The sequence below is a fragment of the Pinus tabuliformis genome, chromosome J (genome assembly GCF_031772625.1).
Source record: "Pinus tabuliformis cultivar Carrire ecotype Pingquan chromosome J, CPIR1, whole genome shotgun sequence".
NCBI lineage: Eukaryota > Viridiplantae > Streptophyta > Pinopsida > Pinales > Pinaceae > Pinus > Pinus tabuliformis.
Genome location: NC_142295.1, coordinates 315,004,081 through 315,148,259, shown reverse-complemented (window position 1 = coordinate 315,148,259; position 144,179 = coordinate 315,004,081). Strand labels below are relative to the sequence as shown.

Genomic DNA, 144,179 nt, shown 5'->3' with positions numbered 1-144,179 from the left:
ATGCATCTGCTGCAATGTTTCTGACTCTAGGAATGAAGACAATATTGAAAGCTTTAAAACGATTTATCAAATGCCATACCTCCTATTGGTAGTTAAGCTACGGTGAAATGCAATGTATAGTGTCTCGTACCTAGCAAGTAACTACCTCTAATTCATTGATTACCTTTAGAAACTCTACCTTCAGTTCTATAACTTTATTCAATCCAAGTACGAGTGCCTCATATTATGCAGTATTGTTAGTGCACTCAAACTCCAGACGACATGAAAGGATATGTTTCTTATTACATGAGTTTGTAAGTACACAACTGATTCTGGAACCATCATGCATCCTAGAACCATCAAAGTAAAGACTCCAAATATTATTAGCTATTAATTTATTCCATGTGCAATTTTTATTATTATTACTAGTAATACTTATGTGCATCTATATTACACAAGTCATTTGCACCAACTGGAGAGCAAGGAAGAAGCTTCAGCTGTGTATCTAGTGGAACGAGTAATGGTTGCGCCTAGTAACACCCGAGATCATCTTCGAGAAAACAATTCCCAAATACTAGATCAGCAAAAGCAACAGGTTCGTTGTGGCCCTCAAATGGTGTTACAATGTGTTTCATATATGGTTCACTTTCCACTCGAATCTGATTGTTCTTTCCCTGGTGCGAAAGCCACAGATGCGACCAGTCAGTTTCAAAATACTCCTGTAATTTTCTTGATCGGTCTCTACTAAGGAGTAAAACATATGCTTTTGGTATGTCCATAATTACAATGTTTATACATTGGTGAACTCGATCGTCTTTAGATAATTTGATAAGCACATTCTTAAGTTCACCAATAGCTTGGACCAAAGATTTTTCCAGTTGAATAATCTATGCATTTGTTTTGTCCCATTTTCCATTTATTTCTTTGTAGCATATAATGGCACTACGTTTACTGATGCACCAGAATCTACTAAACAATTATGGACATTATAAGTGAAAATTTCAAACATTAACAAAAAAGAGGGAAAAGTGTATTAGCTTCCATGTTAAATAATTTACTACAGATTCAAGGGAAGTGAAAGAGTTACCTGACACATTTTGAGATGAGGAATCTTTACCGCCTGTCGAAGGTTGTGACAAGGTCTGGAGGATGAGTTCACGTTGGCTTGCGATCTTTGTGAGCTCATAAGTCAAAATATTGGCTTGTGTCTTCTTCATATCTTCCACAATGTTATAATCAATTGTTTCAACTATAGCAAGCAAGGTTGAAGTAACTGGAGGAGTGGGTTTGTTTGATGCTTCCAGGATGTTGGAATTACTCTTGATACTAGATGAATCATTCTTGGACTTAGCTACATCTCCAGATTTACTCTGCGCATTTTGAGCAGGATTGACGGGTGGCGAGATTCTTCTTAACAATTGCTCTTTCAATTTTTGTCTCACCGCCTCCTCATCAGAGATGGCCCCTTTACTCCTTAAACTATATCGACCAGTTTGATGTTGAGGAGGGGCCTCAACTTGCGGTGGTTCTTCAACATTCTTCTTATCAGCATTGAGAATACATTGATATGCATTCGCTGCATGTCTGACAATTTTACTTTCCTCAACCTCTGCAGGCTCTTTTGTTTCCTTTTTTTGTTCCGCCCACTCATCTGCTAATAGAGTATCCATGATGTGAGCAGTGAAAGCATTCATGTTATGGTTCCATTGGGGGCATATATTTTTTGAATGATATTATTGGTTAAATGAACAATAATTATCCATGTCGATGCTTTTGATGTTCATCACAACATTCGAGCTTTGTATATACTTGGTGGGTTGAGTGTTGTTGATATTATTCCTTCGAAAAGGGAAGGACTTGGGAGGCTTACTGCTAGTGGAAGTCTCGCTTGACCTTTTCTTTAGTTTTGAGCTCTCATTAGTGAGCTTTTTTACCACCCTGGTCAAGCTTTCGAAGTCTGATAATTCCCTTTCTTTAGCCTTACTAGAAGAAGGTTGTGAGTTATTGCTAGTCTCTTTGGAGTATTTTGACTCGTAATGACCCCAATCAGGCTCAAGTCATTCTCAACAGTGATCACTTCCACAATTTTTAATGCAAGTGTGGCTCTTACAGTTCTTTTTATGAATTGGGAAAATTTGATGGGAAAGGCAGTAGTGTAATAATCGATAGTGATTGAATCATGTGGTTGCATGCTTGGGAGAAATTTACTCAATATACGATTAAATCTCTTATGGAAATCATTTACCTTCTCCTTTTCCCCCATCTTCATGCTTCCAATCTCTTTGAGCAATATAGCGGGAGTCTTATCATTAGAAAACTTCTCCTAAAATATATTTTTAAACTCCCTCCAGGAATAGATCGAATTGAAGGGAAAACTGCGATACCATGTTGTCGCTTTGCCTTCTAATGTAGACGGAAAAAGTTTACAGGAAACATAATTGTACCTCACCTCCAACATGCATAAGTGTAGGTAAAATCATCAAGGTGATCCTTTGCCTTTGTCTTCTTATCTGGATCATAATTTGAGAACAACTTTTCGAGATGTCTCGACATCTTATGCAAATTGTTCATAAGAGCAAGAAGCCCTTGGGCCATCCAATCCAAATCCTGGTCTACAATGTCTTCTTCTCTGTGTTCTTCTTCCTGGTCAAAATCAGAGGAGTCCTCACCTTTCAACCTTTCAAAGAGGTCGTCAGAAAGAACAATTGTCTCCTCATCTCCTTTGTTAGGAGCTGGAAGATATTCTAGATGTTTTGTATAGTCTTCTACCAAATTTTCGAGAGTATAAAAGACTAAATCTTCCATGGTCAAGACTAATATGTCAATACTAGTTGTTTCTTTCTTCTTTGGAAAATGAGGGAGTTCTTGAGCTCCCGGGATTAAACCAATGGCCTTTGCAAACAGACGAGTTATCAACCGAAGTTTCGGATCTGTTGGTATATAACTTCGTAAGTTGATTCTACACTTGGTTGAGAAGATCCTCATGCCTGATTAGGAGTCATAGAAGTGCTCAGAATATTGTTTCCATGTCCAGAAGAGGAACGATAAGGGTGTGTGGAGTTATCAGGCATAAAAAATTGGCTTCCCTCCTTCTAGCGCCAAAATGTTGATGGCCCTGGAAACCACCAACCTATAGGAAATATCCCCGATATAAGGTCCCAGCTAGACCTCACAACGTTTGGTGTAGGAGTCCCATCCGGAATACGGCCCGACTGTCATTTAATTCTGCCTTGGCTTTAGCTGTCAGCAAGAAAAAGAAGTGCAAAATTCCTTTCAACCGAGCAAGCATGTGTGCCTTGTGAATGTATGATTGTTGATGTATCTTGATGCTTTTATTGCGGAGGAGTAATAAGTGAGCCTAAAGAGAGAAGTAATAATACTACCCTACTGGATACACACACAAAAGGGGAAAGGATCGCCTAACATCAAACAAATTAGTTCACATAGACGTAGGTGATCATTGTTATTACAACATGTTCCAACAATAAGCAATGAAGTAACCAAAATACTTCAACTAATTCAGTACTAATGAAAGCAATCAGGAACCATAAACATTCAAATAATAGTCTTAGAAAAATTCACAATCCATGGGTGGAAACATGTTGGTGTGGAAGGCTTCAATATTAAGAAAAAGTCAAAAGATACATAAATATTGTTTTTGTTCTATATTTTAGAGGTTGATGGAGTAAACACATAGGACAACATCAAAACCACTTTGGAAGCTGGGATCTATCCTTACCAGCTTTAGAGAGGGATCTCTCTATAAAATTTAGCTTTGGTTTATGTAAATTTTAGGCTAGTTAAGAGTGTATTGATTGTTTTGTGTGAATGGTTTGGTTGATGTAAGTGTTATAATTCCATTTGGCTATGGAGTCTATAGATTAAACTGGATTTGGGCATCAAATTTTAGAGGAGTTTTCACAGGGAAAGATAGGTTGCACTATTTGGATCTTTCAAAATTTAAATGGATTGTGAAATAGTAGAAGTGTAAGGCCCAGTAGAAACTAAGGAGAAATTAAGAATTCCTTAATTTGACTTTAGTTGAAAACATGAAAATTACTATCAGCCATAATAGGGTGCTCTAAATAACAAATCATATTCATCACAGTTTCTGTTAAGTAATTAAGATTTTTTGAATAACATAGAAAGATAAACAATGTTTAAACAAATAAACTGAAGAAACACATCACCATTTGGTACAGCACATGAATCCTATGAAAGGTCCCTGTATTATTGATGCTCCAACACTTTGAAAATTACAATATGCAAAATAAATTACATTCATAAATCAACATCTCTTACTTCAAATGATGAAGTATTTATACAAATTCTAAACTAAAATATCTTGAAAGAATATAAAGATTTGTTTACAAATATCTCAAACTGTCTTACACAAATAGAACTAAAATATAAGACATTCAAAACTAATGAATCTACTTGGCACTATATTTGTGGATTTCTGGTGACAAAGACGAGCAATTTGAATTTGATAGCAACTCTTATTTGATGAGGTGGCCTCCAAGTCACTAACTGGCTTTGAGCTTTTTCCTCCAGAAATTCTGAAAAATAGGGTCCAGTCATACCTTTGAAGATATCAATCCGAGATATCTATTCAAAAACTGAGAGAAGTTTTGTATCTTAGCATGTGAGGAACAAAAACCTCCTCCAGTTGAACAAAATTCATTTCTGATTATCCACATTGTGCTCTGCAAAAGGTGACTGAAACAGGAAATTTCTGGAAAATATGCCTTCAAAGAATCATTAGCATCTCCCAAACCATAACAGTTGTTAGAAAACTGAGAGAGTTTTTTGTACAAGAGGATGTTAGCAACAAAAACCTCTTTCAATATTTGAAAATATGTTCTTCATTGTTTGTAAGCCATGTTTGAAATTATTGTGTTGTATAGGGAAAAAACATAGTTTTACTTGGCCATGAAACGAACATATGACGTGGAGGCGTGAGGTGACATGGAGGTGGGGATGATGTGGAGACATGACATGGAGGTGAGTGGGGACAGCAGTCCAAGTGGTAGGCAGTGAGTGGTGTGGGAGTGACAATGAGGTCAAATGTTAATTTCGTAACGGACATGGCCAGGTGTTGGGATAGGAGTGGAGGGGAGCGCGCGGGAAGAGCTAGTGGGAAAGGGGGAGAAGGTTGGCGGATTTCGGAGGGGGTATAAGGCAGTAAGTGGTATCGGTCGGGTGGGGGGGTGAGAAATGTGGGGAAGGTGCCACGTATGGATGGGGCCCGGCGGGAGAAACTACCTTTTCAGACCCCCCCCCCGGCAGTAAAGGTAGGATGGAGAAGGGGGGCTGAAAAAAGATATGAGTCATTGATCGAGATCAATGCGGAATCTCAATGCTCTGACAGTAGCGTCTTTTAACCATATAAGACAGAATAACTTTTTGTCCATATGCGCCTTATTACAATTTATTTAATCACATTTAAATTATGTGATTAATTTAATCTAAACACACTTAATTATTCTCTAATGCTGCATTTCGACTTGCAAGCATATTTTTTTATTTTCTCAAGGTTTTTACCTTTTTTGGAAATAATTTACAACATCCAAAATATAATAATCATCAGCTATAATTATGAAATCCTATAAAAATTATAGAACCCTAACAAATACAACGGACAACACTAGCTCCAATAGTGGAGAGTTAAAGCCACTACTTGCTTCCCAAAAGTACTAAATTTGTCTCTTTAATGCCTTATGGGAGAAGCCAACGTTAAAAGTCCTTTACACGAGGAATGAGGATCTATTTATAACTTGAGGAATGACCTTTCACCTCCTCATGACTATTGACTTTCCAACTTCTAGTGACCTTTTGACTTCTACAACCTTTGGACTTCCAAATGACATTTGGAATTACATATGACTCTTGATATTACATGTCTTCTGGAATTCCATGACTCTTTTGTCCTTACATGACCTTTTGACTTATACTTTTTTGTCTCTATAATGATTACATAATGCATCATGGCTTCACACATAATCATATGATGAGATTTGACATGTCACTATCTTTGATGACTAGGACTAATAGTGATTGATGACATGGCTTTTTCTTCAATGGTAACATGGCTACTACTTTGTCTTCGTTCTTGATACATCTTCTGATTAAGGTGCTTTCACCCTCCAAAGGATCTTCAATCTTGGAGTATTTAGGGTGCTTCGATTATCGAATTTCAATCACGTTCTTGATTCTCTTCATGCTTCCTTTGTTCTTCCACTTTTCCCGATATTCCTCGTATATACTTGCCTTGAGGTCCGGGGAATACTTGTTTCTGTAATCACTCATGATGAGAAAATATCAGCCTGAAAATATCCTATTCTACCATGTTTTGTGTAGATTTTCCTGTTCAGACCTTTTCAATGCGCTCAAAAGGGTCAAAGGAGCTTCCGGGAACATGGGTGCACTTTGAAACATTGAAGGTGTTGAAGAATGTAACTAGGTTCGGTCTTCATAAATTGTACTTGAGTCAAAATGTAATATATTTATCAAAAGAAAGAAAAAATATTTTTTATTATTAATTTAATTGACTTGTTAAATCATGGGTTTCATGCTTGGTTCAATTGTTATAGGTCAAACCTCCATTGTAGGATTTAAGATATTTATGTGGGTCAAAGTCAATGTGTTTAATGGTCAAAGACTCCTCCATCAAGACAGATTCAAATAGATCATCATCATGTCAGCCTAACCTAAAATGGAGTCACAATTGTTCAAGGTATCATGTCAACTTATTACAAGAAGGAACAACTATAAATACCAGCCTATACCTCGCTCCACAGTTCAGTTAAGAAGCTCGCATAAAATCACAGAAGGACAAGTTTGGATATCTCTTAAATGAACTTCGAACATCTCTGAAATGTAGCTCGGTTTATCTCTAAAATGAAGTGCGGATATATCTAAAATGAAGCTCGGATTACCACAGGTTCGGTGCTACTACAATAACTCTGTTTTGGTACCACAACAGTTAGAAGGGTATAAATACAGTGATCATGGTTCGATATGAGTTTAAGGGTATGACTACTGTGATAAGGGCTCGGTGTTACATCAATGAAGATCTCGGTTCAATCTCTGTCCCAATGTAACTACAATGATGAACAGTAAGAAGGTTTTGTTGTCATCATAGTAAGAAGGTTTTGGTGTCATCACAGTAAGAAGGTATTGGTGTTATAACTATGATAAGGTTTCAATACCATTACAATGGTAAGATCTTGGTCTCAGTAGCATTGCAGTAATGATGCCTTGGTGAAAACTCAGTGGAAAGTACTCAATGAAAACACAGTGAAATGAGGATGACTTGATGGAGGTAGTATCAAGTCTAAATCATAAGGGTCTTGGTCATCTGAACTTGAATCTACTGAAGGAAGAATTTTAACTGGGTTTTCCCCTAGAGTGGGGTTTGCCCTAGCATCGTGCCTACTTCTTGCCTTCTATTCTATTTGTTGCTTGCAATTAGTCTTGATGATAAGAAAATATAATTTGAAAGATCATATAATAATAATAAAAACATCACAAGATAATGTCATAATAAGAGAAATCCTTAACTGCCACTCCTTTGAAGTTCTCAACATGGTTTCAGAGTTATGGTCATGGTATGACTTTCGATATAATTTAGCAAGATAAGTTTGGATCAGTGTTGACTTATATGGGCTTGACCCGGGTTCGAAAGAGTTATTTAGCCAAACAAATCTTGCAGCTACAGGCCCTTTCGGCAACTGCCCGCGGAGCGCAGATTGAAGTCTCACCCGAGGTAGCAGGGGAGGGTGTTGGAACCAGGTTTCCACACCCTTGGGATGTCTAGATGTGGTTTGGAGGTTTTGCACGCCGTTCTGTAGCCTCGCACTGCTCTGCTTCCGCGCAGATCCGGACCCGAACTACTTCTTAATACTAATTACTTAATGATGTATTATGAATCAGATCTACTTAGAAGGGTCTTTAAGCAAACATTTATCAACGTTAACCAGTTCGTGCACTCAGAATAAACACAGATTCACATATATTCATAACATAAGCATATGTGCATGGATTAAACAGTTATATTAACCATACAAAAGCCAGATCCATGATAATTCATATTTCACACATAATTTCAGAAGCAACTTATCTTTATTCAGTTTCTTCACCAATACATCCAGATCCACCCTGCGCACTCAGCTGCAGGGGTCCGCGCACATAGTTGCAGAGCCTCTATCCTCTACCCAATACCCTCGACTCGGACTTACAAACGCTTTTGGGCATTGCTTCTCAAAAACCCATTACATATCATATCCACAATTACATACCAAAAACTAGCTACCTCTACCCATAGAGCCTCGCTCTATTTATACCTTTCCATGGACCGCGATCCATGGGCGGGCTGACTCAACTTATATTTCTTTACATTATTTTTGGGTGGACTACCCTTTGACTCAACTTATTACAAATCGTGCTCCATGCATCTCGCGGAGTCTTTACCCTATCTTTACCCAAAATTTCGGGCTTTTTTCCCCATGACCGTTGCGTGGGGCTTCTGCTACCCAACAGTCCCCCAACACAATCATCATGACTTGTCCCGAGTCACTCGGCTAGTGCGGGAATCTTCGCGCAGAGGTCGGTCAGCAACTTCTGCATATTGCCTGTCCCTGCAACAAATTTGGTTGCGAGCCTCTGTACCTTCTCCAAGTGAGCCACTAATGCATCCCTATCACTTGCAGTTGCTTGCTCGGTATCACACACTGCCTGCATATGCGCTAACTTGCCTTCAATAGTTGTAGAGACGCTAAACGCTTCATCGAGCCAAGGCTGGATACGTTCTTTAAGTACTGCCTCCTATTGCCGCACTATGTCAACTTGGGCCTTGAGAGCCTGGGCCTCCTTCATTTTGGCCAACCGCTGCGTGATAGCGACCGTCTGTGCAGCCCCACAAACAATGTCATAGGCCTGCTGTAATTCGCACGCCTCAGTTTCCACTTGTTGTATGGTTGGGTCCTCCTGGAGGGATGTGAGTATACTGAGAGATTGACCTAGTAGTCCCGAGCATTCGCAAACAATGCTCCTCATTGTTTCCAATCTGGCTAGAATTTCACCGCGGCGCCATTCCCATTCGATCGGCGGTGTGGGTGGCCATGCCTTGAGGCGAAGCTCTGCAATTTGTAACGTTAGTTCCTCCTGGGCTCTTGCGGCCTCCTCTTGGGCCGTGCGAAATCCGGCTGCCATGTGCTGAATCTTGGTAGCCGTTGGGAGGTCTCCGGGGATGGCTAGCTCCAGTACCGTGCTACACGCCTCCTTCACAGCTTGTTCTACTTCCCAGTATCGTGCGGCCAAGTCATCATGCTGAAGAGTGACTTGTTCTAACTTTTCCTGCTGCTCTGTCAAGGTGTGGAAGGTGCGACCTTCCCTGTCACGAAGCTCATTAGTTACCCACTCTTGCAATTGGTATAGTATTTCTCTGGACAGGGCGGCCAGATTTAATCCCCAACTACATTCTTCGCCTGTGGCTTCGGCGAGGATAGCATCTGCCGGCAACGGTAGGGTGTTCGGTGTCCACTCGGCGGTGGCTGTATCTTCTGCTGGCTGTAGGGTGACCCTACCTGGGGTGCGCACCTGTAGTGCCTGCAACTGTGCTCGGATCTCCCCCAACACAGTTGTCTACTCGGTGATGAGTTTGGTCAGCGTACTAGTGGGAACATTGCTCACTGGCAGGCTACTGTCAATGAATTCTTTTTCCAGAGCCTTCACGGTTTTGGACTTTTTTCGTGCGGCTAGTGATTCCTTACCGCGCGATCGCTTGAGGTGGGCCTGCGTCTCTGTTTCCTATTGTGGGTCCTGTTCCAAGTCTACTTCTTGATCTACTTGGTTCTCTTCTGCTGTCGGGCTCTTGGTAGCCTCCTGCTACGAAGCAGTCTACTATTCCTAATGTTTCTTTTCTGCCAGTTGAGTGAGTCGTTGTTGTCGTTCCTTCTTCTGTTGTTGTGCTGCCAACCTGTCGAGAACGGCCTTGTCTGGGGCACGCCATTCTAGAGGCCATGCTCGTAATACCGTGTAAATGGCATCATCTGTGGAAATGAACGGAAGTGTGAACCATAATCGCTTTGGATCCTTTCGCGTCTGGATATCCAAGTGATGCATGTCCGCTTTCAACTCGGCTGTGCTTTGGAAATTATTGTAGATCGTGGGAGACATGCGCGGTCTTTGAGAAATTCGTGTCTGGATATTCCCTTCCATGGAGGTCCAGAAGGCCTGAATTTCAGAAACCCTTGTTGCGTCCTTTGTAGCCCCGAGCGAAAGATATCGCACTGCTTCGGGTAGGCTATCTTCAACGTTGGGAAACTAGCTCTCCTGCAGCAGTTCACCTGTAACCAGAGGGATTGATAAGAGAAACCATGTATAATGAAATATCTTACCTTTATCCTATGCTTCTTGACAGTTGGTCAGAAATTCGTCGCATAAAAACGGTGCCCAATTGAACTGAACCCCTTCGGTGCACTGCCCCGCCAACGCATGACAGGAGTTGGCACCTCATCTGCGCAACACTTCCTCATGATTTTATCGGCTAGTAGCTGAGTGGTGACTCATACCATGCAGTCGCTGATGCTTGCTATGACATACCCCCGCTTTCCTTTTTCCAAATGGTATTTCACCTTCACTGTTTCAGCGAGGCCTCCCTCACTACTTGTTCCTGCTATGTCTGTGGGGTTATTCCCTTTAAGTGGCAGGTGCGTAATTCGGTAGATTAAGTCAGCGGTGATCAGGATCAGCTCCTCCAACCAAATATATCCATCATGTATTAGACATAGCAGTTGGCGGATCACAAATATGGTGACAGTCGTGTGGTGATAGTGAGGTATCCACCTGAGATTCAGTAGTCCTGCCTTCTCCACACCTAGTAACCACTTCTGCAGCAATAGCTTGTCTTCGGCCAATTCGGGGAACTTGTCGTTGTCTACAAGGTCCCAATCTTCGAACTTGATGCTTGGAACACGCCCCATCGGCAACCCTTCGAACCTTATGTCATCTGGAAGAAGCGGGCTCTGGAGCGTAGTCTTTGCAGTGTCCACATCCTTTAGTATCTTGGTCATCCCGGTCCACAGAGAAATATATGAAGGTAGTGACGGAAGTTGGAACGCAGTGTCTTCTTCCTCAGCCTGTGCATTGATCTAATCAATCAGGGCTTTCATATCATCGTCATTCTCAGCGGGTTCGGTGGTGGTTTCTTTGCCTTTGTCAACTGCCGACCATTTGTTGAATCTTGGTGAGGCCCAAACTATTCCTACCGCCTGCTTGTTCTTCCTAGGTCGCGGTGTGTGTGGAGACTTTGGAACTTCGGGAACCTGAGTCACGTCCTCGGGCTCTTCCTGATTTAGTTGCATTTCCTTTGCGAACCGTGCTTGGGTTCTGGCCATGGTACTCATGGGGTGCCTGGTAGCTGAGTACTTGCTACTCTTCACTGGTTCAAAGCGCCAATATTCCAGTGCCAGCCACAGATTATGAGATTTGAAAAAATCCCTTCCCTCCTTGTCTAGTCGGCAAATCTTGGCGTATCTAGTCCGGAACTCTTGTCTTAATGTCCTGCCGCCTACTCCTCTCTGACGTAACCTAACTTTCTTGTTAGGACTAATGTTGCTAACGGATATTTTGACTTTTCCTCGTTGGAGCGCAATCCTTGGGGCATAGCTATAATCTTGTGGAGTGCCTTGCTTGGTAAAGAATCCTTTTGCCATGTTGGCTTTCCACATACTTGTTTATAGTCCCATGCCTTCTTTCAACTGCTTGGGACCTTGAGACTGTAGTTTACACTGCTAGTCAGGTGCTCGCACCTTTGGTGTGAGTTCTCAACTTTCCTGCTAGCCCGAGCTGCAAGCACCTCTCAGGCATTTGGGCATCCGGTCTATCGGCAGGTGTGTTCTTCCGTAAGTGCGGGCGCAGCCATGATAGCAAGGTCACAGCTCGTTCTTGTGCTACACTGTTGGATCCGTCCCTTCTTAGCGCACTTTTCTTCCTTGGTCGTACCCCTAGTTTATTGATGTTGCGGGGCCTATGGCTACCCTATCTTTTCTAAGCTCCCTTCTGTCATCTATTACAGGCCCAGTGAACCCATGGTATCCACAACTTCCCTGATTCCCTGCTAACCTTGGCGTCGACTGCTGGTGAACCGGTTTGTTGGGGTGGCTTTGGGCTACTAATTCTAAGCTGGTTGGGTGTCTGCACCTCATACACCTGCAGCCTATGCTGGCGAGGAATGCTTACCTCATTTCGCTTTCCCATTCGTGCACATGCTTTCAACATCTGTGCCCTTTCCTTCGCAACTTCAAAGCTACACCCTTTCCTAAAGCAACGGTTGTGCATGATGCTTTCGCGAATACCTCTGGCTGCTCCTTTACCCCTATTTTCACCATCCGATTACAATTTAGTGTAGTTACTTCATGCAGTCGGTCTTGCCATCGTTCAATTCCTTCATCTGAGTTCGACGTGCAAGAACTATCATGGTCCCATGAGAATCTACCGTCCAGTGTTGGATTTACCTTGTACTGATCTTGCGCTGTAATCTGGTAGATACAATCCAACTCACCATCACTATCTTCGTTGCACAAAGGCTCGGTATAGCGTGCCCATTCAGCTGGATCCAACACAACCACTACGTGGAGAGATTTCTTTTCGAATATCATTTTTCGTTTCTTGAGGTTGATGACTCCATTCATATCTGTTGCCCAATCTATCCCTAACAATGCAGGATATGGGTTACTATCATCCACAATTTCTATGACCTCAAAATCGGTTTGTGTGCTAGCGCCATCGATGTCTACTGTAACCCTGTGCAGTCTTCCCATGGGCAGAATCTTTTGTTGGTTAGCCATCCGTAATTGAATCAGGGACCATTGCAGTGTGGGCCTGCCCATGCGCTCCCAAGTCTGTTTTGGTAGGACATTTGCGTCGGACCCCAGATCTAAAACGACCTGGTCCATCTCATAGTCTACGATCTGGACATTCAGTCGCATTTCCTGCCCATTACGCAAAGCATGTTTTCCTAACTTCTGTACCATTTGTGGTTCGCTCGCTCCCGCGCATCGAGTTATCAATTCTTGCAGGCCCTTTACCACTTTAGCATCCTTGAGTAGGTTCATGTAGGTTTCTAAGAAGGTGGTTAGCATAAATGTATCTTTCTCTGGTTCGAATTGATCCTTACTATCCGAAGTAGAAGCTTCTGCGAAGTTTTTCCTAGCTTCCATAAAGGTTTCCTTCGCACACTCCAAGTAAAATTCTGGTTGTTTCGGGGGGGGGCCTTATGGACCCATGTATCCGCCTCTGGCTACTTCCCCTTATCTTCCCCTGTAGTGGCACCACTTCTGAGCATCATATTTATGTTAGGGTCTTGTTGATGCCTCGAAAATCGCTGCAACAACATCGGGGATAACCACCCGGTCCGGACCTTAGTACAGCTCCTTTTCCGTTTGGAATAGTGGCTCCGACTGGGGATAATGGGACCAGTTTCCCAAAAGTAGATAAACGGGATGAATGGATGATTTATAAAACTAAGCTAGCGATGGGTGAATAACTAAAACTATTGACAAGAATAAAAGAACTATGACCTATCCCGGGAATCTATTGAGCTTCAAAGTGCAGCGTTTGATGGTCTGTGTCTAAAGACAGGCATATAGATGACTCCATCGATCAGACATAGATATTAATTCATTTAAGATTATTGTGCCTAAATAGTTAAGCCCAGCGATTAATGCGATATTACCACACTCATCATTTATATTATCGACATATACATGATTAAAAGGAAAGCATATCATAAAACATCCAATAGTGGTATGAATGTAGATCTGTTGTTATAGCGCATGCATATAATCAACAATAGCAAGGATAATCAAATAACAATTCACATAACAGGAATGAACTCAGACATAGTTATAAATACCATATGAGCCGCTTTGACACTCCCGATATCAATCGCTACTTTTAATTCTTTCTTCAACGCAGAAACATTCACAACAACGACAATAGTGCACAATTGCATAAAAAGCCTCCTTGTTGAATTTAGAAAAACTGGTCCAGTTTCATAAAAGAATATTGACTGAAGCACAATAGTGCAAACTTCAGTCTTTAAGTCTGGTACAAAACTTTACGACCCTTTCCAAAACAATGAAAAGGTCTATAAATACTAAATTAATCTAAATATCTATTAAACTAAAATGCAACTAAATCGGTATCAATAAATTTTGATCCTATTTTTCTCAGCGATCTGGCAATCGGCGGCATGATTCATCAGGTAGGCTGCTTGCCTTTAAATCTGAGCTGACTTATCGCAAGCATTGGCTCTACTTCAGGAGGTTTGTTGAGGCGCGAACTGAGCTGGGCGGCATAGGTGGCATCCTGAATATCGGGAATTATATACCTGATCGCATCCGTTAGGCACTTAAGGGTGGCTCTCTGTGTATGCAGCTTTACCAGGAAGAGCCAGTATGCTTCCATAGTTAAACTATTAATCCCAGCGATTAATCTCCCCTTTTCCTCTAAATCAGGATAGCATGATTGTTCCAATGTGTTTGTTATTGTCATCTTTCCTGGTGTACATTGGGAAATCATATTTGCTAAGTAGAGAGTGTTGTTAACTAGATCAACTAGATTGCTGGAAGTTGATTTACATCTTGAAGCTGCTCTTTTTTCTTTCATCACCTGAGTGTGCCATTCTGTGAAAAGTATGTCTTTATATGTTTATGAAATCTTGGGCAAATTTGCTTCTCTCTCTTGATCAGAATCTTGCCAGTCAAGATATGCGGTTATGATCTCTTCGGCTTGGTCTAACTCATTCCTGGCTTTCTCTACCTGCTGATTTATGGATGTCGTTAGCTCACACAATGGCTCTGCCTGAGGGATTTGTTGACATAGGAGCCTAATTTTGGATATTAATGCAGTGTTTATTTGCACTGCTTCTGCTCTGAATTCACCCACTTGTTGAGCGCCCTTTATCTTTTCGAGCTGCGATGACAATTGAGCGATTTGCTCATCTTTTGTTTTCATCATTTGCTCGTTTGCTGCCCTCAATTGTGCCAATGCCTCCGATAATTCCTTCTGTTTCTGGATCGCGCTTTGGTCGACCCTTTTCTTTTCTGCCTGCAATTGCTGAGTTAATTGACTGTTCACTTGTTGTTGTGTCGACAACTGCTGCTCTGCCTGCTCTGCCTTCTGCTTTGATTCAGCCAACTCTGCTTGTAATGCGAAAATTTGTTGGTCCTTAGTCTTTAGTAGAATACTTACCTCCGATGCCTTGTCGATTGTTGCTGCCAAATAGGCTCCCGCATACTGTGACAGTTTTGTTAGGTCATCGGAGGGGTCGAATTCCTCCTTCCAAACCACGCTGCCCGTTACAGTTTGTTCTGGAAAAAGGGGAGGTTGATCAATCTTCCTCCTTTTCCTTTGTCTTTTTACCACTGCCTTATGCCTCGGGCTGTAGAAAACATCCAGGGGAGGAATATCTTCTACCTGGAGAATGATTTGGTCGGAGGGGTCTTTTGGTATTATCTCAACATCCTTGGAAATGGGTGGGCCTCTGGTTCCACTTAGAACCTGAGGTGAAGTGATGTCCTGTATATCGTTTGTCTTGGAAGTGTCTGTATCCTTGGAACATTCCAACCCACTGATGATAGAGTGAAATTGCTTCCATTCTTGAAGCAAATTAGGGTCAATAGTAGTATCTATATTGACATCAGTGGTGGTTTGTTTTTCCTTTTCAGCTTGGGACTCCTTCCGCACTTTTTCCTGCTCTCTTTTCTGTTGTTCCTCTTGTTCTTTCTTTTGCCTTTCCTCTTGCTCTTTCTTTTGTTGTTCCTCTTGTGCTCTCTTCTGCCTTTCTTCTTTTTCTTTTCTCTGCCTTTCCTCCTGTTCCTTTTTATGATCCTTTGTTACAACCGGAGGTTCCTTTGACTGTTGCCGAACAGGCTCGCTTGATGATGTCGCCGGGGTTGTTGCTAGTAAATCTAGAGGCAGAGTTTGCAACCTCTGTTCTCTAAGTTTATTAAACTCAGTCAGCCCTTCATCATTATATTTCATTCGAGCGAATTCTTTAGCCTGACCTATTGTTTCGGCTGAAACGAATAGGTCGTCAAACATATATTCTTTGTGCTCAAATTTTGTCAATTTGGCCTGTTCTAGTGCATTGTAGGCAACTTTCTTTGGATCATATGGCCTGTTTGGGATAGTCGCCAGAGTTAAGGATTGAATCTTTGTGGCTTCCTTTTCTGCATGTTTGAGATCATGCAGAGTATAGACACCACACCTCAAGGGAAAAGAGGGCCAGCCCCTCTTCTTTTCTTTCTTGAGAGTCTGTGTAACACTCTCAGTCGTAATCTGATAAGCGATTTCCCTTGCTAGTAGTTTATCTGGTATATACAAAGGGAGAACATGTGGGTTGGCTTGGCTGTCGAAAAATCTTATGTAGGTAAATCTCTCCTCTCCAAACCAACTCGCTACCGCTGTTATATCAAACGAAGCTTGATAGGAAATCTTGGGAATGGGTTTATCAAAAATAGAATAATGAATAGGCACCATAAAGCCATTGCAGATTTGGTACAGATGGTGCTTGTAAGAGGACTTCCATAATTTCTGATGGTATATGTGGATAGCCGTGGGATCTTGTGGCGTCCACCTCCATCCGAGCACGGGAAATTCAGAATTGAAACATAATGTATCTAAGATATATGCACTGTAATAGAATGGGGGAATTTTCCTTTCAGAGACGACAGTCTGATTTCTAAAATCACGCACAGCTTGTGCTAATTTGTCAGAAAGGATGGTGGCCCAATCCATAATTATACTATTTACTGCTGCCTCCATTAGAGGAACCATTTCTATGGTAAAATTAGCAGAGTCATGCAATCCCCATAATCTACACATCATTATTCCCGCATAGCAATAAGGAGAAGCCAGAGAATCAACCGAGTACTTACCGGAAGATTCGTGTTTGTGTTTGGCTAGATTTTGTCTCCAATCCCGGATGGGTTTGGATTCAACTTCATTTTCTCTTGCAAACTTCTCCAGGAACGCTTTATTATATATCTTCTCCGGCTCGGGCAAATGATACATTTGCCTTAGATCATCTGCCCTGAACGATCCGAAGATTCTTCCATCTCTAGTGCTGAAAGTTCTATTCAAGATTGGGATTTCTTGAATCGCCCACCGCACTACGTCTGTGTATGGGAGAATTTGCTCCCTGGCCGCTATTCTCTGAAGGAAAGAGTCGGCTAAATCCTTGAGAGTACATTCAGACTTCCGAGTAGGATCCGCAGTAGCTTCTGTTACTGTCTTTACTGGTTCTTCGGCTTCAATTAGGTTGTAAGTGCCTTGCCAAGTAACTCTGGTGAGACCCGTGCATGTAGTATCAGATATTAAGCCCTTCTTCTTGTCCACAAGAGCTTGTCCTGCGGTCTTCTTAGATTTCTTCCCCATCTTGTTTGAGCTTCCTTCTATGGATGAATTCTGCACAGCGGTGAAAATAAACGTAACACAGAGATATGCTAATGAAAATCCAATACGGGAAAGATATATCAATCAAAGCGTGCTGAGAGATTAACTCTTAAAAATGGCTGCGGATCCAATCCATGGGAAGATCTTACAGATACATTAAATGGCCGTTTAAGGCCTGCCACCCCTTAAATGCTCATTACCCCTTAAATGCTCATTACACCATTATTCGATTGAATGACTCGCTTAAGGGTGCTATGGATATTTTGGCAATTGAGTGCAGGTGATGGATTATTTAAGAGATCAAACTTTAAATACGAATGGATCATAATATCCCTCCTTTTAACGGCTTTTTTGAAATCCGCGCTATATCGCAATCGGGCATCGGGAACACTTTAAATCTTTATGTTGACAATTTTGAAACGCCGATAGTGATATCGCATCGCATCGGGAGAATAGGTGTTATATAAACATATAGATAGCATACCCCCGACCGCCGATGGCGAAATCGCATCGCATCGGAATGAAGGGGCATGACAATGTGCATAGATAGTGTCTCACCAATTGCCGATTGTCAATTGCCGATATCACATCGCATCGGGGGTAGAATCTGGGCGCCTTATTATTATCCATGGGATATTGCTGATTGTCAATTGCGAAATCGCATCGGACCGGGGTGAATGACTTAAGGTGCTTAGCCTGCATATAAAGTATCGCCGAGTGCGCATCGCGTCGGGACTAATGGCATGGGGTTCTTTAATATGTGCATGGAGTATTGCCGATAGCCGATAGCGATATCGCATCGGCGGGATCCCATATGTCACTTATTTGCGTCTTCTATGTCATTGTGATATGCGATCTTGCGATCGCTTTATCGCAATGATAAAAGATTGTTATATTTGATTCAATATGGGTTTTTCAAATGGTTTTATATAATGACTTCATTTGGTTTGCGGACTTTTTTACAAATAATGCAATATTGATACCAATTGACTTCTAAAGGGACCCATTTCATATAATAATTTTGTAAATAAAATGTTATGAAATGGGGGGTTGTTGTGGAGCACAACAGGTCTTCTGCGCGGGGTTCAGCCTTCATCATTTAGACGTTCTGAGTAGGGTTAGCCGGAAGCACCCCCTTTTCCCACATCTGAGCAATCAGAGTGGGGCAATTGACTGCTTCGTGGTCAAATTGGTAATAGTAAGGGCAACGGGATTTGGTCAGGTTTGTGCAATCACGCGCTGATCCGAATTTAAACAGGAACGCAATAAAATATAGAGATAACCATAAAGACAGATATGCAGCGGAAATAATACTTCATTTCATTACTGTAAAATACTGAAATATGCTTACAAATAGAAATGGAAATAACCTAGCTAGGGCGATGGTAGCTTATCTCTGAGAAGAGATGTGTCGGCTACATGCCTCTAAACTGTTCTACAATGAGGCTCGAAGGCCTATTTATTGTTGAGAAACATAGAAAACCCTTCACATTCCAAAACCTAACCCTAGAAGATGAAACACCAAATTGTGGGCCCCGTTTTTGGGTAAGTTGGTACATCAACTTCCCGGGGTCGCGAATTGGTCATGTTATCTCCATTTGACGTGCATGATAGCCCGTTGGAAAGATCTCTCCAAGGACTACGACGGAAAAGACGATTTTTTCACAAAAAAATCATTAGCGGTAGATTTCCCAAAAAACGTCATTTAGGGCCTCAAAACGGCTCCGGAATTTTAGGACCCGAAAAACTGCTAAAAATAATAAACTGTGCTATAATTAAGGGAACTGAAAACGCTGAGAGAAACAATGGTGTGGGTCCAGGTGGACTTGGCAGGTGGCCACCAATATCCACCTGGATCACGCGCATAATGCCCCAGTCCTCCACAATTATAGCAAATCAATTGTCCTCATCCCCATCCAGGTCCCATTCCCTCGCGGCCCCATTCGCATCCTTGGTATCCTCTCAGATGAGTGGTGCGGCGGGATCTTGTCCACATGCCTCTGTTTGCATCCTATAAGTAGGTGTTCGATCCATCAACATCTCATAACTACGAAAATTTATTTCATCGTGGCCCACCATCCTACAGAAGTTACAAAATAATTGTTGAGGGGGGGGGGGGGGGGTTGTCTTAGGTTCGGAAATAGGTGACAATTGTCTGTGGCATGCTTTCCTCCCACCTGACAGATTGCGCACCAGAGTGTGGGCGCCATGCTTGGCCCAGCTTGTACCTCTAGTCGCAACGGTATTGGTCCCCCTCCTGCCACATAGTTTGCGAAGATCGAACAGTGGTCCTTATCGTGGCCCTGGCCCTTACATTTGATACACCACACCTCTTCCCATACTTCTATCTGAGGTGCCTGCCCTTGTTTCAAACTTCGAATTTCTAGACATAGGTTTTGTATTTGCGCTTGGATTTGCTGTACTCCCAACCCTGGATCCTATATTGGGGTTTTGTGCAACCGTATTGCTGCCTCCAGCGCTTCAACCTGGGTTGAGATCTTTTGTTGTGACAGAGCTGACCTAAGATATGGCGTTGATGATGCGACAAACCAAGCACGGTGCTGCGCATCTGACAGTGTCATGTTGGCCTCACAGATGGTGCTTTTCAATCTCTTATCCAAATCCCACGGGGTTTCACCAGGCAACATTTCGATTTCCTTGAACCCAATAACCAACTATGCTTCTGAATTTGGTCGCCCAAACTCCTTGTTTAGCACCTCCTAGATTACTGCTATTCCTTCATTTGGATGATTGCTTGAGTATTTCATGTACCAGGTCAACGTGAGGTCCTGCAGGGCGCTAACTGAGGTAGCCTTCTTGATGTTATCATCTGTTATGCCTTGAGCGTCCCATACAGACTTTATCATAAACCAGAACCGGTCGAGTTCCTCATTTCCTACACCCTTAAATATTGGCCGTCGGACTACGCTCGCCATCCCGACTTCTGGTGGTGGAGGAGGTGGGGTTGGTGTCGGTGTGGATGGGTTTGATGCAGGTGAAGTGGGTGGTGGCGTGGACGGAGGTGGTATCAGTGGGAAGCGCTCCGTAATCAACCAAACTACACTTCTCAGTGAGAACTTTGCAAGCTCCTCCTCGCTTTCCTGTGAAATAGAAACCAGAGGACTGTTCTCTACCCCTTCCGTTCCTCGGTAACCTCTTCCGCTCCACGTTACTCCAAACATCAATAGACATGCATAATCTGTTTTTCACACAACAACATCTTAATCCAATTATTCAATGATTTGATATACTTACCCCGCGGTCCTTGGAGAAATCGCCTTTCTACTTCACTATAACTCACAGTTGTATCTATCGCGAACTCAGTGATAAATCCTCCTATTACCCGATCCAGCCAATGATCTAATGCGCATGCAATTTTATCTTGTGTAGCTTCTAGCCTGCGCACCAGTTATGGGGTCCACATAATAGGTTGATCTAATCTGCACCTTCCCACGCTGTCAGCTAACCTCGTGGTCCACTTGTACAACTCCATCGGAAATGTCGCGAAGAAGACCTCGTGAATATCTGTGTATATATAGCGGTCCAACCAATCTTCCTCCGATATCCGCGGGTTTCTGTTTTCCTGAATTGCGAACTCGTGGAGCTTCAGATCCCACCACTCTTCAATCTCTTTCTTTGTAGGGTTCCAGTGTTCCAACATCAGACACCCCTTAGGCAGATCCCGGTCCCAGCAACGAAACCATTTGTTGGCTTATATGGGCTTAACCCAGGTTCGGAAGAGTTATTTAGCCAAACAAATCCCGCAGCTATCAGCCCTTTCGACAATAGCCCGTAGAGCACAGACTGAGGTCTCACCCAAGGTAGCAGGGGAGGGTGCTGGAACCAGGTTTCTAGACCCTTGGGATGTCTAGATGTGGTCTGGAGGTTTCGCACGCCGTTCTATAGCCTCGCGCTGCTCTGCTTCCGCGCAGATCCGAACCCGAACTACTTCTTAATACTAATTACTTAATGATGTATTATGAATCAGATCTACTTAGAAGGGTCTTTAAGCAAACATTTATCAGCGTTAACCAGTTCGTGCACTCAGAATAAACACAGATTCACATATATTCATAACATAAGAATATGCGCATAGATCAAACAGTTATATTAACCATACAAAAGCCAGATCCGTGATAATTCATATTTCACATAGAATTTCATAAGCAACTTATCTTTATTCAATTTCTTCACCAATACATCCAGATCCGCCCTGCGCACTCAGCTGCAGGGGTCCGCACACATAGTTGCGGAGCCTCTATCCTCTACCCAATACCCTCGACTCAGACTTACAGACGCTTTTGGACTTTCCTTCTCAAAAACCCATTACATATCAGATCCACAATTACATATCAAAAACTAGCTACCTCTACCCATAGAGCCTCGCTCTATTTATACCTTTCCATAGACCGCGATCCATGGGCGGGCCAACTCAACTTATATTTCTTTACATTATTTTTGGGGGGACTACCCTTTGACTCAACTTATTACAAATCGCGCTCTGCGCATCTCGCGAAGTCTTTACCCTACCTTTAACCAAAATTTCTGGCTTTGTGCCCCATGACCATTGCGCGGGGCTTCTGCTACCTAACAATGAATTTCAAAAAGAAGAATTTGTGAAAATACATTGGCATAATCTCATAAGCGTGGTAAGGACACTAAAGGTGTTAGTTTGGTGAGACAATTCAAAGAATGAGTGACCAAGTTCGAAGCAATATAAGTTAGATGCATCCTCAAAAATCCAATTTAGTAGAAGGGTCAATATGATACAAAGAAGAGTTTCGGTAAAATCAAGTAACATACTACAAAGGAGTCAAATTCGGATCTACTTTAGTATTGAATTTGTGTGGTATCAGAGAATAGAACTCGTGAGACAAGTGCTGATATCACAGAGTTAGAAATCTCATAAAAAGATTTGATGCTACTGTTTCGAATTTCGTTGAAACTTAATGAGGAATTCGGTGCAGTTTCAGTGAAGCATAATTAGTGGAGGATGGAATGTTTTAGGGTTGCCTCCACAGAACCAAAACATGGACTAATACTTGGGTTGTCACTACAAAACCAAGACACACCTATGCTGCCATCATAGGACTAAATGAAGTTACTACATAAATGTAATAAAAGTCAAGTTTTGATTAAACTCTGACACAAGTAAGGATGCCGCAGAAATCAACTATGAGTGAAACAAGAAACCAACTTAAGGAAATCAAGTAAGTACTCCTTACTCAAAAAAAATACACTTACAACAATTATATTGAAATCAGAGGTATGTAATTCACAAGGTATGCATGTTCTTATGTGTTTAAATTTATATTATCTCTAATGGTTAATATGACCCTTGTTTATAGCTAGACTAGGATAAAGATAGTACTCCCTAGATATCATACATATTAGAACCTAAATACTTATTTTCTAATGTTTACAAATAATCTAGGATGTCAAATAAAAGGTCCTAATGTTGATTGAAAGAATGAACAACTTACATTAGGATTCCATCCTCCGTGATCATGTAAAAAATCTAACTTAAGTAGTTAAATCATATTCTTCGTATCACATGTTGTGCTTGTAAGGATGTGCTATAGTGTTGTGGCCACAACCACCACCCTATTAAAACTTTCCCTGGTAAAAATTTTGAATGGATCCCCTAAAAGTTTTATCTTTCACCTCTCCGAATGATCTATTTTATCCCAGGGATTTTAACTCTGTGCCGATTCAAATCTTCAATTCTTAATGGTCAAGACCCCCCTTGAATAAATCTCTGTTGCATGGTTCATTCATGACCCAGCCTAGCCCTTCATTCATTTCCTTCATCAAACTTTTCAATCCCCATAAACCTTCATGGTGCTCTGTGCTCACGCATATAACCAACCCCCACTCTCTATTATGGTTGTATTTGGATTCAACCCACTAAATCTTCTATTGCATCTTTACTCCCATTATAACTCTTTATAATGGAAATGCTTCACAAAACATGCATAACATACCCTTTTTCATTTATCGCAATCAACATTGACACACAACGCGTACCATAAGGCACCGAACCCGACGGCATATATATATATATATATATATATATATATATAGATATATATATATATATATATATATATATATATAGATATATATATATATATATATATATATATATATATATATTTCGGGTTTGAAGCCCCATCGCATATCGCAATCGGCGGGATCCTAGGGCTTGTATATAACATGCACCACGATCTACCGAACCCTACGGCATTATTAACCACAATATATATATTTCGGGTCCGGAGCACCATCGCATATCGTCGGCGGGATTCCAAGGCTATATATATAACGCGCACCGCGAATCACCGAACCCGACGGTATTATTAACCACAATATATATATTTCGGGTCCGGAGCCCCATTGCATATCTCAATCGGCAGGATTCCAAGGCTATATATATAAGGCGCACCGCTATCTTCTGGACCCGATGGCATTATTAACCATAATATATATATTTCGGGTCCGGATCCCCTTCGCATATCGCAATCGGTGGGATCCAGGGCTTATATATAAGGCACTCCGCTATCTACCGGACCTGACGATAACTTTAGACCCAGGTGCATAATATTTCAAGTCCGGCCTTATGGTCGGCCGCGGGTTTTCCCGTGTATTCCCATGTATTGCGATAATATGTTGTGGTTGGGGTTTTCAAAGGTAAATCTTATGTAGCAGACCCGAGGGAAGTATGAACCGCGACACATATATATTTCGGGTCAAACCAATCACAAGTCGCAATCGGCAGAGCCCAAAGCTTAAATACACGGCGCGATGTGATGCGTTAGTATTTTGCGGACCCAATAGGGTATGGGTTCCTGTCTATAATATTTCAAGTCTGAATTTCGGATCTAGTTATGTGTTATGCGACGATTTTCAATGTAAATCGGATTTACGCTTCCCGGACTTAATCAATGCAGGAATTAAAAACCAAGGGCTGATTCTTTCATTTAAATGTTTAATGAAGGAAAGATTTGTTTTTTAAATCATTTTATCATATTTGCAAAAGTATAGCTGATGTTGGTTATCTCTACAGGCGAGGACTAAGAGAAGGAAAGCGAGGTCAAAGAACGGATGCATAAGCATCAATTATGGCTTTAGATAAAAGATGCATGAGCGGATCCGACGAGTTTATATATGCGGATATGTTTTATTTAAAGATTTCGCTTTATGCGTTGGCGGTCATGTTTCCATGTGTTACCTGTGTGTTCTGAAGGTTATGCAGTCTCGGGTCATATCATGAAGAAATGACACGCATACCTCCTCCTTTCAATCGACATCTATTCATTTCCCCAGGAAATGAAACACTCCAGTAGATGTGGCCTTTATGTGTCAGCAGTTACATCGACTGTTCTACGATTGTGTATTCTAATTTGTGAATGGAAAAGGGAAGGGAGGTGAAAAGTCAGGGGAAGAATGAGGGTCAATTGCTTCTGCATAAGTATTACCTCCGGAGATGAGGGGAGGAATTTTTTTTGGGCAGAACAGCTTTTGATTTATTATGAATAAAGAAGATTGTTTGTGTTAATAAGGAGCCTTTAATTTCAAATTTATTTTCCTCTACTTTCATGTGTTTAGAATCAGAGTGTTGTTGCTGGCATAAAGATAAATGTATTTTTCTTTCTACATATTGATAACATATAGTTCATGGTTATTCCTAGTTATTCGAATATAATTTAGTAGCATGCTTAACTCATGAAAGGTTGCTAATTCGAAACTTTGTAAAACATCAGTTGCAAGTGTTATTTGTATGGAAAGGAATGTGTATTCTTGTATAAGTAATTGGATTGCAATCAGGATTTAATACAGCCTTGTTCTTATGTGAACCAGTGATTGATTTATTTGGACTTGGAATCTATATATGATGTTTAACCTCTTTTTGTTATGCTCTTGCAGGATAGAATAGGATAGTTAGGACTAGCTTAAGTAGTGAGAAGTAGTGTAGATAGAATTTGATACATATAGGTTAGTTGTTTCCTTTTTTTTGATTTAATGAAGTCTCCCTCCTGGAAGCAATCTTTCAACACCTATAACAGTTTACAGGATCCTTTAAAACCCGTTGGAACTAGCCACCCCAAACGAAAGCAGATCTAATTGGGGTCTGTGATCGGGTTAGTTCCCCTTGTTGGTATAGCGAAAATTCACCATGTCAACAAATTGGCGCTAGAAGGAGGCCCTCAATTGTCATCCACAACTTTTTATGATTTCATCTATAAATTTCGCACATGGATTCGAAAAGATTAATACATGGATCGTAAAGGTCGAAAAGATCTCTCCTCCCATTTGGAAAAGCCTCATTACCAAGAAGCAAAGGAAGGGAATATAAGTTTTGTGTTTGGGTCACCCAAGGAAGAGAGATTGTGGGAGTACCCTGTCACTCAAGAACAACCAGTCAGAGTACTTTCTCGTGTTTACGCTCGTTCCTTATCATAGCTCCCTATCTTTCAGTATTTACCTCCAATAGCTAAAATAAATCCAAGGATCTATCAGATAAATGAAGAGACATCTGCAGCCCCTTATCTTGAAGATATTGTGCTAGAGTCTTTGCAAAGTATCGACTCTCCTTGGGAAGAAATTCCTGAGGATCCCCCTTCTGCAGGAAATCCCTGGCCTGATTTGGAAAATCCTAACGAAGAGCACCCAGGGGAAACCTTCAACCAAAACCTCCATATCCATAATATAGCTAATGTTCCCCCTTGCAGGTGGGAATCCACCTCTACCGCCTCCTCCAGGTTGGAATCAACTCCCACCTCCTCCAGTAGCACTCCCTCCCTAGATTGCACAGGATGTCATAGCGGTACCTGAGCAGCAGCATCCCTTATCCAAGAACGCAAAAAGAGTATTGCCTAAATTCGACCCAGAGCGGGGAGACACTGTTGATAACCATATTCACTCTTTCTTCCTAGTTGTGCGCATGTTAGGGGTAGTCGATGAAGATGTGGTATGTCGCTTATTCGCTTTTACTCTAATTGGTGTGGCCTCCACATGGTACTTTAGCTTGAGAATAGGATCGATCACCTCATGGGGTGCCTTTCAGTAGGCCTTCTTAGACAAGTTTGGTGATGACAAAACACCTATTGCCTTAGTTTTATAACTATCTCGTTTAAAAATGGAAGCCAAATAAAATGTCAAGGATTTTAGCATATAGTTCAACACTTTGTTCAAAAGAATCCTAGCTAATGATAGATCTACTAATGAAGTGCTCATGGAATTTTACATCACTACTCTCTCTGTCCCTACTGCAATGTGGGTCAATAGAAGTAATGCACAAACCTTACAAGTTGCGATCGAGGAAGCAATAAAAGTCGAGAATGAAATGATCGGTTTCAAAACATGTCATCATAAGATCAAAGGAAAGAAAGCCTCTCAGTCATCCAAGAAGAATAGTGGGAGTGATAACAAAGTGGCTGAGGGAAAAGAAAGGGACACCACAGATGTGGAAGGTTTACATCGGATCATTAAAAAATTGACAAACACAGTCATCGATATGAAAAGGAATTCTAGAGAGAGTGGAGGAGAGTATAACAATAGAAAACCCTTCAAACCTTTCTATCGTAGGAAGACAGAAGGTGGTCATGGTCAACTTGCGTTTCCTGCTCCGCCCAATGAAGGGAATCTAAATATGGAAGAGCTGGCTCTTATCATATATCTCCTTAACAAAGAAGAACCTATATGGAGCTGGAGAAAGAACAAGAAAATGAGGAATAATACAAGTAGAAGAGCCCTTGGACGAAGAATCTAAAATCAATGTACTCTGGTATTTCTATACAAATGAGAATGACGACGATGAAGAAGATAGCACAGTAGAGATCCACACTAATGAAATCCACACATGAAGTAAAGGGCCACTTGCGAGCATGATGAAGCTTGTAGACCAGACAAAGAAAGATGTTCGCCTTGTGAAGGCATCCGCTCCCAAAGCTCCTGTTGAGAAGGGTAGACCTAGTGGTGAGTCCAAGAACACTCCAGTTGCAAACTATCCAAAGAAAGAGAATACATCTCCGACTTCAATGAAGGCGACTCAAAATGGAAAACTCCCACCTAAGAACAAAAAAACTGGTATGTTTACTCTACCCTAACCTGTTTATAACATTGATTACAACATTGTTGATGATCTTAAGAAATCTAGGGTTAATATAGCATACTTAAATTTGCTAAAATTAACACAGCAAAGAGATCTGCTTTTGAAAGCTATGAATGAGTGGAATTGCAAAACTCCCACCATCCTGAGTAGCCAAACCAAGAAGTGGATGTCCAGACCTGTTAGTACCCCCAGTGCAACCCAAATACCATCAGCTATGGAAACCACTCTGTCTAAAATGAAGCGAAACCCCCAAGATGTCAATGCAGCCATGATAGGAAGGAAATCAAAATCCATGACTCCACCTTTCCTTATCACATTTGAAATCCTCAACATGAATGTACACAATTTGTTGGTAGATTCCAGTGCTTCGTCCACTGTGATGCCTTATGTTGTTGCTAAAACACTACATGCAATACCCGAGAAAACTGGGACTCGAATTATGCAATTGGAGAGGACAAATGTGAAAGTAAAATTGGGGAATTGAAAGATGTGTTGATTCAGATGGTTGCTAAACCACAATACACACAAGTCATTGATATAGTGGTAGTCAATATACCCAAGGCTTATGGAATGCTGCTTAGTAGGGACTGGTCAGAAAACTGAATGGATATTTCTCAACTGATTGGTCCCATCACTTGCTACCTCAGAAGGGGAAGGGTGATACGCTGAGAGTTGATCGTGAAATATACATGAAGTATGTGGTGACGGAATTAAACAACCCCAATGAACCTGTAATGTTTACCAACTCTATCCTTGGGAATTATAGTTTCAATGTTTGTGCCACGGAAACCTATTTTGGAGAATTCCATGCAGAAACAATTGAAGAAACTCCAATAAACACACAGTTGGAAGCTCCCCCCTGTAGTCCAATTGATGAACCACCCTGTAATATAGTAGATGATAGAACTAATTTTGTAGGAAGCAATTCAATTGATGTAACATTAGACTCTATACTTTGGACACTCTATTTTGATGGCTCTAACTTCCTTGAAGGTGCAGGTGTTGGGATCATTCTCATTGATCCACAAGGGAACCAACATCTAATGGCCAGCCGGTTGGAGTTCATGTGCACCAACAACACGACAGAATACGAAGGCTTGTTGCAGGGCCTGAAAAAAGCCATTGATATGAAGGTAAAAAATCTTAAAGTTTTTGGTGACTCATAGATAATTGTGGACCAGGTAAGGAAGAGGATACACTGAAATTCGCCACACCTGGTAAAATACCAACATGAGGTATGGAACTTAATTGATAGTTTTGATTCTTTTCATATCACATACATACCTCGAGGACAAAACCAAGATGCCGATTTGATGGCTGGTATGGCTGCAAAACTTTTTCCTGATTTTAGATTAAAGAAGAATAAATGTTATGTTGAATTGATTTTCAGACCATCCATGCCTGATAACATCTCAAATTGGCAGGTGTTCAAAGATGAAAAGCAAATCCTGGAGTTCTTGCACTACAACAAGACATCCAAGAATGCAGTCATTGATGAAAAAGAGCATGATAGGCTTATGAATGAGAGGGAAGATGAGGAAAAAGATCAGTCCAATACAATTCCCAAGTCAGATGTCAAGATGGAGCACTTGTATGACCTGCATGATAAATTCAAGAAACCGACTAACTGCAAAACACATAGCTCATCCATGAAGTATGAATTGGTCAACCTTGGAACCAAAGAAGACCCAAAAAATGTCAATTTTGGCTTGGGGTTCTCTCCACAAGAGAAGGCTACATTTGTTAAGCTGTTTAAAGAGTACAAGGACGTCTTTGCATGGACATATGGAGACTTAAAAACCTTTGATACCAGTGTTATGCAACATGTAATTCCTTTGGAAAAGGAGACTAAGCCCTACCAACAAAAGCTTCACAAGATGCATCCAAGCCTGGAACTGTTGGTGAAGAAAGAATTAAACAAAATGCTGGATGCTAAAATCATTTTTCCGGTCAGACACACCCACTAGGTAGCTAATCTTGTGCCAATAAGAAATAAAAATGGAGATATCAGGCTATGTATCGATTTTAGAAACCTGAACAAAGCGTCACAGAAAGATAACTATCCTGTCCCTTCTATGGAACACATTCTTCAGTGTGTTTCTGGGTCTGAAATGTTGTCCCTCTTAGATGGGTTTTCAAGATATAACCAAGTGTTGGTGTCTAACGAGGATCAGCTTAAGGCAACCTTCAACACTAAATGGGGCACTTACGCATATCATAAAATGCCTTTTGTACTTATAAACGCGGGTACCACATTCCAGAGAGCTATGGGCATAGCTTTCCGAGGGTTGATTAACAGATCAATAGTGGTTTACATAGATGACATCATTGTGTATTCATATCACAAAATGGATCATATTTATCACCTAAAATAGATTTTCGAAAGATGTCGAAGATATGGAATATTGTTGAATCCTAAGAAGAGCATCTTCGCAGTTACAGAAGGGAAACTACTTGGTCATATCCTCTCTAAAGAAGGGATTGTTATTGATCCCGAAAGAATAGATACCATCATGAGAATACAACCCCCTACAAATAAAAAGGCAATGCAATATTTCTTTGGAAAAATTAATTTCGTTAGGAAATTTGTTTCAGTTTTTGCAGAAATAGTGCATCCTATGCAGCTAATGATGAAAAAAGACGTTGTGTGTAAGTGGAGCGATGAAGCTAAGAAATCGTTTCAGCGAATCAAGAAGGCCATCACAGAAGCTCCTGTGTTGGTCAGACCCAATTTTGGCAAGGAATTTTTCTTGTACACTTTTGCTTCTGATGTTTCATATGCCGCAATCCTCACTCAAAAAAATGATGATGGCAACAAATTCCCTATTTATTATATGAACTCTAATCTTCAGGGAGCAGAACTGAACTACCCAGACGTGGAGAAACAAGGCTTTGTGGTTTTTAAAGCCATAAAACACTTCCTACCTTATTTATTAAAGGCCAGGACTAAAGTAATCATTCCCCATCCTGCTGTAAGAGCCCTCTTCGTGTAGAAAAAAATGGGTGAATGGAGAGGGAATTGGATAACCGTACTTCAAGAATTTGACCTCGAGATTAAGCCGGCAAAGATATTTCGAGGGCAGGGGTTGTGCAGGCTAGCAGCGAAAGCCTTGGCGGATAAAGAAGGGGCATCCAAAGAACAAGAAGCGCAGAGCATGAAAAATGAACAAGTAGAACTCAGGGAGTAGCCCCTATGGATCAATGAAATGCTGATGTGTGAGCCCGAAACTTCAGAAGCCCTTTTGGATCCTGAGTCGTGGTATTACGACATACGCTTTTATCTCACACGGGGGTTATGTCCTGAACACATGGATACATCACAAAGGAGAGCACTCAGATTGAAATCTGATCAGTATCACTTAGCCAATGACACATTATACAGAAAAAATTATGATGGAATCTGGCTGAGGTGTTTGGAAAAGGGTGATGTTGATCATGTCTTGAAAGAAATGCACGATGGCCCAGCAGGTGGTCACTACGGCGGAGAGACCACTGCTCACAAAATATTAAGAGCTAGATATTATTGGCCCATAATGTTCAAAGACTCGCATGCCTATGCTCACAAATGAAAGGTATGTCAAACTGTCGTAGGACGAGAAAGAAAGCCAGTTGTTCCCCTTAGGCCCGTTATGATTTATCTCTCGTTCCAGCAATGGGGCCTAGATGCCATAGGCGAGATCACTCCAAACTCTTCGCAGTAGCATAAGTATATACTCACGGTGACCGACTCCTTCACCAGATGGATCAAAGCCATCCTGCTTCGGAAGGTAAACGAAGATGAGGTAATATCATTTGTTGAGAAATTTATTATCAACAGGTTTGGCATCCTTGACACTCTCATATTTGAAAATGCTTCTTACTTTTCATCACTGAAATTGACTGAATTTTCTATTGATAAATCAATTCACATAAGGTATGCATCAAACTATTACCCCCATGGAAATGGAGTTTCAGAGTCCTTAAATAAAAGCCTCATCCGCATAATACGTAAATCTGTCACCAACAACCAGAGGAATTGCACAACACTCTAACAAATACCCTTTAGGCTGATAGGGTCACCCCAAAAGTGGCCTTAGGAAATTCCCCATACTTCCTCGTCTATGGACAGGAAGGCATCTTGCCTCCCAACGTTACCCTTCCCTCTTTACAGCTCTCCCAAGCCTCAAGAGGGACCCCTTCAACCTTACTTCAAGAAAGGATCAACCAATTAGTGAGGTTGGAGGAATTGAGAGAAAAAGCCATAAATAAGTTCATAAATCACCAAATGATTTTGAAGAGATTGTTTGATCGTCATCGGGCAGGGGATAAAGATTACCAAGTAGGAGAACTAGTCCTGAAATGGGACAAGTTGAATGAGACAAAAGGTAAACACATGAAATTCCAACATTTATGGTTGAGCCCGTTCCAAGTTGAAGAAAAAATTGGTCAGGGAACTTACAAATTGAAAACTTTACAAGGAGAAACTGAAAAACTCCCTGTTAATGGCCAACATCTCAAGAGATACTTCAGTAGCCACCACATGGTGGTTACTTCCTTAGTAGGTTAGAATTTATTTTATTTTGATGTTAGCTTAGTTATATTTCCGTCCCTTCCGTTTTGTTGTTTTCGCACAGTTTATTTTCCTTCTGTTTTCAATTTTAGTCCTCTTCAGCTAACTGATTTCGGTCCTCTGGTCTCGTTTTCACCTTTTCAAATCTCTTCAGAGTACCCTTATTCACTGCCTCCATATTTTGCACCCCTCATTAACCTGTTGATGAGTCTGTTGATCATAAATCCATCGTCACCTTGCAAATGCAAATCAAACAAACTTTCAATGATCCCATGAGAACTCGAAAATAAGCTACGGAATTCAAATCGAAGCCACTCATTAGCATCTGTTGAGGAACTAGGTAAGATCTGTTGATAACCTGGATACCTGGAGCATGTAGGGGCATCTTTATAAAATAAAAAATGTGTAACCACAGCTGGACTGGCATGGCGGAATGCTGCATTTTTAAAATCCCACTCAGACCTAGCCTATACTTGCTTGTAAGGTTTGCAGTCATTCTCCATTGGACCCATCCACCACACTAAGTTTTCCAATACATGTCATCTACAAGTAAACCTCTTTTCATGGGCTAAACTCATTGTCATATACCCTGTGGCAAATCCAATTGTGCTCTAGTCCTTTTGCCTGAAACTAGAAGGACTTATTTAAAAGAAAATGAACTGTCGAGTCCTTGTGCCAATCTGGAAGGATAGGTTGTTTGGGAAGCCGGTTGGAGTAGGGACTATTGCTAGGCTTAGAGTACCAGTTGACACAGCAAGCCCAACCTTGCTTAAGCGGTTTAAAAATATGGCATGATCCATGACTGCGCCCCATTCAATCATATGAAAAACATAGCACTGAAATTCTTATATAAAGCGTAGATAAACATATCTACATCAAGTTTGATGAGCTATAAAGAGCTGAGGTACACACCTGAACAGGTATTGACAGACCAGTGGTGACCCTAAAAGGATTTTTGAAAGTAGAAAACAGGTAAAGGAGGGTCAATAAATCCCATAATACTACCATAGGAGAATTTCTGTCAAAACCATATCAGTAAGTAGAAGCTATTTGTCTTTCCCCACCTGAAGCAATTAAAGTTGAAGTGGAACCCATGCCTGTCCATCTATACAGTTTGAATTTCGAGTTTATCTTAACACCCTGATGTTCTATTGATCCAAAGTTTATTTGGAAACAGAGATAACTGGTTCGCCCAACGGTTCACCATTTGTTGTGGCCACAACCACCACCCTATTAAAACCTGCCCTGGTAGAAATTTTGAATCAGTCCCCTAAAAGTTTGATCTTTCAACTCTCTGAATGATCTATTTTATCCCAGGGATTTTAACTATGTGCTGAGTCAAATCTTCAATTCTTAATGGTCAAGACCCCCCTTGAATAAATCTATGATGCATGGTTCATTCATGACCCAGCCTAGCCCTTCATTCATTTCCTTCATCATAATTTTCAATCCCCATAAAGCTTCATGGTGCTCTATGCTCATGCATATAACCAACCCCCACTCTCTATTATGGTTGTATTTGGATTCAACCCACTAAATCCTTCTATCACATCTTTACTCCCATTATAACTATTTATAATGGAAATGCTTCGCAAAACATGCATAACATACCCTTTTTCGTTTATCGCAATCAACATTGATATACAACGCGTACCATAAGGCACTGGACACGACAACATTATTAACCATAACATATATATATATATATATATATATATTTCGGGTCCGGAGCCCCATCGTATATCGCAATCGGTGGGATCCCAAGGCTTGCATATAACGCGCACCGCGATCTACCGGACCCGACAGCATTATTAACCACAATATATATATTTCGGGTCCAGAGCCCCATTGCATATCACAATCGACAGGATTCCAAGGCTATATATATAACGCGCATCGAAATCTACCAAAACCGATGGCATTATTAACCACAATATATATTTCGGGTCTGGAGCCCCATCGCATATCACAATCGGCGGGATTCCATGGCTATATATATAAGGCGCACCGTTGTCTTCTAGACCCGATGGCATTATTAACCACAATATATATATTTCGGGTCCGGAGCCCCATCACATATCGCAATCGACGAGATCCGGGGCTTATATATAAGGCACTCCACTATCTACCGGACCCGATGATAACTTTAGACTCGGATGCATAATATTTCAAGTCCGGTCTTATGGTCGGCCGCAAGTTTTCCTGTGTATTCCCATGTATTGGGATAATACGTTGTGGTTGGGGTTTTCAAAGGGAAATCTTATGTGGCGGACCCGAGGGAAGTATGAACTATGGCACATATATTTTTCGGGTCCGGCCAATCGCAAGTCACAATCAGCAGAGCCCAAAGCTTAAATACACGGCGTGATGCGATGCGATAGTATTTCGCGGACCCGATAGGGTATGGGTTCCCGTCTATAATATTTCAAGTCCGGATTTTGGATCCGGTTATGTGTTATGCAGCGATTTTCAATGTAAATCGGAGTTACGCTTGTCAGACTTAATCAATGCAGGGATTAAAATACAGGGGTTGATTCTTTCACACTTATTCCTTTTGATGTTATAAACATTTAATGAAAGGCAAGATTTGTTTTTTTTTAAGAAGTTTTATCATATTTGCATAAGTATAGTTGATGTTGGTTATCTTTGTAGACGAGGACCGAGAGAAGGAAAGCGAGGTCGAAGAATGGATGCATAAGCATCAAGTATGGCTCCAGATAAAAGATGCATGAGCGGATCCGACGAGTTTATATATGTGGATATGTTTTATTTAAAGATTTGGCTTTAGGCGTTGGCGGACATGTTTCCATGTGTTACCTATGTGTTCTGAAAGTTATGCAGTCTTGGGCCGTATCATGAAGAACTGACACGCATACCTCTTCCTTTCAATCAGCATCTATTCATTTCCCCAGGAAATGAAACGCTCCAGCAAATGTGGCCTTTACGTGTCAATGGTTACACTGACTGTTCTACGATTGTATATTATAATTTGTGAATGGAAAAGGGAAGGGAGGTGAAAAGTCAGGGGAAGACCGAGGATCAGTTGCTTCTGCATAAGTATTGCCTCTGGAGATGAGGGGAGGAATTTTTTAAAGGCAGAACAGTGTTTGATTTATTGTGAATAAAGAATACTATTTGGGTCAAGAAGGAGCCTTTAATTTCATATTTATTTTCCTCTGCTTTCATGTGTTTAGAATCAAAGTGTTGTTGATGGCATAAAGATAAATGTGTTTTTCTTTCTGCATATTGATAACATACAGTTCATGGTTATTCTTGGTTATTCGAATATAATTCAGTAGCAGGCTTAACTCATGAAAGGTTGCTGATTCGAAACTTTGTAAAACATCGGTTGCAAGTGTTATTTGTATGGAAAGGAATGTGTATTCATGTATAACTAAGTGGATTGCAATTAGGATTTAATACAGCCTTGTTCTTATGTGAACCAGTGATTGATTCATTTGGACTTGGAATCTATATATGATGTTTAACCTCATTTTGTTATGCTCCTGCAGGATAGATTAGGATAGTTAGGACTAGCTTAAGTAGTGAGAAGTAGTGTAGATAGAATTTGATACATATAGGTTAGTTGTTTCCTTTTGTTGATTTAATTGAAGTCTCCCACCTGGAAGCAATCTTTTAACACCTATAACAGTTTACGGTATCCTTTAAAACCCGTTGGAACTAGCCACCCCAAACAAAAGCGGATCTAATTGGGGTCTGTGATTGGGTTAGTTCCCCTTGTTGGTATTGCGAAAATTCGCCATGTCAACATATAGGTATAAAAGATCATGGCTCAATGCAAAGAATACAACTTCAAGGAATCCTTCCAAGGTTTGTCGATCTCTTGGTATGTCTTAGACTATAAACCTTACAAAACTCTCTTAATATAAAAAGTATGTTCATCTTATTTTTGTAATTTGTGTTGCAATACTAACATTGTTATGTCTAGATATATTGAATCTTAATTATTCTTGTTTTGGGTGATTCGTAACTTGATAAATCTACCCCCTCCTCATATTCTTAATTGATTTTATAGAACCCTAGAGAGGTTCTCTAGAAAACCCTAACCTAAGGGTATGATAATGTTAATATATGAAACCATAAAACTACTTAGGGTTATTGAGTAACACTATTTCAAGTTCTTGTTAATGATTTCACATTTGGGGTTTTGATATGATCATGGAAACCCTAACTTATTAGGGTTGAAATTATTTTGTTTGAAATCCTGCCCCTTTGAAGTTTTGGTATGGTAGGGTTTGCTTTGCTAAGTTATGAAATCCTAGATCTTTAGAATTTGGTTAGACCTATAAGCAAAACCTTTGTTTTGATCCTAGGAATGAAGCCCTAGGTATGTATATGTCCATGTGGTTGAATCACTAGCTTGGTCTAGCTTGGTATATGTCTAATATGTTTCCTGGCATATGATATGATTGATGATGAATTCCTAGATATATGTGTTGACCTAATTATTAATGGTCATAAGTCTTAGGGTTTACTGTAAGTCCTTGTCTGAGTTTGATATTCTAGGATGATGCTAAAATGAGAAAATATAGGGTTTTTAGCTACCTCTAGTTGATGCTAGTCATGTTGTTGATTAAAGTTGTAATTGGTTCTTATTATTAAAAACTTATGTATAAAATCTAGGGTTTATATGAAATCCTAGTAGGAAGTCTAACATATGAATTATGAAAATTGTTAGATATTTTTGTTTGAATTGTTTCTATGGTTTGAAATATATTGTAGTAAGGTATGTCATACCATTGATAGAAACATTGAAACCTTAGATGTAATGAAAGGTGTTATGAAATAAATCTTGATGAAGTAGTATAAGGTTTATGACAAAGTCCCTAGCAAAATGTTGAAAAGTATGTATCTCTTATTTAGGTATCTGATATATAAAGTTGAAATGCTTATGTGATTCTGATATGACTAACTTCATGCTTCTATAAATTTGGTTGTACTTGCTATCTAAGTTGTGCATGTACATAATCTTCAAGATGGTGAAGACGATCACAAGTAAAGTTGATGTGAATGATGATAATAATGATAACTCTGATGAGATGGATGGAAGCCACTAAAGATTCTCCGATGTCGAAAAGAAGAAGAGATCTCCCTGAGATTAAGAGGGAGTCTAGATAGAGAAAATCTCCCTGGTTGAGAGGGAGAGCATAGTTTTGATTGGAGAATGAATTTTGAAGGATATGTTGTTGTATGAAAAGAAAAGTATCAAATATTTGGTTGATAGGTCTATAGCATTTGAGAAGCAACATCCGGAAAACCCCGAAGGTTTGTGTTTATTTATGAATATGTAAAAGTATATTATTGATTAGGGTTGTGTTTGTACAGGTAAATCTCTCAAAGGTTTTGATAGCATGTTGGTTACCAATCAGTTCGATTCGGAGAGATTGGTTGTCCTTGATCTGTTGTATCAAGGAGTGTTGAGGCTTTGTGAGTGAAGCATTGCCTCAGAGGAAATATGGTCGGCACTTTGTGTTGATTTCTAGGTCCCAGTGTAGAGAGGGTGGTGTGGGTCATAGAGCTCTAACCATGGATACACACCTAAGTCCCCAAGTTAATGGTTAGCACGTAAGCCTGATGGTACATAGAGGGGTTGAAAGCTTGAGTCCATCTTAGTCCCTCCCGGATAGATTGTCCTAGTTAGGAATATAGTCAGTGGCATTGCGGTGCCTAAAGTGTTGAGAGACCAATGGATAGATTTCCCTGGTTAGGAATCTATTCTATGGCATTGCGATGCCTACACATCTTCGTAGATGATGTGTTTTGAGATCTTCCATGTACCTCCCTTATTATATGTGAATATGAATACCTCCCTAGTTAAGAGGGACTGTTGAAGAATGTAACTAGGGTCGGTCTTCATAAATTGTACTTGAGTTAAAATGTAATATATTTGTCAAAAGAAAGCAGAAATAATTTTTATTATTAATTTAATTGACTTGTTAAAACATGGGTTTCATGCTTGGGTCAATTGTTATAGGTCAAGCCTCCATTGTAGGCTTTAGGATTATTTATGTGGGTCAAAGTCAATTTGTTTAATGGTCAAAGACTCCTCCGTCAAGTCTCCTTCAAGATGGCTTCAAATAGATCATCATCATGTCGGCCTTGCCTAAAATGGAGTCGCAACTATTCAAGCTATCATGTCAGCTTATTTCAAGAATGAAAAACTATAAATATCAACCTATACCTCGCTCCACAATTCAGTGAAGAAGCTCACATAAAATCACAAAAGGACAAGTTCGAATATCTCTGAAATGAAGTTCAAACATCTGTGAAATGTAGCTCAGTTTATCTCTGAAACGAAGCTCGGATAACCACAGATTTGGTGCTACTACAATAACTCTGTTTTGATACCACAATAGTGAGAAGGGTATAACCACAGTGATCATGGTTATGTTTGATTTTAAGGGTATGACTATAGTTATAAGGGATTGGTGTTACAACAATGAAGATCCCGGTGCAATCTATGTCCCAATGTAACTACAGTGATGAAAAATAAGAAGGTTTCAGTGTCATCACAGTAAGAAGGTCTCTGTGTTATAAATATGATAAGATCTCAGTGCTATTACAGCAGTAATATCTCGGTCTCAGTAGCATTGCAGTAATGATGTCTTGGTGCAAACTCAGTGGCAAGTACTCGATGCAAACACAGTGAAAGGAGGATGACTTGATGGAGGTAGTCTCGAGTCTAAATTGTAAGGGTATTGGTTGTCTGAACTTGAATCTACTGAAGGAAGAATTTTGACTGGGTTTTCCCCTAGAGTGGGGTTTTTCCCGGGCAATGTGCCTACATATTGTGTTCTCTTCTATTTTTTGCTTGTCATTAGTCTTGATGATAAGAAAATATAATTCGAAAGATCAGATAATAATAATAAAAACATCACAAGATAATTTCATAATAAGAGAAATCCTTAACTACCACTCCTTTGGATTTCTCAATAGAAGGGATGAAGATGGAAGGCTTCAGTGCTTCGTCATGCACTCAAGGGAGGAAATCAAACAAGGCAAGGTGCATGTCATAAGTACAAAGGACAAAGGGGAAGGCTTTGGGCTTCCCAAGTGCGTTATGCGCTCAAGGGAGAGAGGGAGGGCACAAGGTGCACTCCCAAAGGCTAAAGGTTGAGGCTTCATGCCTTCGGGGTACGCTCATGTGCTCAAGAGGCCTCAAGGAGGGTGCACTCTTGAAGGCCAAAGGTTGAAGATTCATGCCTTCAAAGTGCACTCATGCGCTCAAATAGTTGAGGAGGGCGCATTAGGGAAGCCTAAAGGGTTGAGCTTTGGGTCTTCAAGATGTGTCAATGCACTCAAGGAGGGCAAACTTTTGATTCAAAGGAGTGCGCTCAAAGAAGACTTAGTCATTCTTGGAGGGCACAATTTGAGACAAGGAAGGGGATTTGTGCTTTGGGAGTGCACCCAACTCTTAAGGAGGGCATAGGGTGCACTTCCAAACAATGAAGGGTCTCCCATCAAGGCTTCGGAGTGCGCTCATGCGCTCTTGGCCTTAATGGGCTCACTTTGCAACAAAAATTTGTCTAAATCTGGGTGATAAGGCAAGGGGCGAGCAAGATGAGTTCTCAAACATAAAACCATGTGCGACACATACCAACTCATTGAGAAAACTTAGACAAACTTGATCAACAATGAATAAACATCAAAATGCCACTATATACACATTCCCCAAGTATCACTGGTGAAGTGTGTGCGACTATGACCCAAAAGTGTCATTTTACAACATAAGGATTTTGAGACCATGAAATGAAAATAGAGATGTTCTGATTGATGCGACGACATTTGAGAACATTCAAGAACACTCACAACACATACAGAAACATGAAACAACACTTGATGACAGAGGTGACACTTGATACAATAAAGAGGTAGGCTCCAAAATTCGAATGTAGTGAAAATTTTGAAGGGTGTTGTAGCAGCGACAACAACACCCAAGCTAAATCATTGGCCTCATCCATCTCTACATCAGGCTAAGGAGGCTCCTTAGCAACATATTGGCCAATATCTACAAATTATTAGACATTAATGATGAGACCAAATATATATATATATATATATATATTATAAATTAAATATGCATTAAATAAGGAAAAATTATGCAAATAGTTAATAAAAATATAAGGATAATATTATATCTCTTATATGATAGCTCATCCTAAGCAAATGGGATGTTCGCACATCCTCACTAGTCCATCCCTACATATGGATATTATATCTAATTGAGGATGTGATCCTCCTCACTAACTCATAAATACAAAACCTTTGAACTTAGCCTACATTTGTACTCTATTTAACCCCTCTTTGGAAACATCTATTCCCATAAGTGAATATGCAGAATAGCCTATCAACCTAAGAGAGTGGTGGTTGAATGTTGGTTGAGTCACTAGAAACCTCTCAATAAATAAAATAACTTAACTCTAAGATTCATCTCCCATGAAACATGCAACAATAGAGATTTAGAAAAATACAAAAATTTCATAAAATAATAGCAAACCACGTGATCAATTCAACCTTGCAAACTAAGTTATTTACATTGTACATTAGATGCGACTAATGTACTGCCCATTAAAGGTTTAGTATGTTAGTGTAAGCGTCATTAGAGACAATCACCCAACCTTTTCTATTGTGAGAGAATGTAAACACAATTTCTCCCCAGAACCTTAGAACTCATTACGGTTAGTGGTATCCCACTAACATAGCTCTGCACATATGACATTTGAGTATTTCCGACAACATTAGACAGAGATCGAGACGATGGTAAAAATTCCCCCTAGCCTTCCTCTTAGATAGCTTAGTGATAAAATAAAAGTCCTCCTCTATGGGTTGGCAGCACAAATCGAGACTAACCCTAAAGGCTTGCCACCTTGTATAGAATTATGTATGGACAATGATATTTTATGGCAAGGCAGTTGCTTCCAATAATAGTACATACCTCTTGATATGAAGATATTATTAAAGGAATACATAAGCAAATGGCGCCTACCCATGTCCAATGTATTTCTATTACAATGATGAACTTCCTTTCAAAACCATCGTCTTATTGTTAGTTTTTGTATCTTAGGAGGTACTTCTACATTGGCAGTCCCTGGCATGTTGATTAGTCACAAAAATACCATTATTTGACACCTTTTCCTTCCTTTTAACCCTTATTTCATTTACTCATAACCATGTATATCTATTGTAATGCTCGTATTCGGGAGATGATTTTCATGTGCATTTCTTAATATTTTATTGAATATCTGGTTAATATTAGGAAGAATTAGTATATTATGTATTTACTTTTGAAGTATCAGTGTATGCATGAACAAGTTATTAAAAGGGTTTGTTAAATATGCATGTTATGGAGCCTTCGGTAATGGTCGTTGCACATCCCTCACCATGGATTCAAAGTCATTTTGATCGTTGCTACAGTTGTGGGGTTCTCATGTTCAAAATAATCTGCTATGAAATTAGACCTGCAATAATCTGCGACGAAAACGTGTAGCAATCTATTTGCTATGAAAACATCTAGCAATTTGTTTGCTACGAAAAGATATGGTAGCCAATTTGTTGCGAAATCGCACTTATAGCAACTTATTGTTGTGAAATTGGGTCTGTAAGATTATATTGCATAATTTGATTTCTACAACAGCTTTCCACGTGGAATATAGTTGCAAAATCGGTCATGGCTACAATGCCAGTAGATAATTGTTATTCTAACACTCAGTTTTAATAAAGGAATATTTAATATTATTGGAGCATTTAAATCTACTAAGCAAGATAAATACTAAGTGTTTATAGATACGCTCCAACTTGATGCCAACGAAGCACCCGAAAAACTAGCAACATCTTTGTAATTAAGTCAGAAAGTCGGTGCTCAACGGATTTATGCCTAAGCATAACCATCTGTAACTATTTCAACATCTCGAGCCTACATGAGAAAAACATGCCTCAGATGATTGAAACAGGGCATATTTGTTCAACAAGCAAAATACCATTCCAACCAAAGTAACCTGTGTAATTATTACAAGATCCCATCATATCACTGCTTTCCAACTATTTTGGGAGTTGGTTGAAGGATCCATATAATGGATATTGATTCTTTTTCGCTTAATTGGCATCTAATTTTATGTAAAATGTATGGGCACAAATTTCAATTAGCTTTTGAACCGATTGCAGCCAATCTTGCATAAAGAAAACATGGTGTTCACAAGCCTCAACAAATGCAATTATAAAAGTTGTATAAGAATAGTCTAAAGAGGTTGCACAATGCTCCAAATTTTGTTATAATAAAAACAAATCCTAGAAGTCGAGGAATTTTCCATCTCTCTCCTTAAATGAATAGATTCTTTATTTTCTTATATAAGGAAGAGACATCCTTATCCTGGGGACAAAAATTTTTGGTTATCAAGGGCAGCTAGCTTTGTATTTTGCTACTAAAATGTTTATTTTTTCGAGCAATATAAGTGGTGTTGTGTTTTCCCTGTGTAATTGTGTTGTGGTGTGTGAGACTTTATTTTATAGTTGGCCACACATGCCAAACCCTTGGGGGAGGGGGGGGGCAGGACACTCCAAGGTAAGGTCCTCTGTTGTGCCTTTATTTTATTGTTGTGCCATAAATTGGAATTTATGTAATCTGCGTTTTATGCTTTCTATTAAATTTGCAATTTGAGTTATATTTCATTTTTTGTTAAATGATTTGGTTATATGGGATTTGCATGTTGGAGATTGTCCAAGTTTAATTCTACTGGTGAAACAAAGCTAAACATTCTAACTTTGGATGTGTGGGGTGCCACATAGTCGTGCTCTAGGGCTAACTTATAAAAACATCTTCCACCCAAACATTGAGTCACATTAGGATTTCTTTTTTGCAATATAAGTCATTTAGGAAATGATAAGAATCCTCCTTCTTATGCATACTACACAAAGTGCCTCACAAGCTTACTGGCCATGGTCTGACAAATAAAGTGCACAATGTATCTCAAAACCCTGGTTAAAATAAATAACATTTAGATATACCATCACATGCAGAAGTGACAGAATAATTCACTCTCTAGGCACTTTACTTTTATGAAGTTAGAAAGTGACTTTAATATTTAATGACTAAAATGTAACTTTTTATAAAGAGTGTAACTTTATAAAGTTGGGTCACATAAGTGATTTAAGTGGCTATGATGTGAAATTATGTCATGATCGTTGATTTTAAGATGGTGAGATTTAATCTCAACCATTGAGATCTAGGGTTAGGGATTTTAGTCATTGATGAGAAATAAAAGTAGAAAGGGAGAGTGAATAGGCACACTACTCTTCATGAAATTTGAAGAGGAGAAAAAGAGCCAAAGGGAGAAGTTCAGCTAGAGGAGCTAAGTGGAAGAGAAAGAGAGAGCAATCCATACAACAATTGAGAGAGGGAATGAATCCATAAGAGCAACACAAAAATCAAGGTAGGCACAACACAAATTTCGAGGTGTTGTTTAGTATGAAATGCACACCAAGTAGCATGAAAATTGAGAGTTTGTACAACATAATTAATGTGCAAGTCATAAAATAGTTAGCACGATTTTGAAGGGCTGATTGGGCACAAATTTCGAGGGTTTTAGAACATAAATTTCTAAGCAATTGGGCATAGTTTCCAAGGTAGCTTCAACACATAAATCATGGAACAGAGATAGCACAAAATTCTGGGAAAATTTGGCATGATTTCAAAGGAAGATAAATTGTATTTATTGTTAATTTGACCACTGTAAAAATTTCTCTGAGAAATAAAATTCATCCACTCTCTCTCACTAGTTTTCCCCCGGGTGCTTTTCTAGGGTCATTTGACCAAAAACACATGTTAAATTTGTGGGTTGCTTGTTCATTTTCAACAAAAGTGAACAAAGTAGGTTAATTTATTTTAAGTTTGAAAATATTCATGTTTATGACAATAGCATGAAATATGTTGGGTAGGACATTAAACTTGATGTGAATACATGAACTTGAAACCAGGTTAGGCCTAAATTCAGTGTTTCTACATGATATCAAAGCCAAGTGGGCAAATTTGCTAAGAATAGTGATTAAACAACAAGTATAACAACAAACTAAACATGGTTTTTTTGGTTGAGAGGGAGTTGGTGTTTACCCTCGGACAGAATGGAAACCTTGTATCGGTAAGCACGTCAATGGAAGTAGGGTGGAGGATAGGCTAAATGGGGCTGATGATTTTAACACATGGATTGTGAGGTTTGTATTGGTGCTTCAAGAGTTTGAGTTGTGAGACATTGTTGAGAAAACAATGACAATACCCATTGATCAAGTATAGTTGGTTGATTTTAACAAGAGGGATGTTAAAGAAAATGATGTTGCGGGAAAAACTAAGGCAAACCAACATTGTTTCATCATACCTCACCAAGGTCACTCAAGTAAGAGATGAGTTGGCAATTGTGGGAGAAACGACTCCTAGATGATATCCAATACCACCTTATTCCTCATGTTTTGAGAAAGACTTGTGCCTTTGAGATGTGGACAACCTTAAGTTTCTCCATAGCACTAATGAGAACAAGAAAATGATGTTGCGAGAAAAACTAAGGCAAACCAAGATGACCAAAACCAACATTGTTTTTTCATACCTCACCAAGGTCACTCAAGTAAGAGATGAGTTGGCAATCGTGGGAGAAACCATCTCTGATGAGCAAATGGTTAGATCAGCCATGAGTGATTTTTCCAAGGAGTGGGATACCTTCATTGATGGGATAGTGGCCCGTTAGCATCTTTCAGATTGGGGAGGAATGTGGGATGATTTTGATCAAGAGAAGATAAGACGAAATGCCAAGAACAATGTGCAGCATGGTGGGAAAGTAGAGGAGAATGTTGCTCTTGTGACAACGGGCAAAATTAAAGGCGAGGGCTCTGAATTTGGTAAGGACATGAGCAAAGTGAAATGCTTTGCATGTCACAACACTGGTCATTATGCAAGCCAGTGTCCATACAAGAAAAAGAAGAGGATTAAGTAGCAATAGTAGTAGCATCAACTAAGATTGATGACTTCGCTGAGAAATTTGAAAATGAGCTTTGTTTTATCACCTATATTTTAGGCAACATTATTGTTGTGTTTGAGCGCAGTGGATTATGGCTAGTGGATAGTAGAGCATCCAATCACATAACAAAGTTGAGGGCATTGTTCTGCATTTTAGAAACAAACTCAAATTGCACTGTGATTTGTGGGAATAGTACCATGCATGCAGTAAAAGGGGTTGGATGTGTTAGATTACAGCTAGAGTCGGGATGATTTATGGAAGTGATGGGGATGTTATTTGTTCCAAGTTTGATGGCACACGTGCTCTCAATATGAGCCTTGGAAGATGATGGATATATAATTATATTCCAAGATGGACAAGTGCTTCTAGATTCAAAGGGAGTGACCTTGGATGCAACAATAGTGCTTCGCATCAAACAGGGGCAATCATACAGGTTGTTGGGACAGCGTGTGGGTATATCTGAGGGGATCTTGGATACAAGATCAATGTCAATTACTAAAAGGGGACACGCTGCTAAGAAGAGTGATTCTTCAGGTACTCAAAGGGACTCAATTGGTATGACATGGCATTGATATATGCTCAGAAGTGTGATCGAACTCCTTGGAGCATTGTTGGTTCTAGCAAGTTCTTAGCTCAAGCTTCAAGACAGGTAGCAACATAGGCTTCAAGTTTAGAGGGAGTTGCTACATGTGGTGAGATGAGCTTGGATACAAGTGATAGAAGTGCCAAAAGTTATTAGTTTTTGTAGCTCGAGAGGTCCTTCTGCACTGGCAATCCCTAGCATGCAGAAGTGACTGAGAATATTTCCCTCTCTAGGCACTGCACTTTACAAAGTGATTTTATAAAGTTAGAAAGTGGCTTTTATGTTTGATGACTAAAAGGTAATTTTTTTAAAGTGTGACTTTATAAAGTTGGGTCACTTAGTGATTTAAGTGGGCCCAATGTGAAATTAAGTCAAGATCGTTGAGATAGATAGGGATTTTTGTCATTGATGAGAAATAAAAGGAGAAAGAGAATGAAGAAGCACATTATTTTTCATGAGATTTGGAGAAGAGAAGAAAGAGAGCCAAGGGGAGAAGTTTAGCAAGAGGAATTGACCGGAAGAGAGAGAGAGACACAACAATTGAAAGATGGCATGAATCCCTAGGATCAACACAAAAATCAAGGCATGTACAACACAATTTTCAAAGTGTTGTTCAGTTTCAAAATGCACAAGCAACACAAAAATCGAGCATTGATACAACACACTTAATGCTAATGCATAGGTCATACAACAGTGGGCATGATTTTCAAGGGTTGATTGGGCATAAATGGCAAGAGTTGTATAGTAGAAATTTCCAAGTAGCTAGGCACAATTTCCAAGGCAGCTTGGACATAGAAATTGAGGAGTTGAAGCAACATGAAATTCTAGGAAATTTGGGGACAATTTGCAAGGAAGATAAGCCTTTGATTAATTTTCCCTCCTCTATTATTGGATTTCCCTTGCGCATTTTTCCAAGGTCATTTAACCAAAAACGCCCGTGTTAAATTTGTGGTTGCTTGTGTTATTTTCAGCAAAAGTGAGTAGAGTAGGTTCATGCATTTTAAGTTTGAAAATATTCATGTTTATGACATCAACATAAAATATGTTGTGTTTGGGCATTAAACTTGATGTGACTTCATGAACTTGAAACAAGGTTAGACCTTATATGAAATATTCTTTTTATTTTACATGGTTATGTTTATTTGGATCCACACAACAATGGCACCTTTGAAACATAGCACTTACCAATCACTAATTATGGTGGGCATTTGGAACATGGATCGATGATTAGGGATTGGTAAGTGATATGTTTCAAATATGCTCATGTATCCACGTTGAGTAATTGACACGACCACAAACACTAAACATTCAAAATTCAAAATTTAGGCATATCTCTTATGGACATTGTTCCACCATACACACACCATGGATCACGGTAGAACTTTGCTTATTCCTTAAATCTCTATCAATTTCTTATTGAATTTATGGTCAAAAAGGCATTATGCTTACTACAATATTATCTTACTCCGTGTTAGAAACGGATTAAGTATTATAAACATTTAATATGATGTGAAAAGTCTATACATTTAGTAAAACCCTTGTTATCTGGTAAAACCCAACAAATGATTAATATTAAATAAATTTTATATAATTAATATTAAATAAATGTCATATAGCTTTACTAATTAAATAAATGTCATCTAAAAGAAAACCCTTAGATAATTGGTATTTCATAGTTACCAATAAAGATGAAACCCTTGTAAAATATGTGAAATATTGAAATACTGTTATATTGGAGATCATTTGTTTAAAAGTTGTAAGCAAGCATATGTGTGTATTTTTATAGCACCCAATAAAAATAAATTTATTGTAAAATGTGTTGAAATATTTATTACATTGGAGATAATTTGCTGAAATATTAAAGAGCATATTAAGAATTAAAAGTGTATCTATGTAAAATGTGTGTTTGTTATAGGTAGTTATTATTTACTAGTTACTTAAAACACAAACAAACCAAAAAAACAGAAAAACAAAAACAAAAAAAACCTTTCTAAAATGTGTTGCAATATGATTGTATTGAAAATTATTTGTTGAGAAATTATATCTTTTAAAGGGCATGTTCCCATATTATATATATATATATATATATATAAAAAGAGATTTTACATTGACACCCACCTCGCTAGCCAAGGACACCCACCTCGCTGTCAGGTGGGGTGGTCCTCTATCTCAGTCTCATTCAATCCACTATATATATGCTCCGGAAGAGGCTTGAACAAGAAGGTAGAATTTGTAGCCTTGTAGATTCTGCTAGAACTGGCCAAGGAAAAAGGGGTCTCCCACCTTCAGGTGATGGGAGATTCGAAGCTTTGAAGCTGGTGATATATTGGGCAAATCAAAAGGCTGAGGTTAGAATTCTTGGCACAGAGACCCTGCTCTCTGATATCGGCGAAGCTGCCAACTCCTTTGACCTTATTTCTTTGTCATATTCTATGATGTCCGTGAAGCTGCCAACTCCTTTGACCTTATTTCTTTGTCATATTCTCTGTGAACTGAATTCTAAAGCTGACTCTTTATCTAAAGAAGCGCTTGAACTCCCTGTCACGTCTCCCACTTTCAGGTGATGGGAGATTCGAAGCTTTGAAGCTGGTGATATTTTGGGCAAATCAAAAGGCTGAGGTGAGAATTGTTGGCACAGAGACCCTGCTCTCTGATATCCGTGAAGCTGCCAACCCCTTAGACCTTATTTCTTTGTCATATTTTCTGTGAACTGAATTCTAAAGCTGACTCTCTCTCAAGAAGCGCTTGAACTCCCTGTCACGTCTGTAAAATATCATGTTTTTATGGATGGGAAAGAGGTTGAGTCCATGGGGACACACCTCTGTAGAAATGATACTCGCTTTTTGGAGATTGTAATCTGTGACTCTGTTCCCTCCTTAAGAGAAGGTTTTGCTAGTCGGTGAAGTCTGAGACTGTATGGTTCTAGAAGACACCACCATGATGGAGTATTTATAGGCTGGTATAGGCAGTACAGTCAGCAGATGTATATTTTTCTCATTCATTCATTCATTATATATTATCATATTGTTTGTTATTCTTCTTCAATTTTAAACAAATAAAAAGATCTAAAAATAAAAAGAACTTTCCCGTGTTCATGTCCAAATCAATGTGAGCATTGAAACAAAGAAAAAGAAAAATATCGTACTAGAAAATGGTTAGTTGTTCAAAAGCGCGGGGGCTGGGATCTCATCAATTCTGTAGGGTAAATAAGTTCTTAGGTTCAGTTGGGGTCTAGGCACTGCTCAAAATAAACTCGCTTAAGCAACCACAATTCTGCAAGGTTTTCAACTCCCTTTAAAAGATGGTGTTCATAACGCATGCATCAAAGACAGCCAACTAAGTCAACCCTATGTGGCAGGGTGATCTCCAAAATAAACTCGCTGAAGCAACCACAATTCCGCAAGTTTTTCAACACCCTTTAAAAGCTGGTGGTCATATCGCATGCATCAAAGACAGCCAACTACGTCAACCCTATGTGGCAGGGTGATCTCCTGCATTTAAGGAAAAAAAAAGACACAGAGGCTGACAAAATGGCTAATCAATGCACTGGAAAGTTGTCTTCCGAAGATATGGAAATGGAGAAATGGAGTAAAGAAATCAGCTCCAGCCAATTCTCCTCATGGCCAATTAGTACGTTTGCAAATACTGGGATATTTAAAAGCTTAATAAATTTACTGATTTAGGTGGTGAAAAGAGGGCCACAAGTTGCAAGTATGCACGATGCTACAGAGTAATTGCACAAAAATAAACTCGCTGAAGCAACCACAATTATGCAAGGTTTTCAACTCCCTTTAAAAGCTGGTGGTCATATCGCATGCATCAAAGAGACAGCCAACTACGTCAACCCTATGTGGCAGGGTGATCTCCAAAATAAACTCGCTGAAGCAACCACAATTCTGCAAGGTTTTCAACTCCCTTTAAAAGCTGGTGGTCATATCGCATGCATCAAAGACACAGTCAACTACGTCAACCCTATGTGGCAGGGTGATCTCATGCATTTAAGGAGAAAAAAAGACACAGAGGGTGACAAAATGGCTAATCAATATACTGGAAAGTTATCTTCCAAAGATATGGAAATGGAGAAATGGAGTAAAGGTATCAGCTCCAGCCAATTCTCCTCATGGCCAATTAGTACGTTTGCAAATACTGGGATATTTAAAAACTGTTATTACAGTCGTCTCCATCTTTTCAAACGTCATCCCAATTATATAAAACTCCATAATTTAGTTTTCTTCTTCTAAAATATTTCCCAACCGAACATTATAACCTGTTTTACCTTTTACTCTCAACGAATTATTCAATGTGCAATATATATCCTCGGTTTGAATAGAATCAGAATGTACACAAAAACAAAAGAGCAGTGATGTGAAATGCTTGAAAATCCAAACATGTGAACATACGTATTAGTATGATGTAGTAAAGTACACAAGCAATGGCAAGAAAATATTGCTTAGTATGACCCTCACAGAATGTATATCTTGTTTGGAAGGGGTCACAGGACATGTAACGATATTTCAACTCATGATTTTATGGCTTTAACACTGCTCATTCAAAGTCATAGTTACAGTGCATCAATGAATTTCTGAATCTTGGTCTGGGTACGTTCTTTCTCATCTGGTCCATCCAAATCTCCAATATTTTCATGATACTCCTGCAAACAAAATATAGTAAGCTATTTTCATGATACTCCTGCAAACAAAATATAGTAAGCTGATGGGCCTTGCGCAAATCTGAAATTAGTAAAATAACAAATCAACGTGGTAAAAAATGACAGATAAAAGGAATACAGCTTGCTCTTTCCTTCGAAAAAATGGCTTCTAGCAAATCTACAAATGACATCTATATAGAAAACTTGAACAATCCAATCATCATAATTCCTACGAAATCTATAGCTTGCATCTAAATAGAATAACTGAAAAAATCTAAAAATCATGATTCCTAGTACCAAAAGTAAGAAAATGAGAAATTAATCTAAACCAACAATTTATCAAAGACATGTCTCAGTTTCAGAAGTATATTTTACCCAGTATGATTCTATCCAAATGCACCAATAAAAAAATTACCTAAGACTTGTATCCCGGTAGTATATTTTACCAACTACACTGCAGCCAAAATGGACCAATAAAAATTTTATCTAAACTTGTATCCCGGTAGTATATTTTAGTAATTTTACCAGCTACACTGCAGCCAAAATGCACCAAAGGACAACGATAAAGAATTTTGTAACAAAAGGAGCCTAAACCCAAAATGTAAAATTGCACTAATCATTTTGGACTCTTTTTTCTTTTTATCTCTTTTTTTAAACGTGTATGCTGCTGCCCAGATGCAGAAAAGAACCACGAGAAACCAACAATGAAACGTTTATTCAAGACTTCCTATTAATTGTACACAGCAGATTAATTCTTCATCTGAAAGTAATAAATAGAAACATGAACAGCACCATTCACAAAATAAATTGCCATGAAATACACAAGAAACCAATCACACAATTGACACAAGTATTGTTGGACAAATGTCCCTGGAAAAAACCCAGGGATATCAATCACACAATCGACACAAGTATTGTTGGACAATTCACGAAATCTGCTAATTGGAAATTACATAAACTGCTTGCCTGAATCTGGCAAAGCTCTGGCAAAAATCGATCTTCACTTCTACAAATGAATTCTTCCATCTGGAAGCAACTCGACCCTCCTGTACGACACACTCTCAGCCCACGAGTGCGGCCTGAAGGAATTTGGCCTCCTCTGGCAACTCGCACTACTAGAGAAAATCCTCGACCTACTCTGGCAATTCAGTCTTTCCCCTGCAAATCGACCTCTCTGGCAAATCGGCCTCCTCCTGCCAAATCGACCTCCCTCTAGCAATTCACAAAATTGGAGAAAACTCGGCCCTCTGCAAAATAATTCAGCCCTTGCAGAACCTCCCTCTGAAACTCAGAAGCTGGAACTCTCTCAGATGAAGAAAATGCTCCAGAAAATTTCTTCCCAATCACTACTAGTGAAACCCTACTGGTGTCTCACTGAAAACTCATCCAATTCAAATCAACTCAATGACTGATCTGTCTCCAATGCTGCCCATCAATCTCTCTTTATAATCTCTCATTCACAGATGAATGGCCATGATTAAAACTTATCTTGATCCAATCGATGGCTAAGATCAACTTAGAAACTTTCTACAAGCTTCTAGAGGCAAATCAATCTTACCCCAACTAATGTCAATTAATTATCCACTTTCCTTAAGTTTTAACTTAGGAAATATTTAAAAATCATTCATATAAATAAGATATTTTCCCTAGGTGAAACTTAGGGAAAATAACATGGCCTTGGAGATAAAATTCTTCTATGTTCCTACCCTCAATAACACCTCTCAAGGCTAGAACACACGTTCGAGCTTTGATATTTCACAATTTTACCAATTATGTTGTTCCCCATAAGAACCAAAGAACAATGATGTAGGTTGCCGATAAGCCCAACATGTAAAATTGCATTAAAGGGCCCTTTTTTCATTTTTCTTTCTTTCTTTCTTAGTTGAGGAGGGGTTGAGAACTTTAAATTCCATGGAAGATATTTTTTATTGCACAAGTGAACCAAGAAGAGTAGGTGTGAAAGATAATTGTGCCTGTGCCTCAAAGAGGCAACATAAGCAAAATTTTAGTATATTTCTACAAAGATATCTGATTAGAGGCCAGAAAAAATGAAGCTGAAATGGCAAAAATGTAAAGACAAAATCATTGGTAAAGGCAATGAGTAATAAAATGGATCAGATGTCACCAATCCAAGAGTATATCATAGAATGATTAACCACATACATGGTTCAATGTCAAACAAGTAAACTGAACAGAAAATCAAGCCAAGAATAAGGGGAAGGAAAATGGCAGCGCAAAAGCTGCAACCAAAGGGATGTGAAGAGAGACCGGGAAAATACAAATGTGTATGTTCTTCGAGATAAGAAAGTTGGGATTACCACAACTTATACATACTTGGGCATACAATTCTTGGGGCCTAAGTTTGAATTAGTGCAAGCATACCAATTCTAAATCAATAAGGGGTCTGGGTCCTTTTCTATTGTGGAGCGACATTGTTTCTACAGGCACTTTCAAGACACGTCATCCAAGATGGACCTCGTGGACTCATTTGACCCAACGGCTCCTTATTGTTTCTCAATAGGTGTGGGGGGCTAACCTACTTGAGTGGAACTGGGCCAAGACATAAAGTGTATAGACCTTCATGTTCTGTCATATCATTGGAAGCAAGCAAACAATTCCCCATGAAATTATTCAAACAGACTTTGTAGCCAACCAATATCAACACCACTTTTCAAATTGGTCTCGCTTTTGCATCAAATTCAACATTTTGTTGTATCAACAACAGGTGGGGAGTGTAATCCATACTTTGTTTGTTGCTCCTTTGAGGGCCTAGCCTCAAACAAAGCCACAAGTTGGGTTCATGGTTGCTAGTTTTTTAGAGGTTTTAACTTTTGGGACCTCTCCAACCAATTGCCATCTTGGAGGACCACCTCCCTCGTTTCTGGTGCTCTTTGGATACCCTAGACATCTCTGATCAAATACACAAGACAAAGCAATTATCAGAGATTGTTGGAAATAATACTGAGAGGGGGGGGTGAATCAGTATTAACAGATCAGTAAAAACTTTCCAATTTCATACTCAGAAACATATACGCTACTTCAATTAAGTGAACCCGCGTGTACACGCTACTGTGTCTAATGAAACTTGCGTATATCCAGATATCTTATAATTCAGTTAGCTTAATCTTCAGTAAATGCATCAGAACATTATTAAGCATATTAACAGTAAACAGGTGCAGAATAACAGAACAGAACATCACACAAGAGCCACACACATGAACACCATGATATAAGGTGGAAACCCAATGTGGGTGAAAACCACCTGCTGCAATTCGTCTCTTTCTCTTTAATAACCTGAATGGCTGGTCTTAGAACCTGCATCTGATCAGGGGGAGCATGGATGGATTGATACAACTTGGCATATACAAAGGGGGAGCTAAATCAGAAACTTCAGCATGTACTCAGGGGGAGTATGGACAGCACTATGGACAGTAGAAGGTATACCAAAGAAGAGAATATCTTGATCCGCCCTTTGCCCTTGATGTCAAAGGGGGAGAGTGACTTGGTGTGGTGGTTGCCATCAAGTCCAAAGGGGGAGATTGTTGGCACTATGATTCAAGTGTTGTCCTTGATGGCAACTCACTCAGAGGTTGGTACAGGTGCTCAGAGGTTGGTACAGGTGATGGCAACTTAATCAGAGGACAGATCTTAGTACAGCATGGCAAGAAAGTTCATACACGCAGGTTCGTTAAGCCCAAGTCGCGTGTACACGCAGGTTGGCTTCAGCAAAAGCGCGTGTATGTGGAAAAGTACCTTTGGTCCATGGCGATTAGTCCTTGGAAGTTGTGCCTATGGTTTCGGACCATTGTGTCTCGACGGGCGTGTCGATCCCTAGTTTTGAAGTTGATGGTATTGTGTTGCTATGGTTTTGGCTCATGGCATTGTGAAGGGCCTAAGGCTATATAAGGAGAAGATCATTAGGCAAAGAGATAAGCAAGGTGTGTCTGACGAAGTGAGAAGATCTGGTATTACTGTTTATCTGTTCGGGATGCTTGGCAAGGGTCGGATCTAACAGCGAAGGCATAAGAAACTATTTCTAGATCTGCACGCGGGTTTCCTTTGGTGAAAGCGCGTATACACGCGGTTTTGGTACAGTGAAGTAGCGTATGCATAATAAGATTTGATATTTCAGGTTGCTGCTGATTCTGGTGGTTGTTGCAGAGTTCTGGGCTCTGGTTTGGGTTCTGTGTTCTTGATGACAGGGTTTCAGTGATTCAGTATTGGGTTGTTTAATGAATTATGATGCAAGTATAAGTTGATGATTGTATTGCGGTAATATTTGTTTTGTACTCTTGGATCCAGTCTGAAAATTGATGAAACGTGGTCCCTGAAGGAAAGAATGTTGTAGGGTCAGCACCTACGTACTAGTAAATGGATCTGCTAGTACAAGAGCTGAGGGGGTTGTAGCTCCCTTCCAGAAATAGTTGGAAAACGAGAGAGGGTTGTAGCCCTCTGCAGGTTGTAGCCTGCGTACTGGTAAAGGACTGCACCAGTACATGTAAAAGAAGTTTTCTTATTAAAGAGAAAGAGACGAATTGCAGCAGGTGGTTTTCACCCACATTGGGTTTCCACCTTATATCATGGTGTTCATGTGTGTGGCTCTTGTGTGATGTTCTGTTCTGTTATTCTGCACCTGTTTACTGTTAATATGCTTAATAATGTTCTGATGCATTTACTGAAGATTAAGCTAACTGAATTATAAGATATCTGGATATACGCGAGTTTCATTAGACACAGTAGCGTGTACACGCGGGTTCACTTAATTGAAGTAGCGTATATGTTTCTGAGTATGAAATTGGAAAGTTTTTACTGATCTGTTAATACTGATTCACCCCCCCCCCCTCTCAGTATTATTTCCAACAATTGGTATCAGAGGATATTGCTTTGCCTGCAATGCATATGGACACAAAGCAATTGATTGCGATAAAAGGAACATGAAAAATGTAAGGTGTTATACATGCAATAACTATGGGCATAAAGCAAGGGAATGCAGGAGCAGATTTCAAAATTCAAAACAAGAGGACTATACATCATCACAGCTCCAGGAACTGAAGAAGACAGAGACAGAAAGGTGTGGCATAATTCAGACAGCTGACATAACAGACACAGGGGAATCTGAAAGTGATGAAATTCAGTATTCCATCTTGCATACGCTGATATAACGAAGACAACTCGCGTATATACGCGAGCTACAGGTTGCAAAGTCGCGTATATGAAGAAAGGGCAGCAGAACAGACCCAGGTTCATTCATGGCTGGCTCAGGCTCAGGGGGAGCAGAACAGACTCAGGAAATGGTTCAGTCATGGTTGGCTCACACTCAGGGGGAGCATATACTTGAAATAATTCATTGTTGGCATTATGGTTGCTGATGAAACTAAATGATACATCTTGTTGTTTGATCAAAGGAATAATATTGCAGGCTGATGCTTATGGTACAGATCTGAATGGCTGGTCTTAGAACCTGCATCTGCTCAGGGGGAGCATGGATGGATTGATACAACTTGGCATATACAAAGGGGGAGCTAAATCATAAACTTCAGCATGTACTCAGGGGGAGTATGGACAGCACTATGGACAATAGAAGGTATACCAAAGAAGAGAATATCTTGATCCGCCCTTTGCCCTTGATGTCAAAGGGGGAGAGTGACTTGGTGTGGTGGTTGCCATCAAGTCCAAAGGGGGAGATTGTTGGCATTATGATTCAAGTGTTGTCCTTGATGGCAACTCACTCAGAGGTTGGTACAGGTGATGGCAACTTAATCAGAGGACAGATCTTAGTACAGCATGGCAAGAAAGTTCATACACGCAGGTTCGTTAAGCCCAAGTCGCGTGTACACGCAGGTTGGCTTCAGCAAAAGCGCGTGTATGTGGAAAAGTACCTTTGGTCCATGGCGGTTAGTCCTTGGAAGTTGTGCCTATGGTTTCGGACCATTGTGTCTCGACGGGCGTGTCGATCCCTAGTTTTGTAGTTGATGGTATTGTGTTGCTATGGTTTTGGCTCATGGCATTGTGAAGGGCCTAAGGCTATATAAGGAGAAGATCATTAGGCAAAGAGATAAGCAAGGTGTGTCTGACGAAGTGAGAAGATCTGGTATTACTGTTTATCTGTTCGGGATGCTTGGCAAGGGTCGGATCTGACAGCGAAGGCATAAGAAACTATTTCTAGATCTGCACGCGGGTTTCCTTTGGTGAAAGCGCGTATACACGCGGTTTTGGTACAGTGAAGTAGCGTATGCATAATAAGATTTGATATTTCAGGTTGCTGCTGATTCTGGTGGTTGTTGCAGAGTTCTGGGCTCTGGTTTGGGTTCTGTGTTCTTGATGACAGGGTTTCAGTGATTCAGTATTGGGTTGTTTAATGAATTATGATGCAAGTATAAGTTGATGAAAAAAATGTAAAGACAAAATCATTGGTAAGGGCAATGAGTAATAAAATGGATCAGATGTCACCAATCCAAGAGTATATCATAGAATGATTAACCACATACATGGTTCAATGTCAAACAAGTAAACTGAACAGAAAATCAAGCCAAGAATAAGGGGAAGGAAAATGGCAGCGCAAAAGCTACAACCAAAGGGATGTGAAGAGAGACCGGGAAAATACAAATGTGTATGTTCTTCGAGATAAGAAAGTTGGGATTACCACAACTTATACATACTTGGGCATACAATTCTTGGGGCCTAAGTTTGAATTAGTGCAAGCATACCAATTCTAAATCAATAAGGGGTCTGGGTCCTTTTCTATTGTGGAGCGACATTGTTTCTACAGGCACTTTCAAGACACGTCATCCAAGATGGACCTCGTGGACTCATTTGACCCAACGGCTCCTTATTGTTTCTCAATAGGTGTGGGGGGCTAACCTACTTGAGTGGAACTGGGCCAAGACATAAAGTGTATAGACCTTCATGTTCTGTCATATCATTGGAAGCAAGCAAACAATTCCCCATGAAATTATTCAAACAGACTTTGTAGCCAACCAATATCAACACCACTTTTCAAATTGGTCTCGCTTTTGCATCAAATTCAACATTTTGTTGTATCAACAACAGGTGGGGAGTGTAATCCATACTTTGCTTGTTGCTCCTTTGAGGGCCTAGCCTCAAACAAAGCCACAAGTTGGGTTCATGGTTGCTAGTTTTTTAGAGGTTTTAACTTTTGGGACCTCTCCAACCAATTGCCATCTTGGAGGACCACCTCCCTCGTTTCTGGTGCTCTTTGGATACCCTAGACATCTCTGATCAAATACACAAGACAAAGCAATTATCAGAGATGGCATCTACTTACAATATGTCCAAGGCACCTAACTTGACCTGCTAGGAGGCTGAAGTTGACAATGGCTTTCTATGAAAAGCACTTCTTGGTGCTAACAGATAACCTCGTTGTTTGACCCCAAAAACTTCTTGGCCCTAAGAGACACCCTCATTTTTTTATCCCTTTACACTCCAACACTATGTGCATGCACTTAAGATCCCTTTGGGTCATTTTTGCATGGTTTCTCATAGGCTGCAAATAGAGGTGAACGATCAAATTCCACTTTAGGATAAGACTTCCAATTATGTGACATATTCAAGAGATCAAGATAGATGACCACTTTATTTTCCACTACCTTGTTTATTATTAGATTTGGGGACAGCTATACTACCTCTCCAAGGAGTCACTCTCTAACTTCTTGTCATTCTTAAATCATTAATAGTTAGCCTTGTCCTTGAGGGAGACATTGGGCTTCCAATCTTCCACATTGAAGCCCCCCTCCAAATCAAACAACACCTAATGGATTACACCCTTTTTGCTAGTAATCCCTAGCACAACAATGATGCCATCTCGATTCCTAATAGCATCCAAATCCAGATATCTCGCTGAGCCTCCTAAACCCCATCAATGAGACCTTTGCAAGGTTGCCAACTCTGATCCCAATATAGGGCTAGACATTCCAAAAAATAGACCTCAGCACAACAACCATGCACCCCCCTTCACCCCCCCCCCCAACCTTGAGATGGAGGGACACCTACAACACCACTCTTTTGGATAATCTTCCACCATAAAAAAAATTCTTCAACCTCAAAAGTTAGGGAGTCGTACTTTTACAAAAGAGGGGGATCCACAGTGCAACATTTCATCCTTCAATGATGGCAGGGTCCAAGGGGCATTGAAGCTCCACCTGTAGCTCCCTATGAGGCATCCCTCCAAGGAATTTGGCTTTTGGCCGTTAGTAGTCCATGCATCACTTCAAAATTTCCAACATGTTCTTTACAAGCTATCAAATTTTATATTTTAGATTAGAATTTCTTTTGGTTTTTAACTTTTCACAATGTATTGATACTATTGTACTTAGCAACCCCGTTGACCTATTTGCAATTGTTGAAGAATCTAGGACAATTCTAGTTAATGAGATTCTTCTTAGCATGATAACTATTTGTGAGGTATTCTATCTTTCGTTTATTAGCACAATATTTTCTTGATATCATTAGTGTGTACATTTCTTACTTCATCAAATAGCTACCAAAACAAAGAGACAAGAACACACAATGTTGGTTTTCTGCTTGGAGAGGAAAACCCACACAAAATTCTTCTTATAGAGATTCCAATTGATGAATACCAAGACCATGACCCTTGACCTACTATGCCACTCCAATACCAAGACATCAACCCTCTTCGTCGTCATTATTGAGATCATCATTACGCTGCACCATTGAAGCCATTACTACTTTACACTGAGATCTTCATTATTGCTGCTCCATGACCGTTCCTTCATCGAGCTTTTCAACATCAAACGAGATATTTATATACATGAATGAGAGTTGCACTGAGATCACTATTGTATCATAGTTGCACCACTGATATCTTCATTGGAATACCACTGAGATCATGATTGCATCATGACTGTGTATGCTGAGATAAGATTATGTATGTTGAGACTATGATTGTGTATACTTCTGCACTGTGCTCTTCACCAAGACTATAGCTATGCCCTCCTTGCACCGAGGTCTGCTGCAACTATGCTGAGACTGTATGGTTGTGACCTTTTAACTAGGCCAAGACATCAGGGATATATGCGAAGATATCACTGTGATACTCATTTGAAAGCTATAGTAATCCTCCTCCATACGAAATGTTGAACTGTTGCCCTTATCCGAGTGTCCTGTACCATTGTACCTTGTCCGAGATTCTGAGCTGCCTGCACCCATCCGAAATTACAAAGACTTGTCCGAATTTTTTTGTGTTTCTTGTGGTGACCTCAGCGGGGTATTTATAGTGGTTCTGTCTCCCTAAATAAGCCGACATGTCACAGTGAAAGGATGTGTCTATTATTTGAGTCGACTTGACATTAATATATATTTTGAGGCCGACATAACTGCTCTTCTTCATTGTTTTGTTGGTTGATGTCTTTAGGAGGATTGTGCTTGTCTTGGAGGACTGTTCTAGACCTTTATATAGACTTTTATACATTACACATAGGCTCAAGAAGAGCATGACATTGACTCTTTAAACTAAATCCTAAGGCTCTCAATGGGAGCCACTAAATAAATAAACTTCTTGCTCATGAAACCCATGCAACAAGGAATAAATTCATTTTCTTGTTTTACAAAAATCATAATACAATGTCATGAAGACCGAACATAGTTACACTTTTTCCAACACCCCCTCTTAACTAGGGAGGTATTCATGATGGTACTTGGTCATTCTCAGTCTGAAGAATTTCTCATAAGAAGAAACAGATTGGTAACCCATATGTATGGCATCATAGTAACCAACATTTTTTCCACGGCAAGGCCTTGACCGACGGCGCTATCTCTTATTAGATCAGACCACAATGTTGGCGAGACCAATGATTATAGACACCTTCATCATTGTCTCTCAAGGTACATACCCACCTGGGTGTTCACTGAGTACAACCTTCTAAGGCTATTCTTATCTTGGGTTCCCAACCCTCAAAGAATATCGGTCCTCTTGCCTACTCTTGCCTTGATGCCCTACACATCCTCAAAGAGCATCAGATGCCAAATGATTACCCAATCCTTCATTCTTTCTTCCAAAGTGAAGACAAGAATGTTGTGTCTATCTCTCCCTCTCAACGAGGGAAGATATGCCCAAGTTTCCTCTTATCAGAAACTTGCCCAAGCTCCCTTTTAATCAGGAACTTGTCAGAGCTCCCTCTTAGCTAGGGACTCTTCTATACATCAGCAACTTCTTCGTGGGTCCTTCAGCTGCTTGATCAACTTCTCTCCTTGATGTCATGAAATTCAGTTGAGCATCAGCCATCGATCACTTTCCTCCTTAGTTCGTCATGTCATTCCTTTCTTCGTGGAAGGTGGCCTTCTTCCTTGTAGGGCATTAACCATCGATCACTTTCCTCCTGTGTTCGTCATGTCATTCCTTTCTTCCTGGAAAGTGGCCTTCTTCGTATTTGGAACCTGTGTCATATGGCTACTTCTTCATCATGTTTTTTCTATCCTCCACATGAATCCTAGTTGTACTTTTATTTACAACTCTTGTCTGAGTAGCCCTACATGAACTTATCCAGATATTTTTCAAGAAATCAAAACATATCAAATCAAGTCATATCTTACGAGATGGCTCTTCATCATGACATCTTCTTGTAGTTATCATCATCCTGCATTCATGTTGACACATCTCCCAAGGATATCTATTGTCAAGGGTCTTCATCTTTTCCATCAGAGTCTTCATAACTTTATGGGAGATTTCCTAGTCAAGTCTCTTTAGTCTTTTGGATGTTGATTGCCTTCATTAGGGTTGCATATCTCACGATCTCTTCCTTCTCCACACATTCCATTCCCAGGTGCTTTTAATCAGAGTTTCTTAATTGTGGTCAACCACCTCATAATTCATAAGATGACATACTATGTTGATTTCATCTAGTGTGTCTTATGCCTGCTTTCAGAGGAGGAGATCCTTTTTCTCTTGATCATGCTTCTCAAGATAGAAGTAATGATCCATGTTACCTGCAACCATGTGACATGACATTATAATATTAAACATAAGCATACATACCTTATTTTACCTTTAGGTCATCTAGGCTGCTTTCAGCAGCGTACTTGATTGAAGTGTCTTCAACCCCTTGACTTGCTTCTTCTCTTATGTCACCATAACATCATCTATGAATTCCACAAGTTGGAGTTCTTGATGAAACCCTTGCTTTTCCTCTAAATTACTGAACCCTTCAATGAGGATTCTATCAGATTATCTTGAGGATATTTATATATCCCTGTCTGGCAAATGTTTCCTTTTTGACTTGACATATGATGAGCCTTGTCCTGGATGACTTCTTCCTTTCCTGCAATGTCCACTAAGATTCTCAAGAGCTATATCCTACATGTTTGTCTGCCATGGATTTTATCCTTCATGATTCCCATAGTGATGTCACGAGCTCTTATTTCTAATGCTTCCATGAAGCCACGATGCATCTTATTATCATTGTCATGTCTTATAACATAAGCTTATGATGGGATCCTTTTGTGAGGGATACTATCCTAATCATAGTAGATATCTATTACTCCCTCTTTCCTTGGCCCTTTTCTTCAGCTTCCTCCATCTATCTAGTGATATGAGCTTCCAAAATCTTTCCATAGCATTGAATCTTAGCTATACTTATTCTGTCTTGCTTGAGGACCAAACTTGCCTTTCCTTTCTGCACATGTTTTAGTCCTAAATACCTTCAATATTTTCGCCATCAACTTGTCTTTCTCTATTTAGCATAGAGACCATAAGTTGTCAAATGAGGTAACTTCCTTATCCCATGGATACTTGTTACCTTGTTAGTGCATTATAGATCAATGATGGTTATCTTCCTTCCTAGATCTTGTATATAAGACCTTATGAAGATATCCTACATCCTTTGATACCTTTTACTTTCATGTAGATCAGATTTCATGTGACCTTCTTCGTTGCACCTTAAGAGAATGAGTTTATCATCTACATCACTTTGATGTCTCCAATATTGCCATGTGAGAGTATCTTTCATAAATATCCCTTTCCATAAATTCAGAGGAGACCTTTTGATATGTTTAATGACTTCAGCTACTTATAGGACTATGTATATCCTTCTTCTCCATGCAAGGAATCTTTCTGACCCCTCAACCTATAGATGCCCTTGCAATTCATAAAGTCATTTAACCAAATCTATAAATTGAAAAGATACTTACTTGTCATGTGAAGATGAAATCTTCACCTTGATTGCTTTCATGATGTTGGAAGAAGATATACTAGCTCTTCTTCTTGGATGACCTTCTTTTGAATGAGAGAGTATTTCCTCAATAGAAGAGGTTGCTACTTTTGATGAGGATGATCTGCTGCGTCCTCGGATGATCTTCTTCTAGGGCAAGGAGATGATCCTTCCTTGATTTTATAACCATGAAGATGATAATGCCTTCTTGCCTTCAATATGTTTTGCCTTCTTTTGTAGTATAGATCAGGACTGCTTCTAAGATTTCAACCTGTTCCAAGATGATGTGATCCTTGTTTTTGAGGTCCTTTGAGTTACCTTGATTTGTATACAACTTGATGAGGGTCTTGGTGGCCTTTTGATGATGACTGTGGAGACAAATGTTCTTGGGGTGGATTGATTCTTGATTGTTGTTGTAGACTGTTGTTGTAGACTAATTCTTCAATCTTGACAAAGCTCTTCAACCTTGCTTTGATGCCCTTCTTGAAGCTTGATCCTTGAATGTCTTTGAGACTTGATCTTTGAATGTTTTTGAGACTTGATTCTTGAATGTCTCTTTGCTTCCCTTCCTTTGGCTTTAGCACCTTAGCTCTGATACCATGTTGAAGAATCTAGGGCAGTTATAGTTAATGAGATTCTTCTTATCATGATAACTATTTGTGAGGTATTTTACCTCTAGCTTATTAGCACAATCTTTTCTTGATATCATTAGTGTGTGTATTTCTTACTTCATCAAATAGCTACCAAAACAAAGAGACAAGAACACACGATGTTGGTTTTTGCCAAGGCCAAAGACTCTCCCTCTTGGAGAGGAAAACCCGCACAAAATTCTTCTTATAGAGATTCCAATTGATGAATACCAGGATCGTGACCCTTGATTTACTATGCCACTCCAAGACCAAGACATCAACCCTCTTCGTTGTCACTGTCGAGATCATCATTATGCTGCGCCATTGAAGCCATTATTACTTTACCACTGAGATCTTCATTCTTGTTGCTCCATGATTGTTCCTTCATCGAGCTTTTCAACATCACAACGAGATCTTTACATACATGAATGAGAGTTGCACTGAGATCATAGTTGCACACCACTAATATCTTCATTGGAATACCACTGAGATCATGATTGCATCATGAATGTGTATGCCGAGATAAGATTATGTATGCCGAGACTATGACAGTGTATACCTCTGCACTATGCTCTTCACCAAGACTATAGTTATGCCCTCCTTGCACCGAGGTCTGCTGCAGCGAAGTTGAGACTATATGGTTGTGACCTTTTAACTAGGCCAATACATCAGGGATATATGCGAAGATATCACTGTGATACTCATCCAAAAGCTATAGTAATCCTCCTCCATACGAAATGTTGAATTGTTGCCCTTATCCGAGTGTCTTGTACCACTGTACCTTGTCCAAGATTCTGAGTTGCCTGCACCCATCCAAAATTATAGACTTGTCTAAATTTTTCTGTTTTTCCTGTGGTGACCTCAGCGAGGTATTTATAGTGGTTTTGTCTCCCTAAATAAGCCAACATGTCACAATTAAAGGATGTGTCTATTATTTGAGCCAACTTGACATTAACATATATTTTCAGGCCGACATAGCTGCTCTTCTTCATCGTTTTGTTGGTTGATATCTTCATAAGGATTGTGCTTGTCTTGGAGGGTTGTTCTAGACATTTATATAGACTTCTATACATTACACATAGGCTCAAGAAGAGCATGACATTGACTGTTTAAACTAAATCCTAAGGCTCTCAATGGGAGCCACTAAATAAATAAACCTCTTTCTCATGAAACCCATGCAGCAAGGAATAAATTCATTTTCTTGTTTTACAAAAATCATAATACAATGTCATGAAGACCGAACTTAGTTACACCTTTTCCAACCGCGATCACATAATGGACATTAATAAAATCACCTTATCTTATTATCTTCATCCAGATCCTTGAACTGGTCTTTACATGCATGTTTCCACAAATCCTATGATATCATATTAATCTTATCTTATTTTGTCTTGATGATTGAGTTCTTAAACTATCTTTCCATGCCTTTCTACACATACTCAGTGATATCATATTAATGACCCTACTAAGAGTTCCGCAAAAAATACACCATATACTAATGACCCTCCTAAGAATCCCACAAAAAAACACCATTAGTATCCCTCCCAAATAATTATGGACAATAGTGATACCCAACAGCTTTAACCTCATTCCCAAAAGCTTTCAAAATGGATTCAAAGGCAAGTCCCTTGAACCAATCTGTGCATGTCATTCTGCACCAAGGTTGCAAGGGAGTGGCCCCCCCTCTCGAACCCACTCCAGAAGCACACTCCCTTCGAGAACAGATCGGGAGCAACCCTGAGAGCGTGTTCCCAAAATTCGGGGAGCGCATTTCTAGAGTAGGCTCCCTCAAAAAAAATTCACTCCCTAGCTTTTTTAGCAAATTTTTTTATGCAAACACGTTCCAAACGCAAAAAAATTTCAAGGAAACAAGAATTTTTTAGTGGGGCAACCTAATGATCAACCTATGGCCCTAGTATTGATATGGAATTTCATGGTAATGTTAAATTATTAAAGTAAAAGTGACATTTTCTTTTATCTTTCATTTTCATCTTTTTACTTAAATTTTTAACATTACCATGAAATGACTCGAGATGTTTGAGAGTGGTTCATGGAGAAAGTAGAATTTTTTATCTCACTCAAAATCCAGCGAACTTGTCAATTTTCCAGGATTTCAAGATTGGGGGGATTGCAATGTTTCCATTGGATTTTGTCATGTATTACGTTATGAAACTTGTCAAAAGCACCAATCCCTCTATGTACCTTGATGTTAGTGACATTGGTTGTTGAACTCCTCTATCATGACCCTACTAAAAATGTACCCATCACTCAAACAAAATCTTGACTTGACATGCTACGTTTTTTCTATCCATCTTCTAGGATCCCTAATCATTTTAAAAAAAGAATTTAAGTTTGGGATCATAGATGTCCTTAACAGTTTTCTAATGCACAATGGCTACATACCAAAATTAGGGTGTCTGATATCTCGGACTGGCCCATCTCCTCCTTCCTAGTACAAGATCCCTTTATCTAGAATAAGGAAACCCTTCAACTGGAATAAGAATAAAAACTCACTACCTCGCGGAATCTTTAATCACTTTTGATGAGAGAAAAAAGAATGTAAAAGTCCCTTATAGGTTGGAATCACGATTGCCATTACACCAAAACCCACAGATGTTAGTAAACAGACACATCACTAGATTTAAGCACATGCCACGAAACACACGGGGAGCGATGGATTATCCTTCTACACCGCCATTAACGGGGAGCCCAATAATCTCCCCCCCCCAAACGCAAGCCAGGTGTGTTTCGAACTCGAGACCTTTGGCTCTGATACCACTTGTTGGAGTCACGATTGTCGTTACACCAAAACCCGCAAATGTTAGTAAACAAGCACATCGCTAGATTTAAGCACATGCCACGAAACACACGGGGAGCATTGGATTATTCTTCTACCATTTCCCCTTTCCTAGCACAATATTCTTTTGAATAGAATACGAAAAACTCATCACCATCTTCTAGGATCCCTAATCATTTAAAAAAAAAAAGAATTTAAGTTTGGGATCATAGATGTCCTTAACAGTTTTCTAATGCACAATGGCTACTTACTAAAATTAGGGTGTCTGAAATCTGGGACTGGCCCATCTCCTCCTTCCTAGTACAAGATCCCTTTATCTAGAATAAGGAAACCCTTCAACTGGAATAAGAATAAAAACTCACTACCTCGCAGAATCGTTAATCACTTTTGATGAGAGAAAAAAGAATGTAGAAGTCCCTTATAGACCTACATGAGTACAATGGATATTTGCCAAAACTAGGATACTTGTACATACCAAGTCCACAAATTCCAACCATTTTTACCTGATATGTCCCTCAAATAGTTCATGTAAATCTTGTTACCACTCAAACAGCAAGGGACCTAAAAGAGGTTCCTAAGAGGGCAACTACTAGGTTAGGCACAACAGTGGAGGCTTAGCCCACTTTTACCACAGCTAAGTCTCCCTGCTCTTTATGAACTTTCACTGATGGGAGGAGTCGCGATAGTGTAGGGATCACTTGTAAAGTATATGTCAATGGATAGGTGGAAAGTGACCCTGGAAACCCTTTCCCAAGGATAGAGTGAAGAATGGAACTTGCTTGCTCTTCAAGCAAAGTACTTGGTCCTCCAGGGGCAAGGGGTGAGGATTGGAGGGTTGAGGGATAAGGAATAGGCTTATAGACGAGGTTCTCAATCCCTATAATCTTTGCGAAACTTGGATTCCCAAATGGTCCTTAACAAATAATATTTATTGTGAAGTGGGACGACACGGGGCCAAGTGGACCCAATCTAAGCTCGGGGATGGATTGTAGCAACCAATGATGTTCCTATCTTGGACAAGGTGAAAGGAAAGGACCAAACAAGAATATTTACTTCAAAAGGTTGAATTGATCCTATTGAGGTCTGGCCTTGGGGATGCCAAGGAAAAATTCGATCCTGGAGCTAAGGCTTCAGATTCTCGAAGATTCCACCATTAGAATTACCTCAAATTTGGAGGAGAGGGAGGGGACCCACCAACACAGTCGCCTGTAGGAGATCGAAAATTTTCCTTGGGTCAATTCCTGGGAAATTGATGACCTAGGTGACCTAACAGGGCTAGACCTAAGGAAAAAGAGGAAATGGGTAAAAAGAGGGTTAAAATGATCACCCTTTTTAAGGGATCAGTACCTAATTAACTTGGGGATATGTAGTCAAGGATGACGATGCATGAGAACTTGGTTTCTTGATCAAGGAGGCCCAAAAATTCAACTTCATCCAATGTTGAGAGAAAGAAAAGAAAAGAGACCTTCAAGCATTTATACTTCAAAGCAAATGATGCAATCCTATCAAGACAAATAATCCTTAAGACATTGGCCCATACATTAAATTAGCTAAAACATGCTTCATTCAACATTTCAATTACACAGCAACTAGCCCTAATTTTAGTAGTATGCAACAACAAGAATAACAACATCAAAATTTACTTACAACATTATAGAATATATCCAACCAGCATTTCGTTAGCAAGATAAAGCTCCAAGACAAGTCCCGGGACACCTACCAAGAGTGTGGGGCTCTTGTGGGAGCCTACTCGGCATAATACCATCATCCCAAAAGTGGATTGCTAGTAGTCCTTGAGCATCGACGAAGATCCATGGAGTGTTGTATGCTGCTATGGAGACCAATGGCTCTCTATGCACACCCTATAAGTGCCAATGTAGACCTTTGGGGTTAGGATCTCGTATAGGGAGACCAAACCCAAATGGAAACCACCTATAATCCTGCATAAGATCCACTGTGTCCCCTAAGCTTCTAGTACAACCAATCATTAAAATAATCGAGTAAAAGCGTTTACAAATCATGGATAACAAAGTGGGCACTTCATAATGGCATGCCCTTCTGTACAGGGCTTTGGCATGTGCTAGTGTCTCCAAGCTCCAAAGGGGGTTAACCAAGTACCTTATTAGGTGGTTTCAGCCCTTAAAGGGGATAGTATGTCCAAGGTACATCCCTCTAATGGGAGTGGCAAGTGATAAATAAGTGGAATGGAATGGGGAATGAGGGGCAACCCTGGGCCACATATTGGGGCATAGGGGCAGTGGGATGAGGGGAAGCCCAAACCTGGGTATGTGTAGGAGGGAGCAATCGTGGTACACGAGGTGCCCCGGCCTGATTTTTCCACCCTTCTTTATAAGCCTATTGCCTTTTATGAATTTTCTTTCATTAAATGCTCTGGGCTCAAAGGACAAGTGCATGATGTGTAAGATATAGCAATGATTACCCCCTTTTAGATTGGGACAATCATGGGCTCCTAAATGATAAAGGAGGCTCATCTAGGGCCTATGGAACCAGGTTGATGACCATGGATTGGGGTAGAGATCATGTATTGGCTTTTGCCAACGTGCTAATTATTTTTGTCCCAGCCATCTTTTGCATTTTCTGGTACAATTTCCTGTTAAATGTGGCCAATTATGTTTTTTTCTTTTTCCTTTCACTGCTTCAACCTTCGAGGCATCATTCCAGGCCTGACCCAAGCTGGGGGAAGGGGATAGGGAGGTTGGCTTTATGTAACCCAGAATGGAAATGTGGACATAGGTGGGAGAAATGATGAATGGGGTATAGTGAGTGGAAAGGGAGTAATATATGCAGATAAATGAGCGAGGCCACGCACCCAAAGTTGGGGTTTCCCAAGTAGTACCACCCTAGAACCAAATGGTCAATAAAGGAGATCCCACGGGACTAAGATCCAAGGGTAACATCCACGAGAGATCAAGGGGACAAGAGCACAAACTAAGCCCACCCTTTCCGCCAAATCCCCCCATCAATCCATACCCAGAAGTATCCATGATAAGTAAACCCAATACTCAATTACCAAATGAAAAGACACTTCTTTAGATTCGGGAGGCCCACCCTCAAACATAAGATAAATACAGGTCGATGAGGGACCACATGTCTAGCTCAGGTGGCAGACAAATGGCACAACGAGCTAGTAGGAGGCTGCAAAGGGCTTGCTGGCTGTCGGTTGAGGTTCATCATGGAGAAAAAATTCTCGTGGGGATATCACCCACAAAGTGGTGGATAACACATCCCACAATGGTCCATACCCATTTATACCCAATGTGTCCAACAAATAATTCTTATACATCCCACAATGTATAATCCATACTACATTGTCCTTTTGTTCAATATTATCTTCTATCCCAAAACCTTAACCTTGATTTTAAGAAAACTTATCAAATCATTTAGATTGAGCAAACAACCATGAGGTACAATACACTAAGATTTCCAAATAAGCCACACGCACATTTAATCCAACCAGCAGCCCCAAATTTAAGACATCTCATTGCTTTAGTACAAAGAAAATGCCATCCATTCTCAAAAGAAAGAGTTCAGCCAGCATGCCTGCAAAAGGGAAGGCATGTTCTTAACTAGTATCTCAGATATAGCTGTTTTCTCAGATACCATTGCGGCTTTTGTTACTCCACAAAAATGGACATGGAAAGTACCTCATGTGTCTCATTACTCCCATACAACCTGAAAGCCCGAGTGTCACACAAAGCTATCCAAGGCTTATCACAGGACAAGACAAGTTGTACACACCTATTTCTAATTTTCTACAAGCTAGGTGGTCGACATGGAACTAGCATAGACTCCGCAATGACCTGTGTACAGCAGCATTGGACATATGTAAACTAAACTTGACACACCCTATACCATAGCAATTAATTCGAATATGAAAATGAGTAAAATAGTAGCAAAGTTATCCATACTCTTCGTTCAACAGGGCCAAAGAATGCTAAAATATAGATCTTATAGGATGGTTCAAGTCTGATAGTGTATATCCCACTAGTTGAAATCATCGTTTTACACACTGACCAATTTAACCCTAATTACAAATGGACTGGCTCTTGAAGTGGTTGACTAGTGCCATATTCTCTTTAAATTTTACACCCTTAAGAGAACACGGGTATTCGCAGGAACTGTGTAATAAAAGATGTGCATGGTTCGTGGGAATTCCCAGGAAAGAATAACATTAACATCAACTGTGAATACAACATTTGATTCACAAAAGCAGCACAAGTTCACAAGAAACTTACACATGGACATTCCAAATATTTAATATACACCAAGTACTTTTTTATCGCAGAAGTATACCTGAAGAATTTCCTTTACATTCTCCTTCGAGAGGCGCTGCTGCCTCAGAAGCAGCTCTATCCGTGCTCTCATTTTTTGGTGCCTACAAAGTACACGTGAGTTAACATAATCTCCTAAAGTATCGTTTGGACTGCAAATCTGTGATGTACAATCATATATAATAGGCTGAATATGAAGAAATTTGAAAAGAAATTATGCATACTTACTCAGAATACCATAAGTGACCAAGAATGACAGCAATCAGCTGCAGAACAAACACTGAGAATAAGGCTGCCTATTTGCTGATCATGTAGGACATTTTCTTTAAAGCAACTAACATCAAATGCTTACGTTTTCAACTGACCAATTTGACATACTTTTCATGAAAAAAGAATCAAGACTCATAGTAAACGAAACTGCTCTTACTTGAAGAGTATAGAGCCCAGATTCCAGTTTCCGATTGTATCTTTCATCATCATCTAACTGTTGTCAATCATTGCACAAAAGACAATTATTCCCAAATAATCAGCCATATAAAAACATTACTAAAATATGGTCATTGATATAACAACTGGAATAAATATGCTATTCTGACTCAATGAACAAACTAGTTACACATTGTAACAGTTATTCCCAGATAATCAAGAATACATTATATTACTTGAAAAATTGTCATGGATGTGATGAATTTCATGAACATGTCGTTCTTACTCTAATATTTCCAAAGAAATTCATTAAATCATGTATGTGCGCATATCTGTGCATGTCTCTCTAGGGTAAAGAGAAAGTCAACCTCTAAATCATCAAGCTGGAGTTGATCCATCCGTTCAATTTCTGCCTTTACCCGATCTGCATACCTTAAATAGAGTGCATAAGGGTTCATATTGGCACTAAGGCATATCTTTATGCTGGTAAAATATACCTCCAAGAAGGTAGACAAAAAATACCTTGATTTATGGAAAACTCGAACCAAAGGAACAATATTAAATCCAACAAGTACCTGATATATAATTCCATTAGTCTGTCAACCTTTTCAAATTCGTTCTCCACGAACTTGCTCAGCAACCGTTCCTTTCTTGAACCCCGTGACAGTCCATCTAGAAACATGACTCTCAATCCATAAATCAGCATGATATTACAAAAGCAGGATAAGAATTTAATTTTGAAAACATAAAGAAAAGAATATTGCAAGACATTGGAATAATGTTGCTAGTCAGTTTAACAAGTTTATTTAAAAATTAAATGCATTTTATTGCATTGCTTTAAAATGTTAAAACACTAATTCATAGCCTTAAACAAAATGACAATTTCAATGCACTGATTTCACATTTTGAAACAGAAGCTAGCAGTCCTAAATCTTGAGCTGAAAACAGAGTACCAAACATGAATATAAATGGGTAATTAACAAGATTTCAAAAATATTGAATTCTGAAAATACTTAAAAGGAATAATTGGCTCATTACTTGAACATAGAAAGTGAATCCAATCTAGAGGGTTGAAACATTCTTTGAAGTTTGACAAATTTTAAAGCTGGAGCGAAAGAACATTTTCAGCTAAAGCATCAAACATAGACATGAAAACAAAAGTATGGTGCAGCGGACACAAAACCTATGGTGTAAGGGATGCCAGAAATCATTGTTCAAATCTTCCTCAAACTACAATGTGCTTCTTTAGAACCAAAAAATTAAACAACTGTATCTTATTTATCATCAATATGGTTATTCTTCCATGAGTATTTATGGGAACTTTAAAAGCATCCCCAGGAGCCCCAGATATTTGTGCTGCAATTTGGGACTGGAGAGAAGGGCTTGGAACCTGCTCCATTTCCCCTTTTGTAAGGAATAATCAAGCATGTCTCTTGTGAAATAGGGTCACCTCAAGAGTGTCTCATACAGCAAAGTCTTGACACTATAACATACTTCCAATCCCCAAAAAAAAAAGCCTAACCACCCTCTCAGGGGAATCATAAATCCAAAACAAGCAACAAAACACAAAATATCTATGCCTAACCATAAAACCATGTGGGTCCTGTTATCCACCATTTTTTAAGTAATATCCCTAGGAGAAAAAAAAAATCCAAGGTGGTCCTCAGCCAGCAGTCCCTTGCAGCCACCAGATAGCTCATTATGTCATTTCTCCACCACTTGAGCCAGCCATGTGGTCCCTCGCCCATCTGCCATGAGCGTATGTTTGAAGGTGGGCCTCCCGAACCTAAAGGTGTGCCTTGTCATTTGGAAATTGAATATTGTAGTTTGCTTATCATGGACACTTTTCGTCATGGATAAATGGGAGGGATTCGGCGGAAAGAATGGGCTAGGTTTGTGCTCTTGTCCCCTAGACCCCTTTTAGGCATTAACCTTGGATTCTAGTCCCGTCGGATCTCTTTTACTAACCATTTGGCTCTAGGGATGGTATTTCATGGAAAACCCTGATTTTGGTTGCGTGGTCCTGCTCCTTTATCCACTTATATTTCCTTCTTTCCACCCATCATTACCCCATTCATCATTTCTCCCACCTGGGTCCACGTAGAGTTAGTATGCCCCTTCCCCTTGCCCGCACCTTGGGTCATGGCTTGGAATAAAGCCCGGAGGTTGATGCAGCTAAAAAGAAAGATAAAAGCATATATGGCCACATTCAACAGGGAAATGTACCACAAAATGCAAAAGATGGTCGGGACAAACACATTTAGCACGTGGGCAAAAACCAATACATGAGCTCTACCCCATCATCATTGTCATCACCTTGGTTCCTACAAGTTGTATGAACCTCCTTCATCATATAGGAACCCATGATTGTCCCAACCCCTAGTGGGCAATGAACCACCCCACTTTAAAAGGGGGTACTCACTGTTATATATTGTACATCATGCTCTTACTCCTTGAGCCTCGAGCAGTTAATCAAAGAAAATCATAAAAGGCAAAAGGCATATAGAGAAGGGTGGAAAAATCAGGGTCGGGGCACCTCATGTACCGTGATTGCTCCCTCCTATATATCATAAACCCAAGTGTGGGTTTTGTTGACACCTAATCTTCATGATTGGGTGAAATTATGTAAATAATTAAATTAGGAATATGAACATTCATCGGGAGATGAACTGAACAGTCACTCCCTATTGTATATAACAAAGACCTACCTAATGGAATAATACACGAATCAGTTTTCTGCCTAATGGAGTTACTGCCTGGCCTGACATGGTATCAGAGCCAGCTCCCAAAATAGTTGTAACTCCCTTCTGCCTACTGCTCCCTGTCCTCTGTCCCTGTGGAGTCTGTCTACTGTGCTCTCTGTCCTCTCTGTCTACTGTGCAGTCTGCCCACTGTTCTCTAAATTCAGAAGTCATTGAGTATAGCAGCGTTTGTGATGAATGCTAGGGCGATGAGCGTGGAACTGTTTGAATAATGTTGCGACTGTTTCTTTTTTCCATGTAAAATACGTTGAATAATGTTGCGACTGTTTCCTTTTTCATGTAAAATACGTTGGTTAAGAACGACCTCCCTCCACGCTGGTATAACAGCGCTCTAGCATAATTTCTGCAATTATACATTGTATATTTGATAGCGTTGTTGCAAACTGTCAGAACAAATTGCTGTATATTTTACATACGTTGTTTGATTATGAGGGTCCGTAACCCTTGTTGCGTTTAGAACTCCATTTAACACTGCACCGAGAGCTTTTAAAGACTGATTTTCATGCCTGTTGAAATGGTCGTTTCTTTGATCCAGAGGTGAAGTTAGTTTTTTAATTTCTATTTACAAATGGCGGCAGCAGCAATGGTGGTGTTATCGCGGGAGGAGAATGTCTACATGGCGAAGCTGGCCTAAGCTTTTGGCCTGCGGATAGCTGCTGCTACTTGTGGAATCCGTCCACATTCAAAAGTGGAATAATGTTGCTACTCTTAACACCGAAAAGCTTGAACGATTGGCTCCAGAAAGGCGTATGCGTTGGCTCAGAAACGCTGGCTCCAGAAATGCTGTCACATGGTATATTCCTTTAAATAGTTGAACGCTGGCCTGTTCTAATATTTTTTCAAATAGTTGAAAGCAATACCGATACATTTGAAAGCTGACATTTGAACATTGAAGCGGCAGTTAATAATAGCTTGTATGAAGCTGTAATGTTCTGTGACTTGCAGTTATCAATGAAAAAGAAAATTAAGACAAAATCATACGGTGGGAAAGTATGTAATTGTCATAATTTATGATTGAAAAAAAAAAGGCGGTCCTCTTTCATTTTCACATTCAAGGATGGCGATTTAGATTTGTAAAGGGAAGAAGTGGTCAGTAGTAGCTGAAAGATATTTATTGTTTTAAGTATAACCGCATGAATATGGACAAAGGGATGACTTCATATATTTTTAAGAGGGTTTATAACTTGTGATATTGAGAGTCCAAATTCCTCTGGACTACGTTCTTCAGCCTTTTAGTAGACGCAGTGCTTTATGCTGTTGAGGGTATTTTATACTGCCATATTCTATACTTTTAAATTGTGCAGATGAATGTGAATTGACATTTGAGTTTGCTGTCCAGTCACATCAGAACTATATTTTTCCTTCCCATTTAGAGTAAAATTTTGCAGCAAAATTTTTGCAGCAGAAGTAATTTTTTTTGTTACAGTATGCATTCAAGAGGAAGAGGAAGGTATTTCAGAGGCAGGGGGGCAGACATTCTCAAGGAGAAAAGACAAATTTGCACTGCATACGCTACAAAAGAAATGGACCACATGACAAAATTGAGCAGAAAAGAAACCAAAAGAAAGGTAAAACTGATGATACAGACAAAGGTAAAGCAACTGAATCCGCTCACTATGTTGTGGCACAATGTAACATTGGAGTAAATGAAGATTTATTTAATGCTTTACTTGCTTCTTGGTTAAATGATTGGTTGCTTGATTCAGGAGCAACCTGCCACATGACTCATTGAAAAGATTTTTTTGAAGATTTCACTGACAATGTTGATGGAGCAATATACTTTGCAGATCAATCAAAAATCAAGCCATCAGGGCTTGGCACAATCAGGCTTAAACTGCCTGGTCTTCCAGACTTTCTTCTGCATCATGTTCTATATCTCCCACAACTGAAGAGAAACTTGTTGTCCCTGGTCCACATTCGCCAGCAAGGTCACTCCATGCATATGTTTGATGGCAAGCTTGAGGTAAGAAAAGCATCTGACCACCCACTTGTCATGAGGGGAATAGAAGAAGAAAGACTTATCAAGCTACAAGGAACCTTTGCTCATGCACAACATTTCTCATACAATTCTCATCACGAAGAAGGTACACTTCCATCAAGTTTATTATGGCATGCTAGATTTGGACATTTGGACTATGACAGTCTCCGCTTATTGAAGAAAAATGGTGTTGCTGGTTTGCCTACAATTCCTAGAAAACTTAAGCAATGTGATGCTTGCATTCTAGGAAAGCATAGCAAACAGTCTTTTCATGATTCACATTCAAAAGCACATAGGAAACTTGAACTCATTCATTCAGATTTATGTGGTCCAATGCATGTTCCTTCTGCAAATGGAAATAAATATATCATGACGTTTATTGATGACTACACCAGAATGTGCTGGGTTTATTTATTGAAGAACAAATCTGATGCTTTTCAAATATTCAAGAATTTTCATAAATGGATTGAAAATGATGCACAATCTCATATTGGGTCTATTCCAACTGATAATGGAAAAGAATACACATCAAATGAATTTGAAAACTATCTTCGCCAACATGGGATCAAACATCAAACAACTGTGCCTTATAATCCCCAACTGAATGGTGTAGCTGAAAGAATGAATAGAACAATCTTGAATATGGTACGATCCATGCTTTTCTTCAAGAATGTAAAGATAATGTTTTGGGCTGATGCTGCTCTATGTGTTGCATATATAAAGAATAGATGTCCATCTAATGCTATAAGAAACAAGACTCCTTATGAAATGTGGTATGGACATGTTCCTTTGGTAAAACATCTTAGGGTCTTTGGTTCCACCTGTTATGCTTTGATATCAAAAGTACATAGAAACAAACTTGGTGCTAGAAGTCGTAAGTGTATCTTCCTGGGATATTCAAACACCTCCAAAGCATACCGTCTCTATGATGAAGTAAATAAGAAGTTTGTTGTATCTAGAGATGTAATTTTTCTTGAATCATCCAAAACTGACAATGTTGTTGAGCGGCAACTTTATCGCTTGGATAGATTCGCAAAAACAAAATCATTTCAAGAATTTGATAATCAGATTCCACATCTTGAAGAGGGGATTCCTATACTAGATCAACATGTGGAATCTTCTTCTGAAGAACACTCTCCCCCGCATGAAACTCCAACAACGGATAATGCTTTAAGTCATGTAATTGATAGAATTGGGAGACTCAATCTTGATTCAATGCCAACTCAATCAACAGAACAGCCTGGACCATCTCAGAAAGGTCCCCCAAAGTGGCTGAAAAAGACACTTGAAAGTGTTCATCCTGATGAAGTTGGAAAGACAGGAACCAGAAATTCAAACCGAAAAAATGGAGGTGATGTAGATGACTCTAATTCACCTATTGATATGGATGTTTCTTATGATTGTGAATTGAACTTGTCTACAGATTTTGAACCAACTTCCTTCAAAGAAGTTGCTTCTCATGATGAATGAAAAGAAGCGATGCAAAAGGAGTATAATGCCCTCATAAAGAACGGCACTTGGACGCTGGTTGATCCTCCATTAGGAACCAAACCAATTGGCTGCAAGTGAGTCTATAAGAACAAGTATAAATCTGATGGCTCACTTGACAAGCACAAAGCTAGGCTTGTGGCAAAAGGTTTTGCACAGAAGGAAGGGGTCGATTATGAGGATACTTTTGCCCCCACAGCACAAATGAGCAAATTGCAGACATCTTCACCAAAGCACTTGGAAGAGAAAAGCTTGAACAATTCAGAACAATGCTGGACTCACCAACATCCCTTCAGATTAAGGGGGGGAATGTTAACACCTAATCTTCATGATTGGGTGAATTTATGTAAATAGTTAAATTAGGAATGTGAACAGTCATCGGGAGATGTACAAAAAGTCACTCCCTATTGTATATAACAAAGACCTACCTAATGGAATAATACACGAATCAAATTTCTGCCTAATGGAGTTACTGCCTGGCCTGACAGGTTTCCCTCTTATTAGCTACTCTTGTACCCCAGCATGTGACCCATGGCTGCCCCTTCTCATCCCCTACTTCATTCACCCATTTGTCACATGCCACCACCTTGTGAGGGATGTACCTTAACTATATTATCGCCTTTAGAAGTAGAAACCACCTAATAGGACATTGGCACATCCCGAAGCCCATTATGGAAGGGCAATCTATTATGAAGTCCTCACTTGTGGTCCATGATTGGTAAGCTCATTTACTCGATTTCCTTAATGACTTGTTGTACTGGAAGGCTAGGGGACGCATTGGATCTTATGCGAGATCGCAAATGGTCTCCATTTTGGGTTTGGTCTCCCAATACGAGGTCCTAATCCTCTAGAGGGCTGCATTGGCACATGTAGGGTGTGTGTTGAGAGCCATGGGCCTCCACAGCAGCAGACAACACTCCATGGATCCCCACAGCCATTCAGAGATTGCTCGTGGTTCACTTATTGGATGAGGAAGATGCACCTAATCCATCATGTTGAGCTAGCCCTAGACTTACACCATACACTTGGCAGATGATCCAGGACTTGCACGATGATGCGGCATCACCTACACCATCATCTTAGCCCTTGCAAACGATCTACAGGCATCTTTGATTTGTTTGGAGACCCATGAGGACACTTGTGTGCCCCCACATGTCATTTGGAGAACTATAGATCATTACAAGGGGCCAACCCCTTGTCCACTGCTTTTGAGGGTCATATTCCTCAATGTGGCACCCATGGACCTCATTAGGCCTCTTAGAGGGCCCTAGAACATGCATAGATTATTATTTGACCTCTTGAGAGGCTTACTTTTTCATTTATGAGCTAGTTTGGTAGGCTTGTCACCAAAAACTAAATTATTAGAACATTATTTTATTTTTGGGGCTTATGTAGGCCAAGGAGGCTAATTCAAACTCTTAATTTGTGTATAAATACAAGTGAGATGAGCTCATTTGTTCATCATCACTTTGGATTGGATCTTTTCTCTCTCTTGAGATTTTCGCACTTTTTCTAGAGGATGAATTGGAGCTTTATGGATGAATTTTGATGTGTGGATATTGGTCTATCTTCTCTTGGAGCTTCTCTCTTATCAATTGTGAAAGGTTGGATATATTATGTTACATGTAAGTACATGCTTTTAATGTTATTCTTATTTTACTTTGTCACATACATTGGATTGGGATTTTCACTATTCTAGGGCTAACTACTGCATGCATTTACTACTTAAATTGTGTAATTTTGTCTCTATTATAGCATCTCTCAATGTATGGACCATGTAATATGAATGAAATCTCCTAGGGGTAATTCTATCAAAGAATTTGACCTTGATAAGTCATTCCCTTTGAGCATCGAAGCATAAAAGCTGCAAGATTGCTTCTCCTTGACCGAGAAGGCTAGCGAAGTGGTCTTGAGGCCTCCTTGACTGGGAACCAAGAAATCCTACTCATATTCATCATAGACTCCATTCTCCCAAAGACTAAGGCATTGATCTACCAAAAAGTGGTCACCAAAAATCATATTCCTTTGCCTCCTTCTAAGTCTAGCCAAGTTGGGGCACCTAGGTCATCAATTTCCCGACAAGCTAGCTGTCCAAAAAGTTCGATCTCCTAGGGTCTCCTGCGATGGCCTTTCCTTAAGCTCTCTTCCAATTTTGAAGCCATTCCGATGGTGAAGTTGGGAGAAAAGCCAAGCCCTAGCTCCGAGATCAAACCTTGCCTTGTCAACCCTAAAAGACTAGTACCTCATAGGGTCAAAACAACATCTTCAAGTGAAAATTCTTTATTTGATCCTTTCCCCACCCTGTCTAGGGTAAGAATATCATTGGTTGCTACATTCTTTCCTCATACCCTGGACAGGGTCCACTTGGCCCTATCTGGTCATGCTCCTTTGAAAGATCATTCTTCAAGAACCATCCGGGATACCAATTCCAACAAGGATTTTAGGGATTGTGGAATTCTTTCACAAGTCTTATCTCATAAACCTAACCCTCAAATCCTCTTTTCCTTTCCCTAGAATACATAGTACCTTGCTTAGAAAGCAAGCAAGGTCCATCCTTCAAACTCTTCTGGGAAAGGGTTTATTTGGGCCGCTCATATCCACTCATTGATTTATCCTTCATTGGTGACTCCATAATATACTGGGTCTCCTCCCATCGGTGAAAGTCCGTAAATAGAAGGGAGCCTTAGCTAAGGTGACAGTGGGCTAAGTCTCCATTTGTTTCCCTTGGCCTAGCATTTTCCCTTTAGGGATCCCCCTTAGGTCCCCTGCTAGTTTGAGCGGTAACAAGTCCCATTACTTTGCTTTTTGTCAACCCATCCATGTCAAAACCCTCCACCCTTGTCACAGTATTGTGCAAGCAAAAACTTCCAAGAAAAGCAGAATATTTTGGGCTTAGATATATTTTGGAACTTGAAGTGGAAAGGTTTAGGCCGGAATTGTGGAGGGAACACGTTAGGGGCTTACTGCAAATATTATTTGTAGATACCCTTCAACAATACTTGAGTCTAAACCAATGTTGATAACATCGGTATTAGCAAAATATCGGCGAGGGTCCAAAAAACATCTTATTGACAACATTGATGAAAATATCGACAAAATATCAACAAATATCAGCAAGCATAAAAAATCAAATTTTTCAGATTTTTAAACATAGCCAGTATTTTTAAAAAATGGCAATATTTTGCCGATATTTTCAAAATATCATAATATTTTGCCGATATTTCCAAAATATCGTGATATTTACTTGGTGATATATCATTTTGTCGAAAATATCGCAATATTTTCGAATATCGTCAACATTATCAACACTTGTCTAAACTTCCAAACCCTACATTCAAGAAAAAAACTCGAAGGAAAATCAACCATGCTCCCCCTCTAGCAGTGTAAAATAGAAAAGACATAATGGCGAGAGAAAAGTGGAGATGAAATGGAAACTCGTGGCTATCTGAAACTTTATCAAGGGCAAATGGTACTTTTAACCCAGTAAAATCTCTTCTTCAGCATAAACTAAAATAACGCAAAATAGAAACAAACACAGTAGTGGGTCACACAAATGGTTATGTCATTTTTGCAATGATGGCTATTTTGGTATTTTTAGTATCATGGTGCAATCTGTTTTGGACAGCACTAGCCATGGATTTAATCATTTAAGGAGTGACAAAAGATGATCATTCAATATCAAGCTCAAAACAATTAGATTGCACAAAGGCCATGCAAGAGAAGTGTTGAAACCATTTAATGGTGACACAAACTAAAGACACTTAAAAATTAAAAAAAAAAATAGAAGTGACCTCCCTCAACCAAATATAGTGTCAGCAAGTGAAAGATATATTTATGTTAGGCAAGCAACAATAGCCACTATCCTGGAGAAGGGTCTGTTGCAACCCCAAGGAAATGCAAATAATGAAGTTGCACAACTTTATCATGTTTTTCATTCCAACGAAATTTCTTCCATGCAACCCACCTCTCCTTTTAAAGAGATGTTCAAAAAGGCCTTCATTGTAATATATCCCACAAGTTGTTGAGAGCAAATTTAGGATATCATTGCTCGACATAAGGTGTCCCAAGATTAGTATACATACAGATTGTGGAGGTGAGACAAGACCACTTGAGGGAGTTGCTTTACTATTATGGATGAAAGGAAAGATGCAAGTCACGCCCACTTATCCACCGTGTCAATATTCATGAAGTCCCTTCTTCCTCTGAGGAGGTTGGACCCTCCAGTGTGGTGCAAATAGTCACAGATGCAACCAATGTTGCATGATCCTCCCCCTCCCCCCGCCCCCAAGGATCCGAGGCCGAAACTGCATTCCGTACAAATCCTTGGACGACACTCTGGCGAAATCGTGGATCAAAAAATCGAATCTGCAATTCCACCATTTTGAGGCGATTCCTAGAAATCCAAAACCGTGCATGCTCGATCCACGGATCAAAAAAAGGATTTGCCGCAAATCCGCGTAGATCGCAAGCAAATCCAAAAAGAGACAGGGGGTTCCACAGGAGCCCAATTTCTAAATTAAAACGCATAAAAAATAACTAACAAGTACCAAACAAATTAATTAAATTAAAATAAACAATTAAAAGAAATTGTGACTTAAGTTGGGTTGGGGCTTCCCAAACACTCCCAAGGTGGTGCTCCCTTGATGCTCCTTAGATGCTTCCTAGATGTTCCCTCATGGTAATGTTAAAAACTTAAGTAAAAGTGGCATTCTCCTTTTTCTTTCAATTTCATCCTTTTATTGTCACTTTTACTTAAGTTTTTAACATTAGCATGAAATGACTCAAGATGTTTGAGTGGAGTTCCAACCTCATCGAACTTCATATGGAGAAAATAGAATTTCATGTCCTATTCAAAATTCAACAGACTTAACAATTTTCAAGAATTCAAGATCAATGGGATTGTGTCATTTCATTAGATTATATCATGTATGAGGGTATATGATTGGCATTTATCAAGAGCACCAAGCCCTATATGTACCCTAGTGTTGGTGGTGTTAATTGTTGAACTCCTTTGTCATGGCCTTAGCAAAAAATTACCTTTCAATCAAGTCAAAATCATTGATCAAGCATGTTAAACTTTCTCTAAAGTATTTTAAGGCTTGGATTAGGTAGTTTGATCAAAATTGGGCAATGTTGACTGATATCCCTAGAAAATCAAGGTAGATGCAAAGGGTAGACAAGAGGAGAAGAATCTAGATTCTAGATGGTTGATGCATCTAGATGGTTGATGGCTCAAATAATGAATCATTAATGTCCAATGGATGCCATATCTATCTTGATTTATGTACAAATATGCATGTTTTCATATCTTCTATAACTAATGAATTAGTTTATGAATTTAAATTCATAACAATTATTAAAAATATTACATATTATCTAAATTAATAAATGGTTAATTATAATCAATTAATTAGCAATTAATTAGTTAAATGAAGAGACATTAGTCCCAAGGGACATGTCTCTTTCATTAGGCATGGCCAGTCAACTCCTATTAAAGGAGCACCGCCTCAGCCTTGTATTCATCATTTGAATTTTATCAATTAATAATATATATTACATTCAGGAATCTGGTGTATTTTTAACAGTCATTCAGCAAATTAGAAATTTATATTTCTAACAGTGGTATCAGAGCCAAAATTCGTCTGGTAACACCCCTGACGGCCAGCAAGCCTCCCATCCTCAACCTATTCTATTGTTTTGCTATTGCTAGACATGCTCTCGGAACAGTCGTGCGATTTCCAGCGGACGGGAGGAGACGTCTGAAGTTAGGCATGGAACAAGCGCTGTCTGCGCGTGTAAATTAGCGTGGAGAACAACAAAGGTGGCATCTGCAGGGCCACCATGGAGCAGTCGCAAAGCATGGAAGACCCTTACACTTGTTGTTCGCAGATAGGTGGGCGTCGCAGGAGGCCACGTGAGGTCACGGTCAACAGACGTGACTCAAGCAGATCCGTGGCATCAGTTTATTTACAACAAGATTAACAACAAACAAACAAACAAATCGATTTCATATGGTCATTAAAAAACTAAAGTATAACAACCAAAGTTTAATTAATTAATTAATAAGTTCAATTAATTATTTTTTTAAAAAATGGGTCTTCAAGAAAAAAACAAAACAAAATGGCAAGCAACAACAATGACGATATGAAAAAAATTCAAGAGGACATCAGCAAGTTAAATAAACGCAGATAATGTCGAGAAATCAGTTAATAAGCAGGACCAAATGGCCAACGATATCTCTTACTTAAAAAACTTGATGGGCCAGCGTTTCGGAGGGACTGATCCACCTTCAGCGACACAAAGTCCCAAGAAGTCGGAAGGTGAGACTTCTCCAGAGCAAATTCTGAAGGCATGAGAAGCAGCAAATACCACAAATTTACTTTGAAGGAGGCCAATATTATATAAAATCTTTCGATAGGAGCCACCTTAAAATAAAAAATGAATTACCTAAATATGATGGTAAGAACTATGAGGGCATCATCATATGGGTAAATAAGATGGACGCGATTTTCTTAGCAAACCCTCCACTCGGCAAGCAAGAAAGAGTCATGACTACGTCCAACTACTTAGAAGCAAAAGCATACGATTGGTTTTTGTGGTGGTTGTCTAAATGTACGGGTTGCTCGTTCAATTGGAAAAACTTTAAAAACACCCTGCAAAAAAAGTTTCATGACGAGGAGGAGGATGTCTACGAGAGATTCATTCACCTGAAACAAAAAGGATACACTCATGAATGGGAAGTAATAACAATAAGACAGAGAGGGTTTTCAGATGAAGAGTTGTTAAAAATGTATCGATGTGGCCTTAAAGATTACATTCGTGAAGAATTAAAATTGCATAAGCCCAAAACCATTGAGGAAGCCAGACACGCAGCCATAATTATCGAGCAGAAATATAAACTCCACAAGGCACCATATGCCAATAACAAGAGAACTAACAGTTATTCCAAAGGGAAGTCAGATAATCCGTCGTCAGAGAACACTAGCAAGTACATCCCACCACTACTGTGGAATGAAGGAAAACAACAATCTAGTGTCGAAAGGAAAAAGGATGGCAAATGCTGGAATTGCGGAGACAAGTATTACGCAAGACACAAATGCACAACACAGAATTTGTACAATTGTGAAGCCGAACAAGACGAAGAATCTTCAAAAGACAGCTCTGACAAAGAGGACAATGAAGAAAATGCAAACCCTAGTCCAGAATCAGAAGAAGATATGCCACAAATGTCTCTAGCAGCCATCACAGGGACAGCTCAACCACAAACACTAAAGCTCAAAGGTCACATCAAGAAGCAAAACTTTATCGTTCTAGTAGACTCCGGAAGTACACACAACTTCATGGATGTCAATGTTGCAAAAACACTGAACATTTTTGCTTACCCAGTAACAGATTTAAAAGTGATGGTAGCAGATGGGAAACGTATAAATGGAGTAGGCAAGTGCCAAAAGGTTAAGTTGCAATTAAGCGAATACGCAATGGAGTCCAATTTTTATGCGCTTCGGGTACAATGGTTATGGACACTAAGCACGTATTCAGCGAATCACATAAAGCAGTTCATTAAATTCATGAGGGATGGAAGAAAATATAAGTTGTTTGGGTTTCAAGCACCACCAACTCAAGTCATCTCCTCAGTAGATGAAAAAACTTATTCACAAGGGGGCACCAGCATTTGTCCCAACGGACATGTCTCTCTAATTAATAATTGATTAATTATAATCAATTAATTAGTTAAATGAAGAGACATTAGTCCCAAGGGACATGTCTCTCTGATTAGGCATGGCCAGTCAACTCCTATTAAAGGAGCATCGCCTCAGCCTTGTATTCATCATTCGAATTTTATCAATTAATAATATATATTACATTCAGGAATCTGGTGTATAACAATCATTTAGCAAATTAGAAATTTATATTTCTAACAACTAATTTGGTATTTTGGATATTTTTTAATATAAATGCAAAAACAAATCCAATAAATATATAAAAAAAAGAATATATATATATATATAGAGAGAGAGAGAGAGTAGATGCTTCTGAGACTCTTCGCTTTGTAGATTTTTGGAAAATTATGCTTCTATCACTTCACTTCCAAAAAACGTCCCCGCCTCATGCAACATTAGATGCACCACATTCATTTTTCATTAGTTTATTAGTTTAAAGCAATTACCAGAATAGTCAGTAACTTCAATTCATTTTCAAGGATGATTGAGATCAAACATGCCATGCAATATCCAGCTATTAGTCTAGGCAAAGAGAGTGGAAGGAAAATGAGGGGAAGAGAGTGCAGCAAAGGATGGTTAATAGATAACCAAGCAGAACATTTCAAACCCAAAATCACAGCTATTAGTCTAGGCAGAGAGAGTGGAAGGAAAATAAGGGGAAGAGAGTGCAGCAAAGGATGGTTAATAGATAACCAAGCAGAACATTTCAAACCCAAAATCACATGCAGTGCCCCTCTAGTAAAGATCTTAGTTATGCAAACAAAGGCTCCCCTCATCTCAGGGAGATATAAGAGATGTCTTGAAAACAATTGGGATATGTTGGGAGGCCAAAAAGAGTGTCTCTTATAGATCATCAAAAATTAAGGGGTTCCAAACTATTATTGCAAAAATGTTCATTGTTGATAAGGGTTGCATATGCTCATTGCAGTTCCCAATCCCTATCATTGGCAAAACTTGGTAGCCTCTTCAAAATGTTGTAGGTCGACCAAGCTACTACTGCAAAAATGTTCATTGTTGATAAGGGCTAGGTAAGTTGATAACAGCTCCTATATTGGCAAATATTTGAAGCCTCTTCGAAACGTTGTAAGCTAACCAAGCTACTACTACAAAAATGCTCATTGCCAATAAGGATTGGTAAGTTGATAGGAGTTCCTCACATTGTCAAAAGTTAGTAGCATCATCAAACGATTGTAGGCTAGGGGTGGATCAACAAACTATGGCCTAGGGAGAACCCAATTTGACAGTGGAGGTTGCACGGGGTATGGAGCTCAATAACTTTGACAACTAAGAGAACCCATTCCACCTATAATTTCATCCACCATTTGGAAATAGAGCTTTATAACTTTAACAACCTTTTATTTGGGGTACGGAGCTCAATAACTTTGACAACTAAGAGAACCCATTCCACCTATAATTTCATCCACCATTTGGAAATCGAGCTCTATAACTTTGACAACCTTTTATTTGTATGATATCCTAGATTATTACTAAGAGACCAAGTCAACCCATAGTTTCATCCACTACTTCCCTAAATCATATGTGGAGATTCAAGAGAGCTAAAAGAGGGTTTTGTAATTGATGATGAAAAGGTGAAGGAAAGGTTATATATTCGTATTGCAAAAGATGGACATTTTTTATAATGGCATGGTATTTTGACAACAATTTCTATCTTTTGAAAAACTCAATGGTCCATTCACCACAATAGAGGCAAGGAAGGGTTCTTGTTTTTGTATAAGAGATGTCAGATTGACATATGCAGCATCGTGATCATTCAAAGGATCTATTTGCAAATTCCTTTTTGCCAATGTAATTCCTTTCCATGTTATTCAATCTCATTATTATAAGGAGATGGTACAAGGAATTGAAGCAACAAATCTCACATATGTGTCATTGATTGAACATAAGTGAACAAATGGTGCAAACATGAGTGAGGAAGTGTTTCTCTATTTTTATGGATGGATGGAAAGACATTACAAAACATCCACTGATCATAGTTACATTTGTAGCATATCCCTTCTTTCATAGAGCTATTGGTTGTAAAGCACAAGAATACAATTTTCCAATTTGAGCTATCAATGTGGCGCAAGTTGCAACAAATGCATCAACAATGTGTATATCAACTGGGTTTCTAGTTCAAAGTAGACGCGTCCATATTTTTTGAAGCCATTGTTGTGTGCACAAACTCAACAATGCGATAAGAAACATTCAGAAAATTCAGTGGATATTTGACTTTGGGATAGCCACAAGAAGTGTGTAGAGATATTTATCAACAACCACCACACCTCCTTAGCCATGTACAAAACTGAGTCAAAGAAAGAATTACACAAGCACAAAGATATTGTTACTTTTTGTAGCATCAGATGTGTTCTAGCCTTGAAATTTTGTGGAGAGGCTAGAATACATGAGATCTCCAAAACCCAGAAATCATTTCTGGAAACTCCGCCTAGAAATGACTTAATTAGATTATTAGTCAGTTTTTAAATATTTCCTACGCCTAAACTTAGGGAATATGACTAATTAATCAAAATTAATTAGGTCGAGGTGTGAATGTTCTAGAAACTCACACGGATCGACTTCAAGTTAATTCTAGTCATCGATTAATATCTAATCTTGGTCGTTGAAGTCTCAACCAAGGATTATAAGAAGTTGATGGCCACTTGGAGAATACACTTGAGCAATTCGATTTCATGAGTAAATCAATTTCCTGAGTAGAAGCAATCAGTTGCCGGAGAGAGAGCCATTGAGATCGAAGCAACGAGTGAGGGGTAAAAATAGTGATCCAAAGGAAAGATCTTCCAAATCCAAAGAGGCAGCAGCAAGTGAGACAAATTATCCCAAAGAGGCAACGTTGAGGGACTGTGCAGTGCTTCAATTAGGTAGATCAATTTGGAGAGAAGGAAATTCGTTCTCAATTCCAGAGGTCGGGAAGGAGTCCCAGAGGGTCAGACAGACAATTTTCTCGGCTTCCATAGGCAAAACGACTTCATCTGGGCCCAGTCCGAAGCAAGTCGTCTAGCCAGTGACATCAAGCAACGCAGAGGCTTTTACTCAAATTTTCTTGTTGTTTGGATTGCCAATTGGGCATCCATAGATGTACTTAGATTTCACTGTTGCATAATAAATAAAACCTCACTGCTGCACCAGTTTTCCCAAGTTGGGTTTTTCCGGGGACATTGGTCCAAAAATAACTGTGTAAATTTATGTGTGTGCTAGCATTTCTTCCAGCGTTTATTCTTCCGCAGTTTTATTTGTGTAGGTTGCAGTGTGAGTTATTCAGTGTTTGTTGTAGGAAACAGTAAATAAATTGTTAAATTTAATTAACAATTTGGGTTTCCAAATTGTCACAGATACTAGATGTGTGAGCGCTTATCTCATACTGGAGAGGATGTTGGAGCTGCAACCACCAGTTCAAGCCATGGTTGTGACTCCATATTAGAACAAGTGGAAAAAATCCAACACAAATGAGGGGACAAAGATCAAGCTTTGGGTATTAGATAACGATGGATGGGAAGATTGTAATTTTTGGGGTCATGCTCAGCCTTATAATGGAGGTCATTGTAGGCCCTTTAGAAGGTCATTCACCACATTAACACAGATGCTCCTATTTTTGGAGGAATATGTTAGGATTCTTGATCATAGTTTTAAAATTCGGGCTCAAATTCAAAACCGACTGAGAGTCGACTCCAACTTGGTATCGACTCAGCCTAATTGATTTCAATGACTCGGTCATTGTAAGAATTACATTAAATATTTATTTTTTTTATGAAAAACATATTTTTAAAGATTTTCATTCATGTTTCCAAACTCAAAGCATTAGAAACACCTAATATCAAAGTATGCTCTTGAATATATCTATTATATCAAAATGGCACCTAATGCACTGTCCAATACATGTAATATATAGAGCATTGTTTTACAAAACGGGCGGGTTGAAACGGAAACGGCCGTTTCGGACCGTTTCATTAGCCCCCAGCTTGACTCGGCCCATGACCCGGCTCGGTTGACCGGGTCAGCTATGACTCGGCCGAGTCAGCCAATGACTCGGCCGAGTCATAGCTGACCCGGTCAACCCGGCCGGGTCCCGTCATGACTCGGCCGTTTCAATACAGTCCGGCTGGGGCAGCGTATTTACCAAAAAAAAATCAATTTTTTGCTGATTTTTTATAAAGTTAGTTAGGGTTTGTGGAGCTGAAAGGGTTATTGTGATTTGTTTAATGCTTTTGGGGTCCATTTCCCCCTCCCAAACTCTATTTAAGACAGCCAAATGCTCTCATTTCACTCACAGCAGTCTTATGCATTTGAGTGAGAGTCTTCTTTGAGAGTTAGTGAGCAGTTCTTGAGCTTGTTTTGGAGCAGCAGTGAGGAGTCTTGGAGGAGCATTGTAGCTGGAGTGAGGAGCTTCTTGGGCAGCCATTTGGAGCAGCATTGAGGAGCTGATTTTTGGAGCAAGCTTGAGGAGGCAGTTTGTGCCTGGAGGTATTTTTTTCCACCTCTATAAATCTGTTTTTACTTAGTAAATTTTAGGTGCATATCAAGATAGCTTAGAGAGTGTTTTTAGTCAAATAAATGAACATTGAATCAATTTTTTTTTTTTTTTTTCATTTTCAGATTGTTTTCCTAGTCAAAAAATGGCACCTAGAGCAAAAGATCCTGCTTGGGCATATGTTGAAATGGTTGATGATGAGATGTGTTGCAAGTTTTGCCATAGGAAAATTAAGTCAGGTCCTGGGGGGATTAATAGGCTGAAACAACACTTGGCGGGGATTAAAGGCAATATTACTGCATGTAAATCTGAGGAAATTGGGGAGATTAGAAAGAATTTGTTGGAAAGCTTTGAAAAATTTAATGCAGAAAAGACTAGGCAAAAAGAGATACAGGCTGAAATTGGGAGGAAGAGGGAGATACAAAGAATGATGGCTGCCAACCCCCACTATGAGTTTGAGGGTTCTTCCTCTATCCCTCAAACCGATGCATCAAACCCTTTCCGTTATGTTCCTCCCTCTTTTGCTTCTGTTCAAGATAAGGGAAAGGGTAGAATGAAGGGTGATGGGACTATCAAAAGTTTTTTCACTCACTCAGGCTCCTCTCCATCAGATGCACATGGTCCTGAAGTTAGTAAAGGTCTTGCTCAGCCCACTTTAGATGACCATTGGAAGAAAGAATTGAGGGAGACTGCTTGTGACTACATAGCTAGATGGTGGTATGATGCTGATATCCCCTTTAATGCTGCTCGTTCACCATATTATGAGCCTATGTTTGAGGCCATACATGCTGCTGGAAAAGGCTTCAAAGGCCCTACTATGCAAGAGCTAAGGGGGTTTCGTTTGCAGAAAGAAATTAAATCAATTAATGAGTATTTGCAAGATTTCAAGGAATCATGGGCAAGAACAGGGTGTACCATCATGTCAGATGGATGGACTGATCAAAGAAACCGTACCATCATAAACTTTCTTGTCTTCTGCCCACAGGGAACCATGTTTTTAAAATCAGTTGATGCATCTGATAAGGTAAAAGATGGCCACTTGTTGTTTCAGCTATTGGATGAGGTTATTCAGGATGTGGGGGTGGCTAATGTTGTTCAAATCATCACAGACAATGCCTCTAACTATGTTCTTGCTGGTAGACTGTTAGAGGAAAAACACAAGACCATCTTTTGGACCCCATGCGCTGCACATTGCATAGACCTCATGCTTGAGGATATTGGAAAATTAGATTGGGTCAGAAACACTGTAGATAATGCCAAAAGCATAACAAAATTTATCTACAATCATACACTGGTTTTGAGTCTCATGAGGAAACACACTGGAGGCAAGGATATTATTAGGCCTGCCATCACTAGATTTGCTACACATTTTTTGACATTGCAATCTATGCTTTCCCAACATAGAAACTTGCAAAAGATGTTTTCCAGTGATGATTGGAATCAAAGCAGTTGGTCTAACAAACCAGAAGGCAGAGAATTGAAAAGGAAAGTCCATGATGAAACTTTTTGGAGAAAGGCAGCAGAGATTGTGAAGGTTGCTGAGCCACTAGTTAAGGTGTTGCGGTTGGTGGATGGGGAAAGGTTGGCTATGGGCTTCATTTATGAGGCTATGGATCAAGCAAAGGAGCAAATAAAGACAGCATACAAGGATAGAGTGGCAAAGTATGGGCCCATTTGGGCAATCATTGATGAAAGATGGAACAATCAACTCCATCGCCCTATACATGCAGCTGGGTATTTTTTGAACCCACGGTATCATTATAAAGCTAAGGAGTCAGGAGCTTTGAGGGGGGAGGTCAGAGATGGACTGGTTGATTGCATTGAGCGCATGGTCCCATCGGAGTCTGATCAGCTGCTGATACATCAGCAGGTCACATCCTTCAGCAATGCAACAGGTACCTTTGGGAAGAACCTAGCAAAGATTGCAAGAGAAGCAGATGAGCCAGGTAAACAAAAATTTCAATTTTCAATTTCTTAATGGTTTTACTTTTTTTATTAAAGTTTGTTAAATCATTTATAATTTGAAAGTTAGATATAATTTGTAATTTTGTTGAGCTTCAGCCTTCATCTAACTCATAATTCATTACACTCCTATGTTTTTTGCAGCACAATGGTGGGAGGCCTTTGGTGGCCAGTGCCCTGAATTGCAAAGGTTTGCAATTCGTATTTTGAGTCAAACTTGCAGTGCATCTGGGTGTGAGCGCAATTGGTCTGTCTTTGAGAGGATTCACACAAAGAAGAGAAACCGTTTGGAGCAAAAACGGTTGAATGATCTAGTTTTTGTCCAATACAACCTTCGGCTCAGACGGAACCAATTGCTGAACAAAAGACCTGATTCAGATCCCATTGTGTTGGAAGACATTGATCCAACATCAGATTGGGTAGTGGAGAGTCGTCTACCAGAGTTTGATCCTGATGAGGATCTTGATGAAATTGATGTTGGAGATCCACTGCAGCGTGTTCAGTTGAATGCAGATCCCAATCCACCAGCCTCAGTCTCACAGCCAGCTAGTAGGACTCCAGTTGTAGGTGCTTCGCCTTCCTCTGCTCAGCCACGACAGAAGCGCAGCCGCATTTGTACTCTATCTCAGCTTGCATCTGCTGCACAGCCTAGTGGTACTGGCACCACTTCTACAGTTGCAGTTGGAGACGATGATGATGAGGAGGAGCCATGGGGCCCCTTGTCTGACTCTGATGATGATGATCCAGAGATTGGTCGAGATGATCTTGGCTCCTCTGGCAGTAGCTACTAGCCTCCTTGGTTATTTGTATTTTGTTTTGACTCTTGAGTCTTTGATCATGTATGACAGACTACAGTTGACTATGTATTTACTATTGCCATTGGGTACACCGTACCATTTTGATATAATGGATTGGTTCATGAGCCTACTTTGATCATATGTTGTCTTCCATGTATATTATAATGTTGTGTGTTTGGAAACTTGAATGAAAATCTTTAAAATTATGTTTAAAATATTTAAAATTATGTTTTTTTATAAAAAAAAAAAATATTTAATGTATTTTTTACAACGACCGAGTCATTGAAATCGAGCCGGCCGAGTCATTACCGAGTCCGAGTCCGAGTCCGAGTCGATCCTCGGCCGAGTCCGAATCTGAGTCCGAGTTGTAAAACATTGATATAGAGATAAGAATAAAAACACATAACCAAGGAGGCTCTAAATGGCCTCTACAACAAAACATCACTAGTCACTACTGCTAGACAAGGCCAGATCATCTAGCTCAAAGTTTGAATCAGAGTCAGACGAGAAAACCCATGGCTCGTCCTCTTCATCAAGATCTCTTGGATTGTGATCTTCTCTTTGTTATGTTATTATTGTGTTCTTTTCATCAAGACAATTACCAAATAAACAATAGAAGACAAGTGACACAATATGTAGGCTTGTCAGCCAAGGCCAAAACCTCTCACTCTTTGAGAGGAAAACCCAATCAGAAATTCTTCTTATAGTTCTTCAATTGACAAATACCAAGACTATGACAAAGACCCTTGACTCTAGTGTCCTTCCAGGATCCTTGTCACTAACCTCTTCTTCGACGATGCTCTTCTTCTCGAGTTCCTTTCTCTTTTTGTGCTCGACTTCTTCCCTTCTTGATCTTGGCTTCCTTAGAACCTCAGTCTCTTCTTGTAGGATTGCCAACCCACCCAGAAAACCTCACTTGTCTTTGCTTCCTTTATAGTCTCTAAGAGAGAGACTTCTTGTCGACTTCTCTTAGCAATATCCTAGTCCCAACAGTTCCTTCGACTTCTTCTAGATACCTTCGGTTCTATTATCTTCGCATGTAGGAGAACAAACTAACCCAAAAACACTACTTGATGACCTTCGCTATCTTTCCTCTTTGTTGCGTTGATATGGAGGCTTCTTCTAGAGTGTATTTTGCACTTCCTTCTCAACTTTCTTCACAGAATTGATGGTCTCCAAGTGAGGCCGAGTATGGGTATATATACAAGCTTGTTCATGACATCTAGGTCGACATGATCTCTTGGAGGGAAGTCGAATTCATCTTCTAGATCCATCGCTTTGATGTAGGCCGACATTATGAGGGCTAGTGACAAGGTCTTGGAGGATGACTTTTACATAGAGAAGAATGACTCTCTACAATGTGTAACATGACTTCATTACATGACAATGATGTTGAAATATGGCAACAAGAATATTCCAATTTAATTTGTCCTTGAATTAAATTGTGAATTAAAATCGAATTTAATCTTAACAGCGACTTGGAAATAATTAATTAATCTATTTTGGATTAATTAGTTGGAGAACTTCAAGTTAGAAGTATTTCTGAAGTCATGCAAGAGTTATCCCTTAAATTAAGGAGATAAGATTGAGTTATATTTAAGTTGTGATTAGTTAACTCAGTTTACTGAGTTAAGTCCAGTTAAATTAGTTGCAAACTATTTGAGGAACTAATGGTGAGTTAACAGTCAGTTGATGCATGCATGCACTCAACTAGTGGTACTCCAATTAACTGAAGATTCCCTCATCAAAAACTCTTGCATGTCTATTCTAAGAAAGACCCAGTTAAGATTAATGTCAAGGACAGTGTACTATCAGTTGCATGTGTTTTCTTATAAAGAAAACTTATGCATGCAATCAAGGCAATCATTCCTTGAGGATTGTGCAGTTCTGACAATGTGTCAGAGAGTGTTCCACTTGGTAATAGGAGAATGGATTAATTAGTGGGAGAAATTCAAGTTAGAAGTATTTCTAAAGTCATGCAAGAGTTATCCCTTAAATTAAGGAGATCAGATTGAGTTATATTTAAGTTGTAATTAGTTAACTCAGTTTACTGAGTTAAGTCCAATTAAATTAGTTCCAAACTGTTTGAAGAACTAATGGTGAGTTAACCGTCAGTTGATGCATGCAGGCACTCAACTAGTGTACTCCAGTTAACTGAAGATTCCCTCATCAGAAACTTATGCATGTCAATTCTAAAAAAGACCCAGTTAAGATTAATGTCAAGGACAGTGTACTATCAGTTGCATGTGTTTCCTTATAAAAAAATTCATGCATGCAGTCAAGGCAATCATTCCTTGAGGATTGCGCAGTTCTGACAATGTGTCAGAGAGTGTTCCACTTGGTAATAGGAGAATCATCCACAAGGAACAGCGCAAGGAAATAGGAGCTTGGAGGGCAGAGAGGAAGGCTAAAGAGCAGCCAAGACTGATTGTGAGCATCTGTGAGGATTATACTAAGAGTTGGCTAGCTGTGAGAGATAAGGCTTTGTATAATTCTTATGTATTTCCACCTTGTATGATAATACAGAGAGTGGGGTTTTTGGCTGAGGCTTTCCCTAAAGTATTTTCATGTGTATTGTGCATTCTTCTTCTTTTGGTTATATTTTCAGCTCGATCTTTAAGTTGCCGCAAATTGATAATAGAAGTAGGTAATAGTATTCTGCTTTGATTTATAATGCATTATCGGGTTAACCTACATCAGATTTTCTATATGGTATCAGAGTTGGATTTTTAGAAATTTCTACATGGTATCAGAGCTGTGAACAGTATACTGAGAACAGAATTCAAAGTTTGAAGTTCGGGGTTGCAGGTGCAAATCGAATTCATATCATACTTCAAGGTTGGCCAATGGCGTTCTATGGCTTGAGACTCGAGTATGCCTTGGAAGGTAGCTCGAATTATATAGCATGGAAAGATAGAATGGAGGTTGTATTAGAAGACAATGGCTTGAAGGAATTCATTGATCAAGAAATCCCAAAGCCAACTTCAACTAATGCACAAGAGTTGGCTAAGTGGAAGAAGTGTGTGGCGAAGGCAAGACAGATCATCTTTGAGGGAGTTTCGAGACCATATTGTCTCGAGTCTCCATGGGAAGGATACTCCCTTTTCAATGTGGAAGACATTGAAGGACCTCTACCAGAACAGTAGCGACCATAGGAAATTGGCACTCAAGGATAAACTTCGACGAATCAAGATGGAGAAGAGCGATACTATTTCCACATATCTGAACAAGCTCACCACCTGCAAAGATGAGCTTGGTAGTGTGGGAATAACTATTATCGATGATGATATGGTGAGCCTCGCTCTCCTTGGCCTTCCAAAGAGTTGGAATAGCTACCAGGACTCTGTGAATGGAAGGGAGAAACTGCCAGATTGGGAATGACTGTGGTCGGATCTAATGCAGGAGGAGATCAGGAGGAGCACACGAGATGGTTCTTCATCCAAGAATGATGATGAAGAACATCTGGCCTTAGCAAGTAAGGGAAGGGGAAGGCTTCCCATTTCAAATCGAATTCTTCTCATGGAGGGAAGAAGGGTGACATGTCTAAAGTGAGATGCTTTAATTGTCACAAGATGGGACATTATGCGACTAATTGTCCATCGAAGAAGTCCAAGAAGGGATCCTCGGAAGGATCGGAAGGTGAGGCATTAGCCTCTCAGTTCGAAATGGACTTTACCCTCATCACATGCATGGTGTCATCGATGATGGGTTGTGTCTGGTATCTTGACAGTGGAGCCTCATTTCATATGACCAGTGATAAAAATTTATTCAATGCCTTGGAGGAGAAAGACCTCGAGATGTGCATAGAGATGGGTGACGACGAAAGGTATAGTGTTTCAGGAGTGAGCACGATTGCTTTTCGGAGGGAACATGGAGCTCTTCTCACCATGACAAATGTGAAGTATGTGCCTGGATTGAAGAAGAACTTGGTATCGGTCGCGATGCTGGAGGACAAAGGCTACGATGTTGTCTTCAGTAAAGGAAAGGCGTTCCTAAAACACATTGCCATGAGTCAGACCAAGAGGATAGGGATTCGGGTGAAGAATTTCTATAAACTAGAGGTAGATGATTGTGCAGCATTGAGTACGAAAGCAGAATTGGTGCAAAGCCAAGACATTAGCGAGTTGTGGCATAGGCGGTTGGGCCATTTGCATCATTGGGCTTTGAAGATAATGCAGCAGATATCTACAAGACTTCCCAAAGGTAAACTTGAGCAAGTTGGCACATGCAAAGGTTGTACCTTGGGAAAGTACACCAACTATTCCTTTCATGATCAAGACAGTCGATCAAAGGCTGTCTTAGAGCGAGTTCATACTGATGTGTGTGGACCATTCTTGACGACATCCATAGCGAAGCAAAGGTATTATTTGATTTTCATTGATGACTATTCTCGTAAATGCTAGATTTATTTCATGCAAAAGAAGGACCAAACTTTCACAAAGTTTTGTGAGTTCAAAGCTTTGGTCGAGAAAGAGTCAGGGAAGAAGATCAAGGCCTTGAGAAGCGACAACGGTGGAGAATATGTCTCTCAAGAGTTTAAGGACTTTTGTGCAGCGGAAGGAATTAAACGAGAGTTGACGGCACCTCATAACCCACAGCAGAATGGGGTGACCGAGCGAAAGAACAGAACCATTGTAGGGGCAGCATGGGCAATGCTACATGACCAAGGCCTACCACTTCACTTGTGGGCTAAGGCATGCAACACAGCAGTTTATTTGCAGAATAGAAGCCCGCATCGCATACTTGGGATGAAGACACCAGAAGAAGCCTTCTCTGGTAAGAGACTAGATGTGGGTCACTTCAGGATCTTTGGCTCATCGGTATATTGCCAAGTGACAAAGGATGCACAGAAGAAGCTTGAGCTGACAGCAAAGTTGGGGATACTTATGGGGTACACTAATACACCTCACAACTGTCAAGTGTACTTGCCTACCAGTCGGAGGACAGTGGTTCACAGAGATCTCAAGTTTGATGAGCAGAAGGCCATGCGAGTTTCCCTTGAGAGGAAGCTCCAACTACAAGTTGTGGAGGAACTGTTGGTTCCTAAGGAGGAGCCTCAGACTGATACGGAGCAACCGCATGCAGAGGTTCCAAGAGAGGAGACGTCCACTCAAGCAGGGTCTTCCAAAGATGGACGGAAGCGCACAAGAGAAGCTGACAGATTGTTGGACGATGCGAGAGAGAATGTGGGAGCACCATCTTCTCAACGCAGACAAAGGAGGTCACCTGAGAGGTACACTGGATACATGGCCCTTGCTGAGGAATGTGTTGAGACCAAGCCATCTTCATTTGAGGAAGCAGTACAGCAACCGATTTGGGTTGATGTTATGGTGGAGGAGTATGCCTCCATAGTTCGTAACAATGTTTGGGACGTGGTTCCGAGACCGGAGAACAAGTCAGTTGTGAGTTCCCATTGGCTTTACAAGCATCATCTCAAAGACTATGTAGCGAGGAGGATCATGTTGCTGCAATATATTTCGACAAAGGAGCAAGATGCTGACATTTTGACAAAGGCATTGTCAAAGTGTAAATTCGAGTTCCATAGAGACATGATTGGTGTGGCAGATAATCCCTTTCTTGTTGAGAGGGAGTGTTGAAATATGGCAACAAGAATATTCCAATTTAATTTGTCCTTGAATTAAATTGTGAATTAAAATGAAATTTAGTCTTAACAGCTACTTGGAAATAATTAATTAATCTATTTTGGATTGATTAGTTGGATAAATTCAAGTTAGAAGTCTTTCTGAAGTCATGCAAGAGTTATCCCTTAAATTAAGGAGATAAGATTGAGTTATATTTAAGTTGTAATTAGTTAACTCAGTTTATTGAATTAAGTCCAGTTAAATTAGTTCCAAACTGTTTGAGGAACTAATGGTGAGTTAACAGTCAGTTGATGCATGCATGCACTCAACTAGTGTACTCCAGTTAACTAAAGATTCCCTCATCAGAAACTCATGCATGTCTATTTTGAGAAAGACTCAGTTAAAATTAATGTCAAGGACAGTGTACTATCAGTTGCATGTGTTTTCTTATAAAGAAAACTCATGCATGCAGTGAAGGTAATCATTCCTTGAGGATTGCACAGTTTTGACAGCGTGTGAGAGAGTGTTACACTTGGTAACAGGAGAATCATCCTAGAGGAACAGCGCAAGGAAATAGGAGCTTGGAGGCCGGAGAGGAAGGCTGAAGAGCAACCAAGATTGCCTGTGAGCATCTGTGAGGATTGTACTGAGAGCTGGCTAGCTATGAGAGCTAAGGGTTTGTATAATTCCTATGTATTTCCACCTTGACTGATAATACAGATAGTGGGGTTTTTAGCTGAGGCTTTCCCCAAAGTATTTTCATGTTGTATTGTGCATTGATTCTTCTTCTTCTAGTTATATTGTTCAGCTCGATCTTTAAGCTTCCACAAATTGATAGTAGTAGGTTATAATATTATACTTTGATTTATATTGCATTATCAGGTTAACCTACATCGGATTTTCTACATGGTATCAGAGCTAGATTCGTAGAAAATTCTACAAATGACTCTTATTTTTTTATGACTAGATGACAATATTCCTAAAGACTCTCAATGGGAGCCTTGACTCAAAAATAAAATCTCTTGCTCATGAAACCCATGATGCAAGCATTACAATAATTTATTTTTCTTCTTTTCATCTCTTTGCAATTGTAGAAATAGTAGCACTAGCAATAGTCGCACGCTGAGATATACGAGCTATGTGCCTACGTCGTGGCTGAGTAGAGGAAGTGCCTGCAGCTGGAGGAGTTGGGGCTAGTATTAGTGGATCTACGTTTAACTGAACAGTGTGTAATGCATCCATCTCTAAATCAAAATCAACACCATCCTAATCAAGATCAAACTTTGTTGTTTGAGTCTCCACTACCCAATCTGAGGATGGATCAATGTCTTCCAACACAATGGGATTTGTATCAAGTCTTTTGTTCAGCAATTGGTTGCGTCTTAGCCAGAGGTAGTATTGGACAAAGACTAGATCATTTAACCATTTTTGTTCTAAACAGTTTCTCTTCTTCGTGTGAATCCTCTCAAAGATAAACCAATTACGCTCACACCCAAAAGCACTACAAGTTTGACTCAAAATACGAATTGCAAACTTCTGCAATTGAAGACATTGGCTACCAAATGCCTCCCAACATTGTGCTGCAAAAAAAATAGTTGTGCAATGAATTAGTTCAACAAATTATATCCACCTTTCAAATTATAAACAATTTAACAAAATAAGAATTTGAAAATTGAAATTATTTACATGGCTCATCTACTTCCCTTGCAATCATTGCTAGGTTCTTGCCAAAGGTACCTGTGGCTCTACTGAAACAAGTGATATGTTTGTGTATCTCCAGCTGATCACTCTCATCAGGGACCATGCGCTCAAGGCACTCAATCAATCCATCCCCTCACCTCCCCAGTCAAAGCTTCTCCCCCGGAGCTTTATAATGATACCTTGGGTTCAGAAAAAACCCAATTGCATGTATAGGGCGATGGAGTTGATTGTTCCATCTTTGATCAATGATTTCCCAAATGGGCCCATACTTAGCCACTCTATCCTTGTATGTTGAATTATTTATTCCTTTGCCTAAACCATAGCCTCGTAAATAAAACCCATAGCCAATATTTCCCCATCCACCAATTGCAACACCTTAACTAGTGGCTCAACAACTTTCACAATCTCTGTTGCCTTTTTCCAAAATATGACTTCGTTAACTTTCTTTCTTACATCATTGTCATCCTGTTTGCGAGCCCATTAACATCCATTCCATTCATCACTAGAAAACATCCTTTGCAAGTTTCAAAAAATGAGTTGCAAATCTAGTGATGGCAGGCCTAACAAGATCCTTGCCCCTGTATTTTTCCTCATCAGGCTCAAAATCCATGAGTGATTGTAGATATACTTTCTTGTGCTTTTGGCTTGCTCAATAGTGTTCTTAATCCAATCTATTTTACCAATATCCTCAAGCATAAGGTCTATGCAATGTGCAGCACATGGGGTCCAAAAGATGGTTTTGTGTTTTTCCTCTAACATTTTACCATCAAGAACATAGTTAGAGGCATTATCTGTGATCATTTAAACAACATTAGCCACCCCCACCTCTTCAACAACCTCATTCAAAAGCTAAAACAACAAGTGTGCATCTTTCACCTTATCAGATGCATCAACAAATTTTAGAAACATAGTTACCTGTAGGCAAAAGATAAGAAAATTTATAATGGTACGGTTCCTTTGATCAGTTCATCCATCTAACATGATGGTACATCTTGTTTTCTCCCATGAGCTTTTGAAATATTTCAAATATTCGTCAACGGACATAACCTCTTTTTGCAAAAGAAATCCCCTTAATTCATGCATAAGAGGGCCTTTGAAACCCTTACAGCAAACATGGCATCAAACATAGGTTCATAACATAGTGAAGGGGCAGCATTGAAGGGGATATCAGCATCACACCACCATCTAGCTATGTAATCATAGGCAGTTTCTCTCAATTCTTTATTCCAATGGTCATCTAAAGTAGGTTGGATTTGACCTCTATTAGCTTGAGGACCATGTGCCCTATCAGAGGGAGAGGAGGGTGTGACTATGAAATAAATTTTGATATCACCCTTCTTTTTAATTTTACCCTTACCCTTTCCTTGAATAGACTCCAAAGAGGGAGGACCATAGCAAAAGGGGTTGGATGCATCAGTGCAAGGGATAGATGAAGAGCCCTCATAATCAAAATTAGGGTCAACAGCCATCATGTGTTTTATACTCCTCTTCCTCCCTATTTCAGCCTCTATTTCTTTTTGCCTAGCTTTTTCCTCCTCAAACTTCTCAAATTTTTCTAGCAACTCCTTCCTAATTTCCCCAATCTGTTTTGTTGGTGCTACAATTGGGGTTAGTAGCCTTCATGTGTTTTATACTCCTCAACCTCCGTATTTCGGCGCCTATTTCTTTTTGCGTAGCTTTTTCTTCCTCAAACTTCTCAAACTTTTCTAGCAACTCCTTCCTCATTCCATAATCTGTTTTGTTGGTGCTACACATGGGACAATTTAGCCTCTAATACCAACCAAGTGTTGTTTCAGCCTGTGAATGCCCCCTCCACCTCCCTTAATTCTTTTATGACAAAATTTGCAATACATTTGATTATCAATCATCTTAGCATATGCCCAAGCAGCATCTTTCATTCTAGGAGCCATTTTCTAATATTTGGAATTGGAAATGAAAGGACAAAAGTCTGAAAATGAAAAGAAAAAGAAAAAACAACTCTTCAATATTCATTTCTTCTAGAAAAATCACTCTTTTCAATTTCCAGATTTGCTGAAAAAAATAAAAAAATAAAAACAAAAAGGGAAAATTGGAGAAGTGAAAAAAAAAATACCTCTAGCCTCCTCAATGTTTCTCCAAAAACCAACTCCTCAATGCTACTCCAAAATGTTGCTCCAATGATTGCCCAAGAACCTCCTCACTGTTGCTCCAAAAACCAACTCCAACTCTTCACAAACTCCTCACAAATGCTCACACAAATGCAATGAGATAGTTGTGAAGAAGTGTGAGGAGGTTGGGTCACTTTTATAGGCTTGGGAGAGGAGTAGAGGCATTATGAAAAAAATCCAAAAAAAAACTCAGTTTGAAATCCGAATTGTTGCCTTTTTTCCCGCATACTAGCCCAGCCGATTTAAGACGGGCTCATTCGAGCCAACCGATCCATTAAAAAACTAGCCAAGTCAATGTCTGAATCGGTAGGTTCGGTAACAAACCAGTTGTCAGACCGATTTTTGACCAAGTCGGCCCAGGTAGGGGTCTGGCTCAGTCTACCAGGGCGAATCCAATTCGAACCAACCTAGTTTTAAAACTATGCTCTTGATAGCTATGTCTTTGATATGGGTTCAAGACTTTTCGCCAAACCTTGTGAATTAAAGCTTGATATTTGCCTTCGAATATTCAAAAAGGCTAATGAATTTCAACTTTGGAGGATTGTGCAAATTTCAAATCTCATCAATAAAATTCATCAAAACTTGTGACTTAAGCTTGATAGCATGTTGAGATAAGTAAAGACAACAACCAACCCATTCATGGACGACAACCCTTATTAGAGTTCTACACAAACCTGATTCAACCCATCATTCATCTTATCCCATTAAAACACCAAAGTTCCTCCCATTGATGATCTAGGGTAAAGAATGGATTTTGAGATGCCAATTCAAAAATGTGCAATGAAGAGGAGAGGAAACTTTAGGGACAGCTCGTTTGGTTTGTCAATATCAGGGGCCCCTTCAAAAGCTTGATGCAAAGGAAGATCACATAGACACAAGCCAAGATTACCAAATTGGTTGGTGGAGGATGAATGTAAATGATGCTCTAGAGCTCCAACATCTTACTATTTACTTGTCTCAGATTGCTCATTCCTCCGCAACAGAGTAGAATTGATCTGCATAGCTTCATCCAAAGTGTCAAGACAAATAGACTTACCTCTTGGATAGCTTATTCCTCCACAACTAAGGAGACTTGGCCCACGTATAGCTTCAAGCACTATCAAGACATATAGAAGTATCACTAGGAGAGCAATGGAATGTGAGTTTAGAGGAGGATACACAGATAGATGAGGAGAAAGGACCTGATCAAGGGCAGCAAGGTTTGGTTAATATGTCATTGATTACTCGTAAGATCTATGATGCTAATGAATACAAAAGACCAATCCTTGACACCTTAATGCTAATTCAAAGTTGACTTTGTCATTGTTAATTTTCGTTATGGACCACGATAGACCCAAATGCATTTTATAAACTTTCCTCCCCAATTTTGGGGTGGGGGAGGGTGATGAGAGAAGGTGGGGGAGTTGGGAGGGCCTTCTCCACATATTTCCCAAACAAAGATATGTATAAGTGGCAAATGTTTCACAAACCCGGATGTGTCAAAAGTGGCAATACATTCTTTGGCTATGGGGGATATTTCATATAAGGTTTCTTTGTATATTTTTCAACATGCAAAAGTGTCATTGCATTCTTAGGCAATGGAGAATTTCATATAAGGTGTGGTGTGATAGCCAAACTTGGTTCACAATTAGATAATCCATAAGACTTGGCACATAAAGTAATACATTATGGATGAAATATAACATATTAAATAAATGTATAAAAGAATGGTATGGTATGGGGATGCGCTTTCATGAATAGTAATGTCCAAACTAACAGGCATGTCCTTTCATAATTATTGATTATACTTATTTATATTATTATATTGATATACTTATTTTCAAATCATAAGGTTTGCTTTCACCACGTAGATAAGATAAGATAAGATAAGATAATTTTATTAATGTCCAACGAATGACCACAAAGTAGGTCAAAGGGACTGTCGGTTACATAAAGGGGCCGTGCCCAGTAGGAGAACCAATCGATCTCCTTAGAAAGACAAATGCTGAAAGGAAGATAGAAACTAAAAACAAAACAAAAAAAAACGAGGCGGGTTGGGAAGAGCGAATGGAGCTTCGATCCCGACCACGCTTGTTGATCTCTAAACTGCGTCGTAGTCTCACTGGTGAAGAAGACCCTGGGGACTTCGGATGTGGGAGTCCGCTACTCCTAGCATCCGAGGCCGAGAGAAAAGAGTTGTGGGTAGTTCAGCAAGGTTTGCTGGTTTGAAGCGGTGGGCGCTGGTTGCCTCCCATTGTGTTGTCTCTATGATCTAATGATCCTGGGCCGCCTCTCGGGGAGATGCCTGGAACGGTTCTGTTGCTGGGCCCTCGTAAGTAAGGGGCCTCTCCTCTTAACTGAACGAGGGTCTGTCGATCTGTGTGAGCCGGACTGATCGGTACTCGGACTAGTTGATCTCTTGACTCCTCGGGCTGAGGGGAGTATGCTGAAGAAAGAGGTGATCTGACGAGTAGTGTTGGGTCGGACGGGAGGCTGGAGGATATGCTCCCGATGCTTTAGAGTCTCTTGGATATAAAGTGCGACACATCTCTGGTCCGTGTAGCTGAAGAAGCTGGATAGGTTCTGTGGTCCTCTGAACAAACAGTGGTAGCGACCTCTGATCTCATAATATATCGGACAACCGAAGATGAAGTGCCATTCAGTTTCCACCTCCTGTGTATGGCATAGCCAGCAAGTCCTGTCAACTCTCTCTTTCTGGTGGTCTGTCTCTACTCAAGCCTATGTGATCCAACTCTGAACTGCCCGAGGGGGATCTGAAGAGCATGCATCCAATGTCGAAGCGTGTACTAGGGGCGAACTATAAGCCCGTCTCTGATACTCAAGAAGTGCTCTGCATAGAACGCCATCTTTGGGCGCAGGCCCCCCGGGGGGTTAATCCATGTGACCTGGATAAACTGCCTGTAGATGTCTTCCTTGATGATCTTGTTTAGTTCCTGCCTGGGATGGAGTCCTCTGGGGGCATTCAGGGAATACCGAAAGGGGGGGAGATGATCTATATGGAGTCCCACTGCCTCGAGGAACTTCGAGACCCCTGTGTACCAACACTTGGCTTTTCCTGGTTGGGTGCGGTCGATGGCTTCAGAAGAGCAGTAGGCTAGATAAGGGTACCTTTCGCGTCCTTTCAATGTATCTGCGAAACTCCGGGCTCGGTGAAGAAAAGGGACTAGTCTGAAGGTTGTCTCAAGGCAGAAGGGCTGCGCACCAAACTCGGCCAGTATGATTTGGTGTGGGATAGTATGCTTGCAACGGATAATACGTCGGAGGAGAAGGGTTTGGACTCTCTCAACTGCTGCCCAATCAGACTCAAGCAAGGAGGGGCCCCAAATTTCCGATCCGTACAGGACCGTGGGTCGGATCAAGGCGTCCATAAGGCTCAATTTGGACGAGATGTCCTGGAAGTGGTGGCGGAAACATTGTCTCTCTAAAATGGCTAGAGAGCCATACCCCTTATTAATCCGAGGTTGCAGAGCTGGCCGCATACTGAACCGGGGGCCCGAAAACTGTACTCCCAAGTATGTGTAGCTATTGGTAATCTCCACTCTCTCTCCCTTGAAGAGAAATCGGAGATCCTGAGACTTCTTCGTCCCGTTGAAGACTATTACCTTTGTCTTACTCAGGTTCACTAACAATTTCCGGAGATCACATAATAGGGCTAACGCATCCAGCTGCCTCTGAAGACCTTCTGGTGATGAGGATAAAAGTGCAATGTCATCTGCAAAGAGTAAGATATAGATCAAAACCTGATGAAGATAGCAACCGTCAGACTCCTGTATGTGTTCCCGGAGAAAGGCTTCGAGCTCATCAATATATATCCCAAATAAGGTGGGGGAGAGTGGGCACCCCTGCTTAACTCCAATCGTGCTCCGAATGAACTCAGATAGTCCCCCCACCGTGCGAAGACGGCCCAGGACAGACTCGTATAGACGCATAACAGCAATCAGTCGGAGTCTGGGGTATTGGTGTCTTTGAGTCGCTGTAGAAGATCCTCTCTCGGGACTGAATCAAAAGCCTTCCGGAAGTCCACAAAGCAGCAGTACACCTTCGAGGACCGGTGGCGTGCTTCCTCGATCACAGCACGGAGTGTAAAAATGTGGTCAATGGTCTGATGATTTGGCCTGAAACCAGCTTGGCCTCTGGCCCTGAGATCTCTTTCTTCAAAATCGTCGGAAAGCTTTCTATGGAGGATAGTGGCATAGAGTTTTGAGAATGTATGGCCCACCATAATTGTCCTGTAGTTGTTGGGGTCTGAGGTATCCCCTGACTTATGGATGGGATATATAATATGGTGGGACCATATGGGGGGGAACCCTTCTCGGACCACATGGTTGAAGAGATCTGCCAGGTATCCGACTAAGGGTCGGCCTTGTTTGAAGAATTCAGCTTGGAATCCTTCCTCATCCGCTACTTTGCTGTTATTCATCGCCCAGATGGCTTCCCTGACATCTTTATCAGTGAACAGGTGGCAGGAGAGGGGAGGAGATGTGACCTGGATCTGGGACTGTCCGGGAATGTCGTAAAGGCGAGAGGTGTGTGAGAACATGGAGACTGGGTTGAGATCGGAGGGAGGAGGAGAGCGACGAGGGAGGATCTTGCCCCAGAATTGCTTGGGGGAATGGGTAAGGAGGGCGGAAAGCTCCCGTCTTTGTTGGGAGATGAACTGTCGTTTTTTGTGACGGAGGAGGCGACGGTAATTCTTTTGGATGGCAGAGTATGAGGGAAGGGACTGGCGGAAGGCTTGGCGGAGATCCTGGTGGAGGAGTTTACAATCTGTATCGTACCATTTGTTCATAGGGGAAGTTCCTGTTTTACGGGAGGTTGAGGGGGTCCGAATTGAGTGTGGAAAGGACTTAAGCGCCGACTCCCAGATTGCTGAGGAGAGACAGTGTTACTTATCTGAGACAGTCTCGAGACGGGAGAAGTCATCCGAGTCGGGGAGGATTTGTCTGAGTGAGGAGGAGAAAATGTCTGGGTCGCCCTCATCAAAACGGAAGATGGTTCTACCTGGGGATCGGGGTGGGTCATATTATTTATGGCAGCTGATATTTCTCTTGGATTCCTCTCGTCGAGAGGTGTAAGATTGATCTAAAGATCATCCGATTCCGACATGTATTTATGGAGATATGAATTTATTTGTGTGATTGATCCAAAGATCATCCGATTCATTGGAGATATGAATTTATTTGTGTTATTGACAATTTGTCAAGGTCGGCCAGTAACCAAATTATAAATAGAAGAGGTCTTCAAGTCTTTTGACACACTCATCTCTTGTGATCTCTCTCTCCAAATTACCCCAACTTATCCTCAACGTTACATTATAAATAGAAGAGGTCTTCAAGTCATTTCACACACTCATCTCTTGTGATCTCTCTCTCCACTCGTTTAGGTTTTGGTGGAAAGAGAGGTCTAAAGGAAAGAGCCCTAATTGCAGCCCTATACGCAGTCCTAAAGGGAGGAGACATAGCTGCGGGAAAAGAGAAGGATCTGGCCGCAGTCAAGGAGGCTTTTATATGCAGCAAGAGGAGGCTCTTATACAAAGAAAGGGGAGGCTTAAACCCATAGCCAAGAGGAGCTTCTATACGCTGTCCTAAAGGGAGATCTAGCCGCAGTGAAGGAGGCCTAAGGAGAAGCCCTAGCCGCAGTCCTAAAGGTGCCCTAGCCGCAGGTCAAAGGTGCCTTAATCCGCACTTAAAGGGAGGCCCTAATCCACTGTAAGGAGAAGCCCTAATCGCAGCTAAAGGAGACCCTAAATCCGCAGTCATAAAGGACACTAGGACGCAGTAAAGGGAGGACCTATTTGCTGTCAAAGAAGAATCCAATACACAGTAATCAGGGATCCCTAATTCGCAGTCAAAGGAGACACTAAACCACTGTCAATGGAGCCCTAATTCACACCTAAGTAAAGACCCTGAGACACAACACAGGCAGCTAGAAAGTGTCTTATCTCAGCATTAAGATGCATGGATAGACATCGTGTTTGCTGTAGGTGACTGTGTGATAAAGGAAGCTGATATAGACATGCCTTAAGGACTGTTTGATAAGCCACAGTTATACAGTGAAGGAAAGCATTGAAGTCTGCTCCTTAAATCAGCATATGTACACAGTTCATTGCTTGAAAGTGCTTCTGCGTTAATGATGTTTATGTAACTGTTTTGAGGACATTTACTTCAGAGTTGCTATGTGCTAGGCCATAGGCCATAGCATCATAGCAAGGGTTTCTTAGAGCTGCTCTTTTGGACTGTTTGGAGATTGTGAAGGAAGTTTAAGTCAACTTCAGGTGCCCTTATCAGATCAGCCATCCTTCACAGTCAAGGGAGTTTAGGGCTGCATATTGTGCCCTAACCAGAATTGCTGGAGCAGCTAGCAATTGGAGGAATGTTGCATCAGGATATGCTACAGCACCCTTAATGATGATGTGCTTCCTACTGCTGTCATAAAACCTCAAAGTTGTATATTTGTACTATCTCTCTCTCTCTGCTGAACTATGGAAGAATATAAGAATAATTGATCAAGGGTTTCCCTACATTGGGGTTTGATGATGTACTTCCTACTGCTGTCATAAGATCTCAGAGTTGTATATTTGTACTCCCTCTCTCTCTGCTGAACTATGGAAGAATATAAGAAGAATTGATCAAGGGTTTCTCTACATTGGGGTTTGTCCCTGGCTGGTGCCACATCTTGTGTCCTCGTCTTGGCTTGTCTTCTTCTGTTTATGTTTATGTTCTATCTGCACTTTACTATCATGCTGATGTGATTGCTAATCTGAATACTGACATTGGGCTAATGTGAAAAATTGAAGTAAATTGCAATAAGCATGGAACATACCAAAATTTAACAAAATATGATATAGCAGTTACAATAGAACCAAACATATGATTAAACAAAAAAAACACAGGCCCCCCAAGCTACTTGCCTGCTTACCAAATAATGAAGCAGTAAGTGAGATAATTCGCTCTTCCAACTCCTCCTTGTACCTCTCCCCCTGGTTCCTCTTACTCACTGGAATCTGAAAACAATACAATAAAAAGGCAAACTTAAGCAATAAAATATGCAAAACGATGAAATTTCCATACAGACCAAATGTGCAAACCAACCATAAATCACTGAACAGAAAAGATCAAAAATAATGTCCTGAATGGCAGAAAATTAAGAACTCCGCCAAAAAAAAAACTGTTGGACTTAAAGGTTATAGAGTCCCATGCAGATAATTTTTAACAATCCAGCCTTGAGTTTTTTCACCCTGTTCTTCGATCGGGCAAATTTTCCAAAACAAAAATCGCACTCTGTAGGTGATAGGGCCCCATTTTAACCTTGGTGGACCCCTTTGCAAGGTTGATGTTAGTTTCAGGTACTAAATTTCAGGCGAGTTCGGACAATGACATTGAGTTCACTTACTAAGATGATGGGAGGATTGCATAAAAATGTAGTCTCCGGACTCAGTCACGTGAATTGTTAAATGAATTCAAGTTTCAACAAAAGTTAATCCCCGAATCTCACGAATGTCTAAACCCCGGAAGGCATTCATCTGGAACCTTAAATATAGAAAGGAAATACACGTTTGCTCACATTTCTGAGCAAGGTTCACAAACTAGCATCCTTAAATATAGAAAGGAAATACATGTTTGCCCACATTTCTGAGCAAGGTTCACAAACTAGCATAAAAACCCCGGAAGGCATTCATCTGGAACCTTAAATATAGAAAGGCAATACACGTTTGCTCACATTTCTGAGCAAGGTTCACAAACTAGCATCCTTAAATATAGAAAGGAAATACACGTTTACTCATATTTCTGAGCAAGGTTCACAAACTAGCATAATAACACGTTTACTCACATTTCTGAGCAAGGTTCAAAAACTAGCATAATTATGAAATCTGGTCAGGCATTGAGCAAATGAGGGATGAACCATAGTGTAGTAGCAAAATTATGAAATCAGACCATGGCATTAAGCCCAACAACAACCATGTTTACTAGCAATATTATGGAATCAGACTATGTCATTGAGTTCCGTTACTCAAACGGGAAAAATGAAAGGATTAAATAAAACTGTAGTCTTGGGACTTGAGCATGTAAATTGTTAAATTACTTCATTTAGACACAAGATAAAACAGTTTTTCAACTTAAACAGAAGCATAATAATTTCGGAAAAAGATTCCAAAGTTATAAATTATTCCCAAAGCCCTAAATCTCATGAATGTCTAAAGACTCTAAACCCTAAAAGGCATTTCATCCGGAATCAGAAAGACAGAAAGAAAAACCATGTTTGGTGACATTTCCGAAAAATGTTTCACAAACTAGCAAAATTATGATATCAGACCATACCATTCAGTTCGATTACTAAAATGGGGAAAATAAGGCGGATTCATAGACCTGTAGTACTGGGAGTTGAACACGTGAATTAACAATCACTTAAAAGTTTGAACAAAGTTAATAGTTTTTCAACTTAAGCGGAAGCTTTCAAAAGTATAAATCAATCCCAAATCCTACACCTCACTAACGTCTACACCCTAGAAAGCATTCATCCGGAAATAGGAATAAAAGTACAGAAAGAAAAAACAGTCGTTGGTGACATTTCTGAAAAATGATCCATAAACCACCAAATTTATGAAATCAGACCCTGGCATTCAGCTCAGCAAACATATTTTCGAAATTATTTGCAAAACCTTAAATTCACCAAATACCCTTAAAACCCTAAAAGGTTGAGAACGTGAGACTTGCCTTACCCATGAAAGCCGCAAAAAGGGTCTTCAACCCCAAGACATCGACAAACCGTTCACAGGCAGGCGGAAACTTCGTCATGGCGAAATCTAGGGCCCTCATAGCCGAACCGTAGGCTGACTTCTTCTGCTTCATTATAATTATCATCAACTCCACGCCTTCCGCCTTAACGAACCTCTCTTTGTTTTCCACGGGCATCACAAGACTGCACAGGCAATCGAACAAATTCTCCACCATTTCCTCTTCGTCCCCGCTCTTGGGATCCCGAGACTTGTAGAGCGCGACGGCCTGGAGCACGGTGTCGACTCCGTTCATCTGCCCAAGGCGCCGCTGGTTGGCGGCGCTGCTCTGCAGTAAGATGGCCAGGATCTCCGTGGCATACTGCTTATTGCTGTCGAACTCCCGGGGCTTGATTCTCGTCAAGAGCCACCGCATGAGCTTTGTCTTCTCGCAGACCGACTCTGACACCGCTGGGCGGACCTCAATCATATTTTCGATCGTGGCCAGGGTGCTGTAGACCGCAGCCGACTCGTCAGGGTCGCCCTCATCGAGCCGGGCGAGGTTCTGGACAAGGAGCTCCAGGGTGTTGTTCTCCACCAGGGCGTCCACGAGCACCTGAGCCGCCTCATCGGAGTCCTCCACCACGTCCTCGTCTGTCAAGTCCTGGATGAGGCCCACCACGTCCACGGCTATATCGGTGTTCTCGTGAGTGAGGAGACCGACAATGGAGGGAATGGCATTGAGGTGCACGAGCTCCGGGTAGAGCTCCGGTGCCCCAGCCAGGGCCTTCAGGCGCACCAGCTCCTCGTGGAGCTCGAGCTCCGAGTCAGCAAACTTGTCCGGGTGGTCTACGTATTTCATGCGGGCCTCCAGGTTGTCACGGAGACGACGCTCGAAGGCCAACACCATCTTCTTCAAGGCCCGGACGTCCATGACCTGGACTGTGCCCTCGGATTTCTCCAAGGCCTCCAGGAGACTCAAGTCTACGCCATTTTCTTGCTCCATTTCCTCGCGCTTCCGCTTGTTACTGCCCTCCATGGCCTCCACCTCGCGCCTCCGCTTGTTGCTGTCCTCCATGGCCTCCACCGCTCTCGCTCACACTGAATTTACTCTGTATGTTTCTCTGCGAGGCTGACTACCGGGGACCGATCGATGGAGGCTCTGATCTTGTTTTGCCTCTGTCCGTTTCAAGGTTCTTGCTGACACTGAAATTATATGGGAAGGAAATCAGTTATATTCATATAATCCATGGCAATGCACTGAAACTATCTTCCTTTGTTATTAAATTAATTCCAGCCCTCCAACTTTGCCAATTGAGCTATGATTTGCTGTTTCACCCTCTTAAATTTACCCCAACCCCGTTTATGCTGAAGCAAGACTATGGTATAATTATAATTTTAAAGGTATAAATTTAGTGAATTTAATTAATAATAATAATAATATAATTTTGTTAATTGAGTTTAATTTATCACACGAGGATTTCTTTAGTTGATGACATGGTCCTTCTATCGTCAGCCATCCATCCCTTATATTGGTTATTAATTATAATTTTAAAGGTATAAATTTAGTGAATTTAATTAATATTAATAATATTATAATTTTATTAATGGAGTTTAATTTATCACATGAGGGATTTTTTTAGTTGATGATATGGTCTTCCTTTCATAAGCCATCCATCCCTTATATTGGTCATTTCATCTAACTTCCGGCGTATTTTTTTGGGTTTCATGATGAGACACCTGGAGTTTTCACAAGAGAATAGCAAAAATGGATGAGGATTTTTTGCAGCACACTCGTTGATTTTCTCTTCCTAGTCAAAGTATAACATGGTTTTATTTAGCCTTGAGAGTTAGCTCAATTGGCCAAGTCCTTATTGTTAAAGCACATTTGTTATTGAGAGGTTATGGGTTCAATTCTCTTGACACTCTTGGGGTCAGGTTCTGTAGTTGAGTCAACAGGAAGTGATCTCCCTTTGGGTGGATTTGCTTGGTACAAATATTTCGTGGACATAGTGGTCACTGATCTCTGAGGTTTGTGAACCACATAGAAAAAAATAACACGACTTTCTTTGAGTTGTCCTCTCCATTCATGGTGCCTCCCCTTGTAAGACCCCTAACTTTCTAATTGTTATTTTGTCAAATCTACGATATGGATTACGTTCGAATGTTATAGTTCTAATGAAATGAGGCAAGGGTCATATCTAACATGGATGGGCATTTGCTCATATCCTCCTAGGCTTAAGTCCCCTGTCCTCCTCCATTGCCCTGTGAAACCCATTCTTCCCCCCCTCGTGTCCCTACTCTATCTGCTCCTCCAAGCAATCAATCCCCTAAGTGGTCGTCGATTATCAAACCAAAATCTTTGAAGTGCATTTATGTAAAACCACCAAAGGTGTCACGCCCCTACACCTGCGGTAGTCTTCCAACCGCTTATAGCGAGGTGCGGCACCACCGAATGCTTTCTTTTCACCAATACTAACATTCATGGACTACGCCTAATTCACTTGTCCTTACTTAGTTTGTGTTTCGCAACCAAGTAAAATTATGTTTATCCTTTATACCAATGAACACCCATACTCATTCATTATCAACAGCAATTATAACAAGAACAACAATTGCACAGTATAAAGGGAGGGGCAACTCCCTGAACAATGAGTCTGCCCAATAATATATTATAATCAATCTTTCTTCAATAATACAAGTATACTTGGCAAGATCCAAGTCTATACTTAGTCACTTTTACAACATAGGCAAAACAACCTTTTACAATAAATGTGCACACCTTGCACAAAGAGTGGGTGCTCACCCGAGCCACCAAGACACCCTTGTCAAGTCCCGGCACAATATCACAACCAAACTCCAACCCTGGGCACACCTTGCCCAACACCTTCACCTTCCACTGTGAGCGGCTTCAACAAGTGCGTGCTACTAAGGAGAGCGCATGAGCTATGCGCTCAACTCTCCTCTTGAACTGCACACTTCTCTTCTCCTCAAGAGCGAAGATGTGTTGTTCGAATTGATGGTTAAATGATCCTCCAAACGCACACACACACACACACACACACATATATATATATATATGCGTTCAAGTGTGGGTGGTGGCTTGCCCGGCCGACCACCCCAAACGCGTTTTACACACCCTTCCATGAGCTTTGAACGCCTTCTTTATAAGTCGGCTTGTCCATAATACAAGTCGGCCTTCAAGTGTTGTTCCATCCCCAACCGGTTGTATAAATGCTCCTTCGTTCCATCGCAAATTTTCTAAGTGTCGTAATCGTTCACCGTTTCGTCGCATGGAACTCGCCCAAACATCGCATTCTCGTGCAGCTCGCGCTTGCCCGTGCACTGCGCGCCCGTGCGCTCACCCGTCGTGCGGCTTGACTCGCCGGTGCGCCCAACCATGTATGCCAACACCCGCGCCCGGCTAAACTCGGGGACCTTACATCCTCCTCCACCTGAAATCGTTGTCGTCCTCGACAACACACCATCTCGGTAGCCATCCACCAAGATCATCACTATCCATGATGTCAACTCCTCCACATAAGGCAAACATCCCTGCAACATATGTAGAACTTTATTTCCATCATGTCTCCACCTTAGTGACCAATTGCCACCAAGCTCACCATACCAAGGTATACACCTCAACAGTATGTTCTCCATCAGATATCATCTCGATCCATGATTATCGACCCCTTTGCTACAATCTTCATTGCAACATCCCATGTCGACCCCATCATGTGTCATCCCTTCATGTAATCTTCCATCAGATGCCAACACATTTGTATCATGTGTTACCATGTCTCGACTAATGCCAACATATCTCTGCACATTGGTACCCCTCATGACTCGAACTAGTCCGGTGATCAGTCCAACCATACGCCCAAACCATAAGAATGCACATCCTTAAGCCACCACAAGTCTTTCCCTGACTTCTGCTACATCTCGGACTCATCAAGAATCTATCAATCCATGCTCAGGTCCATGGAAACTCCATCCCATCTGCAACATGTTCAAGCCATGGTTTTGTTGCACAAGAGTGTACAACCTCTCCACTAGCTCCTACATCTCCACAACAACATCTGCACAACATCCTTTGCTTCGGCATTCCCTCATAGAATGTCCATAAATGACACTTCCACACATGTACCTACTTCATGTTCCTGCATAACTGTCATGCTCCATATCTCCAACCTGATGTCCATGACTTTAGTTATCCATGATGTCCAACCCATGTAGACTCCATCCCAACATCTGGTCATCTGCATCCAAGTCTGCAATCTGTCATAAAGAAGCCTCCTTCAAGGCCCCTTGTAAAGTTGGTGTGGTTCCTTCCTATCAAGGCCTCCACACCAACCTTCCTCCAAGGTTGTTTATAGAGAAAGGAGGGCCAGGAAGTTTCCTCCCCGACTCTCATCCACCCATGTGTCAGATTGATGTTGTGTCCTCAAGTATTTGTGCACAGCCTTAATCTCCTCACATGTACATCCAAGCTATTCTAGCTTGTCCTTTGTCAACTGAAAGTCATATATGCCCATAGCATACCTGCAAAAGTCCACTATCCCAACAGGATCCCTACCTCCATAATCCTCATCAACCACTACCTCTGAAGTAGTACTCGGACTCCCTTCACTTGCAACTCCATTGTGAAGATCATTAGTAGAAGATGCTCCTAATAAGTGTCTCCATGTTCGTGAGGTTGCCTTCTCACTTCCATCATCCTTCTTTCTAGCTCTTGCAACGAAGTCAGTCAACTTCCTTTCCTTCGTTGTTTGAGTCACACTCCCAAGTCCTCTTTGCTCCACATCCTCATGCTTCACATTCGGATCTTTGGGATACAAAACCATAGAAGTCATCCTTGGTCTATACCCCAAGCAACTCCTTCTATTCATCGGTACCATCATGGTTCTTCCTTCAGCTGTGATCAAGAGAATGTCCCGGTCCACCATTGGTATGGCTTGTGCAAGCTCCATAAAGTCCAGCCCCAACACCATAGAATGATCATCCATGTCCACAACCCTCAAGTCCAACTTTCCAAACCACGATCCTACTTTCACCTGAGTGTCCTTCAACACACCATCAACAGCTCTTATGGTCAGTGTTGAAAATATCGGTATCGGCAAGGGTCCAGAAAATATCTTATCGGCAAGCATAAAAAATAATTTTTTTCAAATTTTTAAATATAGCCGATATTTTCAAAATATCGCGATATTTTCCGATATTTGCTGATATTTTCTCAGCGATATATCGTTTTGCCAAAAATATCGCGATATTTTCGAATATCGCCGATATTATCAACAGTGCTTATGGTAGAGTTGACTGCTTTGAAAGCACTCCATCCCCTCTCCATCTTTGCTTTCTTCCCAAAAGACTTTGTTGCCTTCCTGCTTAAGAAGCTATGAGTAGCCCCCGTATCCACCAAAGCTGCAAATCTCTTGCCCTTCACGTTTACCTGCACAAAACTTAGCTTCAAGGAATCACCTCCCTCTGTTGGCTTTGTCTTGCGCTTTGCGTCAGCAACCTTCTTCAAGAATTCGGCCTCAGAAGTGTCAATTGGTTCATGCTCCACCTTGACATTCCTCCTAAGGTACTTCACCTCCCTGCTTGGCTCCTCTAAGCAACTTGATCCTGGTCCAGTTTGACTTCCTTCAAGCTTGCCCTTCATCGCATCTTGCTCAAGCGCACCAACCAAGTGTCCACTGACCAAGTTCATAGAACTAAACTTCTGAATGTCCTCTGGATGATCTCGGTAGTGAGTTCCCAACTTGTCAATGTAGTCGAGCTCTTCCTGCTCAATCACAACAATCTTCTTACCCAGAAGCTTCTTCTTTATCTCTTCCTCAACTTGCTTGATTTCGGCTTCCACCTTGGCACTTACCTTCCTCAACCGGGCTCTTTCATCAAAGACCTCTTGAAGATCAAGACCACTATGTTGGATCTCCTCATCAAGTTCCTTGAGTTCAACATCTGTCGTACTTCCGCATTGGCTCTTGAGTTCTTCAATTTCCCTCCTTAGTTCCGAACAGCTCTCCTGAATCTTCATGTTCTCGACCTTCATTGAAACCCAGTCAAAACTCCATCGACTCATCTGTTCCAACACTTTGTACCGGAAAGCTTCAACTGCACCATGGCTAGACTCACCTACCGTAGGTTCAACTACCATCCCTGCCTTTTCAGCCTTCTCCATGTTCACCAAGTCCCTGCAACCAACCCTTGTTCCTCTTATGTGTGAAACAACTTCCTTCACCTGCAAGTACCTGTCACGAACAACCCTGCTCCGATACCACCTGTCACACCCCTACACCTGCGGTAGTCTTCCAATCGCTTATAGCGAGGTGCGACACCACCGAATGCTTTCTTTTCACCAATACTAACATTCATGGACTACGCCTAATTCACTTGTCCTTAGTTTTTGTTTTGCAACCAAGTAAAATTATGTTTATCCTTTATACCAATGAACACCCATACTCATTCATTATCAACAACAATTATAACAAGAACAACAATTGCACAGTATAAAGGGAGGGGCAACTCCCTGAACAATGAGTCTGCCCAATAATATATTATAATCAATCTTTCTTCAATAATACAAGTATACTTGGCAAGATCCAAGTCTATACTTAGTCACTTTTACAACATAGGCAAAACAGCCTTTTACAATACATGTGCACACCTTGCACAAAGAGTGGGTGCTCACCCGAGCCACCAAGACACCCTTGTCAAGTCCTGGCACAATATCACAACCGAACTCCAACCCTGAGCACACCTTGCCCAACACCTTCACCTTCCACCGTGAGCGGCTTCAACAAGTGCGTGCTACTAAGGAGAGTGCATGAGCTATGCGCTCAACTCTCCTCTTGAACTGCGCACTTCTCTTCTCCTCAAGAGCAAAGATGTGTTGTTCGAATTTATGGTTAAATGATCCTCCAAACGCACATATATATATATATATATATATATATATATATATATATATATATATATATATGCGTTCAAGTGTGGGTGGTGGCTTGCCCGGCCGACCACCCCAAACGCGTTTTACACACCCTTCCACGAGCTTTGAACGCCTTCTTTATAAGTCGGCTTGTCCATAATACAAGTCGGCCTTCAAGTGTCGTTCCATCCCCAACTGGTTGTATAAATGCTCCTTCGTTCCATCGCAAATTTTCTAAGTGTCGTAATCGTTCACCGTTTCGTCGCATGGAACTCGCCTGAACATCGCATTCTCGTGCAGCTCGCGCCCGCGCCTTCGCCTTCGCCCGCGCGCTCACCTGTCGTGCGGCTTGACTCGCCGGTGTGCCCAACCGTGTATGCCAACACCCGCGCCCGACTAAACTCGGGGACCTTACAAAAGGTATCCAAGGTGGTTGGTTGGGATGTCGATATGGAGGCTATCCCCCATTTCCTTAGCAAAACTCTTGTTGGGAGATGTTGTGAGAAATATGTTTTAGAGAAAGCCATCAAGGAATGGATCGTGTCATCCAAGAAGTTCTCAATGGGATATTCTCCCTCTTACTTTATTCTGGTGAGAGGTTGGATTGCCTACATCTTCCTCGAGGAAAATGACTCTTCTTGAATTTTGGCAAAAAGGTCAGAATTAGGAGCCTTCTGGGCTCATTCTCAAATAATGGATTTTGCTTTTGTTTCCTTTGGTTTTTCGATCAAAAGAAGTCCTTTAAGTCGTTGGGGACAAAATTTGTTGTTCTATGTAATTGGAACTGATTTGGGTTGAGAAACTTGGTCGAAGATAGCTTTGGATGTAGGTGGATGTAGGCATGAGGTAAGGCCTTTTGGATGAAATGAAACTCACATTTAGCTCCCTCTCTCGGATGCAAAAAATATGTTATTGGTGCATCCCTTTGCAATGTCGTATCTATCATGAGAGAGGGCATATGTAGGATGAGTGTTCATCTTTTGGTCAACCAGGAAAAGCCTTCAAAAAATTATGGAACAAATGGGTATCCAGGTGATTAAGAAATTTGCAGGAATAGGAGTTGGTTCGAAGTTTTCTGTGGAAGTAGCTTGTGCTTCATCTCCCTCTAGATAAGTATGAGCTCAAACCATATCTACAATCCCCACCGAGCCCCTCCTTGGTAAGATTCGTTTTCATAGCATTTCATGTGGACCTCTTGATGTTCCTATTTACTAAGTTTCTCATGCTTCCCCCGATCTTGGATCTCGAGTTCAGGCCCCTTTGGTGAATAATGATACTTCTCCTCCTCTTGGCCCCTCTCCCCTCCCTTCCCCATCCTAACATCATGTTTCCTCTTCCTCTAAGCCTCTTGATCCTAATGGATTCTCAATGGCCATCATCCCAGTCACGTCCCCGCTTCATCCTTTAAATATTTGGACTTAATGCCTCCTCATTGCAATCCATACGAATTATGGCCATGTGCCAAGCCTAAGAACAAATTGTCAACATAGGGGGGCCTAACTATGGACCAAGTTCTCCCTAACCCAATTGGGCATAAGTCCCACTAACTAAAAGCCCAATGAAAGATGGTTTTAGATAATGAAACATTCAACTATTTCCAAGGCCCTTAGTGTTACACATTATTTTGTCGCAGTTATGAAAAATGATGTTGTGCCCCTATCTTTCACCATCTGAAACATGATTACCATCAATCCTTGAAGGAATTGGAAGAAAAACCTTACTCGAGAAGATAACAATTTATGAAAATACCTTTAAAAACCGTAATTTTAAAGGGTGTTGCAGGTGGGACCGTATTTATTTGCGACGCTACTAGGTTGTCGCATTGTATAACTTCTCACCTGTGACAATGTCACACTTTGCCTGTTCATAGGGTGTGACATTGTTTTAACAAATGTAAAAATAAAAAGAATACGAGAAGCTTCTATTCTATAAGCCTCGTGGATGACATCTCCTTCGAACCATTTGGATCTAGCTCACCTCCCTACCTTGTTGGATCTCAACCTCCATCCCTTATCCTCCTCCTATCCCTTCCCAAGCCTACAAATAGAACCATCTCCCATTGAGATGGCTAGTTAGCAAATCTCAAGAAAGCTTGGTGAAACTTTGCTCAAATACCAACCTTTTGACTACAAGGCTTTTGAAGGCAAGGCATTAGAATGAAGGAACAAACTAGAAGGGGACCTACAACATCAAGGCTTAGGTTGTAACCACTTCTTTCATGATTAATACAATAATACATTTCTTTCCCATAAACATTGTCTATATTTGATGGTTTTTATTACATATCTCCTTGATCATATGTATAGGTATTTCTTCAAATCATATTTGTATTGCTGCTTTGATCTCTTGTTTGTTTATGTTATCTGCAGGTTTCTTCTTCACGAGAACTACAGACAAAGCTAGGAGCTAAATATTACAAGCAGCTGGCAAGGACAAACATCATTTAACAAGATACAAAACACTCATCTCATTTTTTCTCATTTATGATTTGATCACTATAGACTTAGGGAAAGTTTTCTATCAATGTTTGTTTTGATCTAGGTATGGGTGCCAAACCTAAGGAGATCGCTCTTGTCAGTAAGAGGGATTTACCACTCAAACATTTAGAACAAAGCCAACCCTCGTGACATCCAAGACATGGTTGTTCTTTCTTTCGACGTCAAGGGGTTGGGGGTCGCCCAAAAAAAATCTAACCATCGAGCATTTAATTAGTCTTATAATCCAGATACCTTTCTCATTCAAGACACCCTAATTGGCAAAGCTCGAGCACATGCCATTGTATATCCTTGGCTCCAAATTTGGTCTTTTTCTACTCTTGATTCTATGGGTTTGTTAAGAAGGCTGCTCTCTAGTTGGAGCCTAGAGTTTAGAGCTCTTGATTCATCTGCTGATAATTCGATGACCTATGTACATTTAGAGGCTAAGGAGCTAGGTATGGAAGTTACGGTGGTCAATTTTTATGGCCCCTATTTGGACAAGGTTTTCTTGGATGACTTAGTAACCCCAGGGATATTTGTTAGTATGAATTTTATTCTCGAGGGAAATGTTAATCTCACCCTCGATTTAAGGAACTTTGGGGGGGGGGATTCATGTTCATAACCTCTTAGTGGTTATTTCTCAACACTTTTTGATCTACATCATTTGGTAGACCTCAAACCCATTAAAATCTCTCCAATAACGCACAATTTTCGATTAAATGAAAGAAGAGATGGCAAAAAGATTGGACAAGTTTTTCGTCTTTGAAGATTTATTTCTCTTGCATTTCTCTTTCCATGTGGCCTTAGGAGGCCTAACATATCATCTCCATATTGTCCTTTGCATGGCTCATGGAAAACCAAGGCCCTTTGCCTTTTAGATATAACAATTCCTAGTTCGAGGAGGAAAAATTTAAAAGATTAGTTGAGGATTCATGGGTCCACCTCCAACCATCAAATCTTGATTCCTTCATGGTTCGCTTTGCAAATAACATAACTAGACTTATGGTTGTTGCTAAGTGATGATCGTTAATTTTCAAGGAGAAGAAACATGCTCAACATGCGACAGTGGAACAAGGATTAAAAAAATCTTTGAAGAATCCCCAAATAACATGTTGACAAATGAAATTATAACCCATCTTCGATCTTTGGAATAGGACAAGGTAGTTATTATTAGAAAAATAGGAGGTAGAATGGAGACTGAAGAGTAGTTTATATGGATAAAGGAGGGAGACAACAACACACAAAAAAATTTGCCAATTTGCTTCATATAAGAAATGCAAAAAAAATTTTGGGAAATTAGGAAGAGAGATGTCTCGATGGCCCAGTCATTTGAAGATATAGCTAAGGAAGGGGTAAGATATTTTGAGTCTCTTTTCAAAGATCTTGTAGTTTGCCCCATCCATGTGATTCTAGATGTGATCTCCATATTTCCACGGGTCTTCTTGGAGGATATGAATCAAAACATTGGAAGAGGAAATGTCGGAAAATGAAGTGAAAGCAACCATTTTTACTATGAAAAAAGGGAAAATTCTAGGCCCATATGGCCTCCTAGTTGAATCTTGTATAGATTTCTATGAATTAATTAAGGAAGACATTTTCAAGGTTGTTCATGAATCCTAACAAACTATAAATATTTGAAGGGCTTTTAATTCAACTCTCCTAACCTGTATTCCCAAAAAACATGACAATTTTAGACCTATTTCCTATCGCAATGTAATCTATGAGATGATTTCGAAGGTCCCAACTTATGGATCAAGCTTTTCTTTAGTGACTTTACCTTTGAACATCAATTGGATTTCTTAAAGGCAGACAAATCCATGACATTGTCTCTTTAGTCCAAGAAGTTATTCATTGTATCAAGACTCAAAACATCTCTACAATGGCACTCAAGTTGGACCTATCAAAAGCATTCAACAGGGTAAGTTAGACTTTCATGTGCATGGTCCTTATCATGACAGGGATGGATTTTCCATTGTAAATTGTATAATGGGATGTCTTTAATCTCTCTCCTTTATTGTCCTTATCAACGAGGACTTGTATTCTTTTCAAGGCCTCTCATGATCTAAGGCAAGGGTGTCCTCAATCCCCCCTCTTGTTTCTCCTAGTTGTAGAAGCACTCATCAAGGTCATTGAAAGAGACAAATATAAAGGTGTATTCAATGGTATATAGGTGACAAAGAACCAATTTTTGTTTGACTTACTCTTTGTGGATGACATCCTTGTCTTTTATAATGGAAGAGTGGGGGAATTATCAATTTTAAAAGCATTCGTTTATCTATTCTATTTAGCAACAAGTATAATCATCAAATTACAAAAGTCATTTTTCATAACTCATTCAATCTCGCATCATATTGCTAGACGTTCTCTTCCCCTTCCCACAAAATCCTTTGGAGGAGGGCTTCAAGTATTTAGGTTTTTTTCTTGAATCATCTAGTATAAGTTTGTGGATTAGTTGTGGCTTTATAAGAAGGTGGAAGTGAGAATTTCCTTTTGGGTAAACAATCTATTATCAAGAGGAGGCAAATTAATTCTCATAACAATAGTACTGAAGAGTATCCTAGTTTCATTTCGTGTAGTCGAGAGTAAGCAAACAATAGGCATTCCATTGGTTAAATGGTGTAAAATTGTTCTTCCAAAAAAGTTGGGAGGTTGCACTAATATATTTTCTTGCTAATACATCCGTGTTGGCCCTCCAAAATTGTTATCCTTTATTTACATTTGCAAAATTTGGGGATTAGAAAAGGGATATCACACAACCTCTTTGTCACCCTATCTATGGCCTTGGTCTATCTTCCATTCTCAATTTTGTGGATCCTCCTCTATAGTAGTCAATGTCGTGGTTGGTGCTTTTGAGACCCCTCTTCCCCGCTCGACATCCCCTTTCCGCTCGAATTTTTGCAAGAACAAACTTAAATTTCACTATTGTATTAAAGTTTTTCTTAATATTAAGCTGAACCACTTGCATTTTCGCAATGAGCAGACCTGTAGTGTATCAGGTACTACTATCCTATTTATTTGTATATTTGCTTTGAATCAAATTTTTTTAATGTTATTGCTCACATCTATGTGTGTAAGTCGATATTTCATGGTCGCTATTGATATGGTTGATTGAAATTTTCTTTATATTGCGAGCAACGAGATCTGAAACAATGTGATGTTATAACAAATTAATCTAAATAACTATTTAATTAAGTTAATTTTCTTTAATTGTGTTAATATCATGATTGCATAATGATCTATATTATTGTGTTAATAATGACATATTTGTAGCACACATGTCATCAGTGGTTGGGATGGGGTCCCCTGGGTCAGTTTAGTTTTGATGTAAAAAGATGTGAAGTCTCCGCGAATTGTGGATGCGGAGCGCAGAGTTAGTTAGGAGTCAAAAAGGGTTTTTACCCTCGTTTATGTAAACTTGAGTTGGTTTTTGAAGATCTACCCATGGTCTGCAGATCATGGGATTGTATAAATAGTTGTGTCTAAGAGAGTCTAAGGCAGATATAAGTCTTTTGTCTATGGGCACGACGAAAGAACTCTAGAGAGTTAGTGCGTAGAAGTAAGTCTTAGAGGAGGAAAAGGCTCTGCGACTAAGTGCACAAAATCCTAGAGTGGTGTCTACAGTTGAGTGCGTGGACCCCTGTAGCTGAGTGCGTAGGGAAGTATTGAGTCTGTAAACTTATATTGAAGATCAATAAAGAAGGTTGTTATAGAAATTCCTGTGTTTTCTCTCTATACTTTTGTCGTTTATGATTGTGATATATGTTATAATGAATGATGTCTTTATGAAATAATGATGTATTTATGCGCGAATTTACTGGATCCATCTTATTAACTAAATGCAATTAATCTTAAGTGATTACGTGGAGAATATAATGCCTTATGTTAAGTTTATTACGCACTAAAGCAAGTCTGTGTGGATTTTGATCTAATATTAGTTTATGATGTGCGTAAGTAGATAATCTAGTTGTTAAAGTTCTGCAAAAGCGAATCGTAGACCTTCACAGAGGTCTAGAGGCCGATTGAGGGAAATTACAGCTTTAAGCCTTAAGGGCTTAGAGATCTACATGAAGGCAGATCTAGGTCATAAAAAGACATCACAATGATCTCTGGATGCAAAAACTTGGTTCCAGCATCCCCCCATACTACTTCGAGTGAGACTTCATTCTGTGTTATGTGGATTGGTGCCGAAAGGGCTACTAGTGTGGGGTTTGTTTGGCACAACTAATTCCGAACCTAGGTCAAGACCCACTAAGCCAACAAATGGTTCCTTTGTCGGGACAGGGATCTGCATAAAGATATGTGTGATATCGCATCACTGGAATCTGACCAAGAAGGAAATTGAGAAGTGGTTGGATAAAAAGATCCATGAATTCGTGGCATAAGAGAATAGAAATCTGTGCCTAACAAAAGAGTAGTGGCTAGACAAATATTTGTACACAGAAATACACAAAATTTTCTTTTGCATCTTCCCGATTGAACTATACAAGTGGATAGCTAAATTGGTAGACAACCAAGGAAGGTGGAGACTTGATGGTCCAATAGTGTGGACTTCAGAGCTAGTGTAGAGGTTGGAAGCCTCTGAAGATAAGATCGCACGCATTGTTGACCATTGGCATGACCGGGTTATAGGAGGATTTATTACAAAGTTCGTGATTGACACCTTAGTCAGTTACAGCGAAGTAATGCGATGCTTCTTCAAAGGACCGCGAGCTAAGTATTTGAGATCTTTGAATACCTAGATTAAGATGCTCTTGTGTGAAAAATGGGTTATTCCATTGCCTAGATGTTTGGATCTACATGAAGTGGATGGAGCGTTAGAAACCAAGAAAAAGCAGGTCCTGAATATAGCTCGTTGATTGGACCTCCTTCAAGTGACGACGAAGGAGCGGTGTAGGCCTCGTCGGGGAGTGCTGTTAAGTTGATAAGCCAAGGTTTTCCGTGGAAACATCATCCATCCACACTACCTCCACAACACACACCTTCGCCCACACCACCACCACCACCACTGTCGTTCAACATGTCGAATACAATGAAGATGTCAGTTTTCAAGGGCTTAGGAAGTGAGGATCTAGATCAGTTTCGGTTTGTTGCGAAGGCTGTGTGGACACTGCAATAGATTACGGATGATAATATAAAGAAGGGACAGTTGATTACCGCTCTACAGGATCGCGCGCTGACATGGTACATTAAGTACTGCATTGGTAACCCTTTCGCATCGTTAGTAGACACTCAAACCACTTTGAATAAAGAATTCAGTAAGCGTAAGTCTAAGTCGCGATCAATAATTGGATTTAAGGAAACCACGATGAGGACCAGTGAAACATCTTGGGAGTTGGATCAAAGATTGAAGTGCATGATCCGCAAAGCTAATATGCATCTCACAGATAGTCAGCACCGCGAGTGGTTTATAGCCTCGCTTCTACCCCACCTAAGGATTGCTTTATCACAACAAAAGATAGGAACTCAAGAGGAAGCTCTAGAAATTGCGATGAGATTGCACGAAACGCATATTCAAGACACATATTTGGGTTAGAATTGCAAAGCTTAAAAAAAAAAAAAAGGAGGTCAGGCCAGAGGTGTGTGAAGAAGTCTGGTGCCTCAAGTGTAAGAGCCAGGGGCATGATAAAGATCACTGCCCTTCCTTCACCAATTATATCATGGGGGAGGGGGGGGGACAATGCCCCTGAGGAAGGAAGCTCCAGCAGGACCAATCATGGGGCCCGTGCTATGGTGCGCTATTTGTCAGGTGGCTAGAAAACATGTAACAGATAACTATCATTTGCTGCAAAAATTTGTGCAAACAACACAATAATTGTTATGCGATTTCTGCAAATGGGTGAGCCATGATGAGCGCCATTGTCGTAGCTATGAACTAATGATGGAGAGGATGCCTACATACCAAATGTAAGCAGAGACTCGGCCTCCAAATTAGGGCGCTGGGGGAGCGCGCAGAGGATCTCAGGGGCACGGCCGAGGCTGAGGAAGAGGAGGACTTGGTAGAGGTCGTGGACAATTCATTTGCTATAATTTCGGAACACCGGGGCACTGCACACGGGAGTGTGCAAGCTAAACACGCCCATCATGTCAATACTGCACTCAATTTGACCACACAATAAAAGAATGCCCTGTGTGATAGCCAAGATGCAGGAGAAGAAGGCGCAACCTCAGCATCCTACCCAGAACTTACAAATGATGAGGGTTGAGCCTCGCGAAGAGGATCCAAATGTGAATATCATGCTGAGAAGTAGGATCACAACTGGTGATGATAAGGGAAAATGACCTGAAGAGGATGGATGGGTCCGCAAGGCCTCAGAAAAGGAGATTGGGTTTGATCTAGAGCACGCGAAAGAGATGTTTATGGAGGCAAAGAAAAGCTTTGTTGAGGCCTCTACCTCAAGAAGTTATGAAAAACTGCCAGAAATCAGCACGCCTATAGAGGTTGACCCCTCTGTGCTCACTGCCTTCTTGAAGACTTGTATGAAACTACTGCACGATAGCAAGGCTGTGAAAGGGCTACATGAGTTGATAAATAAGTATGCTAGTAAGGGAAATGATCCTGAAGGACACCCTGTAGTCAGAAAGATTGGCAAACATAAGACAAGAATAGGGAGCGAAATGAGGCTCACCACACAAATAGGAGACTATGAGATGGACCAGGTTATTTTGGATCTAGGATCTGATGTGAACGTTTTGCCTAAGCAGACATGGGAAAGAATGGGAAGACCTGCATTGCAGTGGTCCCCAATTTAGTTGAGCATGGCAAACCAACAGAAGATTATCCCTATGGGACGTCTGCATGGAGTTAACGTAGATATAGATGGTGTAAGCGCACTGGCTGATTTTGAAGTGATAGAAATTATTGATGACAGTAATCCATACCCTGCGCTCCTTGGAATTGAATGGGATATTGATATGAATGGGGTAATCAATTTGAAGAATTAGACAATGTTGTTTGAAAGGAAATCACTTCGTGTTGTAATACCATTGGACCCTACAGAAGGACCACGTTATACTGAACTGGTCCGTGACTATGAAGAAAGTGAAGATGATTTGGATTGGATTTACAAAATAACAGTGGAAGACCAAGACTGGATTAATCCAACGACTGATGGATGGATTGCATGGGATCGTGAAAGCTCCTGTAAATCGGATTCGGATGAAGAATTGGAGCATTGGCAGAATAGGATGCATGAAGTATCTACATTGCTCTGCAACATGATGACTAAATCATTACGTTGTGTGTCATCGAAGGTAAGGACTTTAACTTATTATGATGGTTTAACTGATTTAGATAAGTTTTTGGATGCTTTTGAAAGAGAATTCCCGGAGGATCATCACTTTTAAGCGCTGGATTTGGCACTGCATGCTACGCCCTCATGGTGGTGGGGTACGCACAAAGGCAACTTTGAAGAATGGCACGATTATAGAAGAATGATGAGGTTGCAATTTGGTCACCCAAAAGTTCGGCTGACCGAGAAGTACAATGGGAGGAATGATCCACATGATCATTTAGAAAAATGGACTAAAGTTTATGGAACGGAGCCGCAGCCAGAGTGGATACACTTATTCTGTCACACTCTGGATACAATCGCTATGAATTGGTACTTAGAAATGGAGCTCCGCCACGACACTGCAAAGTGGGATATCTTAAAGGAAGCCTTTTTGATGACCTTGAGTTTCGAAGACAGGTTCAAATGCATTGATGAGGCTCTGCAGGAGGTTAAGGCAGAGATCTTCACAATTCCGCAGGATCCTTTGGAATTGGTTCAACCAGATTGGAGCACCCAGCTGCGCCATGTGCTGGACTGATATAATGTGACTACTGACGGGGAGCATGAGGATCTAAGGAATGTCAATATTCCAGAGGCAGAAGGCCATCGCACGGTTGAAGGTTTGTATATAGAGAATCCAGACATCACTGCGTCGTTGAAAATTAGACAAGTAAAGATTGGTACTGAAGCGGAGCCAAAATTTGGGAAGATCGGAGATTATTGGGATGATGCCATAGTGGATAAAGTTGTTGAGTTGCTTCGCGAGTACCATGATCTTTTTCCTACAAAATTTTCAGACTTGAAAGGCATCCTAGGCGACTTGGGTGTGATGAAAATTACTTTAAAGTTGGACATGAAGCCTATTAAGTAGAGACCATATCGCCTTAACCCCAAATATAAGGAAAAGGTTCGCTTAGAGTTGGATAAGATGCTAGAAGGACGCATCATCAAACCAGTCGAAGAATCTGATTGGGTGAGCCCGATGGTGGTCCAAGAAAAGAAACAAAAGGGAGAAGTACAGATTTGCGTAGATCTTGGGAAGCTTAATGATTCTTGTCTCCATGATCCTTTTCCAACACCATTTACTGACGAGGTATTGGACAATGTTGGAGGACAAGAGGCCTACTCATTCACTAATGGGTTCTCTAGGTACCATCAGTTTAAGATCACGTCGGAAGATGGGAGAAAAACAACCTTCGCGACAGAATGGGGTTGTTTTCAGTGCAAGTGATGCCATTCAGACCCAAGAATGTGTCGGGGATATTCTCCCACGTAGTCATTGCGGCATTCAAAGAGTTTATTCACAAATTCTTGGAGGTATATTTTGATGACTAGACATTGTTTGGGTTAGTAAAGCGCCACGTAGCTAGTCTACGCTTAATGTTGGATATGTATCGAAGGTATCAGATCGCGTTAAACCTGAAGAAGTCCTTATTCTATGTCCCCTTTGAAATTTTGCTGGGTCATGTGGTGTGCAAGCAAGGATTAATGGTGGATCCTGCCAAGATCGCGGTAATAGTCAATTTGGAGGCCGGAAGGATGGTCAAATAGTTGCGCACAACGCTCAGCCAAACTAGGTATTATCGAAAGTTCATCAAGGCTTATGCTTGGATTACCGTGCCTATGGAGAAGCTACTGAAGAAGGACGCTACATATTATTGGGATGAAGAATGCCAGTGCAATCTAGATGTCTTGAAGGAAAATATGGTCACCGCGCCGATCTTGGTCTTCCCGGATTGGAAGAAGGAATTCCATGTACACATTGACACTTTGTGTATTGTGTTGGGAGCAGTACTGACATAGGCTGGCGAAGGAGAGATGGATCACCCTATAGCCTGCGCGAGCAGGAAATTATCAAACGTTGAGAATCACTACTCAACGACAAAGCACGAGGGATTGGCTATGGTGTACGCGCTCCAAAAATTCAAATCCTATCTGTTGGGCAGACATTTCAAGATGTACACAGACCACTCCACCTTGAAGTACCTAGTCAATAAGCATGTTTTGGGGGGGAAGATATGCAGATGGTTAATGTTGTTTCAAGAATATGACTTTGAGGTAATTGCGAAACCAGGAAGGTTGAATGTAGGACTTGACCAATTGTCGTGGATTGAAATAGGGGAGGACCCTACTAATTTGGAGGAAGGGTTTCCCAACGCGCAGCTCTTTGCGGTGCATGTAGCGGATAACCACTTTGCAGATATTATCCACTTTTTAACCACATGGACGGCTCTAGAAGGCTACACCAGTCAGCAGAAGAAAGAGTTGGTAGTACGCGCAGCCGATTTCTCGGTAAGTGCAAGACCTTTATATAAGATGGGTTCATACGAGGTACTCTGACGGTATGTGCCTGATTTCGAAATAAACAGCATCCTTGTGGAGGATCATGGAGGGGTTGTAGGAGGACATTATGCAGGAAAGGAAACAACACAGAATATTCTGTGCGCCGGGTTATGGTGGCCTACGCTGCATAATGATTCTAACGCATATTGAGGGCATGCGACGCATGTCAGAGAATGGACAAACCATTGTGGAGGGATGAGCTGCCATTACAACCTCAAGTGTCATTGCAGCCAGTCGAGAAATGGGCTTTATGGGACCAATTCAGCCCCTAGGCAACAAGCAAGAAGACGGAAGCATGCTATATCATCACCGCGATAGAATACCTAAGCAAATGGGTGGAGGCACAACCTGTGAAGGATTGTACAGGAGCCACAACAGCTAAATTCTTGTTTGAGTACATGTTAAGTAGGTTTGGCTGCCCAAAAGGGTTGATGAGTGATTGCGGTACGCACCTCCTCAACGAAACGATCAACGCACTGAGAGAAGAGTTCCAGGTGTATCATCAGAAGAGTACACCATATCATCCTCAAGCTAACGGAATAGTTGAGGCCATCAATAAGATCTTGGTGAATGCACTAACAAAGATTTGCAACGCACTGCAGAATGATTGGGACGTGGCTGTACCAGCAGTGTTGTGGTCATACAGGACTACTTGGAAAAAGCTAACATGTCATACACCTTTTCGGTTGGTTTATGGGGTAGAAGCTGTGATGCATATGGAATATATTGTGCCTAGTCTCTGCATAGCAGCTTTCATAGGAATGGCGGACCACGGAACCTTGGAAGAATGGCTCACACAACTAATGGAGCTTGAAGAAGACAAATTCTTGGCTGGATTCCATCAACAAGTCTAGAAGAAACGATAAAAACCTTGGCATGATTGCCACATCAAGTTGTGCACATTCAAGGTAAATGATTTGGTATTATTATATGATAGTAAGTTTGCTAAGTTTCCAGGAAAGTTTCAGATGCACTGGTTGGGGCCATATGTCATCAAAGAAGTCTAGATGGGGGCGCGATTCAGCGTGCAAAGATGAACGGAGAACCTTTTCCGGGAAAAGTGAATGGAAGCAGATTAAAGCCATATGTAAGAGATTCGACTCAATGACTAAATGACAATCAAACAATATTAGTGCTTCAAGCAGTTGCAAGGGAGCGCGAGACTATAAAATACATTGCCCAGTTTTGGGGTCTACACGATAGGGGGGTTGCGCGAAAAAGGGTGATGTCACAGTACTAGAGGCCGCGCGAAGGGAGCTGCGCTATGGAGGGAGATACCACGCAGCATAGCCAGAAAATGACTGTTAGAGTCATTGTTCATGATTTGACAGCCAGGAGATGGTTAAGAGGAGTAGGTGGGCGACATTTAAGGCTGAAATCTTTGGATATTTACCGCCAAATCAACATTAATGGACAAATTTTGGGGGGAAAATCGTATTTGAATTCAAATTTCCCTATAAATTTTGCGTGCCAATCCAGCAGAGAACACTTTGCACCCTTAGAATTTTTAAGTTGTGTTGTCCGTCGCTTATGAATCATGAGTTCTTTGAAGCTTTGATCTCAAGCCCCGCATTCAATAATTTCCTGAGTTAGACAGGACATTCATTTACAACATCATGTTAGGACCAGGTCCCGCTGAGACTGCAAGCACTGGAGGAACTGTCGCCTCTGAAGGAGCTGCTCCAGAGGTTGTGAGCATGGAGGCTTTGTCTCCTGTGCCTACGGTGCCGAGGTCGCCTAAGCCAAATCCTACATCGGTTCGAGAGACCCAAAAGCCAAAGAAAGACAAGCAGAAAAGGCCAGTGCCAGTGCGCAAGTCGCCTAGGAAGCATTCTGCTACCTAGACGCAGAAGAAGGATATGCCGCCTGATAAGGTTGTAGATTTGGAGGTTAAAGAGGGAGCTAAAGATATAGATGCAGAGGGCGCGGAGCCCATCACCAAGTTTTCGGAATACATCCCTCTGCGTAAAGTGAAGATGAAGTTCACTAAGGACCCAGAGTCAGAGAAATTCGTCATTCACATGCCCTTGTTGCCAGAAAAGATAACCTTCGAAGGTCCGTGCTTGGTGCGGGTTCCCCTCTTAAAGATGGAGTATTGGGACCTAGCTGACCATGAGAGGTTCCCCCACCTCATGACAAAAAACTATATGAAGCAAGTATATTACAAATACTACCGTGGATCCATTCAAATTGTTGAACCTGTTGTGGGTGCCCCACTGCCATCGCTCCAACATTAATACCACCTATATAGCGTGGCTGGAGTAGCAATTGTGTAGGTGGAGCTGGGGGATCTTTGCAGCAAGATCACCACACCAGCCAAGTGACTCAAGGGCGAGTCACGACTTTTGTGTTGGGGGCCTATTAGGATGGGGTCCCTTGGGTCAGTTTTGGGGAAAAAGCCCAAGTTTTGATGTAAAAATATGTAAAGTCTCCGCAAATTGTGGGAGCGGAGCACGGAGTTAGTTAAGAGTCAAAAAGGGTTTTTACCCTCATTTATGTAAACTTTAGTCGGTTTTTGAAGATCTACCCATGATCCGCAGACCATGGGATTGTATAAATAGGTGTGCCTTAGAGAGTCTAAGGCAGATATAAGTATTTTGTCTATGGGTACGACTGAGGGAGTTTAGAGAGTTAGCGCAGAGAAGTAAGTCTTAGAGGAGGAAAAGGCTCTGCAGTTGAGTGTGCAGAGGCCTAGAGCAGTGTCCGCAACTGAGTGCACGGACCTCTGTAGCTGAGTGCGCAGGGAAGTATTGAGTATGTAAACTTATACTGAAGATCAATACAAAAGGTTGTTGCAAAAATTCCTGTGTTTTCTCTCTATATTTCTATCATTTATGATTGTGATATATGTTTTAATGAATGATGTCTTTATGAAATAATGATGTATTAATGCATGAATTTACTAGATCCGTCTTATTAATTGAACGCAATTAATGTTAAGTGATTACGTGAAGAATATAATACCTTTTGTTAAGTTTATTACGCACTAAAGCAAGTCTGTGTGGATTCTAATCTAAGATTAGTCTATGATGTGTATAAGTAGATAATGTAGTTGTTAAAGGTCCACAGAAGCCAATTGTAGACCTTCGCGGAGGTCTAGAGGCCGATTGAGGGAAATTACAGCGCTAAGCCTTAAGGGCTTAAAGATCTATGCAAACGCAGATCTAGGTCATAAAAAGACATCACATTGATCTCTAGATGTGGGAACTTGGTTTCGGTATCTGTTATGAAACCAACTCACAAAAAGATAGAAAAAATAGATCAACGCCTTAGAATTCAACCTCTTCGAGGGGGAAACCTCCTTTACATTACACAAATGAACAATTCTTAGATGATATAAATGACAAGGCCTCCTTTCTATATATAGGATTCTAAGGGGTCATAATATAATTAGCGCCGACATAACAATAATAATGTAAGGGCACAATAGTAACAATAGTGAGCTTCCATGGGGCACAATAGTAACAATATGGGGACTACATGGGTACAACAATATAATAAGTGGGTTGTACTAATAATAATAAGGGGTTACACTAGTAGTATAGGGGCCTAACATGCCCCTCTCCTTCAAAAATTGTTTTCCTCAACGCTTGAGTAGTTCTTGATGCTTCTATATAAAATTATTGTCATCCCATGTGGAATATTCAGTAGGTAAGTTCTTCCACTTGATGAGATACTCTAAAATTGATGGATTTCGTAGCTGTCGGGTTCTTGTTTCTATGACTGCTCCAAGTTCCAATATTATTTTTCCTTCCTCTTCAAGTTGTGGCAATATCATTTGAATTGGGATCTTTTGCAAATTTTGAATGAGTGGCCACACTTCTTCATCCTTCTTCCATTCATCCCTTACTTCATTTATCCAATCTGGTTGGATAATAGAAATAGCACAAAACAATGCTTCCACATCCTCATCCTTTTTTGAGAGTGCATATGCAACAAAATTTTGCTTCCCTTTTCTATAGAAGATGTCAAAGGCATAACCCAACATATTTGTGACCCATTTTTCTATTATTCTAAAGATAATATTTGTTCTAAAAAGTATTTAAGACTATCATGATCCATTTTTACCTTGAAATGTCTTCCCATTGGGTAATATCTCCATTTCTTAAGTGCATGTAGTATTGCCAACATTTCCTTCTCATAAATAGCTTGCTTCAGATGTAGCCATAAAAAGACCCAATCACCTACATCATAACATTTTTCACTGCGATGTTGATCTACCTTTTTTTCATTCGATTCTGCACCAAAGTGACGTTATACTTTAAAAGTTGGAGAACTTGTTGTTGATGCTCGATGTGATATTTCACTGCTTGAACCTTTTTCTTCTTGATATGTCCTTCTATCCTTAGAGTTTGAAGAGTGGTAATTTCTTCCAATGCTTTACAAGATATGGTCGGATTCATTTCTTGATGCTCAATGTGATCTTTCACTTCTTGAGCATTTTTCTTCTTGATATGTACTTCTATCTTGATAGTTTGAGGAGTGGTAATTCCGGCCAATGCATTACAAGATATGGTTGGATTCATTTCTTCTTTCTCAATGTGATCTTTCACTTCTTTAACCTTTTTCTTCTTGATATGTCCTTCTATCTTGAGAGTTTGAGGAGTGGTAATTCTTGCCAATGCTTTACAAGATATGGTCAGATTCATTTCTTCTTTCTCTGGGGTTGATTCTTGGTGTATATCCTCTTCTTTTGATGTTTCTTGATCCTTTTCTTCCTCCTCTTCATAATCTATGTAAAGTAATTTCTTCTCAGCACACTTATGACCTTTAGTGCATTTGCTATCACAATTGTAACAAAGCCCTTTTTCTCATTTTTCTTCCAATTGTAGTGGTGTCACCCTTGTAGGTCATGGAAGGCTAGGAGAAGCAACACTTCCATGTTTATAGTTGTGAGGGGTAGAATTCATTGTTTCCATAATTTTTCTTTCCACTTTTCTTGCCAACCCGAATTCCTTCTCCAATGAATCAAGTTCCCAAAGATGAACCTCATGTTGAATGTTATCCTTTAAAGTCCCTATGGAGACATCAATCCTCTGCTTCTCTGGAATATCATTTTCCCTTATATTCAATTTTTGAAAGTCCTTAATGTGCTCTTCCATTGAACAATTTTTCTTGAGATTTATCAGTTAGCTAAAGAAGGTGTTTCTCTTTGTATCCTCATAATGTGCTATCATTTCCTCTATGAAAATTGACCACATGACAAGTGGCTTACGAGCACAAAGCCCTTTATACCATAAAAATTGATTCGGTTCTAAATAATTAGATGCAATATGTACCTTTTGTAATAGTGGTACACCATGCAGATCAAAATATTTCTCCATCTGTAGTATCCAATTTACCGGATCCTTGCCATCAAACTTCCTCATCTCGCTTTTTCCTGATTTTAGGAGCTCAATTTGAAATGACTGTAACTCTGTAATTTTTAATCTTCTAGTTTTGAAATCGCGACCTGCAGTAGCCCTCTACGTCCTCTTTCTAATGCCACCAGTCTTATCCAAATTGGATTCTCCAAGGAAGAGTTATGCCAAATCTCCCACAGTGACCTGATTATAGACTAGTTCAGTAGAGCAAACTTGTAAGACGTGCCATGTGTCACTGTTTCGAACTTTGTATCTGAAAAATGTATACAAGAAACTACGGTTCATCCTCGTTCTGTAACTTCTTATGAAAATTCAATCTGATGCTCAAAACAAAAGTTATGACTATTTTCCCCATGTCACCTGTTTGGAATGTAATTCGGGAGTCTGCAAAAAAGGCCAAGTTCCTCAGAGCATATCTCCGCAAATATAGTGTGAAAAGCTCTGAAATTCGGACGCGAGGTTTAGAATGATTTCAACCCAAATGGGTTTTGTTTTTAGCTATAAAACATCGCAAAAAAAAAAAAGGAGTTTATAGTGCAAATGCCACAATGACCAATTTGGAGTAGCGAAACCCTAGAATCCAAAGCTCTGATACCAAATGCTATGAAACCAGCTCAACAAAAGATAGAAAAGATAGATGAACACCTTAGAAATAAGCCTCTTTGAGGGGACAACCTCCTTTACACTACATAAATGAACAATTGTTCAATGATACAAATGACAAGACCTCCTTTCTACATAGGAGTTTAAGGGGTCATAATATAATCAGAGTCGACATAACAATAATAATGTAAGGGCACAGTAATAACAATAGTGGGCTTTTATGGGGCACAATAGTAACAATATGGGGACTACATGGGTACAAAAATATAATAAGAGGGTTGTACTAATAACAATAAGGGGTTACACTAGTAGCATAGGGGCCTAACAGTATCCCCCCATACTGCTTTGGGTGATACTTCAGTCTGCGTTATGCGAATTGATGTCGAAATGGTAAGTAGTGTAGGGTTTTGTTTGGCGCAACTAACCCTGAAACTCAGTCAGGATCCACTAAGCCAACATCAGCTTACCCAAGAATAGTAGTAGTTTATAGTCTTTCTTATTTCAGTTATCAGTACATATTAGAATACGTTATCACCTTCGACCTCACTCCATAAAATTTTGTTTAAGAGAAATTGGTCCCACAATTCCAGTCAGAGCCACCATTCCAAACAGAAAAGCATCTTATTTAAGATCTCCACCTGGTGGTTTTCCCCAATGTTAATGAAGTCATTTAGGACCATCAATGGGGCTTCATTAGCCATCGTGGCATCGTGCCGAATTTCATGTAAGCATTTCATATACAAGAGACACTCTTCTTCTATGGAAGTGGAAAGGAGGAGATTGACAACAAGTTTTGGAGACAAAATTTCAAACTCAATAGGAAGGATTGCTTCTAGACAATATACCAATTGAAATGGGGTGAATCTGGCAGCAGTCTAAACAGATGTTCGATATTCCCATAAGGTTGCATAAAATATAAGATGTCAATCAAATTTATGGACCCCTATCATGCACTGAAGCATTGCTTTCAAAACTTTGTTGATTGCCTCAACTTGCCCATTTTCCTGAGGGTAGTAGGGAGTTTAGTTCTCATGGTGGAGGCCCAACTTGGCAGCGAGTTCAAAGATCATGTGATCATGAAAATGTTTCCCATGGTCTGTAACTATAGTTTGTGGTAAACCAAACCTTGCAATGACATGATTGAAGAAAAAAACAGTTGTTTTTCCGGTGTTATTGTATGTAGGCATCATCTTGGCACACTAGGTAAAATAGTCTACTGCCACAATGATGTAGCCATGTCCCCTAGCTGAGTGAGGATTATATGTCATAAAGTCAATGCCCCATTTCACAAATGGTCCAACAATGATAATAGGGTGTAAAGAAGCTGGTGGAGCACGGATTTTACGATCGTATATCTGGCAAGCACTAGACTTTTGGACTGTGAGGATGTAGTTGTGAAACATAGTAGGCCAAAAGTAGCTAGAACGTAAAATATTCTATGCGGTGGCGTAACTAGACATATCTCCACCACATGTTCCAGCATGGCATTCATTTAAGGCTTTCTCGGCCTCCTCATGAGTGAGGGCCCTTCGAAAAATCGCATCGATACCACAACGATAAAAGGTGTTGCCAATTAGAATATAGTCTTAAGCTTGATATCGGATATGTCGTTGGTCAGAGCAATAGGTATCAAGCCTGAAAGTTTGGGTTTGGAAATATATGATGATGTCTCCATACGATGGGTCAGATGAATCTATTAGGAAAAATGACTCGTCTAGAATAGAATTGTCAAATGTTACTTATGTTACTAGAGTGGGAAGGTCGTAGACTAGTTTGGCAAAGACTAAGGATTTCTTCAACTTGGATTTGATGAACTCCAAATTGAACTCCTAGAGGATGACAATCCATTTGGATTACTTCCCCCCTAGAAATTGTCGTGACAAGATGTATTTTATGGGGTTGCAATCAGAAACAACCATAGTCTTGTGAAGTAGGATATAGCGACGAAACCTTTGAACACCCTCGACAACTGCCAGAGCTAAATGTTCGACGTGAGTATATTTGATCTTAGTATCATTTAAATTCTGACTCAAATAATAATTAGTATGTTTGTTCCCTACATCGTCCTCTTGGAACAATACCATAGCGATGGTAGTAACTATGGCAGTGATGTACAAGAAGTAATCACGTTGGTAATATTAGGGATACAATAATGATGCCCAAATCAAAACATATTTCAAGGCATCAATAACCTTTTGGGTAGTGTCGTCCCAATGGAAGGGAACCCCTTTCTTTAACAAGCGATTAAATCCTTTGGTCAATTCTGTGTAATTAGGAACGAATCTTCGTAGAAAGTTAACATTTCATCAGAGTTGTTGAAGTTGAACAAAAGAGGAAGGATCGGGCATATCTAGGACCACTTGGACTTTTAATGGGTCAATATGAATTCCTTGCTTCAATACAACAAAGTCAAGAAGTTGACTGAAGATTACACAAAACACACACTTGTTTGGATTGAGCCTAATGTTATAATGCTGACAACATAAAAATATAGCCCTAAGATGCATCAAATGATCAACACGATGTTTCGAGTGAGCAGGTAGGTCATCCAAATATGGTTGTACGATGTGTTTAATGTCATGGAAGGCATAATTCATTGCCCTTTTAAAAGTGGCCCCAACATTTTTCATTCTGAAAGGGAGTTTTTGATATATAAATGTGCCCCGTGGACAAAGAAATGTGGTTTTATGTTGGTCCGATGGGAGAATGTTGATCTAATTGTAGCTGAAAAATCCATCCATAAATGAAAATACTTCACAGCCATCACAATCGTCAACAATCTGATCGATAAACGGGGTAGGATAATTTTCCTTAGGACAAGAATGATTAATGTACCAGTAATTGACACACATACACACACAAATTGTTCCTTTTTCCTTCATGACAGGAACAATGTTCGACACCCAATCAATTAGAGGTACTAGGTAGATGAAACCAACACATAGAAGTTTTTCAACTTCATCTTTAATAGCAACAACATTCTTAGGATGGACCGGACAGAGGCATAGTCAACTGGCTTAACATTAGGACATGTCTTAATTTTATGTACAAAAACGTTTGGATCAATACCTGGCATCTCCTCATAAGACTAGGCGAAAATATCCCTAAATTCCTGGAAAAGGGCTTTATATTTCTTGATCTCATTGGAAGAGCAAGATGCACCAATATGTACATTCTTGACAATTCTGGGTTTGATTGAAATATCAAGAGGGATAGCCTCTTCAATATTTGAAAAATTCTTCTCATAATCGATATCATGGATAGATACGAAATTCATAGAAATCGCAATGACATTGGGCCAATAGAGATCACTAATATTATTCTCAGAGGAATCTAGCAAGTAGGAATGATGGTGATGATCGTCCCATGGCGCATCATCTGGCATCATGAACTACATGATGCTCTCATCAATAGAAAATTTACTAGAGAAGGGATCACAGGATTTATCGTAATCTAAGGAATGGTCAACCCAATTTATCGAAGAGGAGAGAGCAGAGTATGTCGCACAAGCCAAATAAATGCCTTCATAGTCGAGATCAATGTGACTCAGCATCATGCAATCACCAAAAGTGTCAATATTAGATTCATCCAGCACTATCCAAGGATCAAATGGAGTAGTACAAGAAGATATCATGTTGACATAGGCAATCAGATTAGAGTTGTTGAGAAGGGAATAAGGAAAAGGAGGAGGAAGGGAAAAGGTTCCCATGAGGGAAGAATCCTTAAGCAGTCCCACCCCGACATGATGATACGGATGTGGGGTTTCTCCCATAAGAGGGATGCTTCCAGTAACTTGAGAATTGGTGGGAAATAAAGTGAGTTGATCAATGGCTACTATGCCACCCTTATGCGCGAAAGTTATCATTAAGAAATATGTTGAAACAACATCATCCATAGCATAAACCCATGTACAACCTAGTAGAAGGTTATAATCTAAAGGTTCGTCAGTAACCTCAACTTCTACTGACACCGTCTTGCCACCTAATTCAACTTGTATTGATTTCAAAATTACACAAGGCTTGAAGCCTCTTCCATCAAAAGCCTTTAGAGTAGTCGGTAACTGATTTAATTGGGGATAATTAATGGCCTTCCAATGAGAAAGTGACATGATACAGGTTGAAGCTCCTTCATCCATAATGGAACGATGGATGGTCTTACTTTGAATGAAAACCTGAATCATGAAAGCTATTTGGGTTGGAAGTTGAGGGGTATAATTCTCATGGCTAAAAACTACAAGATTAGAATATGAGGAATCAATAAATCCAGTTGGCGAAAGTAAAGCCTTCTTCTCGGCGGGACAATTTTGCAACACTTCGAGAGTTGACATAGTTGAAGGAGCTTGAGCCAGATCCTCAACTATGTTATAATTCTGAGAAGTTATCACACGAGGGTTGAATGTGGATTTGTGGATAACACCTTTGGGAGGTTTAATCATCAATTCAGTAGGAAAAACATTTGGAGTAGGATCTGGCGGAGATGCAGTAGTACTAGTAGGTTGATCAGTATCCTGACCAGTCGAGGGATTCAAATTACTGTAGTCTTTATTCTGAGTGGGCACCGTAATGTCATTTTTATACTTGGTGGAGGAAAGCATCATAACCGAGTTAGACTAAGCTGGATCCCGAGCAACCATATTAGTCTCTTGATTTGGAAAGGGGTCTAGCAACATAGAGGATGTAGTGGACGACTTAAGGAATTGATTTACTTCCGCCCGATGTGGATAGTCGTGAGTGAAATGCTCCTCTTTGCAAATTAAGCATGGATAATGAGGTTTCAAATTTTCTTCAGAACACTGGTTATTTTGTTTGTCTTGCGAAGGATTAGCTTTCTTCGTTTTACCTTTGCATTTCTTCTTACTTCCCGGTCATTGAGATTTTCTTTTTGTGGATTGAACGACATTGATCTCGGAATTAGAAGTCGCAATAATAGTGGAAGATGGGTTTTCTGCAGCCATAAAAAGAGTCGAACCAAATGGTTTACTCATTGATTGTTAGATGACATGACTAATCAAGCCATCAGTGGCATGTGATTCTTTACCGGAAGATGGAGGAACAGTTCATCTAGGTTGCGGAGCATTAAGTATTTTATCATATAGCATGTCTGATTGTGTATAAACAAGATCCAAGTATTGCGAACGAGTAACTACTTGCTCTTAGGTCACAACTCCGCACTTAGCAACATCTTCAGTGATATGTGCTAATAAAGACTTAGTAAACCATTTGACTAGAAAATTATCAAGAACAAAAGTTTTAACCAAACGACGACAATGTCACCACTCATGAATGTGATCAGAAATGTGAGCGGAATTAGATTGTTTGAAACTGGTTAAAAGTTCAGTTCCAGTCTCATATCAAATGGGTAACTAAAAATGAGTTAACAATGTGGTCGCTAAGGCACTGAAATTATTAAATGAAGCTCATGGTAGTTCAATATACCATTTTGTTGTCGTACTAGTAAGTGTGCGTTGGAAAATACGTAAACAGATAGAGTCATCATTGGGAGAGTTCGAAGAACACCACAAATGATCATTCATAACATGTGTAGATGGGTCTTCTCCAATATTTCCATTGAATTAGGGGATATCACTAAGCAATTTCATAAGAATAACCGATCACCAAGGAGAATGGAAAATGGGATCATTTGTAAGCCGTGTCAAATCTGGCAATTCAAGATTTACTACAAATAACAACTTCCTATTGAATTCTAGTGGAGGATACCCTAGGTAAGATGGGATGGCATGAGCAACATGTATTTTCGCTTCATGATAGGGAGGATTCTAATAACGTGGATACACATTACCTTGCCGCGCAACTCCAGGATAACCTTGTAAAGCTTGAAATGGTTGGGTTTGTATTCTCAGACCTTGGTAAGGCATTTGAGGGATACCTTGATACGATTTACCTATGGGATTTTGCATCATCCCAAAATAAGTTTGCCTAGGTTGTTCCTGCGCCATACCATATATATTATGACTCACTTGAATTTGAGGAATAACTTGACCAACCAGTGGAGATTGTAAGATACCGTGAAGAGGTTGGGTAAATGGGGCTTGGAAGGTGCCAGATATCGGTAGAATAGGTTGAGTAAAAGTTGAAACCTACAAATGTTGACTTACATTACATTGATCTTAAATAAGTTAGGGTATGGGCTGATAATTAGGAATCTGAGATGCAAATGGAACAGGTTGAGAGGTTTGAATTTCATTCACAACATAGCCAGGTTGTAAGGTCAATGTAGATTGCCAAGAATTGACATTCATTCTTGGATGTGGAGGACTCGAATGAGGTTGAGCACTAACTTGTGATATTTGATGAGGAGATGGATGTATTTCGACAACAGGTTTCCCCCCTACTGAAAGAGGAGTGGAATACAGAGGAAAATGACCCCCAAGAAGAGGGTTCCCAATATGAAGTGGATTGGGTTGTTGTAGGTGTCCATTCCCACTAACATAAGGACCAATCTGCTACTCAATTGTAGGTGTGGGTGGAGGAGAAAGAGCAGACTGTGTACACTCATTAAAGAAGTGCTAGATAGGATTCCATGGACTAGATGTTGTTCCATAAAAAGTACCAAATAATGATTGGTAACCAAGTGGGACAGATGGGCCACCATACAAATGTGTCTCTGGCGATATTACAAACATGGATGAAGTTGTAACATGGGTTATATCAATCATAATAGTAGATACATGCTAAGAAACCATAGCGGATTCAATTATGGTTAACTATCCCAAAGAGGATTGACGAGGGAAACTCAAGGGTGAGTTGAAAAGAAATGAACCAGAAAAAGGAGCATGTGATGGAGTATGAGGGGAAGGAAAAGGATGGACCTAGTAAATATGAGTCCCTCTCAAATGAATAGGAGAGGAGGGTCGAGGCTCTTCCTGAGGGATCTCCTCAATGCTCACGAGACTAGGTGGAAGTGATTCACAGTCGGGTTAAGGATATATGCGTTGCGGTTGGGTTTGAGACAAAGGAAGAGAAGAAGAAGGTCCCAAAGTAACAGGTGTAGGTAACTAAGGTGCCTCAAGTTGTATAACCTCAGGTTGTGTTGTTTCTGATTCAATATAATCAGGTTCAATAACCTTAGGTAATGAAATCTCAGGTGCTTATGTTTTGACTATGTCAGACTCACAAACAAATGAAGAAGTGATCTCGAGTTCAATACTCACAGGGAAGGATGATTCTGGTGGATTTATTTCGATGGAGGATGAAAAGGAGTAGCTACGGAAGTACTAGATTTAGTAGTCTACATCTTTTTGTTCTTTTAACGACGTCTAGGAGTTACCTTAGGAGGAAGAGGATGCAATATTTGCATTCTTCGCGAATCACGAAGTTGAAGGGGTTGTTCTTCCACATTGGTTTAATCAATTTAAAAAATTAACAACAAAAAATAAATAGAAAAGGGTAATCTAAGAAAAAGTGTTCACCAAGCAACTAAGAAATGCAATATACCACCTTGGAGAACCAAGGATTTACATAGGGACAGGCAATCTCCTTGAATGTTGTGTTCAGTGTATCACAATATATAAGGTTGTCGATTCAGTTGCCTAAGGTGAGGATAGAAACCTATTGTGGTCTTCTAAAATATATATGAAGGTACGTAGAAGCACAGTCTGTGCTAGTGTTGTCTAATGTGTAACCGTATGATGAGAGAGCTCCCATATACTTTTCATGTGTGGAGCGCCATCCAATATACCCGAAGGTACGTAAATGGAACGAGATTTCACCTTTGGAATGAAATGCTGGCAAAAAACAACAACTCATACGTTTATAGATGTCATAACACGTCTCTAGCCTAGACCTCTAGATGTTTGCATTAATGTTTCAAATGATTCTTAAGATTGATTCAATACATTTTAAAGTTTATCTTGAATTACGTTTCAATTTTGAAGGCTCGCTCTGAGTTTCACCTGAATACCCTAAAGATGTAATCTAGCATGATAAAATGAAAATTTTCTTTTCAATTAAAATCTATGTACACGAGGGAAGAAAACAAAGAGTAATGGAGCATACAAAATGCAATAAACAAAGTGTGTTGAGTCATTTCCCCTAATGTAATTGTTCCAATTTTCAATTTCACACACAAAACACTTAATGCAATGTAAAATGTAAAATGATGAGATTTTTCTTTTCAATCCACTTAATTTCAAAGTGAAATGAAAACTAAGATGCTTGCTAAATCATTGATAAGAGAAACTATACATAATGATGATTGTAATATCAATTCTTTCAAATAATCAATGATCAAGCAAAAGTTTTCCAATGACCTAATTGACAAGAACAAAAAAAAATCAAAACAAATTCTTATCAAAGGACATTAAAACCAAAAGAAAACAAAGTGGAGGATTTTCAAAGACCAAGACACACTCGGGGACATAAGAAAAACCAGCTGGAACAAATCAAATTAGAGAGAAAGGAAAAAGAGGCAATTTTTTGCATCTTATAAGGATCAGTGCATGCGCAGAACAAGCACCAATCCTTTGCAACGTAGGTGCAAAGAAGGAGAAGGTGCGTTGGAGCACTATGTCTCTAGATCAAGGGGTGCATTGAAGTAAATCTAACTAAATTATGACACAAAAAATCAAATCAAGCTCAGCGAAGGGTTATCCTAGGGTCAACTAAGATCTAAGTGAGGTAATGAATGTCAATTTAAGAGGTGAAAAGAGTGCTAAGGTCAAGGAAACCACTAAGGAAAGTAAATGATCCCGAGTGGATTCACCTATTTCTTATACGAAATTTATGATTGTGCACAAAGTAGCTTCCATAGACCTAATGAATTGGTCTAGAACAACCGAAGGCAAATAATATAGAGTTTTCCTTAGAGAAACTGAAGAATGGAAAGAGGCTTACTTGGAATTCGTCACAAGCTTTACTTTCCTCTTTTCTTGTAACCTCCAATCATAGCTCTGAATGTTATAATTAGAACCTATACATACAACCAAAATAATCCAAGGATCCACAACATCTATGTAGCATAATTCAATTACTCTATTCAATGAATGTGTAAGGAATTGAAATATATGAATGTAAAGGTAACACAAAACATAGGAAATCAAGATACTCTTTGTATTAATAGAAATAGGAGCAATGTTTTAAAACTCTGTCTCCGGTTCATAAATGGCCAAGGGTCAGCTCCGACTCCGACTCCAACTTGGTATCGACTTGGCCGGTTTG

At 40.2% G+C, this 144,179-nt stretch overlaps 2 protein-coding genes across 4 annotated transcripts; one reads left to right on the top strand and one right to left on the bottom strand.

Moving 5' to 3' along the window:
• Nucleotides 1-50,073: 50,073 nt before the first annotated feature.
• On the bottom strand, nt 50,074-111,373 carry LOC149226996 (ARM repeat superfamily protein). Of its 3 annotated transcripts, none has more exons than XM_089377664.1 (8): nt 110,017-111,373; nt 108,221-108,305; nt 71,257-71,353; nt 71,050-71,113; nt 70,683-70,739; nt 70,484-70,521; nt 70,278-70,359; nt 50,074-50,396 (listed from the first exon to the last, which is right to left on the bottom strand). In XM_089377664.1, exons 1-8 carry the CDS (start codon nt 111,091-111,093, stop codon nt 50,253-50,255), a joined length of 1,644 nt encoding a protein of 547 aa, XP_089233790.1. In that variant the 5' UTR covers nt 111,094-111,373; the 3' UTR covers nt 50,074-50,252. The 3 variants fall into 3 exon arrangements, with proteins under 3 accessions (XP_089233790.1, XP_089233791.1, XP_089233792.1); XM_089377665.1 differs by having other exon boundaries at nt 50,074-50,358; nt 110,017-111,371; XM_089377666.1 differs by lacking the exons at nt 50,074-50,396; nt 70,278-70,359; nt 70,484-70,521; nt 70,683-70,739 and having other exon boundaries at nt 71,051-71,105; nt 110,017-111,371.
• On the top strand, nt 83,698-92,015 carry LOC149226997 (uncharacterized). Its single transcript, XM_089376851.1, has 3 exons — nt 83,698-84,440; nt 89,339-91,059; nt 91,220-92,015. The coding sequence occupies exons 1-3, from the start codon at nt 83,698-83,700 to the stop codon at nt 91,864-91,866; spliced, it is 3,111 nt and encodes a 1,036-aa protein (XP_089232977.1). The 3' UTR covers nt 91,867-92,015.
• Nucleotides 111,374-144,179: the final 32,806 nt, after the last annotated feature.

Bases quoted from the DNA above. Each gene is read 5' to 3' on its own strand.
- LOC149226997 (XM_089376851.1), top strand. From the start codon at position 83,698: ATGTATCGATGTGGCCTTAAAGATTACATTCGTGAAGAATTAAAATTG. The intron at 84,441-89,338 runs GTATTCAGCGAA...GTTTTGCCATAG, and splicing joins TGGTTATGGACACTAAGCAC to GAAAATTAAGTCAGGTCCTG. The intron at 91,060-91,219 runs GTAAACAAAAAT...TGTTTTTTGCAG, and splicing joins AAGAGAAGCAGATGAGCCAG to CACAATGGTGGGAGGCCTTT.
- LOC149226996 (XM_089377664.1), bottom strand. From the start codon at position 111,093: ATGGAGGACAGCAACAAGCGGAGGCGCGAGGTGGAGGCCATGGAGGGC. The intron at 71,114-71,256 runs GTACTTGTTGGA...ACTCTATTTAAG, and splicing joins CTAATGGAATTATATATCAG to GTATGCAGATCGGGTAAAGG. The intron at 50,397-70,277 runs GTATACTTCTGC...TTTTGTTTGCAG, and splicing joins ATGTAAAGGAAATTCTTCAG to GAGTATCATGAAAATAGCTT.